The sequence below is a fragment of the Pelmatolapia mariae genome, linkage group LG22 (genome assembly GCF_036321145.2).
Source record: "Pelmatolapia mariae isolate MD_Pm_ZW linkage group LG22, Pm_UMD_F_2, whole genome shotgun sequence".
In the NCBI taxonomy this organism is placed as follows: Eukaryota; Metazoa; Chordata; class Actinopteri; order Cichliformes; family Cichlidae; genus Pelmatolapia; species Pelmatolapia mariae.
The window spans coordinates 24,627,486-24,767,824 of NC_086245.2; the positions used below are offsets into that span (position 1 = coordinate 24,627,486).

General features: G+C 40.3%; 13 protein-coding genes across 14 annotated transcripts in view; all 13 read right to left on the reverse strand.

Moving 5' to 3' along the window:
* Positions 1-1,834: 1,834 nt before the first annotated feature.
* On the reverse strand, positions 1,835-5,281 carry LOC135933002 (coagulation factor XI-like). Its single transcript, XM_065470833.1, has 8 exons — positions 5,221-5,281; positions 4,884-5,040; positions 4,103-4,222; positions 3,729-3,847; positions 3,417-3,549; positions 3,105-3,208; positions 2,100-2,259; positions 1,835-1,937 (listed from the first exon to the last, which is right to left on the reverse strand). The coding sequence occupies exons 1-8, from the start codon at positions 5,279-5,281 to the stop codon at positions 1,835-1,837; spliced, it is 957 nt and encodes a 318-aa protein (XP_065326905.1).
* A 5,901-nt stretch (positions 5,282-11,182) lies between these two features.
* LOC135932337 (glutathione S-transferase A-like) lies at positions 11,183-13,659 on the reverse strand. Its single transcript, XM_065469784.1, has 6 exons — positions 13,412-13,659; positions 13,191-13,256; positions 12,922-13,027; positions 12,173-12,291; positions 11,589-11,674; positions 11,183-11,483 (listed from the first exon to the last, which is right to left on the reverse strand). The coding sequence occupies exons 1-6, from the start codon at positions 13,577-13,579 to the stop codon at positions 11,354-11,356; spliced, it is 675 nt and encodes a 224-aa protein (XP_065325856.1). The 5' UTR covers positions 13,580-13,659; the 3' UTR covers positions 11,183-11,353.
* A 4,572-nt stretch (positions 13,660-18,231) lies between these two features.
* On the reverse strand, positions 18,232-20,409 carry LOC135932351 (glutathione S-transferase A-like). The gene is made up of 6 exons (XM_065469785.1): positions 20,202-20,409; positions 19,982-20,047; positions 19,742-19,847; positions 19,297-19,415; positions 18,533-18,618; positions 18,232-18,449 (listed from the first exon to the last, which is right to left on the reverse strand). The coding sequence occupies exons 1-6, from the start codon at positions 20,367-20,369 to the stop codon at positions 18,320-18,322; spliced, it is 675 nt and encodes a 224-aa protein (XP_065325857.1). The 5' UTR covers positions 20,370-20,409; the 3' UTR covers positions 18,232-18,319.
* A 3,172-nt stretch (positions 20,410-23,581) lies between these two features.
* On the reverse strand, positions 23,582-26,366 carry LOC135933181 (glutathione S-transferase A-like). Its single transcript, XM_065471171.1, has 6 exons — positions 26,161-26,366; positions 25,968-26,033; positions 25,684-25,789; positions 25,052-25,167; positions 24,532-24,617; positions 23,582-23,821 (listed from the first exon to the last, which is right to left on the reverse strand). Exons 1-6 carry the CDS (start codon positions 26,326-26,328, stop codon positions 23,692-23,694), a joined length of 672 nt encoding a protein of 223 aa, XP_065327243.1. The 5' UTR covers positions 26,329-26,366; the 3' UTR covers positions 23,582-23,691.
* Positions 26,367-38,792: 12,426 nt separating this feature from the next.
* Positions 38,793-41,109, reverse strand: LOC135933178 (glutathione S-transferase A-like). The gene is made up of 6 exons (XM_065471167.1): positions 40,891-41,109; positions 40,744-40,809; positions 40,462-40,567; positions 39,762-39,880; positions 39,177-39,262; positions 38,793-39,071 (listed from the first exon to the last, which is right to left on the reverse strand). The coding sequence occupies exons 1-6, from the start codon at positions 41,056-41,058 to the stop codon at positions 38,942-38,944; spliced, it is 675 nt and encodes a 224-aa protein (XP_065327239.1). The 5' UTR covers positions 41,059-41,109; the 3' UTR covers positions 38,793-38,941.
* A 13,988-nt stretch (positions 41,110-55,097) lies between these two features.
* On the reverse strand, positions 55,098-58,075 carry LOC135933180 (glutathione S-transferase A-like). Its single transcript, XM_065471168.1, has 6 exons — positions 57,908-58,075; positions 57,757-57,822; positions 57,459-57,564; positions 56,087-56,205; positions 55,408-55,493; positions 55,098-55,302 (listed from the first exon to the last, which is right to left on the reverse strand). The coding sequence occupies exons 1-6, from the start codon at positions 58,073-58,075 to the stop codon at positions 55,173-55,175; spliced, it is 675 nt and encodes a 224-aa protein (XP_065327240.1). The 3' UTR covers positions 55,098-55,172.
* Positions 58,076-83,902: 25,827 nt separating this feature from the next.
* Positions 83,903-86,263, reverse strand: LOC135932356 (glutathione S-transferase A-like). The gene is made up of 6 exons (XM_065469788.1): positions 86,023-86,263; positions 85,875-85,940; positions 85,600-85,705; positions 84,894-85,012; positions 84,303-84,388; positions 83,903-84,197 (listed from the first exon to the last, which is right to left on the reverse strand). The coding sequence occupies exons 1-6, from the start codon at positions 86,188-86,190 to the stop codon at positions 84,068-84,070; spliced, it is 675 nt and encodes a 224-aa protein (XP_065325860.1). The 5' UTR covers positions 86,191-86,263; the 3' UTR covers positions 83,903-84,067.
* Positions 86,264-88,964: 2,701 nt separating this feature from the next.
* On the reverse strand, positions 88,965-94,636 carry LOC135933183 (glutathione S-transferase A-like). Its single transcript, XM_065471175.1, has 7 exons — positions 94,528-94,636; positions 91,190-91,380; positions 90,986-91,051; positions 90,729-90,852; positions 89,998-90,116; positions 89,299-89,384; positions 88,965-89,205 (listed from the first exon to the last, which is right to left on the reverse strand). The coding sequence occupies exons 2-7, from the start codon at positions 91,355-91,357 to the stop codon at positions 89,076-89,078; spliced, it is 693 nt and encodes a 230-aa protein (XP_065327247.1). The 5' UTR covers positions 91,358-91,380; positions 94,528-94,636; the 3' UTR covers positions 88,965-89,075.
* LOC135933009 (glutathione S-transferase A-like) lies at positions 94,066-97,373 on the reverse strand. Its single transcript, XM_065470854.1, has 6 exons — positions 97,206-97,373; positions 96,370-96,435; positions 96,154-96,259; positions 94,528-94,646; positions 94,327-94,415; positions 94,066-94,198 (listed from the first exon to the last, which is right to left on the reverse strand). Exons 1-6 carry the CDS (start codon positions 97,371-97,373, stop codon positions 94,066-94,068), a joined length of 681 nt encoding a protein of 226 aa, XP_065326926.1.
* Positions 96,220-102,652, reverse strand: LOC135933186 (glutathione S-transferase A-like). Of its 2 annotated transcripts, none has more exons than XM_065471178.1 (8): positions 101,980-102,652; positions 101,174-101,239; positions 100,988-101,093; positions 100,654-100,778; positions 100,480-100,568; positions 97,895-100,375; positions 96,370-96,435; positions 96,220-96,259 (listed from the first exon to the last, which is right to left on the reverse strand). In XM_065471178.1, the coding sequence occupies exons 1-6, from the start codon at positions 102,145-102,147 to the stop codon at positions 100,243-100,245; spliced, it is 687 nt and encodes a 228-aa protein (XP_065327250.1). In that variant the 5' UTR covers positions 102,148-102,652; the 3' UTR covers positions 96,220-96,259; positions 96,370-96,435; positions 97,895-100,242. The 2 variants fall into 2 exon arrangements, with proteins under 2 accessions (XP_065327250.1, XP_065327251.1); XM_065471179.1 differs by lacking the exon at positions 101,980-102,652 and adding an exon at positions 101,510-101,970.
* A 1,761-nt stretch (positions 102,653-104,413) lies between these two features.
* Positions 104,414-108,710, reverse strand: LOC135933190 (glutathione S-transferase A-like). Its single transcript, XM_065471185.1, has 6 exons — positions 108,434-108,710; positions 106,866-106,931; positions 106,671-106,776; positions 105,110-105,228; positions 104,938-105,026; positions 104,414-104,833 (listed from the first exon to the last, which is right to left on the reverse strand). Exons 1-6 carry the CDS (start codon positions 108,599-108,601, stop codon positions 104,701-104,703), a joined length of 681 nt encoding a protein of 226 aa, XP_065327257.1. The 5' UTR covers positions 108,602-108,710; the 3' UTR covers positions 104,414-104,700.
* A 6,257-nt stretch (positions 108,711-114,967) lies between these two features.
* On the reverse strand, positions 114,968-129,122 carry LOC135932360 (glutathione S-transferase A-like). Its single transcript, XM_065469789.1, has 6 exons — positions 128,930-129,122; positions 117,574-117,639; positions 117,388-117,493; positions 115,677-115,795; positions 115,506-115,594; positions 114,968-115,402 (listed from the first exon to the last, which is right to left on the reverse strand). The coding sequence occupies exons 1-6, from the start codon at positions 129,095-129,097 to the stop codon at positions 115,258-115,260; spliced, it is 693 nt and encodes a 230-aa protein (XP_065325861.1). The 5' UTR covers positions 129,098-129,122; the 3' UTR covers positions 114,968-115,257.
* A 6,026-nt stretch (positions 129,123-135,148) lies between these two features.
* The window catches only part of LOC135933182 (glutathione S-transferase A-like), a 6,064-nt gene continuing 873 nt past the window's right edge, over positions 135,149-140,339 (reverse strand). The window contains exons 2-6 of the mRNA XM_065471172.1: positions 139,924-139,989; positions 139,721-139,826; positions 135,869-135,987; positions 135,696-135,784; positions 135,149-135,591 (exon numbers count right to left, since the gene is read on the reverse strand). Coding sequence (XP_065327244.1) covers positions 135,447-135,591; positions 135,696-135,784; positions 135,869-135,987; positions 139,721-139,826; positions 139,924-139,989 — 525 coding nt within the window. The 3' untranslated portion in view covers positions 135,149-135,446. The remainder of the gene's footprint in view (positions 135,592-135,695; positions 135,785-135,868; positions 135,988-139,720; positions 139,827-139,923; positions 139,990-140,339) is intronic.

The window sequence follows — 140,339 nt, forward strand, 5'->3', positions numbered from 1 at the left end:
AACAGGCTGATAATGTAATGGCTGTGTCCATCCTTACTATACAGTCTTTCTTCCAGGCTAACCCTAACCCTCAAACCACTGCACCACCGTACTGTTCTCAGGCCTATGTTTGAAAGTTTTAAAGAAGCATTCAGATCCCCAGACGCTGTATAACACTATTACCCAATGGGGTTTACTTATAGGATGATGGTAGTGCCAGCATATAAATCTAACGTTAAAAAGATCACTGATAATTAAAGTGATTAGCACATCCATTGGCAAGTAAATGTCCAAAGTAAGTCTATACTGAACACAGTATGAGCACCAGTGGTTTATGCAGTTAATTTAGTGACCTCTGCTGTTAAAACTACAAAGGTGCAAAAGCAAAGGAAGAACATGTAAGGACAAAGATTCATTTTTTTCTCCCAAAATGTAATAAAACAAATAAACTGCACAATGCAAAAATGGATATTTTCTAAACATATAACAACAAACAATTCTAAACAGTTAAAATTCATTAAAACAATGTTCATCCAGAATTGCCACCTTGCACGTATATTCTCTGTTCACGTCACTGTTTGTTCAGGATAGTGGACATTATATTTGTTGCATAAACTTTAAAACCACAATTTTAGCTGATTTTATATGAACATAGTGCTGTAGCCCCGACAGCAGTTTCCATTACACCTGTTACTGCAAAGTGGTTAAACCCCTGACGTTTAGAGGAAAGTCTTCCAAATTTAAAACAAGATGGGTACATTTACTAGAACAGAGAGAAATGTGTGTAACGCTGAGTCCCGTTAATGCTGTTAATGCTGAGTCCCGTCTGGACTACAGATTTTGTCTTGAGATGTTAGGATGCCAGTAAACATGTTCTTTCTTTGTCCATGGTGTAAAGTATTCACTTGAGGTTACAAACATCCGCCACAAGGTGGAAGCATTGCAAAGAGGAGTGGTTATTCTTTATAAATTTCGCCAACTGCATCTTGGTCTACGGTTTGTGTCATGTTTATTTAAAGCTGGAGTTGGGCTTGCTCTGCAATTTTCAGGCAATATTTTAAAGAGGCCGGTGTATATGTTTATGTAGCAGTTGGTGTTAGAGATCATGTACCTATAGACTGCCATGTCCTCACATGTGTAGAGATATCCCATTATGATTTGGTGGTTTGGGCTTGGCATTAATTTGCTTTGTTTCTCCTTTGTTTTCTCGTTTCTTTTGTAGCCAGAGCCACTGCCATATATCCTGTACATATTTTCCATAGTATGTTTCTCCTTTCTGAATGTTCTCTGTATGTCATTAAACTGCTGCAAGAACCCCTTTTATTGTGTCCTGTGTGGCAACTAATTACCCGGGCAGAAGTTTTGGGAGCTCGTTGGGGCTGGAGCATGTACATGTGTGTTAATGCAAAACCATAATCCTCCCAGGAGCACAGACTCCAGCAAATTCAAGCACAGAACGTGCAATCCTTTGAGAAAACCCAAACAAAACATAAAACCCAAGAGTTCATTTTTAGATTGCAAAGGCCTCAGTTAGCATTTTAAATGTTAAAGTTCATGTCAGCACAATCACAAAAAATTGAACAAGTGGCTTGTTTGGAAAGTTTGCAGAGAAAAACTGTCATCTGACTAAAAAGAACATAGCAGCACATCTTAGGTTAGGTTAGCAGTGTTGCATCTAAACAAACATAAATTTCTGGAGCATTTTCCGTTTGGTCAGATGAGACTAAAGTGGACATATTTGTTTAATAAATATGTCAGACAGACAGCTCATGTTTGAAATGATTTATTTGGGTTCCACAAAAGTCCCACTGAGAGTCTTCAAACTTAATTTCACATATGTTACAAGTAGATCCCTCTATGGGCAGTTTTTAAGGGAGAAACCCGACACAACATTGGTGACTTTGATGACTTTGGGAGGAGCAGGGATGGTGATGACACGCTTCAGGTAGCAGCGACGCCTACAGTACAAAATCCAACAGTTTAAATTAGAGACTGGAGATATAGTTGTCATCAGATTACAAAAAGTGTGAATACAACAGATTAATAAATGTGACGTGGTTTCTGGGTGCGACGTGAATTACTAGTTTAAAGTGTGCACAGAAGTACTCGTAATACTTCACCAATAACTGCAATCAAAGAAAGTTTCATCAACGTAGGTGTAGAACTGGCAGTGAGGGTCCTCAGTGCATGTCTTCTGACATGTGTCTGCATCATCGATCAGCTCATAGCGAATGTCAGAACCTTTGAAATCTACTCCTTCATGAGCCACTCTAGCCCAGTCTGTTTGCAGAAACACATGTCACTATGCTGAAGGGATGGACACATAAAATATTCCTGTGCATAATTACAGTGTCTTTAACAATATTACCTTTACAGAAAAAAGCCCAAAAGATGATTGTCTCACATCCACATGTTGTATTCGAGGAAAATGACATAGATTTGGTTTGTCATCAAGTTTTACATTAAAAGTTTTGTTCTACTTTTTCTCCCTAGGTTATGACAAATTGATATCTGTAAATCTACACTGCTCAAAAATGAAGCTAAAGAAACACTTTCAAAACAAATCAGATTTCAGTGATGTCAGATCCAAACTTGTATGATCTCAAAATCCTCCTTAATAGTTTGTTTGGCCCCTAGACGTGCATGCCTAAGCCTGTTCTGAAGCAGCCTAACCACATCAGGGCATGCACGTCTAATCATACTTATGAGACAGTCGATGGTGTCCTGGGGGATCTCCTCCGGGATCTGGACCAGTGCAACCTGACAATGTGGGATGGACTGAACCATAATGTCCTAGAGGTGGGGGTGTGGGGGCAGACAATGGAATCAATTACTTCATCCTCCAGGAACTGCCTGATTGAGTGTTTCTTACAGTGGGCCCAACGTTCCAGGTTCCAATAAATTTATCATTTATGTAACAGTGTTATTATTCAGTATTCACCCACATTTATTTGCCTACGTTTTAAATTTGCTTGATGATCTAAAACATGTAAGTGTGAAATATTTAGAAAAATAAGAAATCAGGAAGGGGGAAAATACTTTTCACAACACTGTATGCTGTTCAGTAACTGTTCGCTCACAAACACGTTCATGTGCAGCATTAAAGGTTGATTTGCGCTACTCACTGCTGTTAAGCTGACAGGAACGGTGTGGTAGCCCTGAAGTGCCTGTATCTGCCCTGGTGACTATTTCATGTGTGTTTTCCTTCAGGTAACAAACAAAGGTATTCCTAAGAAACAAATAAAATCAAAAAGGCTTAAAAGCTAAATGTACAAGAGGGTCTAAATGTTTGCATATAATGTAGAGCTGTAGAGCTACAATTCTGCACTTAAGTACAGTTTTATTACACTGCCTGTTAGACATGCTACAAAAAGAAAAACAGATAAGATATTTGTTTCACTCTCAGATGAGACGTTGTCTGAAACACAGACAACTACCTGTTATAAGTGAAGTAGGTGCAGCGCGGATGAGTTGAGCACAGAGTCTGACAGTGTTCAGGACAGGCAGCAGGCAGCGACTCAATGTCACTTCCTGGGATGTCAGTGTTTGGAAAAAGCTTTCTCTGACATACTGAATATAAAAGAGGAAAGACATTTGTTTTATTTGATATGCTTTTATATTCCCATGTGAAGCACTTTGTAATAGATTCTAGTCTTAAAAGGGCTATATAAATACATTTTACTTACATTAGGAAAACACACAGACAACAAACAGGAAGTGAGCCGAAAGCTACAACTAGGTCTATGTACCTTTGTCAAAGTGCTGAGTTTGGTATGTTATGTGGGAGAATCCAGATGTTACACCAGCTCTTCTTTCAATAACAGGAGTCCTTGGTACAGTCCAACTGAATTTAAGGTGACACTTATACCTTAAACAGAACAAGAAATCTAGCTAACAAGAAATCATATTCTCCTTTGATGTTAGAGTGCAAAATATCATAGACAAACATGAACATGGAGTTTAAAAAACAAGATGTGACACAAGACTGCAATAAACTGAACTTTGGGAAATGCAGAGGTGTAGGACAAATCTTTTTGTTAAAAACTAATCTTTTGTGGTTAAAAAATAAATAAATATGGAAACATGTGTTTAAAATAAATATGCTATCCTAACTCAAATTTACCTGACTTTACTATTTGAGAAATTGTCTTTTACAAAAGCGAAGAACTGACACGCAGGGTCCTGGGTGCACACTCGCTGACACTCCTCGTGGTCACCTGTGAACAAGGACCTGTAGTCTCTCCTGAGGGAGTGGACTTTAGGTAGCAGTGGAAGTGCCTGCAGAGACCGACAAGTAGAAGAAGCCACGGTATAACCAACATAACAGATCAGATCCCGAAATTACTTGACATACAGTGCTTCCTATAGCTGGATATGGTTCTTTAGACTTTTGGCTGAACTCTGTTAAATCTCAAGTTGCCATCAGTGAGAGGCAGCGATCATGGGTGAGTATACTGGCATACAGTGTGGGACAGCTCTGTAACATCTCGTGGAAGTTGGGGAGAGTGCCTCTGGATTGGCAGACTGGAGTGATGGTGTGTTCAAACTTCAAGGGGATCAAACTCCTCACTCAAAAAAGTATATGCCATGGAACTGGAGAGCACAGTCTGTTGAATTTTGTGGTGAAAGAGAAACAAGTACAAATGTGATTTTGATATACTGGTCAATCTACCTTCTCACTCTCACCCAGGATCAGGAGTAGATCATAGATACAAGAAGCAGAAATTAGTTCAGCTCAACTTTAGAGATAGGGTGCAGAGAAAGGTCATTTGGAAGGAACTCATCGCCTTGTTTGGGAAAACTTTGGTGGTGTTGCTTAGACTGCTGCACCTTACAACCTGCCCCTGCAAGCTGAACCTGGATAAGTATGTGTATATATTGCAACTCATTTGTGCCAGTCATACCTGTCATCATGGGTCCAATCAGCACGAACAAAGCTAAAGAAGAGGCAAGAGGGGTGCTGGGTGCACAATAGCTGACAGTGGTTAACATCAGGGGAGTAGAGAAATGTTATGTCATTTCCCGGGAAATCCATGTTCTCCAGAATATTTGGATTACATGCTGAAGAACAGAAAAGGGAAATATTTAAGGAAACATTTACATGTACAAAGAAGTTGTTCATATATCACAAACATTTAACCACACAAAAGTGCTAAAGAATAAGCATAATGGTAGATACATGAACAGGAAGTTGCATACATTTAGCCCTGTCATAACAAGATCTTGCATAGTGCATCATACCTTGACTTAAAGAAGAGCTGTGGAGGGAGAGAAGACCAACGAAGATCAAATGTGTTATCATCTTTAACGTTTAACAGTAGAGGAAATGAAACTCATCAAACACGACTACATTTAACGGAAAGGCTGTGCAAATAGAAAATTGTCCTTTGAGCCATACAAAGGGCAATTTTGCAATCGGATCTATTTGCACAGCCAATCTCTGGCACAGTCAATAACCTGCCCTACAACTAGAGTTTAGATAATTTTATGTTGGTATTTACCAAAGTGAAAATTTATCATATGCTTTGATTATTGTGTCTAGCTTTGGTTGTTGCCACATTCCATAAATGAAGCTGGCCTCCCATGTGTACAGGCTGATTTAGGGTTCATACTGAAAAACAACGTGTATGAATGTTTAAGTAGCAAACTGCAGAATTTAGTTTATTGCTCTTTGCTTTCAGACACTGACTTTTCCAAATGCAAAGAACAAACAAGACACAAACGGAAATGCAATCACAGATAATAACAGGAGCAGCGCCCGATGAATGAAGTGAATCCAGCAGCAGAGGGCAGTGATGCGGTATTCTTATCATTATATAATCCTGTTGAAAGATACAAAGGACTCCAACAGACTGGTGTTATGTCTGGTGATTCACACACAAAGAAATGTTAACATAGGTGGTTAATGTCATAGTCCTGCCCTCAAGAAACCTTGCATGTTTTGCTGTTATGTGTCTTGCACAGTTTAAGGTTTTTCTGCCTTTTTGTGTCAACTACTGCCGTGTAATGTTGTCAAATGTAACAGTGCTCATCAGTTTTTCTTTGATATTCAGGGCTACATGTAATTACAATTGCAACATGGCTCAAATAGTGATAAGATATTATTCCAATTTTGTTTCGTTTTGTTTTTTGATCACCCACACACAGTGGGTCGAACATCTGGAATGAGTAAAACAGCTTGTGTACACAAAGGACTAGCTGCTTAGAAAAGCTAAAAAGAGAGGGAGGCTGCTTTGTGCAGAGGAATGCAATGCAGTAACTGAAACACTGCAAGTTATCAATGTGACCTCACAGCTAATCTGCAGCTGATTAGCTCTTCCTTTGATATTAATTTACTAACATTAATTTTTTTTGCATTAATTTTTTCCCACTGTATTCGACATCTTAGAATAGATTTTTGAACAGGTTTATGATTTAATCCTGTCACTGTCGGTTTTCTAGTGCTCCAGCTGGTAGTAGCCTTCAGTCTCAGGTGTGGTCAGTGAAAGTTGCTCCCACTTACTTTACATGCGGATTTGATGCTTTGTTTGGTGTTTTGGTTTGTTGATGGTAATTGTTTGCCTTCTGTTGGTCCCATCTTTCTTTCTTGCCTTGGTTAGAATTTTGAAAACTCATATTTGCTTGCCATGGCTTTTTAGATAGAAATTGCCGCAGTGACATGTTAGAGGGAAACATTGGGATCATGTGTCCTTCCTTTATGTACAAATGATAACCCACTGGCACCAGTGCCGACCTCTCAATGCATGTAGACATTAAGAGTTCTCGGGAGGGGCCATGCTGACACCTGCTGCTTTCTGGCGGGAAGCACCATGCCCTCCCGTGTTTTAAATGCACTCTAGAACAACATGCAGCAACACTACACATGAGCGGACAGAGGGAGGTATGGGGTCTTCCCACACCCACGTTCTCTGTTAGCCATCGGGGCACAGGGGCTGGGCGGAGGTGTTGGCCTCCAGTTGGGATCTGGGATGCAGGGCCTCCCTGCTGCTGCAGGGCCGGGGGCGGTCTGCTTGTCTCCACCCCGGGGGAAAGGGTAGCATCTGGACCTGGACCTGAGGTAGAGAGTATGTTTGGGGAGCGTGATTGTGTGTACAATGTCCATTTGTGTCTGTCTTTACGTTGTGTGAGTGCTGAGTATTTGTATATGTGTGCATAAGGGTAGGAATGCACGTTTGTGTCTGTGTGTGCCTGTTTGTCTGTGTCTATATGTCAGGTCGGATCTCAGACTCCACCTCTCTGGCAACATCTCAGGACTATCTCCCCTCACCACACTCCCTGCTGGCGGCTGATGGCCTCAGGCGTCGGTGCGTTGGTGGCACCCATGGCTCGGTCGGGCCTCTTCCAGGGTGTGGGGGGCCCTCAGGCCTTCGGCCTCTGGGCCTGTGGCTTTGGCACAGCTGGCTGCGGGCAGAGCCTGCGGGCACACCACTGCAGCCCCTTCTGGCTTCTGCTCCGTGGCTGCTGGGTGACCTCTCGTTTGGGGCTCTCCTCAGCTCTTCCCAGGAGGGTGGCACAGTTGCCCCCCTGGTGGTCCTCCTTGGGTCCTCGTATTCTGGGGCCTCTGGATGTCTGAGGCCTGAGTCTCCTCCATACCTGCTTCATGCCCTGGGGGACGGGGCTATGGCTCCCAAGACCATCTAGCAGATCGTTACGTGGAGAAACCTTTTGAATACAAGCGCGCTGATACACACAGGTATGCACACAGGTGTACACAGACACAAACTACACCTTTCTTGGCTGCTACCTCAAAGCACATTGTGCGCTGTCGGTCCTGCGTGCTGCACAACAACATTCAATATTTAGTATTTACTGTTATTTACTGTTTGCTAGATTAATGCGATAGTGCTGTGTTTATTATGTTGCTCCCTGTTTTTACTTGTTTTCTCTTTTTCTCTTTTTTTCTCTCAACAGGTGATCCGTGAGATTTTTTTTTCTTTTTAAATGTCCTTTCTCACTGTCCCTCTTCCCCTCTGTTTTTTTGTTCCTTCATCTTTCTTTCTCCCTTTCCTATCCCCCAGTCATGTCTGTCCCATCTGTGACAACTGAAAATAAAATAAAATAAAATAAAATAAAATAAAATAAAATAAAATAAAATAAAATAAAATAAAATAAAATAAATAATAACAACAAAGGTCGATCAAATGGACCAAAACGGCAAGGCTGTGATGATCCACTTGGCAAAGTAAATCCATTAGGTATCTTTGTTGGCTTTCAGACATCAATTCTGATGGCTAAAAAAACCAAATGGGACAGGCAATAAATAAATAAATAAATAAAATAAATAAATAAATGATAACCCATGCTGACTGTGTCTCAGTCATATATGTGCACACATATAGATACCTCCAAAAACAGTTTTTAACAGTGAAACTTGACACAGCATTGGTGGCTTTGGTAACTTTAGGATGAGCAGGCACTATGACAACACAAAATTAACTACATTGCAAATTAGACACCGGAAATACAGCTGTCATCAAATTACAAAAAGTGTGGCTTTAACAGATTAATAAACATAACATGTTTTCTGGATTTAACCTGAATTACTAGTTTTCTTTTAAAAATCAAAAATATATGTATTTAAGCAATTGTGCATGTAAGCAACCACTTTTGAACATTATCTGTCCACACACTGCAAATGTCATAAATTCTGAAATGAAATCCTTCACGGGCCACCGTAGCCTAGTCTGTTGTCAAACAGTTAAACTTACAGACAGAAAGAGTTAAATTTACAGATCAGTTACACTATATGGATTTTAAATGAAATTTCCAATGAAAATATGCCGAACTTTTCTTTACAAATTGTATACATTGTATCCAAATTATATCCATTTAAATGATAAAGTTTAAATAGAATGTAACTGAAAAAATGAAACCAATTATTTGGCTGAAACTAAACTTGATCAAACTTAAAATGTAACTCTAATAGTGTCACTTAAAATTACTTGTAATACTCAAATAATTTCCATGTGATGTTTCTCAACACAAAAAGGTGGAAGTGCACTTGATAAAAATTCTTCAAACGTTCTTTAGATTTAAAACTTATGTTTATGTCAGATCAACTGAATTTAATGTGACACTTATATGTTAGACAGAACAAGAAATTTATGTTATCAATCAGCTAATCACTCAATCAATCAGTCAATCTACCCAGACGATATACGAGATGATGACGAACACTGGAGGGAAACAGTGTTTAAAAAAATAGCCTCCACCACTCCATCAAAACTCCAAAGCTGAACTCTAGGAAGTCCAGAAAGTCGAGAAAGACGCAGTTTTGCGTGTTTATTCTTTCCTTTCCTTTCAAACCATTTGTATCAGTAATAGTGTAGAGCACTTTAAAAAGCACTGACTGAAAAATCTAGACTTTTCTAATCAAAGTTTAACTGCTTTTGTCTTTGAAACTCTCTTGTGCAAAATATAAAAACTAACATGCAACGTCCTTCTCTCTAAAGTACAGCCAGCTTTATGTGCAGCTACCATGAACACAAACTTGGAGTTTAGATGATTTTATGTTGGTATTTTCTGAAGTGAAAACTCATAGACTATTATGTGTGTTGATCATTGTTATGACTTCCTCTCTGCCTCTACAGTAGAGCTAAATCTTCCTCACAAATACAAGCAAGTGATTTTGTAAAGTCTAAATGAATTCATGTTTAAGTTAACCCAACAACCCTGCTGTCTGAAGTAACTGGGGGAAAAATGAGAGACGTAGAAGGCAACATACAAAACCAAGAGTATGAACTCAAGAACAGCATGCTCTCATTGAAGCATGGGCCACAACGTTGTCTTGATATACGAATCTATGGTTTGGGTGACAGTTGAAGCAAGCCACCACCTGCCCCTGTATCACTTTCAGTCACCATGGTCCTGGGACAATAGGAGAAACCAGATAGCTTTAACAGTGTCAAAAGCACGCTGACAAGCTGACTACTCATATTTGATTTCAGCCTTCAGTTCTATGACAGCGACCAAACAGTGACAGCCAATGCAAACTGGGAGCTGGTTCCACAGAGCAGGGCCCTGAAAGCTGAAGGTGCTGCCACCCGTTCTACTTTACACACCGTAGGAACGACAAGTAAACCAGGAGTGTGAAAAAAATGTTATGTTGGGATAGTATGAAACTATGAAATGATACGTGACTATCTAAGACCTTTTATGTAAGTTGAAGGATTTTAAACTTCATTCTCAATTTAACAGAAAACCAGTGAAGAGAAGCTGACGGGATAGATATATGTTCTCTCTTTGTAGTCCCAGCTAATGTCTTTAAAACATTCTTTGAGTTTAACTAACTAACTGTACTGCATCATATGGCTTCATAGGTAAATAAAGCTGGTAAAACGTATATTATGCTGTCTGACAATAGTGCCTAAATGAAGCCTGGATAATAGGAATAGAAATGGTCCTGGCATAGAACCCTGCGGAACCCTTAGCGTGTGAAGAATACTCGCCATCATGGCAACACCCTACAAAACACAGAAAGCTCGTAAGCTCCTTCTTGTTTGGGGAAAACAAACATTGTTAAGGGTAAAAGGTTTTAAACCAGTTCAACAGGTGAAACCACTCCAACCTCCCAGACAAACAGGGCAGTGGATAAGACATTTCGCACAGTCTTAGTGATCACATCCCTCTTTAACCAAGTCCAAAAGATGCACATCTGTAAGTAGCTCTAAGTGTTTTGGAAATCAAATGCCATCATTTGTGATGGGGGTCTTCTCTGTACCTGGTTTGAAACTTGCTGGCTCATAAGAGACACATTAAAAAGAGGAAAAGGAAACAACTCCCTTTTAGGTCAACCGTGTATTTATGGGCCCTGAATTTTCTAAACTACACCTTGATAGAATTGATAGTCTATAACCACACCTGGAGAAAATACTCACTCTCCCAGTAAGTATTCTCTCTAGGCAAAATCCCCATGGTGAACCCATTAAATCAAGTCGCTCTTAATTTGGGATCTTTGCTGGTTCTTTGCTTGAGTCCAGTATGAAAAGAAATATTTACAATCTGAATAAAAATTATTCAGAAACAATTATTTAGCTGAGTCTAGTGAGCTGTCTCTCTTTCTCTGCAGAAGTTGCAGGAAGGATCATGACAGTTTTCTTGAAAAGTGCATCCAAACATGAAACCTGCAGTGAAAGGTGTGAAAACCTAAAATAAACTGTAATGGGTCTTTTGTGGTCAATAATATGATATTAATAAAGCAGACAAAACTGAAACTTGTTTTTTATTGCTTTTTGTTCACATCACAGTGAGAATCAGACAGTTTCAGAAACAAATGATGTTAAAAAATATGAAAGGGTAGAGCGGTACAACAAATGGAAATACATGAAAAACACAACAGGAAAAGTTAGCTGGTTAACCAAAGAGCATCTGAATCTCAGATGTCTTTAAGTATGTCCTGTCCAGGTGTCTCCTTCCAAGTAGGAGGCCAGGTGGCTTTGATGCTGGGTCTGTTCATCAGATTTTTATAGTATTCTGCCAGTTTTGGGTACCGCTCTTCAGAAAGCCTGCAGGAAAGAAAAAAGCTGGAGTGAGTTCATTGCTATTTATTATTCCATCCAATCATCTAGCCAGGCTGCTAAGAGATGTTTCTGGTCATTTAGTCCACTTACCCAAAGCGGTAGAGATAAGCGATGGCTGGAAAAACAATCACGTCGGCCAGGGAAAAGTTCTTTCCTGCCAGGAAACCGCCTGATGTCTAAAAAGAAAAGGAGAAGTAGTTATGTAAGAAAAATTTGAAAAAAAGCTAAAAAGCACACAAAGTAAAATAAAGATAGAAAAATAGCCATCACAGGGGGTTATAGCCTGGCGTAATAAATGTTCTGCATTGATTATGTTCCCTTAAAAACCAAGGCAAGATTGACTTTGATAAATAAGGCTTGCTTTATTCTACAGACATGAAGATTAGCACTGCAGACTGATTCAAACTACTAGCATGGCCTTGTTCAAGTATAACTACATGGATGTCTAAAGATCAATAATTAACACATAAAATTTTGTGTAACACCCTTAAGGGCCAAAGTCTGAAGAGCTAAATTGTTCTTTTACAGCTTGCTGATGGTGTTAATGCACACCATTCCAAAAGCCTTTTCTTATTACGTCTCATTTTTAAAAATTGTTTTAGAAAAAACTGGTAGAAATATTCTGAGTTTTAGTTTAGCACAACAGACTGTAGGCATACACGTCATTCACATACCTTCTGCAGGTATCCCTCCCAAAGCTTGACCTCAGCAGTCAGAGCTTCTTTGTTTCTCTTAATGGCAGAGTCGTGTCTCTCTCCCTCTGGGACCTTCCAGTTGTAGTAGATAACATTTCCTAGAAAAATATAACACACAAAAAAAAAAATAAACCAACAAAACCTGACATACAATTATTAAAATGTATCTCTATGAAACCTAAATAAAATCTACCCAGACACCAGCAGGGAATTTTACAAGTATCAAATCACATGACAAACAAGTGACTTTACATGCAAAGCTAGTCTGAGCATGTGATCACTGGTGGGATTAACATGTGACCTGTTAACATCAGTCTCTGTTATGAGAGTTGCTCACCAGAGAAATGGACTAAGGGATTGTCTTATGGCTTAATTATGTGAATGCACAGATCATTAGTGTGTGCCGTGTGTTTTGAACAACTAAAGGTCTCAAGGGGAGGCTGAGGAGGGTTGGTTGCTGAAGACCAGTGGCAGTTGTTAGTGTGGTGTTGCCAAGTACAGCAGTTCAAAATCCCAGAGCACAGACCTCTGAATGACAACATCAGCCAGGTCACACAGAAAGAGATTTAGCAGCCTTGATATATTCTTTACAGACTCACTAAATCCCTGTGGTTCTAACGTTGTTTGGGGTACACGCACTGTGATGAAGGAAGTTCAGGTTTCAACAGTTATGTCACTGCAAGGCAAAACAAAACTGAGACATTTTCTGCATCTCCGAACTAACGTACCCATTTTGTCTCCGAATGTGTTAACCTCAAACACACGCTGGAACATCAATGCTTGTTCCGCATCGCAGTCAGGGATCAGCTTGGTTCCCTGCGACTTGTACTTGCACTGTTGGGAAAAAAACAGTGTGAAGCTCTTGTTCTTTACATCTCTGGTATAGTGTGTCTGTTTTTACAATGCACTGTTAAAAATATAATCACAAGCAGCTCTGCTACCTAGGAACTCCATGGCAACATAGCATTTCAAGTAGGGCCAGATTCAGAGTTCTCACCTCTAAGAAGAAGCATGCACCGCATGACTCATTGATGATTTTGTCCCCACATTTGAAGGCAGGAAGCTTTAAGAGACAGTGCAAGGAAAACCATAAACACTTTGTTCTGGTTAAAGTGTTCTTATTTGTGAATGCCAAGTGAATACTCCATTTACTCCATACCAGGAAACAAATGCAGATTTCAGATATGAGAGTGTTTACATAGTGTGATATGAACCTACCTGACCCCTGGGGTTAATGTCCATGACTTCCTTTGACTTGTGCTCTCCCTTCTCAAAGGAGAGCAGTTTTTGGTTGTATCCTTGCAGGTTCTTCTCCTCCAGAGCGATCATTATCCTCCAGCAGGGAGGAGATCCGGAGCCCCAGAGCAGAGTGATTTCCTTGGCCATGATTTCAGAGTGAAGTGCTTAACCTAACAGGTGAAGTCAAAGAAGGTTTAAAGACTGGAGCTGGAGTGGATGAAATGCCTGACTTTATAGCTCCAGTCCTCTATGTCAGGATTCCTGGAATTAAGCCCCATCCCATTTCTGTGCTCCTGCCAAAGAGCTGTCACACCAAGATACCTAACGCCCACAAAAGTTAAACGCGATATGACGTTAGCCTGATGCGGTAGGATATTTAAAATGTGTATTCAAAAAACAAAATTTTCAGATTTATTAACAATTTCTCCGTGATTTGTCTTTAAAATGGACTGTAGTCACAGGTATTGCAAAACACGTGTGGAGGAGAGGTGACTTCTCTTGCTTTTTGTGGAAACTCTTTGATCCAAAGGCGGACAAAGAATGTGGGGGTACTTGGGAAAAGCGATACATGAAAAAACTCCAGAAAGTCAAGAAAAAAAATAAAAACTTAACATTAAGGGGTGAAAAACTTTTCTAAAACATAATAAAAGACAATGAAGCCACACGGAAACAGTGTATAAAGTAGGACATATAATTGGAGTGTTACTGCCATGCTCCCCTGTGGTCAGGGATATTGTAGCTATTTGCAATTAATTCTCGGAACATTTTATCTCTATTAACGGTTGCATATCAGTAATGATTGTTTAGAAAATGGAAAAGAGTACGATGATTTTTGATGGTGCTTTAGTTTATATTTGAACCGATTCCTGCAGTAGTTCGCTGTTTTGTTGCTGCTGCTGGTGAACGACGCCCTGAGAAGTGAAACTCACGGTGATTCAGCACTTTGTATTCAAATCTGCACACACACAGTTCTGACATAACCGATTAATCAAAATTCTACTGACTGCATCTAATAGGACCATGGCAATGCAAATAAAATCAAATGTGCATCCACTGATTAAAATGTTGGTGCATACTCGGCAGTTTGGTTCTCTGAGTCTTTGACCTCTTTGCAGCGGGCACTTAAACAGCTGTGGATATCATTGTATCAATAAGGCAATGACGTAAGATCTGTGTGCGCCTACATTGCTGCAGTTGCTATGTCTGCTGTTTTGCGTCTGTTTCAAAGGGCAGTTTGCTCGTGCATGCAAAGAATAGGAGTGAATCTCGTTCGATAATACATCGGTATTACAAAAATAACAAAGAGAGCATTTACAGAATGACAAATACTTTTTGTATTATTTTTTTTTATTGCCGTTGGGTTTGTCACATTGAATTACAACCTGCTCTGCATGCATCAATCACCCTCGTGCGTGTTTGTTCTCCCTTTCACTCCGAACATTCATTAACAACGACTGCTCGGTGCACCGCCCTGTACACACACGGCTGGATTTGTTGCATGCTTGAATACCTTAGCCCATAACTCTTGCAGCATTTTACATTTTTGTGTAGAAAGGTTTTTTGAAGTATTTTGAAAAAAAAAAAAATCCAATATTTTGCTTTTATTTTGGAATATCAAGCAAAAGTCCCTATGTGGATATAAGAGAGCACTTGTATTTAAGAATGTAAACTTAATGTATTCTAGTAGTACTTGTATATGACTCCAATACTCACTCATGACTCCTCCCACTTTTTTTAGTGAGGCTTTTTAAAGTGACATCGCAACAATCATGTGGTCTATGCTTGTGTCAGTATGCTGAGATGGCAGCAAAGTATTTGGAAGTTTTGTGTTTACTGATATTTATCTTTAGCCACATGTTCACACACGTTTCAAGGCTGGTTCTAACCTGCAATGCAAATGTGGGCAAAGTAAAGTAGGACAAAGCACAGAGGTTAGGATGCCCACCTAGTAAGTCTCAGGCTGCTGATTTGATTGCTACGATCATCAATGTTTAAACTGCAGTTGCATTAAACCCAAGATAAACATAATGAGTAATACATTATCATCAGGTTGTTCTAAAAGTTCCCTTAACAGCCATCAGTTAATCCAAAGCTCTGTTACGAGAGTGCTGACAGAGAAAGGGACAATCACAATGTGTTTGTTCTCAAGGGGCCGTCTGATTGTTGGGGTTTTCTCTGTGTTATCACAGATCTTTACCTTACAATATAAAAAACCTTGAGGTGGCTCTTGTAATTTGGTGCTATATAAATAAACCTGAGCTGAAGTGAATGTGCATATCTCACTGAATAAGCACATCTGTGAGCTGCTATGTGACTGCCGTGTGACTATGTGACCATGTTTTTAAAAAACGTTTTTCTCTAACAGTGAAGTGGTTAAGCATAATTAAAATTTTTAAACTGCTTGTATAACTGCACAGAAAACTTTTCCTGTGCACTCTTCAAACACAGCTACTGGGAAATAATAGAATTGACTTCTTTCTTCTTAATGGGAGAGCCAGGTTAAGTCCTATGGAGAAAAAAAAGGATCACAAAAAAAGGCACACACATACACACATACACATAGAAATTTATTAGTGTAGACAGACTTCCTGATGTATTGTGAGTATGAATTATGGGTGGCAGGTTGATATTTCACTGTAGAACATGCACCACATTATTTTTTTTTAACCACATCAAAAGGGACACATCAGCAGTAATGATAAAAACAAGAACGTTTTGATTTAGTGACCTCTTCTGTCAAGACTGCACAGGTGCAGTAAGGTGGGTGTCTCAGCTTGGCATGCTCACTGAAAATAGCATAAAAACTTTCAATTTGAATTGATGGGTGAGGCTTGATGTCTGTGGTTACATTTTTATATTTTACTTGAAGTTGATAAAGCAAACATAAGCTCTGTTTTTATTGCTTTTATTCACAGCAAATTAATAATAATATTAATATTTTCTGTACATAAAAAAAGAGCAAAATCTAAAATGAAATTAGTTCAGCTATGAGGCTGGATGTGTTGGGGACTTCAGAGACGATCTTCAGCAAATGTTGGTTGTAACCTGTGGTTGCATGAGTTACAGTAGCCTTAATATCAGCTGAAAGGTGTCCTCTTCTCTGAGCTCTGGCATCAACATGACTGTTCTGTTGTCACATTGAGTTTCAGTTTTCAAAAACTGACAGATTACTTACACTATGAAGATTAACAAAAAAAACAAGAATCAACTTGTCTTTACAAACATATGCAAACCTACACACACACACACACACACACACACACACACACACACAGAGAGAGAGAGAGAGAGAGCGAGAGAGAGAGACATTGTTCACAGTATTTTCTGTTTTCTTTCTAGGCTGAGGCTACATGGTGAACAAAGAGAATCCAGCAGCAGAGGGCGGTGGTGTTTTATATTTGGCAAGAACAGATTGTTGTCCATCTGTGTACCACACTTCTTTTCAAAGGTAAAAATGATTTTGCAAAGGATACAGCATAGTATTCTTGATAACATATCCTCCAGCGATTCCTCTTTCCCCGCCTTATCCCACATTTGTTTTAGGAATTAAAGCATCCAAATGACATATTCTTTTCTGGATCACAGGAGGAAAGAGGACAGAAAAGTAAAAGTAAAGCCTTGAGTAGATCTCCACTTTACAGCAGGTAGAAATGCTGTAGTTATGTCATAAACATGGCAAAACAAAACAAAAAATGAATTTGGCCACAGAATTAAACAAACAGTTTTTGAAGCCTAAATTACACCAAACAATTGATGAACAACAGAACATATTTGCATAATGATTTCCAACACCCTGGATGACAGCAAGGTGAATTGGACGCTCTCCAGAAATACACTGACTGGTGCTTCGACGCTATAGTCCTGGAGAAGGCCCAGAGTTCCTCTTCCCCAGCCAATAAGTCAACGTCTTCCAAGAAAACTTGCCCAGCAGACTCTCCCAGAACATCATCGCCGCCAGGTAAAGACTTCACCTACATTGTGGACTCAATCAACAGCACTAGCAACCCAAATCTACAATTAATACAGTGCAAAATCCTGCACAGAGTGCACTATACAAGTCAACACATGTTCAGGATGGGTTTTGCATCATTTAACAACTGCTTACATTGTCAAAGCAGTACACCTGACAATTACATCCACGCTCTTTGGTTCTGTCCATCAGAGGTTTTGGCGCTGGATATGTGAAGACTTGTCAAAGTGTCTAAAATCTAGGATTTCAGATGAACAGTCCACATGGCTCTCACCACCTTATGCATCGCTAAAAAGACTGTCCTTGAGAACTGGAAAAATAAAAATCCACCCGGGGCAAGCTTGCATGGACCTGAAGGGCTTGAATCCTGGCTGGTGCGTCACCAGGGTTGTGGGTTGTGTGGTGCATGAACCGAGGCCTGGCCCTTGCCCAGTCCCTTTAGCCAGCTAAATTTGGGGGTGGGGGACGGGGTCGCACAGATACCCGCAGTCACACCATGTGCCGCAGCTATAACCGCAGCTCATTTTCTTTCTTTTTTTTCTTTTCCGTCCCCCGCTCTTGTCCGTTATGGTTCTAATAATCCAAATTACAAATACTTGGTAAAGTTCTATATATAAATATAACTATCAAGCAGACCATTATAGCTCTCTGCAAAGCTGACATAAAGATATAATGTAGATGCTTAACTTGACATCCAAACATCAAATCTAAAGTTTGATTTTGGTTAACATTATATTAACAATTAATATTCCCACTGCAAAGAAACAAAACAGGAATGAGCTATAAAACTGAAACTTAGTTTTTATTGCTTATTTTGGTCACAGCACAGTAATAATCATACATGTCTTGTTACAAATTAAAAAAAAAATGAATCACTAGTGCAGTGCAAGGAGTGGCAACAAATGAGCCTCTGAATCTCAGATGTCTTTCAGTGTTTCCTGTTTCGGTGCGTTCTTCCAAGTAGGAGGCCAGCTGGCTTTGATGCTGGGTCTGTTCATCAGACCTTTATAGTATTCTGCCAGTTTGGGGTAACGCTGTTCAGAAAGCCTACAGGAAAGAAGAAAGTCAGTGTGAATTCATTTCTACTATTATTCTGTTCATTCATGTTTCTGGTCATTTAGTCCTCTTACCCGTAGTGGAAGAGATAGGCAACGGTTGGGTAAACAATCACATCGGCCAACGAAAAGTTCTTTCCTACAATGAAACTGCTCGAGGCCTAAAAATAAAAGGAGGAAAATATTGTGGAGGACAAAAAAATAAAAATCACATATAATATAGATCATTTAAAAAGAACTAAGATAGGTGGTTAAAGCTTGGCTTAATAAATATTCAATCTTAATTATATCCTTAAATAAAAAGACTAGATTTACTTTGTGAAATAAGTCTTTTTGTTGTGATGCTACACTGCTAACCACCATGCTGCCCTGTTTTGCCTTTACTTCTGCTGGTTTTATTACACCTCATACTTACATTTATGCTACTGTTTAAGGATTTTCCTAAAGGAGACTAAAATGAAGCCTTATCACTTTTATCCTGCAAAGATTAAAATGTTTTTATTCAAAGATAAAACACTACTTTTCCCAGAGTAGCTATTTTTATTGTGATACTGGAGCACACACACACACACACACACACACACACACACACACACACACACACACACACACACACACACACACACACACACATATATAGATAGATAGATAGATAGATAGATAGATAGATAGATAGATAGATAGATAGTTATGGCTAAAACAACAAAAGCTAAATAAAAATTTATGTTTCAGTTCATAATTTCTGGCTAGGTTTACAGTCTACTCCTGTAGCTTTGCAACTTTATATTCTGCATTTCGTTTAGTCGTTGAGATCGCGTGCACACAGGTCATTCACGCACCTTCTGCAGGTATCCCTCCCACAGCTTCAACTCAGCGGTCAGAGCCTCTTTGTTTCTCTTAACGGCAGAGTCGTGTCTCTCTCCCTCTGGGACTATCCAGTTGTAGTAGAGAACACTTGCTGGAAGTATATAAAAAGCAAAAACAGAATTTTACATTGTGCTAAGGTGCTAAACTATAAAAATCTCATGACAAACAAGTGACTTTACATACAAGACTACTCTGAGCATGTGATCACTGGTGGCACTGGTGGGATTAACAGACATCAACATGGGTTTTTAGTTGCCAAGTACAACAGTTCAAAATCCCAGAGCTCAGACTCTGATTTAGCAGCATTGATATATTCTTTACAAGCTCACTAAATTCCTGTGGTTCTAATGTTGTTTAGGGGTACACGCACTGTGATGAAGAGAGTTCAGGCTCAGAAGTGCGTCAGAACAAACTTACATGATTTCTCGGTGAGCGTGTTAACCTCAAACACACGCTGCAATATCAGCGCTTTCTCATCCTCGCAGTCAGGGATCAGCTTGGTTCCCTGTGACTTGTACTTGCACTGTTGGAGGAAACATGAATTTTTTTTTTTTTTGCAACAATGCATTGTTTAACATATATTTACAAGTCATTCTCCTAACTAGAAACTCTATGGAGACATAACATTCAGATTCAAGGTATCGTCTGAGTCCTCACCTCCAGATGGAAGCATGCAGCACAGGACTCGTTGAGGGTCACATCCCCACATTTGAAAGCAGGAAGCTTTAAGAGACAGTGCAAGGAAAACCATAAACACTTTGCTCTAGTTCAAGCATTCTTATTTGTTAATGCCAATGAATACTTCTTTTTCTCCATACCAGGAAACAAATGCAGATTTCAGATATGAGAGTGTTTACATTGTGTGATATGAACCTACCTGACCCCTGGGGTTGATCTCCATGACTTCCTTTGACTTGTGCTCTCCCTTCTCAAAGGAGAGCAGTTTTTGGTTGTATCCTTGCAGGTTCTTCTCCTCCAGAGCGATCATTATCCTCCAGCAGGGAGGAGATCCGGAGCCCCAGAGCAGAGTCATGTCCTTGGCCATGATTTCAGAGTGAAGTCCTTAACCTGACAGGTGAAGTCGAGGAATGTTTAATACTGGAGCTGGAGTGGGTGAAATGCCTGACTTTATAGCTCCAGTCCACTTTATCAGGATTCCTGGAAATAAGCCCCATCCCATTTCTGTGCTCCTGCCAAAGAGCTGTCACTCTAAGATAAATGACACTCGTGAACGTGATGTCATATCATCCTGATGTGACACTGAAGATCTTTACATTTTTAAACATAAAAATCAGATTTATTAACCATTTCTGTTTGATTTGTCTTTAAAATGGACTATAGTTCCAAATATTACCAAAGACATGTGAAGGGGAGGGGATTTCTCTTGCTTTTTGTAGAAACTCTTTGATCCGAAGGCAGAAAAGAATCTGATAGTAGATGGGAGAAAATGTGTGCTAAAGGAAAACATGAAAAAACTGCAGCAGGTCAGGACTAAACATTAAATTCTTAACATTGTAGTAGGATATGGAAGTTTGAGTGTTACTGCCATGCTCCCCTTTGGTTAGGGATCTTGTCGCTATTTGCAGTTAATTCTTGGAACACGTTACAGCTAACAACTGTTCCATATCAGTAATGATTGTTTAGAAAAAGGAAAAGAGTAAAATGATCTTTGATCGTGCTTTAGTTTATATTTGAACCGATTCCTGCAGTAGTTCGCTGTTTTGCTGCTGCTGGTGGTCAAAAAAACGCCCTGAGAAGTGAAATTCACGGTGATTCAGCACTTTGTATTCAAATCTGTACACACACAGTTCTGACATGACCAATAAATCTCAATTCCATTAACTGCATCTAATAGGACCATGGCAATGCAAATTAAAAAAAAGTAATAAAATTTTTTTGTTTAAACTGTTGGTGCATTTTCGGCAGTTTGGTTCTCTGAATCTTTGACCTCTTTGCACAGCGGTGAATATCATTCTATCAATAAGGCAACGACGTAAGCTGTGTGTGCGCCTACATTAACGCAGTTGCTATCTCTGCTATTTTGAGTCCGTTTCAAAGGGCAGTTTGTTCAGTGAACGCGTTCCTCTGTGCAGCAGTGAAGAGAACAGCAGTGAATCTGAGAATGTGTGCTTTCTACTGCTGTTGAACGAAGGTATTACTAAAAGAAAAAAGAAAAAAAGAAAGTCAAACAGAGCATGTGCAGAACGACAAATGTTAGTTCTTCTTACTGTTGGTTTTGTCGCGTTGTATTGCAACCTGTTCTGCATGCATCAATCATCCTTGTGGAGGACATTAATTGATAACGGAGGGACTGTTCGGCGCACCGCCCTGTACAAACAGGGCTGGATTTATTGTATGCGACCCATACATCTTGCAGCATTTTATGTTTTGTGTACAGTGTTTAGAAAAGAAAGGTTTTTGAAGTTTTTTGAAAAAAAAATCCTAATATTTTGCAAATCTGATTGCAAAAGTGCATACGAGGTTACAAGAGAGCTCTTGTATTTAAGAAGGTAAACTTAATGTATTCTAGTAGACAGCCTAAACTAAATTCTGAACCTGTACATGACTACAATACGCACGCATGACTCCTCCCACTTTTTAAAGAGCCTTTTTTATGATTTGACATTGCAGCAATCATGTGGTCTATGTTTTTTCGTCACTATGCAGAAAAGGTAGTAAAGTATTGGGAAATTAGTGTATACTGATATTTATTTTTAGCCACACCTTCATCCACGTTTCAAGGCTGAGTAAAGTGGGACAAAGCACAGAGGTTAGCATGCCCAGCTAATAACCAATAAGCTGCTGGTTTGATCATCTATCATCGATTTTTTAACTGTAGTTGGAGTAAACCCAAGATAAGCATAATCTGTTGTGATTTGGTGCTATAGAAATAAACTTGAACTGAACTGAATATGTTTATCTGAACGAATAACCACATGTTTGAGCTGCTATGTGACTCAACCATGTCATTGTTTGAATAAAGTTTTCCCAAATAGTGATGTAGTTAAGCATAATTTAAAATTTTAAACTGCTAGTATAACTGCACAGAGCTGCAAACACAGCTACTGGAAAGTAATGGAAATGACTTGCTGTGATCTTTTTTCCCCATAGGACTTAACCTGGCTCTACCATTAAGAAAGAAAGAAAAGACACACACTCTCACACTGTGTGTTTGTGTGTGCTTGTGTGTGTGTGTGGCAGGAATCAGGTAGGTTCACATCACACTATGTAAACACTCTCATATCTATGTGTGTGTGTGTGTGTGTGTGGGAGGTTGATATTTTACAGTACAACCTGCCCCATTATATTTTTACCAAATCAAAAGGGACACCTTGATGAAATTATGTTATGATGAGATTTATATATAAAACTTTAAAATCTCCTATTTCAGAGAATTGCCTTCTTTTCTGTCATGTGAAGGTGAAAGAATATATGTTAAGGGGCTTATAATAAAACATCTGTTACTCATTTAGTGTCACTTTAAAATCTTTGCAAGAGAATTGACTGTTTTCATGCAGCGGTTGCACACATGTTCAAATTTGAAGGACGACAGGAAAACTCTAGATTTAAAGAGCAGAGCAACACCTGGTCCCAAGTGTTTACCTCCCACTAACATCTATCTTCTGATGTCTCCTACACAACCGTGTGTACTGCAGAGCACTGAGTTAGTGTCTTTATAGTTTAGCCCAAGATCAATCTCTCTTGCGAGTGTGTGACTTCCATCACTATGTCACAAGTGTCAGTATTGACTTGAAAGCACATGGACTGAAATGAAAAACTTTAGCGGGATCTCGTAAAAATAAATCTTCAATTATTTTTTCTCCAATGAATGAGGGACTCTGTAGACTGCATTTGAAACCTCTGCAAAGAGCCTGCTTCTTCTTTGCTGGGGAAGCATACATGAAAAGGGTTCTTATAGCTCGTATAGTATAACAGCAGTGAGTTTATATTGAAAAGAAATGATTATAGTTTGATGAACAATTATTCAATTTCCCACACAGACATGTTATAGCTGGGTCGAGTGACCTCTCCTGTCAAAGCTGCAAAGCTACAGCAAGGTTGTAATGCAGATTCTTAACTTAACATCCAAACATTACATTTGCAGTGGAAACCTGATATTAGATTTTGGTTGACATTATATTAACAATAAATATTCCCACTGCAAAGAAACAAAACATGAATGAGCTCTACAAGTTTCTTGCCGAAAAATGATATGAACAAAAATGAACAAAACTGAAACTCAGTTTTTATTGCTTATTTTGGTCTCAACACATTAATAATCACACATTTTTGTCACTAATTATATTAAAAACAAAAATGAATCACTAGTGCAGTGCAAGGAGTGGTAACAAATGAGTGCCTGAATCTCAGATGTCTTTCAATGTTTCCTGTTTCGGTGCGTTCTTCCAAGTAGAAGGCCAGCTGGCTTTGATGCTGGGTCTGTTCATCAGACCTTTATAGTATTCTGCCAGTTTGGGGTAACGCTGTTCAGAAAGCCTACAGGAAAGAAGAAAGTCAGTGTGAATTCATTTCTACTATTATTCTATTCTATTCAGGCACCGCTTCCTGTAGGACATCTACAGGACGCGGTGCCTGAGGAAAGCAGGGAGGATCATCAAGGACTCCAGTCACCCCAGCCATAAACTGTTCAGACTACTTCCATCAGGAAGGAGGTTCTGCAGTATCCGGTCCTGTACCAGCAGACTGAGAGACAGCTTTTTCCATCAGGCGTCAGACTGCTGAACACTTCATAGACACCTCATCTTCACTTACCAGAACTTCAATATTATGCACTCCATACTGTACATTAATGCCACTGTTTTGCACATTTCCAACTGCCAACCTCTGTATATTTTATTTTATTGTTTATTCTATTTAATTAAAAAAATAAATAAATATATATATATATACACACACACACACACACACACACACACACACGTAGATATACATATTTAATATACACTTTCAGTAATGCGCATACACTCTTATATTGTACATATATTATTCATATAATTCTCAGATTTAGCCATTCTTATATTTTGCTTGTTCTTATGTTATAGTATTTTTGCACACCTCTGTTGCTTGTGAAGCTCGCACACAAGAATTTCACTCGCATGTACTGTACCAGTGTACCTGAACATGTGATGTGACAATAAAAAGTGATTTGATTTGATTTCATGTGTCTGGTCGTTTAGTCCTCTTACCCGTAGTGGAAGAGATAGGCAACGGTTGGGTAAACAATCACATCAGCCAAGGAAAAGTCCTTTCCTACGATGAAACCGCTCGAGGCCTAAAAATAAAAGATAAAGGGCAAGATTGACTTTGTGATATAAGCCTTATTGCTGTGATGCTACACTGCTAACCACCATGCAGCTCTGTTTTGCATCTACTTCTGTTGCTTTAATTATACCTCATATTTACATTTATGCTACTGTTTAAGGATTTTCTTAAAGGGAACTAAAATGAAGCCTTATCACTCCTATCCTGCAAAGATTAAATGTTTTTATTCGAAGATAAAACACTACTTTTCTCAGGGTAGCTATTTTCTTTGTAATTCTGGAGCATATACATATATGTGTGGCAAAAACAACAAAATCTAAAAAGAAATTTATGGACCAGCTTATTTCTGGCTAGGTTTACAATCTACTCCTCTGGCTTTCCAACGTTTGTATTCTGGGTTTAATTTAGTCGCTGAGATCGCGTGCACACAGGTCATTCACACACCTGCAGGTATCCCTCCCACAGCTTCAACTCAGCGGTCAGAGCCTCTTTGTTTCTCTTAACGGCAGAGTCGTGTCTCTCTCCCTCTGGGACCCTCCAGTTGTAGTAGAGAACACTTGCTGGAAATGTGTAAAAAGCAAAAAACAGAATTTTATATTGTGCCAAGGTGCTAAAGTGCCAAATCTCATGACAAACAAGTGACTTTGCATGCAAAACTAGTCTGAGCATGAGATCACTGGTGGGATTAACATGTAACGTGTTAACATCAGTGTCTGTTATGATAGGTTGCCCATCAGAGAAATAGACTAAGGGATTGTCTTATTGTCTTAGTCTTAGATGGTCTTAGTGTGTGCCGTGTGTTTTGAACAACTAAAGGTCTCAAGGGGAGGCTGAGGAGGGTTGGTTGCTGAAGACAAGTGACAGTTGTTAGTGTGGTGTTGCCAAGTTCAGCAGTTCAAAATCCCAGAGCACAGACCTCTGAATGGCAACATCAGCCAGGCCACACAGAAAGAGATTTAGCAGCCTTGATATATCCTTTACAGACTCACTAAATTCCTGTGGTTCTAACATTGTTCGGGGTACACGCACTGTGATGAAGAGAGTTCAGGCTCAGAAGTGCGTCAGAACAAACTTACATGATTTCTCAGTGAGCGCGTTAACCTCAAACACACGCTGCAATATCTGCGCTCTCCCAACCTCGCAGTCAGGGATCAGCTTGGTTCCCTGCGACTTGTACTTGCACTGTTGGAGGAGACATGGAAATTTTTAACATGCAGCAAGAAGCTCTGTTGTTGTTTTTACCTCTGTGGTGTGGGGTGTCTGTTTATGCAATGCATATTTTAACATATAATCACAAGTAGTTCTCCAAACTAGAAACTCTATGGAGACATAACATTCAAGGTATGGTCTGAGTTCTCACCTCCAGATGGAAGCATGCAGCACAGGACTCGTTGAGGGGCACATCCCCACATTTGAAAGCAGGAAGCTTTAAGAGACAGTGCAAGGAAAACCATAAACACTTTGTTTTAGTTCAAGTCTTCTTATTTGTGAATGCCAAGTGAATACTCCTTTTTCAAATATGAGAGTGTTTACATAGTGTGATATGAACCTACCTGACCCCTGGGGTTGATCTCCATGACTTCCTTTGACTTGTGCTCCCCCTTCTCAAAGTAGAGTTGTTTTTGGTTGTATCCCTGCACGTTCTTCTCCTCCAGAGCGATCATTACCCTCCAGCAGGCAGGCGATCCAGAAGCCCACAGCAGAGTGATTTCCTTGGCCATGATTTCAGAGTGAAGCGCTTAACCTGACAGGTGAAGTCGAGGAATGTTTAAGACTGAAGCTGGAGTGGGTGAAAGCCCTGACTTTATAGCGCCAGTCTGCTTTGTCACGATTCCTGGAAATAAGCCCCATCCCATTTCTGTGCTCCAGCCAAAGATCTGTCACACTAAGATAAATGACACTCGTGAACGTGATGTCATGTCAACCTGATGGACATTTTTAAAAAGAGGTGACTTGTCTTGATTTTTTTTAGAAACTCTTTGATCCAAAGGCAGACAAAGAATCTGAGGGTAGATGGGAAGAAATGTGGGTCAAAGGGAAACATGAAAAAACTACAGCAAGTCAGGACTAAACATTAGACACTGAATGTTAAATAGTGAAAAACCTTTCTAAAACATAATAAAAGACAATGAAGCCAGGGGGAAACAGTGTATAAAGTAGGCTAGAGTGGAAGTTAGAATGATACTGCTGTGCTCCCATGTGGTTAGGGATCTTGTCAGCTTTTGCAATTTGCATTTAGTCATACTTCAAATAAATGCTTATCCAGAAAATTTAATTCGAAAGTGTGATTTATGCCTTTTTTTCTTTTTCTTTTTCTTCTTCTCCTTCTTTGTTTTTTGTTATTATTATTTAACATCAAGGTATTTCCTGTGTCTGCATTACTTTCAGTATGCTGATTTTGCTTACGTTGCATGACATATAAAAAAAAGTTGATTCTGTTCATCTGGACGTAGCAGACACACTATTGAGTTTTCAGTGACTTCTTCAGACTCACTAGAATTTTTGGATTTCCTTACCTGGATGATTCAGCATGCATCGAGACACTGCATACCATACTAATTTTCTGTTGAGAGAGCATATATTAAAACAGAGCATGTGCAGAATGACAAATAGACAATGGTAGCTGGGTTTTTTTTTGTACAGTTGGTATCGTTATGTTGAATTAGAGCCTGCTCTGCATGCATTAGTCCTCCTTTGTTGCCAGTGTGTAGGTTTGTTCTGCCTTTCACACTGGGCTTTCATTAATAAGGGAGCAACTGCTCAGTGCACCGCCCTCTATAAACAAAGTCGGAATTAAAGGATGGAGGATTTTCGAAGAAAGTCTAAACATTTCATATCGTTATATGTTTGGGTGTGGTGTTTTCAATGAAACTTTGCATATGCTGGACATGTTTTCTTTTACCTGGCTTTATTTTGAAATCTCATCAGCTGCTTCATGTCATAGTGATGACAGTGAACCTGTTGGACAGATTTGAGCAGTTTAACGATCGTTATTTTTTTTACTTCTCTAATTAATATTGCAGATGTTTCCCAAACTGGGCTGATGGGACAAAACAGGAGAACCAATAAGTCCAAAATAAGCTTAGAAAAATTTCCAGAACATTCAGCAGGTAGCACAGGTAAAAGGGCCGAGTCACAGGAAGTCACTTTCCACCAGTGCCTTAACTATGTCAGATAAGAAAATGTTTACAAAGCTCATGAAAGCAAGTCTATTGTGGCCAAAATACAGTACACTCAGTGTTCCTTAAAGAGAGTGTGCATTTAATAAAGCAATGCAAATTCAGGCAAATGGCATAAAAATGATTCGTTCAAAGTGCAATGTCATGCTAACTCAGGGCTTCTGAGTTACCTTTGTGTACAGAAAAGTGGTTGCAGTACACCCATTCAAATAAACTCTGAATACCTTTGTTAACATATAGATGAGGGTACATGAGATTGGACACCTGAAGCAAACATTGCTTTTCACATTTTCTGTAAGCTTCTGATGACAAACTGCAGCCCCTCTTAAGTCCCAATTCCACTCCATCTCTAAGCATTAGATTTTGTGCTTTCCTTCAGCACTAAATTGTCTGTTTTATTTGGTTAATGTTGACAACTGAGTTAAAATGCATTTAAACCTAATGCAAGTGCAATCTAGACCTAAGTAGGCAGTGGCCAGCTGGCTTTGACACTACGTGTCTCCTTCAGCAGATTGTAATACTCTCCTAGTTTAGGGTAAAGCTTTGCAGTAAGCCTACAGATCATACTGGAAAGTATTTATAAAGTGTTGTGTCTGTCAACACATATTATACTGACAGTACTGCAAGTAACGTCTCCATGTGCTCAACCAAACGTGAAAAGATAAACTGATGGATAACTGCTGAGATAGCCGGTTCAGACAGGTGACAGTCTAAGACCTACAAAATGTACAGGCCAAAATTTAAGCAGGTTTAGTGAGTTTGAAGTTGTGTTTATGCTGTACATACACACATTTCTCTAAGTAAGCCTCCCAGAAAAACAAAACAATGACTTCGAAGCTGAATAGTGTGTCTGGTATACTCTGTGTACAAAAGTTTAGGACCACACCTCTTAATCTTGGAATTCAGGCGTTTTCAGTCTTATTGCCACAGGTGTATGAAATGAAGCATCTAGCCTTGCAGCCTGCCTTTACAAACATTTGCAAAGGAACTCATTGTTCTATTTAGCTCATTGAATTCAGCTGTAGGTGGTATTACTGCAAACTGTACTTGGGCTAGAAGAAATACAGACAAAATTATCACATCTATTTTCCATTTTTCCTTCTGTGGCTATTTCACATAAGAACAGCTCTCAAATATGTAACCTACTTCATTTAAATAAGCAACTCAAATACATTAACTCAGATTTGTGATGGTGTTGTTGTTTTTTTTGTGGGTTTTTTTTGTGTGTGTGTGTTTTTAGTGGGGAGGGCATGTTCAAGAAAATATTGTACATTTTCCATGGCGTGTAACTTTTCCATCCTTTAGTATAGTTTAGTTTTCAGGACTCTGCTTTATTTTGTTCATTTATCTTTTCTCTCTCTCTTTAAGTTATTCTTTCCTATATTATGTCTAAAATGCTTTGTTTTTACTCTACATATTTATGTGGTTACATTTTTACTTTTCTACATATCTACATCTATCATTATGTAACACAGACCTTCCCAAAGTGTGGGGCCCGCCCCCTAGGGGGGGCGCAGAGCCATTGCAGGGGGGGGCGCGGAATGAAAAGGGGGGGAAAAAACAAAACGCTGTGACATTGCTAGCACGGGGCGCCCACAGAAACGCAAAGCTGGAGATGAAGCATCGCTGAATATGTTTCCAAACCAACTTCATTCTAAGCCAAAGACTAGAAAATATGGTGAAGCATGTCTACCCTTGGTTTCACCTGCACAAGTGCCAAGGTAGGTCTCCCCTGCAGAATTGGTTTTCCCTGTGTCGGGAGCACGCGTTGGGCTCTTCAAATCACGGACAAACAGTATCCCACAGTTGTTTATGTTTTTAAACCCATTTTGCACAGTTTTCGGTGATTCGAAACGCCATTTACGTGTGGACGAAACAGCTGCGTTTTCAAAAATACCCGTGTAGGTGTGGACGTAGCGTAAAAGAGTTAGTAGTTTGTTTTATTACTACCTGTCATTTATTGCAGATTACTTGTATTTGCTTAATTGTTTACTAAATGTTTGAGGTGTGAAATAAACCGCAATGGAGCAAAATATGGGTGTGTGTGGTTGGAGGATGTGTTTGTGCGTGCGCGCGTGCACGCGCGAGAAGGGGGGGGGGGGGCGAACATTTTTCTTGTAAAACAAAGGGGGGCCTAGCAAAAAAAAGTTTGGGAACCACTGTCCTAGAGTATTTAAAAGTAGAATTGGAGGGAGAGCCTTCAGTTTTCAGGCCCCTCTTCTGTGGAACCAGCTTCCAGTTTGGATTCGGGAGACAGACACTATCTCTACTTTCAAGATTAGGCTTAAAACTTTCCTTTTTGCTAAAGCATATAGTTAGGGCTGGACCAGGTGACCCTGAATCCTCCCTTAGTTATGCTGCAATAGACGTAGGCTGCCGGGGGATTCCCATGATGCATTGAGTTTTTCCTTTCCAGTCACCTTTCTCACTCACTATGTGTTAATAGACCTCTCTGCATTGAATCATATCTGTTATTAATCTCTGTCTCTCTTCCACAGCATATCTTTATCCTGTTTTCCTTCTCTCACCCCAACCGGTCGCAGCAGATGGCCCCGCCCCTCCCTGAGCCTGGTTCTGCCGGAGGTTTCTTCCTGTTAAAAGGGAGTTTTTCCTTCCCACTGTCGCCAAAGTGCTTGCTCATAGGGGGTCATATGATTGTTGGGTTTTTCTCTGTATCTATTATTGTAGGATCTACTGTACAATATAAAGCGCCTTGAGGTGACTGTTGTTGTGATTTAGCGCTATATAAATAAAATTGAATTGAATTGAAAATTGAGAAAATAAAAACTTTGAGATGTTTGAGTCTAGTGACATTTACTAGGCAGTAAAGGATTTATTAGGGATCAGTTAGAACAATACTTTATTTTAAGCAGAACCATCATTTTAATGGTAGCACTTCTTCCCACGAGTGATATAGGTGAAGCTTTCCAATGTGTGACACTATCTTCTAGTAACTAAGAAATCCAAGCAATGTGCGGACCTCTCCGACTGTGCGAGGTTTCTTATCTTTCAGAGCCAGAACTCCTTCTAAACCCTTTGGGTCGATCTGAATTCTTTCTCGGGACACCATTCACACGATGTACCGGATTTGTCTCTTAAAGAGTTCACATTTGGCTGGATGACGCTTAATGCCGTGTTGTCAATTTCGGTAGAACACTTGTCTTAGATGGTCTACAGGGTCATCAAAAGTTTTTGAATAACAAAGGACATTGTCCAGATATGGCACACAGCACTTGTCTCTGTTGCCCTCTAACACTCCCTCCATGTAACAATGGAAGGCAGCTGGTGTATTAGTCAGTCCGAAGGGCATTTGTACCCATTTGTAGAGTCCCCAGGGTGTGTGAAAGGTGGTTAGATCTCTTGATTCCTCACTCCCAAAACCTTGATGGTATGCACTCCCTAAGGGCCAAGATAGAGAACCATGAATTGCTTCCTAGGCTGTCCAATAAATTCTGGATCCCTGGGAGTGGATGGCAATGTGGGATGGTTTTGCGGTTGATAGACTTGTAGTCAAGACCGCCTAATCCAAGACCAAGACAAGACCAAGACCAGAGGGTATCGAGAACAAGACAAGACCAAGACCAGAGGGTATCGAGACCAAGACAAGACCAAGACCAAGACCAAGTCGAGACGAGACCAAGACCGAGACCAAGTTGAGGCGAGACCGAGACCGAGACCGGAACAAAAAAGACTAACTTTTGTGTGCTTTTGAGGGCTGACATGATGGTACTGACTGGCCCCAAAGTCATCTGACAAAACAGCGATCACCTTCAACAACTGTCTAAAGAATGGGAAATATGTAACTGGTTTCAGTTATACTTTATATATAGATAAAATTGTAACATCAAACTGAAGATTATAAACTTGAAATTGCATCATGTCCTATTGTAGTAGTACTAGCCAAATTACACTGTATGATATCAACTTCCCTAAAATGGATTAGGCCTGTCAACACAAAGTGATATGCAGATGTTATTTAAAAGTCAATGGTCACATTTATTTAGTCAAACAACACCATTTTAAGTAAAATTCTGTAATCAAACAATATAAAGACATGTGTACACCTCACATGAATCAGATGCAAACTACAAATATTACATACCAATACAAATTGTGCATTAATAAGAATAAGAACAAGTGCTTAAAAGATTCTGGCATCTTGATGTCTTCAGTGGCATGAGATTACAACACACTGCCAATGAAATCAAGCCTGTTGTTCAGTAGGGCAGGAAAAACAGAACACAGACATTATGAACAAATAACAGATATCTTATGAACAAATATATAATGAGCAAACAGCATATTTTCAGAGAGGAGGGAGAGAAAACAGTTCACATTTTAAAACAGTGTTTGATTGCACTTTAAGAAAACTAAAGATTGCAACATCTTATAGCCTAGACGTGCACGGTGGGGTCTCATTAGAATGCCTCCTCTACTAAAAACCCTCTCAACTGGGGCAGAAGAGGCAGGGACAGAGAGGACCTTCAAGGCAACACTGTGTAGACTGGGGAAACGCTCTTTGTTTTTTGACCAAACGGTGAGTGCATCACAGTCACAGTCATTTATGCTGTCTAGGTACTTGCTTATTTGTGCATCAGTGCTCGAGTCCTGACTTGTGCTGCGTTGCAACCTAAATGCCTTGTAGCGTGAAAGAAGACGTTGTTTTGGGGGTGGCACTGAGTCCCTATCTGATAATTCTGTGTCTTCTTCTGTTTGTGCTGCAGGTCCATCTCTGTCTACCTCTGTGATCAAAAGGTCTGGAAAAGGGTGCACACACACACACAAAGACAGGATTAGACAGGATGCTTCTCATGATGCTATAAAACCAAAGACAGTGATAATAAGTGGAACAACAAAAACAACAATAACAATAAATAATTATTATTATACAGTCACCTTTTAATGACTTTTTAAGGTCATCTCTGAACCTCTTCAGTGCTGGTCCGGTTTCACCATTTTGGACATCTAAATCTACCCAGGTCAGTCCAAACTGGGGGCCGAGCATGGTGGCAAGGAAGTAGATCCGATGGCTAAACGGCTCTTCTGGATCCTTTTCATCCATGCAAATCTGCCTGAAAATTCCAGAGAACCGTTTCTCTAAGGATCTTTTCAGTGCCCTGACTATAGTTACGACCTGGGGCATTTGTACTTCCATCTTTATAAGATGATTCTTCAAGTCCAGAACAGTGGGGACCACCATGCTAATAGTCACCTGATGATCACCTTTTGTAAGGTCTGTTGCCTCAGAAAAAGGCTCAAGCAAAGCACAAAGGTCTTTCAGCTGAGCCCACTTTTGGGCTGAAAACACTAAATTCTCTGTATCGCTGCACATTTCAGTGATGGCCCCGTGGTCAAGTGTGATCAGAGCCTTTAACTGTCTGTAGGTGCTCTTCCAGCGGGTGTTGTTTCCTGCTGGGATGGACTTATTGGAGCCAAAGTGTGTCTCAAACAAGTCTTTGTGGTTACTACTGCTGTGCAGCAGGTTTGTAAACTTGCTGGCTTTGGCAATGGCTCTAGCTATTGCCTTTACCTCTTTCATCCCATCACTGATTACAAGTTGCAGCGAGTGGGCGAAGCAAGAAAGACGTTCACCCGTTGACCATGGATCAGAACCTTCTGCATCCTCCCACATTGTTTCATCATCGAGGTCATCACTGCTGTCACCTTCAGGGTGCTCTACTTCTGGCATCCTGACTTTAAAGGCCCGCTTCATATTGGATGCATTATCCGTCAGAATGTAACTTATTTTATGGCCAATGCCATACTCCTCAACTATGCTGTCAAATGCTGAGGCGATTCGTTCGCCGCAGTGCTTCCCTGTGAAACGCCTACAGTCAAGCAAAAATGATTGTAAACTGTAAGAGTCCTTGTTCTTGCAGGCAACATGAGCAGTAACTCCCAGGAAAGTACGAAGCCTCTGGTCAGACCAGAGGTCTGTTGTTATTGCTACATTTGGCTGGACTTCCAGGGCTTTGATTATGTCACCCTTCACTTTAGTGACAAGGTGAGGTATCAGCTTCTTTGTCAAGGTGGTCCTAGACACAGGAGTGTATTTGCTATCCAAGACATTCAGGAAGTGTCTAAAATGTGGATTCTCAACGATAGACAGGGGGAGAGAGCATCCAACTATAAGGTCCTGGAGGATGGACTGGGTGATGGCCTGTTGCCTGGGTGAATTTGGGGAAAATAAGTGGATGCTTGGAGCAAACAATGATAATTGAGGCTGTGTGGGATTGACCGCTATCACTGATGTTGCAGATCCTGCTTTGTACTCCAACTACCTACAAAACAGGGAAATAGGAATCTGTAAAACATCTGTTTCTATTCAACCACAAAAACTACTGTATCTTACAAGCACAGTAATTTTAAACCTATCAATGAGGGCAGACCTTTGCATACAAAATAACCTAATCCAATCCAGTGTGACACATATAGATCATTAGGCACAACTAGTAATAATGAAAATACTGGAGTGTTCAGGGTTGCAAGACCTTAAATAACAAGAACAGAAAAACAGTTGAATGGAATCTACAAAAGACAAAATGTCTGTGCATTAACTTTGCATATTGCATTAAGCCTCCTCATGCCAGTCAGTCAGTCAGACACAGCTGTATTGACAAGAAATGAACTACTCAATAAAGTCTGAGGTTACACCAATACAAAATAACTGTGTCTAATAATGACATGCTGCAATAGCCCCTACACACTGGACTGGTTTAGTAGGGCAACATAGTAGAAAACACCTAAGAAAGTCATAGTCAAAGGTCCTTAAGTTCGATTTAAGAACTTTAGGACTCAGTTTTGCAATCCGTGCTATCTGGACCAGAGCCATAGACCACTCTGATCTGGGCTTCACTGTCGAGAATGCCGCTGTTAGCCGAGCAATGTTATAGGGACACTCTTGAAACGCCCGTCCTTACTTATGAGTCAGCGACCACATAAATATGCCCATTAAAGTGGACAACAAACCACACCATACCAGCCCTTAAAGTGCTCACTGAAATGGTTTCGATATATTTCTGCTCAATGAATTCACCAAAATACCTAAAGTTAGTGAAAACTGTTTAAGTAGCTGATAGCCACTGCTAGCGCTAGCTACCTGTACATAGCATGTAACGTAACGTTAGTTACAATTTTCACAAGTTAAGTCTGCAGGGACGGTTGCAAAAAAACTGTCCCTACATAATTTATAACGCTTGAAGAACACATTATAAATAACAATATTACATAAACATGACCTGGTCATCTGAGGTTGGAAAAGTAGTTAGAAGAGTTTGAAGATGGATAGATGGCTACTGGCTAGCTTACCTTTGAGGGTGTTTGCGCTCCAGGTGCCTGGTGAAGGTTGAGGTAGTCCCGGCTGTCTCGGTCAAGGAGACTTTGCAAAACCTGCACTTTGCCGAATGCTTCCTTTTTGCATTTACCGAAACTCTCTGTGTTCTATGAACGCAAACTTTATGACAGACGAAGTCGCTGACATTTCTGTAACTTACTGACCGGGCATACTGCTCAATCTAACGGGTTGCATTTAGTTGTGTTCGAAGGGCGCGAAAGGCAAAATAATAAAATGCCACAATGTGGGGGGATTTGAGCATAGCTGAGCCTCTGTGTGTCGCTGTGTGAGAGCTGAGCAGCGAAAGGAAATTAAGTGAGGAGCTGGCTCTGGCTCAATGGGAGTCGACTATTCTGATTTACTACAAAGCACTCTCTAAGCACGGCTCTTAGAGCTAAAGCTTTTGCGCATAATACATTATCGAACGTGACGTTGTGTGTCATGGTTACTGTTGACTCCAAATCTCCCGACCACTATGTTGATCTGAGACAGCAAGACCAAGACAGCGAGACCAAGACAAGACCGAGACCAAAGTCCGTCAAGACCAAGACAAGACCAAGACAAGACCAAGACAAAAGTCCGTCGAGACCAAGACCACGTAAAAGTGGTCTCGAGACCAAGACCGGTCTCGAGACATCCAACTCTAGCGGTTGAGCTCACAGAAGTTATACACAGGCGAAAACTCTTGTCCTTTTTTTACTCCACCCCCAATCCACCCTGTATGTAAGAGGATTTGAATATATTCCTTCACCTCTTTAAACAGTGGCCTTGGAATGGAGTGGTAGCTTTTTTGAAATGGAGTGTTGTCAGTCGTACTAAGGGATGAATTCAGCGTCTCCATCATTGTGAGCAAACACGTCTGATTCCTCATAGAGAATTTGCTGTACCTTACTCTGGTCATGCTCAGGCACCTGATCTAAATCAACATTTGGTTGCCATTTTTCTTCTGCGTTGTCAGCCCTGCAATTATTTCTTCCCATTACTGTGTCTATTACGGGTTGAACTTACTGGGGTAGCGCACAGAAGGGTATCACTGTGTGGTTCTACGAGCCTCTGTGTAGTTGGATGGATGTTTACAAGTGTACTTTCAACAATTTCCCCAATAAATGCTTTTGGGGGTTAAAAAACAAAACATCATGCCTTGTGGAATTCTGGATTGGAATTTTCCCTATTTTAGAGCCAATAGCCGGCACATCAAAAAGCGCAGGAAATAATTCCAACCCATCTGGCAAGTTACATTCTATATTGGCCTCTACATTGGACTTAATCAACATGACTCCTCCTCCAGGAAAAGCTCTCATGTGACATTTCACCTTGCAGATCTGACTATTGCGGTGGATGGTGAGTCCCTTCTTGCCAACTCTCAATACTGGGCATTCTGACTCTTCCGGGGGTGGCTTTGAGTTGACCACAGAAAATTTTCAGCATCACTCTTCTGATTTAACAAAGCCTCTGAAAGAAGATCCACTAAGTTGGTGTTATCTATTTGATCACAGTTCCCTGCATTTATCTCTTGTATTACACTGAAGCCTAGTAATGGGCTGCTCACACCTTGTTGACTTACTAGCATGGGAACATAAAGAGCAACTGAGGCTTGTTTGCTACTTGTGATCTCAAGAAGAACTTCTATCCACCCATCAAGTGGAACAGCTATCCAATTAGTTACAGTGACTTTGAGTGGGTGGTCTGAGAGTAGGCTTTCAAGTGGCTTAATTGTCACATTTGGCAAGGCTTTCTTCACCCAAAAATTCTCCACTATGCATGCCTGGGTCCCACTATCCAATAACATCTAAAGTTTGACCCCATCTAGATAACAATTTACCATACACCTACCCCCGATCAGCAGGCGAGACATCCCCTGATCCTCGAGGCTCTTCAGTCGTTTACTTCTCAGAAAGTCAAATATAAAACCAAAGAGTTCCATCTCAGTTACGTCATCACGAGGAAGATTTTCCACCTCTTCTTCTTGACATGATATTGCAAGTTTATGGAGCAATTCTGAAATGGCGCCGCTGGTCAGCTGATTAAGCTGTTGCTGGATCTCCCATTGTAGCCCAAGTGGCTATGCCTGGATAGCTGAAGTCTGTCGCTCTGGATAGTAGTGCTGTTAAGCATAGTTCTTAGTTGATCAGCACCTGACTACCATGGCACTAATACCAGACAAGCGCCCAAATTTGTTGTCTCCCTAAGTTGGTGGTCAGAGGGGCAACTGGTTTCCTTTGCCAGCAACGTATAATGCTGTGATAAAGAGTAGAAACGGTACACAAGTTGAGCTTCATAACAGGAAGTTTTACTCTTCCTTTGTGCCCCAAAACACTACTCGATACCAACAGCGCACTATGCACCCTCTAGCGCCCGAAAGTTCAATAGCATTTTAATACCTAAAACTGCCATAATCCAACAATAATATTTAAATGACAGGTTACCAAATACAAATGTAACCAAAAAAACCCTTTAGGCTTGACTCTCTTTCTCTTTTTATTTTCAATACTATAATTTAACAGATGGCTATTTTCAACTCTCTAAATTTATATTACTTCAGAAGTCAGATGTTGAAACTCTGGAGTGATGTCAGGTATATGCATTAGTGGGTTGCAGTAGGAAAGTTGGAAAAAGAAGGAAAAACAGGATTTATTTTCCTTCTTTGGCAGGTAGAGCTATTTGGGTATCACAAGCAATACAGCATACCATTTGTTGTTTGTGCTTCGCTGCAGCACGTCTGTGGACTCGGCATATGGGTTATTTAGCAAGTCATAGTTTTACTGCGGTTTACATTCACTGCCAGCATTATGGATTGTTATAAAAATTGCAAAAATTCTGTCAATACATTTTGTCTTCCCTTCCGTAGTCTCTGTTTTTTCTGTCTCTCTATGCTTTGCTTGTGTTTCCTATGTTATGTTTTAATCTCTGCTTCTTTTTCATTTCTCTTTCAAATCCCGTGATACATTTGTTCCTCTGGAAATTAAACTAGCTCTCCCATTAGGAATGAAAAAGAACACTCACACAAATATACACACACACACACACACGCACACAGTTTTGTTTGTGATGATGAATATAACTCTAGTGTCTGTAGAACTTCTTTATAATTTGTGAGTTGGACTGTAGGTAGCAGGTGATTTTTTTCACAGTACAACATATACCACATTATTTTTTTTTGTTTTTCTGTTTATTTTATTTTTTAGTCCATTGGGTTTTGTAGAACAGATTAGTGTCTTGTTTAATGTGAATCAGATGTCTTTACAAAACAATGCAGTGATTACTCAAGTGTTGCTACTTAGGGACCAATAGGAAAGCTCAAGGTCAAAGAGAAGAATGACAACAATTAAGGAAAGCATTAAAGTTTTGATTTAGTGACCTCTCCTGTAGAAACTGCACAGCGGCAGGATAGATTTAAGGTGGATGTCTCAAATTGGTGCTCTTACTGAAAATAGCAGCCATCAGTCTTGCAGTGATGGACTAAGCTTGATGGCTGTGGTCAAATATCAATATCCACATATTGATATAAGTCTTACAGTCAAATTTTGATTGTATTATTATTAGAATTGTTGTTGTTCTTATTATTGTAGTTGGACTTTACGCCCAACACAAATGAAACATGTTCCTGATACAAATGTGAAAAACAGTTACTGACAACAGAAAATGAATGAAGCAGATAGAATGAAAACTGACTTTTTATTTGGTTTTGTTCACAACAATGTGACAATCACATGTTAAGTCACACATGACTGGACTTCATATTGTACTGAAATACAAGGAATGGTAACAAATTAAAAACACAACAAGGAAAGATTAGCTTGTCAGCTGATGAGCCTCTCAATCTCAGATGTCTTTAAAAATGTCCTGTCCAGGGGTGTCCTTCCAAAGCGGAGGCCAGGTGGCTTTGATGCTGGGTCTGTCCTTCAGATTTTTATGGTATTCTGACAGTTTGGGGTAACGTTTCTCACTTAGCCTACAGGAGAGATCAAAGTCAGTGTGAGTTCATTGCTGTTTATTATTTCATTCATTCATCTTGCCAAGCAGCTAAACGTCAGCCTTAGTAAAATAGCTTACTTACCCCATGCGGAAGAGAAGAGCAACGCTTGGATAAACAATCACATCAGCCATTGAAAAGCTCTTTCCCGCCAGGAAACCGCCTGGTGTCTAAGAGAAACACAAAATAAAGCGCTGTGAGGAGAACACACTGCAGAACTCACATTATAATATTCCACAGTATCTCTTTAAATATAAAGATCAGTAAGATTTTTAGATAAGATTTTTACACTAACAGTGTTAGCGTATATATTGGCTGTTTAAATTTGGTACAGATAGTCAGCCTGGCTTTGTCCAAATATCATCCAAACACGTCCTGCTGCTTTGTTTTTCTTTTTGAACTTTTGGTAATTTTTAAATCAAAAGGGGTTGCATCTCTGCAACACAGTGCACGGGTGGTTTGGGTGTAAAGTACATGATTTTACCTCAATCCTGCAAAGATTATGTTTGCGTCAAAACATAAACTTTACTCAGAAAAATATTCCCCGACTGTTTCTCCCACTACAAAGCAGTTGGAGCACAAAGCCAGAGCAACAAAGCTATGTAGCTATAAGTTTTGTGGATGCTTGTTTAGCAGTAGAGTGTAAGTGCGTGCGGGTCATTCACGTACCTTCTGCAGGTATCCCTCCCACATCTGCACCTCGCCAGTCAGCGTCTCCTTGAGTCTCTTAAAGGCAGATTCGTGCCTCTCATTCTCTGGGACCCTCCGGTTGTACAAAAAAACATCCACTGCAAAATATCAGAACAGACATTTCATGAAGATGGCCATTGTGCGAGGTTTTAAAGCTTTGAGAAAAAAGAAAATTTCCACACACTGCACAGCATCCACTTCCATATTTTGTATTTTTGGTATGTCTGTGCATTGCTGTGTAACATCAGGTTGTAGGCTGTAAATGCTTGCTTTGATAAACTGAGATTAACATCCTGTTGTGAGGGTTACTCCCTAAGGAAATAGTGCATTATGCCAGAGCCTAATTATGTGAACACACAACTTATTATTGTGTGGCATGTTTTTTGAACAACCCTGACCTCGGGAAGAGCAGGGGAACCAACTCTGAGGACGTTTGCTGAACGCATGAAGTATCAGTGATTTAAAGGTGACAGGTTGGTGCGTGATGTTGCCAATCATGGCTCAAAATCCCAAAAGGCAGATCTTTTAATGGCAACATCAACAACTAAGTCATGTAGAAAGTGAACATGTCCCACTAAAACCTCTAAATGTAATTTGGGGGATCGGACGTGAAAGTGCAGGAACTCAACAATTATGTCTTTGTGGTTCAAAACCAGAGAGGAGATTTAAGCTAACATACCCATTTTCTGGTGAAGTGTGTTACCCTCAAAGGTACGCTGGAGCGCCAGGGCTTTCTCGCTGGAGTTCACAGGGATCAGTTTGGTTCCCTGGGACATGTACTCACACTGTTGGTCGAGACAGGAAAACAGTAAGTGTTATAAAGAGCAGCAAAAAGCTCTGGTTTCTTTTCCTCTGCAGTGTAGGGTGCCTCTTTTTACAATGAACTGTTAAACAATCATAGTAAACCTATTAATCCCTCAACTTGACCTCCAACAAGGCAGGATCTTGCCCGAGTTCTCACCTCCAGGAAGAAGCATGCACCATAGGACTCGTTGATGATTTTGTCCCCACATTTGAAGGCAGGAACCTGAAAAAGTGGAAAAAAGATATAAATAAGTTCAAGTTCAAGCATTCAAAGTCCAGATTGAACCCTGTGATGCAAGCCTACCTGTCCCCTGGGGTTTACATCCATGACTTCCTTTGACTTGTGCTCTCCTTTCTCGAAGGAGAGCAGTTTTTGGTTGTATCCCTGCAGTTTCTTCTCCTCCAGAGCGATCATTACCCGCCAGCAGGGGGGAGAGCCAGAGCCCCACCAGAGAGTCATGTCCTTGGCCATGATTTCAGAGTGAACAGCTTAGCTTGATAGCTGAAATTACTGAAGGTTAAAGTCGAGAAGACTGAAGCCACAACGACTGAAACAGTCTCGTTTTATAGCAAAATTCCAGCCCTCCACATCCGGATTGGTGGATTTAAGTCCCGTCCCATTTTGATCTTCTCACAATAGATCTCTTACCCTCTTACATCACAACCCTACGTTTTATATCACGTGATAATGTAAGTCAGAAGATTTCTGCAGCAGCACAGTTAAAGTTATTGACTGTGATTTATATCTTAACCTGCTTGTATTCACAGGTGTGCAAAACTGTCATTCTTATGGTGAAAAACGTTTGGAAAATCAAACAAAAAAATTCATCTTCATAATCAAATCAAGTGCACAGAGTAAAGTGACACTGAGCACTTTGCTGCTGTGCTCCTGTGCAGTTTGTTTGGATCTCATCAATCCTGCATGTTATTCCTGTGGGCTTCATTAATACAGTTGCATGTCAACAGTCACAAACTTGGTATCCATCTAATGTGCATATGTTAAACCTTTAAAGATCCTTCTTCATGCATTCATATGTTCTTCATGCATTCATATGTTCTTACAAGTAATGCTGTTGATTTGTTGAAACTCACAGTGACTCGGCACTTTGTTTTCACCCCCTGTACACACAATGCACACACGATTCTGGCACGTCTCTCACGTCCATCAATCACATTAGTTCTGAATGTGTCTAATATCAACTATTTAATATATCCTTATACTTGAGATACAGATTTCACCTTGCACTAAAATATACACAATATAAAACTAGTTCCTTTGTGCCTCTTTCTCCAAGCCTTTGAATTCTTGTCAAAGTGCACTTGAACAATTGCCAATGTCAGCATAGCATTTGCTGCGATCACTATCTCTGCTCTTCTGGGTCGGTTTCAGTGGACTGTTTCCTGAGTGAATGATCGCTAGAGGAAACACATGCAAAACACATGGTTTTTACTAAGTCCCTTTGTCCAAGTAACACACACACACACACACATACACACAGCTGCAGCCCTGCATTATTATTACGTGTAAGTTTCAACAGTAATAGACTGCATCAGGATTTCTCTACACCTAAAAGGAAAGAAAAGGCATACGCAAAGAATTTAATTTGAAAATGTGCTTTCCTGTGTCTGCACTAATTTCAGTATTTTCATTTTGCTTATGTAGCATGACACACTCCTTTTTTTGAGCAAGTATATATTCAGACGGACCATGCAGCAATGCAACAGTGTTTCAAACATGTCAGAATTGCCGTGGGTTCCCAACACACATACTCAGAAACAATTGTGCTCTTTAATCTTTGTACTCTCCTTGTTCCAGTTGGTCAACTCAATACTCCATTCAGCCTGTTTTCAGCTGCTGCCAGCTCTCCTTCTCATTGTAAGTCTGCTTCCGTCTGGTCCTGCAGTGTTACTGAATAAATAGAGAAGACAGGTTAGACAATATGTAACAGGTGTCCTACACAGCCTCTGTCCCATAGCCTTGCACCCTGAATCACCTGCTCCCTCTCTCCTCCCACAGCTGAGCCAAAAACCACACCCCACCGAAAGACAAGCAAATGGGCTTATGAGGTTTTAAACTGTGATCAGTGAACTTGATGGAGAGATTTGGACAGCTCATCCAAATAATATTGCTAATTCTTTTTCAAACTGAGCTGATGGTGCAAAAGGAGAACAAACAAGTCGAAAAGTGCCAAAATGAGCTTAGAAAAGATTTCCAAACATTCAGCAAGCAGAGCAAATAAAATGGTCAAGCCAGTGGGAGTCACTGTGCACAAGATGTTTTTAGGGCTGGCTAATTATGTAGGATCATAAATTGTTGACAAAGCTGATTCATACAAACTTATTTTAACTTGAAGCGGTCAAGTTACAGTATGCTCACTGGGCCTTAATAAGGAGAATGTGCATTTAACATAGCAGTGGAAATTCAGGCAAATAACACAAAAAGGATTCATGTATGCAACCTCATGCTGTCATTGGCCATCTGAGTTACCTTTGTGCAGAGAAAACTGGTTGCACCACACCCAGTTGATAAAGCACACCTTTGACATGATTACCTTTTATTAGCCTTTATTTGTTTAGGCTTGTAAATGCTATGAAAAGGAATATTACTATTCACAATCTATCACAATCAATATTACCATTCACAATCTATTACTATTCGTCACAATCATGGGTCTTTTAATCCAGAGTTTTGAGTTTCAGTTTATGTTGATGTTTATGGTTTGTTATCTAAGTTCTTTTATTAGTTTCCCCTTGTGTTTTCAACCCCTGTGTTAAGTCTCCTTTGTCCTTTCTGTGTTTCATATCTACATGGCTGTATCCCAATTCAGGGTCTGCAGCCTTAAAGTACGCAGCCTTAACGGTCCACAAGGGCCGCGTACTCAAAGACCGCTAAGGCCGGAAGTGCGAGCAGGGTTTTAATAGTTTTGCAATTTTCATTAGTTTTTATTTTTATTTAGTTTTGACTTCAGATTTTCAATTTTATATTAGTTTTAATTAGTTTATCCCAATTGTTTTCTAGTTTAGTTTAGTTTTTATTTTTTTGAAAATCCTTAGTTTCAGTTTAGTTTTGATTAGTTTCAGTTATAGTTTTAGTTGTGTTTGCAATAATTAAGTGTAACAAAATCCCAGTTTCATCATATCAGTCATTCTCTTCTGCTTATCCTTGGGTATGTTGCTATTCCAGCTACCATACCCTGCACCCTGGACAGGTCGCCTGTCTGTTGCAGGGCTAACACGCAGAGACAGACAACTCACATTCCCACCTATGGGTTCTTTAAATAAATAAATAAATTAGGGCAGATGAACAACCGTTGATACCAGGCAACTATAAAATGTATATCTTGGCCCCAATGAGACTATTAACTCTTGCAGCACCGGGTGTTCGTAATTTTGGTTCAAGTGAATTGATAAACTTTTTGAAGGCAATTGACTCACACAGTTATGTAGATATCCCAGTCCTGTTGTCTCGGGATGTATCACGCTGCCTTGCCTGGGGTTAGCTTCTGTTTTCTGGGGATGAGGGTTGAGTGTGCTCCCTTACCTTCTCAAGGTAAGCTAGCTTAGCCTTCTTGTGTGAGCTTTTCAAGTGCACTTTAAGGTTTGTGGGATTTTTTTCCCTTTAGAAATGTCCCTCATAATTTGTCTCTTTCCACTACAAGACACTTGCTTTATCCAAAACACAGTCATATTCAAAGTAATCCCAAATTGGACTCTGGCGCTTTCTCCAGACTTTTCCTGACATGATTCTGCGCGTGGACGGAGCAGCAACACAGACGACTCGACTAACGTACTTGCCACCTGCTGGCACAATGAGACACAGCAAGAAAAAAATCTGGAAACTAAACTTCATTTTCACCCTTGACTATTGTATGACACACACATCAACGAAAACTAAACACATTTTTGCTATAAATTCAGTTAATTTTAGTTAGTTTTGTGAACACTCATTACAGTTATAGTTAGTTTTCCTTTTTTTGTTTTTATTTCCGTTAACGAAAATGTTTTTTCACTTCTAGTTTTCGTTATTTCGTTAGTTTTCGTTAACGATAATAACCTTGGGGTGGAGCCTCCACTCCAAATCCAAATCCAATTTTTTTATGTAGCACATTTAAAAACAGCAAGGTTTGCCCAAAGTGCTGTACAGAAACAAAAGGGTAAAATACAAGATAAAACCACTGACTTTCACATAAAAACATAATAAAACACATAATAAACATATCAACTCACACCAGTCTGAACGCTATCAAAAAAAGGTGTGTTTTCAAAAGCAACTTAAAAACAGGAAACAAAGATGCCTGTCTAATATTTAAAGGCAGCGTATTCCAAAGTTTGGGGGCCATAATTGAAAAGGCTCGTTCTCCTCTACATTTTAGTCTTGATTTTGGGACAACCAACAGCAGCTGGTCAGCTGATCTGAGGGTGCGTGAAGGAATATAAGGCTAAAGTAACTTGGAAAGGTATGGGGAAGCAAGACCATTTAGGCATTTATAAACCAGCATTAGGACTTCAAAATTAAGTCTGTCACAAACAGTAAGCCAATGAAGAGAAGACGGGATAGGTGTTACATGTTCATGCCTGTGGGTACCAGTCAAGAGGCGGGCAGCAGCATTTTGAACAAGCTGAAGACGTGGAAGAGACACTTGGCTGACTCCAAAATAAAGTGCATTACAGTAGTCAAACCGTGTTGAAATAAAAGGCATGTATTACCATCTCAATGTCACATCTTGACAAAACTGGCTATTTGCCTCAACTGGAAAAAGCTTTTTTGCAACACAGAACTAATATGTTTGTTCAATTTAAAATCCGAGTCCATAATGACTCCCAAATTTGTCACATGCTGTTTGATATAAGACCCTAGCCAACCACAATTTCCAAGTGGGTTGCATGAAATATTATTAGGTGTAAGTACAAGTTCAGAGCCATCCAAGCTTTGACATTTTCAAGGTAGTTCAAAAGGATTTGGATGGAGCCTGGGCCATTCGGTGCTAAAGGCAAATAAGTTTGGCAGTCGTCTGCATAGCAGTGAAAGGATATTTCGTGTTTTCTAAAAATAGACCCCAAAGGGAGCAGGTATAATGAAAAAAGAAGAGGGCCAAGGACTGAGCCCTGGGGCACCCCACAAGGAAGGGGGGCTGAGGTGGACTCAAAATTTTCAACTTTAACACTAAACGTTCTGCCACTCAAATATGAATGAAGCCAATCCAGTGCTGCACCTTTGATGCCAACCAGGTGTTCCAAACGAGAGATAAGAATATTGTGGTCAACAGTATCAAATGCTGCAGTAAGATCTAAAAGCACAAGGATCACAGGACTTCCACAATCACTAGCTAAAAAGATATCATTAAAAACACGTGAAAGTGCTGTTTCAATGGAGTGTAGATGTTTAAAACCAGACTGAAAAACTTCCATGATACCATTAGCATCTAAGAACGTGTTCAGTTGGGTTAAAACTATTTTTTCCAACAACTTTGAAAGGAATGGAAGTCTTGAAATGGGTCTAAAATTTGAGCAAACTAAAGGGTCAGGGCCAGGTTTTTTTTTTTAATAAAGGGTTTACAATTGCATGTTTAAAACCATCAGGAACCACACTGGACGTAATACTGCTATTTATAATAGCAAGGACTGAGGTTCCAATTGAAGGGACAATCTCTTTAAAGAGCCATGCAGGGATAACATCCACGGGAGAACCAGAAGGTTTAATTTGTCTAACCATCTCGTTAAGAAGTGTAATTGAGATGGGTTCAAACTGGTATAAGGCAGCTGAACAGGGACTAAACGTGGATGGGTCATATGTAGGAGGTAGTATTGCTGACCTGATGGACCGTAGTTTCCCGGTGGAGACCCCGGGAAACTACCACCTTGGTCTGGTGGGAGTGCTGTGGACACAGGCTGAGGCTTAGAAGGTGACACTGGACTGGTCTCATGTGCAGGAGTGCCAACGGGACCACCTACACCGTTGCAGCCATCAGCCCATGAGGCCCCACAGGCCCCAGCTCACCCGAGAGTGGAAGCTGAAGTGGTTCAGGGATGTCCTGAGGACCCGCTGCCATTCTGCCGTGAGGGGAACCGAAGCCCTGACGGAGTCCAGGGACATGCCCAGGAAAGCTGTGATTTGGGGTGGTTCCAGCCTGCACTTCTTGAGATTCAGGCAGAGCCGCAGAGCCTGAACATGGGAAACCAGGAGGGCATCATGGCTGTGGCACTGTTCTGCTGACGAGGCACCTACCAGCCAGTCATCCAGATAATCCAGAATTCTGAGGCCCCGCAGCCCCATAGGAGCTAGGGCCCTGTCTATGCACCTGTTGAAGGTCCGGGGTGCCAGGGAGATCCCGAAAGGGGAGGACCCTGAACTCGAAAATCTGCCCCTTGAACCCGAATCTGAGGAACCCCCAGTGTCCATGCCAGATAGGGATCTGGAAGTAGGTGTCCTTGTGGCAAACCAATCCCCCATATTGATGGCTTGATGCACCCTGGGGGCCGTCAACATCTTGCATTTCAGGGGCTGAAGATAACAATTGAGGCCCCTGAGGCTAGAATAGGACGAAGATCCCCGTCCTGCTTGATGATCCCCGTCCTGCTTGGGGACCAGGAAGCAGCGGGATTATGTATGTTTTTGCATTTTCAATGAGGACATTGCACAATTGCGTTAACGATAAAATTCTTATAATTGTGCTGCCGTGTCACTTTCATGAGAAAATCCGATCAGTGGCAAAGCCATCAGATGTTTTGTAGAAACTGCTGTTGCATTTTGCAGTAATCATTCATAATAGCCATTTCTTTTCTCGCCCACTCTTTATATTTGCTTATGCAGGCATTAGAAGAATTACATTATAGGCATTCATATGCAACAACACTATTATGCCCTTAGCTCATCAAAATCAATCAATAAAACCCTCGAATGATTATTGAAGTTACTATTATTAAAGCTAACAATAATTTCAGTGGTGTTGTGCTGCAAAAATATAAACAGGCTTGCTTCAGCAGAAACGCTTGAATAGCCTAACTTTATAGTTGTCACAGTCTGACTGAGGCAGACTGTATGTGTTGCGAAAAATGACTCAAATGCAGACCCAAACAGAATGTGAAACGTGATGTGGATTAACAGAAAAATGAGCAGTTTATTAAGGCTGGCAAAATAAATACAAACAAAGGGCATGGGTGAAACTAAACAATAACCTAAAGTGGGTGAACTAAAACAAAAACATGAAAAAACCTTAAACATGGTGAAATGACATGGATATCTGAAGACGCGACGTGGGCGAGCAGACGACCTGACAACGAATGACTGAAAACACACGGACTAAGTACACACAGGAGGCTAACAAGGGAAGTGGGAACACATGGACAAACAGCTGACACACATGAACATAACAGCATCACAAGGGGAGCGTAAAACTAAACACATAGAACACAGGACCTCTTCAAAATTAAACAGGAAACATAATGAAATGCAGACATAACAACATGAACTTGACAACAAAAGACATGGGCTGTATCCCAATTCAGGGTCTGCAGCCTTAAAGGCCGCATTTTAAGGCCGATTACGTCACAGCGACGCGACGAAGGCTGTCCCAATTCGAAGGCTGCTCGAAATGCGGCCCTCAAATGCGTCCTTCATTTCCCTGAATTTTAAGGCTGTGGCGGTGTAGACTTCGTGGCCCAACATATCCCAGTATGCATAGCGTGGCGGTGGGTGTGGATAATTTTGCCGAAAAAAAAACGGCGGATGAGGGGCGCCCGAAGAGTAAACTTTAAGTAAGTACTGAATATTATGTCACTTATTTATGTGCAAATGTTTAATAATGAAGAACATTAAAACATTACTGTTGGCCACATGTCGGCAAAGTTATGTGACATTAGTGATGTTTGTACTAACTTGGTTTTAAAGCCTTTACTTTAAAATATACGCCGTTCAATAGCTGACCTTAATCTTACAGAGAATGATCAAAGCTCATGAAACAAACAAACACATGAACAAAAGATTTTCTCCTTCATTTCTGTCAAACAATGCTGTATGAAACGTTTCCAGCTGTTAGTATCATGGTTGCTAGGCAACCTGGGCAGCGCGATGGAGGCTAGACCGTCCCATTTCACAAGCCTCGCACTCAAGGTTATTATCGTTAACTAAAACTAACGAAATAACGAAAACTAGAAGTGAAAAAACATTTTCGTTAACGGAAATAAAAACAAAAAAAGGAAAACTAACTAAAACTGTAATGAGTGTTCACAAAACTAACTAAAATTAACTGAATTTATAGCAAAAATATGTTTAGTTTTCGTTGATGTGTGTGTGTCATACAATAGTCAAGGGTAAAAAAGAAGTTTAGTTTCCAGATTTTTTTCTTGCTGTGTCTCATTGTGCCAGCAGGTGGCAAGTACGTTAGTCGAGTCGTCTGTGTTGCTGCTCCGTCCACGCGCAGAATCATGTCAGGAAAAGTCTGGAGAAAGCGCCAGAGTCCAATTTGGGATTACTTTGAATATGACTGTGTTTTGGATAAAGCAAGTGTCTTGTAGTGGAAAGAGACAAATTATGAGGGACATTTCTAAAGGGAAAAAAATCCCACAAACCTTAAAGTGCACTTGAAAAGCTCACACAAGAAGGCTAAGCTAGCTTACCTTGAGAAGGTAAGGGAGCACACTCAACCCTCATCCCCAGAAACAGAAGCTAACACCAGGCAAGGCAGCGTGATACATCCCGAGACAACAGGACTGGGATATCTACATAACTGTGTGAGTCAATTGCCTTCAAAAAGTTTATCAATTCACTTGAACCAAAATTACGAACGCCCGGTGCTGCAAGAGTTAATAGTCTCATTGGGGCCAAGATATACATTTTATAGTTGCCTGGTATCAATGGTTGTTCATCTGCCTTTATTTATTTATTTATTTATTTAAAGAACCCATAGGTGGGAATGTGAGTTGTCTGTCTCTGTGTGTTAGCCCTGCGACAGACAGGCGACCTGTCCAGGGTGCAGGGTATGGTAGCTGGAATAGCAACATACCCAAGGATAAGCAGAAGAGAATGACTGATATGATGAAACTGGGATTTTGTTACACTTAATTATTGCAAACACAACTAAAACTATAACTGAAACTAATCAAAACTAAACTGAAACTAAGGATTTTCAAAAAAATAAAAACTAAACTAAACTAGCAAACAATTGGTAAAAACTAATTAAAACTGATATAAAATTGAAAATCTGAAGTCAAAACTAAATAAAAATAAAAACTAATGAAAATTGCAAAACTATTAAAACCCTGCTCCACCCGCAGGTGGTCGACATAATGTTGATGCAGAAATCTATAAATATCATGTACTTCAATATAAAGACTCCATCAACCAGGCCAAACAAAGCTTCTACTCTGGTATTATCACTTCTTGTGAGGGTAACTCCAGGACTCTGTTTTCACTTCTCAACAAACTTCTTCAGCCCCCCAACGTTTTACCACCACACTTTTATTCTTCTGAAACCTGTAATTCCTTGATGCTGTTCTTCACTGCAAAAATTAATAACATTCACCAGCAACTCAGTTCGAATGTTGTGTCTATCCCCTCTCCAGAACCTTTATTCCATTTTGAACCCTTTTCCATCTTTCGTCTTCCTGATTTATCTAATATTTCTGAGTAAATCATATAAATCAAAGCCCGCCACATATCATCTTGATCCTATGCCTGCAGTGCTTGTAAAATCCTGCCTCTCTTCCCTACTCCCACTCATCTCTGGTATCATTCACTCTTCACTCACCACCAGCATCGTTCCCTCCTTATTCAAGATAACTTCAGTCACTCCAATACTGAAAAAACCTTCCTTAGATCCTAACAACTTTAACAACCTCAGTCCGATTTCTAATCTAACCTTCATTTCTAAAATACTCGAAACCTGGTTAATAATAACATCTATGAGAGATTTCAATATGGTTTTCGCTCATGTCACAGTACAGAAACTGCTTTACTTAAAGTCACTAATTATGTTTTACTCGAAGCTGACTCTGGTCTTCTCAACATGCTCAGCCTTCGAAACCATCTCTCACTCCATTCTTCTAAGCAGACTTTCCTGTCTTGGTACTCGACTCAAATCATTTCGCTCTCGTCTATTCCCAGACTCTTCTGGTGTACCCCAAGGTTCAGTCTTAGGCCCTCTTCTCTTCATAATTTAAATGCTCTGTCTTGGTACCATTTTCCATAAATTTGATCTTCATTTTCACGGTTTTGCCGATGACACCCAGTTATATCTCTCCTGCAGGCCTGATTCCACCCTCCCACCTTCTTCTCTTACAGAATGCTTATCCAAATTAAAATCCTGGTTCAGCTCTAATTTCCTTAAGCTTAATGAGGATAAAACTGAAATCCTCCTTATTGGCACAAAATCCAACCTACTGAAGGCAAATCACCTTGCTCCTCCCTACCTTTCTGACCTGTTAAGCACTATCTCGTCTGCCCGCTCACCTCTATCCTCTTCTTCTATCCAGCTTGCTGTGCCTTCTTTCCACCTCACCACCATGGGAAGCAGACCCTTCAGCTGATTCATGTTGCCCTCCTGGTTTCAGTGCTCACCCGAGAGTGGAGGCTGCTCCCAGACTGTGGAACTCTCTACCCCCAGATATAGGAAAACATTGATTCTCTCCCCCAGTTTAAAACCCGTCTATTCAAATCTGCATATTCACTGTGAACCTATTGTTTGTTTATTTCATCTTGTGCTTTTGTTTTCTTATTTTTCTTCATTGTCATTGTTCTATTATGTGTTTTATTCTATTGTTAAGTGTCCTTGGGTGACTTAATAGGTGCTATCAAATAAAATGTATTATTATTATTATTATTATAATCTGGGAGGGCAGAGGTCAATCTCATTGTCTCCAGGAACTCGACTCACTGCCATCTGTTCTTGTCCCTGAAGGCCGACGACCCCCCTCTGGGGTGGGATGCCCTGGCGCATGCCTGGCCTAGGGCCCTCCTGTATGCCTTCCCTCCTTTCTCCCTACTACACTCATTCCTCCGCCGAGTTCAGACCGAGGAGGTGCGGTTGGTCCTGGTTCAATTCAATTCAATTTTATTTATATAGCGCCAAATCACAACAAAAGTCGCCTCAAGGCGCTTTATATTGTACAGTAGATAGCACAATATTAAATACAGAGAAAAACCCAACAATCATATCATATGACCCCCTATGAGCAAGCACTTTGGCGACAGTGGGAAGGAAAAACTCCCTTTTAACAGGAAGAAACCTCCGGCAGAACCAGGCTCAGGGAGGGGCGGCCATCTGCTGCGACCGGTTGGGGTGAAAGAAGGAAAACAGGATAAAGACATGCTGTGGAAGAGAGACAGAGGTTAATAACAGATATGATTCGATGCAGAGAGGTCTATTAACACATAGTGAGTGAGAAGGTGACTGGAAAGGAAAAAACTCGATGCATCATGGGAATCCCCGGCAGTCTACGTCTATTGCAGCATAACTAAGGGAGGATTCAGGGTCACCTGGTCCAGCCCTAACTATATGCTTTAGCAAAAAGGAAAGTTTTAAGCCTAATCTTGAAAGTAGAGATAGTGTCTGTCTCCCGAATCCAAACTGGAAGCTGGTTCCACAGAAGAGGGGCCTGAAAACTGAAGGCTCTCCCTCCCATTCTACTTTTAAATACCCTAGGGACAACAAGTAGGCCTGCAGAGCGAGAGCGAAGTGCTCTAATAGGGTGATATGGTACTACAAGGTCATTAAGATAAGATGGGGCCTGATTATTTAAGACCTTGTAAGTGAGGAGCAGGATTTTGAATTCAATTCTGGATTTAACAGGAAGCCAATGAAGGGAAGCCAAAACAGGAGAAATATGCTCTCTCTTCCTAGTCCCTGTCAGTACTCTTGCTGCAGCATTTTGGATTAGCTGAAGACTTTTCAGCGAGTTTTTAGGACATCCTGATAATAAAGAATTACAGTAGTCCAGCCTGGAAGTAATGAAGGCATGAACTAGTTTTTCAGCGTCACTCTGAGACAGGATATTTCTAATTTTAGAGATGTTGCGCAAATGGAAGAAAGCAGTCTTGCATATTTGTTTAATATGTGCCTTGAAGGACATGTCCTGGTCAAAAATGACTCCAAGGTTCCTCACAGCATTACTGGAGGCCAAGGTAATGCCATCCAGAGTAAGAATCTGGTTAGATACCATATTTCTAAGATTTTCAGGGCCGAGTACAATAACCTCAGTTTTATCTGAATTAAGAAGCAGAAAGTTAGCGGCCATCCAGCTCTTTATGTCTTTAAGACATTCCTGCAGTTTAACTAATTGGTGTGTGTTACCTGGCTTCATGGATAGATAGAGCTGCGTGTCATCTGCATAGCAGTGAAAATTTATGCTATGTCTTCTAATGATGCTGCCTAGGGGAAGCATGTATAATGTAAACAGAATTGGTCCTAGCACTGAACCCTGAGGAACACCATAATAGACCTTAGTGTGTGAAGAGGACTCTTCATTTACTTGAACAAATTGGAGTCTATTAGATAGATATGATACAAACCACTGCAGTGCAGTACCTGTAATACCTACAGCATGTTCCAATCGCTCTAATAGGATATTATGATCAACAGTATCGAACGCTGCACTAAGGTCTAGCAGGACAAGCACAGAGATGAGTCCACTGTCAGAGGCCATAAGAAGATCATTTGTAACCTTCACTAAAGCTGTTTCTGTGCTGTGATGAGCTCTGAAACCTGACTGAAACTCTTCAAATAAGCCATTCCTCTGCAGATGATCTGTTAGCTGTTTGACAACTACTCTTTCAAGGATTTTTGATATGAAAGGAAGGTTGGAGATTGGCCTATAATTAGCTAAGACTGCTGGGTCTAGAGATTGCTTTTTAAGTAAGGGTTTAACTACAGCCACCTTGAAGGCCTGTGGTACATAGCCAATTATTAGAGATAGGTTGATTATATTTAAGATTGAAGAATTAATTAATGGCAGGACTTCTTTAAGCAGTGTTGTAGGAATGGGGTCTAAAAGACACGTTGATGGTTTGGAGGAATTAATTATTGAAGTTAACTCAGAAAGATCGATTGGAGAAAAAGAGTCTAACTTAACATCAATGGTACTAAAAGTAGCTGTAGATAATATTACATCTGTGGGATGATTATTGGTAATTTTTTCTCTAATGATAAAAATTTTATTTCTGAAGAAGTTCATGAAGTCATTACTAGTTAATGTTAAAGGGATGGTTGGCTCAGTAGAGCTCTGACTTTTTGTCAGCCTGGCTACAGTGCTGAAGAGAAACCTGGGGCCCTTCTCTGGCCCCACAAGCCCTGGTTTTTGGCAATCATGCCCCTCCTAAATGGCATGCCCTGGGAGCTCCCAGTTCGGAGGGACCTCTTGTCCCAGGCGGGCGGGTCGTTCTTCCATCATTTTCCAGCAGGGATGTGGCTGACGGCCTGAACCCTGAAAGAGAGAGGCTGTGCGCTTTAGGACCTTCTGCATCGGTCATGAACGCCAAGCAGGAGTCTTGTGTACCATCCACGAGGGTTGCCTACTGCTATCACTGGGGACTGTTCACTTCCTGATGCGCTAACAGTGGTTAGCACTGTTGCCGCACAGCAAGAAGGTCCTGAGTTCAATTCCGCCATCAGGCCAGGGGCTTTCTCTCCAGATTCCTCCCACCGTCAAAAGACATGCACTTATAGACCATATAGGGGATAGGTTAATATACCACATCTTTGTTTGCTTGTTTTTTGTCCCCTGGGTTTTGTTGAACAGATTAGTGTCTTGTTTAATGTGAATCAGATGTCTTTACAAATCCATGCAGTGATTGCCCAAGTGTTGCTACTTAGAGACCAATAGGAAAGCTCAGCGTCAAAGGGTACAATGACAACAATTAAGGAAAGCTTTAAAGTTTTGATTTAGTGACCTCTCCTGTCAAAACTGCACAGGATGGATTTAATGTGGATGTCTCAAATTGGTGCTCTTACTGAAAATAGTCTTGATGGACTATGCTTGAAGCCTGTGGTAAAATATCAATATCCACAGTCAGATTTTGATTGTATCATTATTGTTGTTCTTATTATTATCATTATTATATTTGTAATATGCTCTTTGGTGGATTTTTGAATGAAATGTATACCTATATGACTATATACACTATATATCCATCTGCACTGAACATATACACTGTAACTTATTATTTAATGTAGAGTCGGACATACGTGACGTAGAGGTTTTGCTCATATGATACAGTGTATTAAACTCTATCCAAGAACTGTACTTTTTTCCAGAGGATTTTTTGAGTGCCTTCATTTTAATAGGATCTAAATAAGGTGGATCTCCACATCATTGGTGGGATAAGGTTATCATGATGGCTTCAAAATTTGCAACCAAAGGTCCCAACACAAATGAAACATGTTCCTGATATGAATATGAAAAACAGTTACTTCAGCTAATGAAGCTGATACAATAAAAACTGACTTTTTAATTTGTTTTGTTCATAACAATATGACAATCACATGTTCAGTCACACATGACTGGACTTCATATTGTACTGAAATACAAGGAATGGTAACAAATTAAAAACACAACAAGGAAAGATTAGCTTATCAGCTGATGAGCCTCTCAATCTCAGATGTCTTTAAAAATGTCCTGTCCAGGGGTGTCCTTGTAAAGTGGAGGCCAGGTGGCTTTGATGCTGGGTCTGTCCTTCAGATTTTTATGGTATTCTGACAGTTTGGGGTAACGTTTCTCACTTAGCCTACAGGAGAGATCAAAGTCAGTGTGAGTTCATCGCTGTTTATTATTCCATTCATTCATCTTGCCAAGCAGCTAAAAATCGGTCTTAGTAAAATAGCTTACTTACCCCATATGGAAGAGACGAGCAACGCTTGGATAAACAATCACATCAGCCATTGAAAAGCTCTTTCCCGCCAGGAAACCGCCTGGTGTCTAAGAGAAACACAAAATAAAGCGCTGTAAGGAGAAAACACTGCAGAACTCACATTATAATATTCCACAGTATCTCTTTAAATATAAAGATAAGTAAGATTTTAGATAAGATTTTTACACTAACAGCAGCTTTTCTATTGGCTGTTTAAATTTGGTTCAGACAGTCGGCCTGGCTTTGTCCAAATATCATCCAAACATGTCCTGCTGCTTTGTTTTTCTTTTTTAACTTTTGGTGTTTTTTTTCTAACCTTAACCCAGTTTTCTTAAGCGGCTTTAAAATCTGCCAGATTGTAGGAAGGTTTTTCCTGTGACTTGCCTGGTTAAAGAAAAGAGTCGCATCTCTGTAACACAGTGCAATAGGCTGTTTAGGTGTAAAGTACGTGATTTTACCTCAATCCTGCAAAGATTATGTTTGTGTCAAAACATAAACTTTACTCTAAAAATTTACTACTAAATTTATTCCCCGACTGTTTCTCCCACTACAAAGCAGTTGGAGCACAAAGCCAGAGCAACAAAGCTATGTAGCTATAAGTTTTGTGCGCTGGATGCTTGTTTAGCAGTAGAGTGTAAGTGCGTGCAGGTCATTCACATACCTTCTGCAGGTATCCCTCCCATATCTGCACCTCACCAGTCAGCGTCTCCTTGAGTCTCTTAAAGGCAGATTCGTGCCTCTCATTCTCTGGGACCCTCTGGTTGTACCTAAAAACATCCACTGCAAAATATCAGAAGAGACATTTCATGAAGATGGCCTCTTCCATCCACTTCCATCCTTTTGAATGTTTCGTATGTCTGTGAATTGCTGTGTAACATCAAGCTGTAGGCTGTAAAAGATTTCTTTGATAAACCCGATGGTTACTCATAAAACATTATGCTAGAGCTTATTATTGTGTGGGCGATATAAGATTTTTTCATATCACGATTCATTTCAGGCGATAACGATATATATCACGATATAAGCTAAATAACTATATTTGTAAGATTTAAATGTGCCGTTGCTCACCAGTAAAATGTGAAATAATCAGCAGCTTGTTTTGATTTAAATATTTATTTCCCATAATAAGTTCAACAGGGTAGATGTACTTAAGGAACATGAGACTTTTTCAGATAAATAAAGGCAAATATTGCAAACTACACAAAAGGCAGCCGCTAAAGCGTTTAAGTTTCAAAATAGAACAAACAAAACAGACTACTAAATTGTCAATTCCACTTAGAAACAAAATATTAATTCTAAAACTAAATCTTAGTTTGTTTTACAGAAGAACAGACAAAATTGACTAACTTTTGTCAATATCAAATAAACTGAGAACTAAAAGGAAATTCTCAATCTCTCCTTGTTGTAAAGCTTAGCTTTTCAAACAGTTACTTTAGTCTGACAAAAGCCGAATGACGAATTAGCGCTTTCAGTCAGAAATTGAGCATGCACCGGTTTATTGTATTTCCAGACTTGCTTTCGGCACAATTTACAGTGCGCGCTACTCTGTTTTTTGTCAGACTTGAAATAGCCGAAATACCTTCACACTACGGAACTTCTATGGCTCTTCCGTTCGACAATCTCCCCGGCATTGGAACCATCATCGGTTTTCTCTTCGGTAGCCTTCGGTCACGCTCTCGGTTGATTTTTCTCTAGTCGGCAAACTCATTTCCTTCATTACCCGGGCGGCACGGCGGCTGGCTGCTTCCCAAACAAATACACATGTGCGGCTTGGCGCTTGTGCTGTACGTAACAAGTCACGTGACGTGACTGCGGCTGTGATAGGTTCGGCTCTGCGCTACTTAATTTGGATTGGCTGTTCTTCTTTTTTTTTAAGAGGACAAGCCACACAGCTCTAATTGTATGGCATGTGTTTTGAACAACTCTGACCTCAGGAAGAGGTCAGAGTTTGGGGGATCAGACGTGAAAATGCAGGAACTCAAGAGTTATGTCTTTGTGGTTCAAAACCAGAGAGGAGATTTAAGCTAACATACCCATTTTCTGGTGAAGTGTGTTACCCTCAAAGGTACGCTGGAGCACCAGGGCTTTCTCGCTGGAGTTCACAGGGATCAGTTTGGTTCCCTGGGACATGTACTCACACTGTTGGTCAAGACAGGAAAACAGTAACTGTTATGAAAAGCAGCAAAACGCTTTAGTTTCTTTTACTCTGCAGTGTAGAGTGCATGTTTTTACAATGCACTGTTAAACAATCATGGTAAACCTAATAATCCCTCAACTTGACCTCCAACAATTTATCTCCTTGACAAGGCAGTACCTTGCCCGAGTTCTCACCTCCAGGAAGAAGCATGCACCGTAGGACTCGTTGATGATTTTGTCCCCACATTTGAAGGCAGGAAGCTTTAAGACAAATGGAAAAAAATATATAAATAAGTTCAAGTTTAAGCATTCAAAGTCCAGATTGAAACCTGTGATACAAGCCTACCTGTCCCCTGGGGTTTACATCCATGACTTCCTTTGACTTGTGCTCTCCTTTCTCAAAGGAGAGCAGTTTTTGGTTGTATCCCTGCAGTTTCTTCTCCTCCAGAGCGATCATTACCCGCCAGCAGGGGAGAGAGCCAGAGCCCCACCACAGAGTCATGTCCTTGGCCATGATTTCAGAGTGAACAGCTTAGTATGGCAGCTGAAATTACTGAAGGCTAAAGATGAGAAGACTGAAGCCACAGCAGGTGAAACTCCAGCCCTCCACATCCGGATTGGTGGATTTAGGTACCGTCCCATTTTGGTCTTCTGACAAGAGATCTCTTACCCTCTTACATCACAACCCCACAGTTTATATCACATGATAATGAAAGTCAGAAGATTTCTGCAGCAGCACAGTTAAAGTTATTGACTGTGATTTATATCTTAACCTGCTTGTATTCACAGGTGTGCAAAACTGTCGTTTTTATGGTGAAAAACGTTTGGAAAATCAAACAATAAATTTCACCTTCAGATCAAATCAAGTGCACAGAGTAAAGTGACAATGAGCGCTTTGCTGCTGTGCTCCTGTGCAGTTTGTTTGGATGTCATCATTCCTGCACGTTATTCCTGTGTGCTTCATTAATACGGTTGCATGTCAACAGTCACAACCTTGGTATCCATCTAATGTGCATATGTTAAACCCTTAAAGATCCTTCTTCATGCATTCATATGTTCTTACAAGTAATGCTGTTGATTTGTTGAAACTCACAGTGACTCGGCACTTTGTTTACACCCCCTGTACACACATACACACACATGCACACACAATTATGGCACATCTCTCACGTCCATCAATCACATTAGTTCTAAATGTGTCTATCAACTATTTAATATATCCTTATACTTGAGATACAGATTTCATCTTGGAATAAAATATACACAATACAACAATAGTTCCTTTGTGCCTCTTTCTCCAAGCCTTTGAATTCTTGTCAAAGTGCACTTGAACAATTGCCAATGCCAGCATAGCAGTGAAATAAACTGCAGTGGAAACAGACTGCACATTTATTGCGATCACTATCTCTGCTCTTCTGTGTCTGTTTCAGTGGACTGTTTCCTGAGTGAATGATTGCTAGAGGAAAGACATGCAAAACACGTGGTTTGAAGTCAACCAATTGAAGGCATAATAGTGTTATTGCACATGAATGCCTATAATGTAATTCTTCTAATGCCTGCACAAATGTAAAGAGTGGGCAAGAAAAGAAATGACTATTAATTCTACTGCAAAATGAATGCAAAAGCAGTTTCTGCACCACTGCAATGTAAGCAAAGGCCTGGCCACCCCTACAAAAAATCTGATGGTTTTGCCACTGTTTGGATTTTCTCATAAAAATTACACAGAGCACAATTATAAGAATTATATCGCAAACACGATTGTGATGTTCTCAGGGAAAATGCAAAAAACATACACCTTGTTTTAATCATACCATGATTAATTTTAAAATCTGCCGTAAGCCAGTCCATCACTGCAAGCCAGGGATGCATCCAGCGCCTCCTTCATTGCAAGCAAACACGTATAATTCCTTTCAGAGCATTTGCTGTAGTGATGTTCGATTCGTGAACGAATCGTTCAATACTCGAGAATCACTTTACTGACTCGTGAATCATGATTCACAAGCGCAACTGACTCACTGACTCATCCCTGTTGCTGTTAGCAAACTAATTCCATTAGTAGAAATATATCTAGCTTATAATTAAAATTGTGGGGAAATAAACAACAGCCAGTTTATTAACAAAAACATTCCTGCTCTGAACTGGAAGAAAAAACCCTGAGTAGAAGCTCACATCAAGACAATAGCTCCTCGGTTCACAGTAGCATCGCTCAGCTAGCATGCTAACAGCACATTTGAGGTACTCACCCCCTCCCTTGCTGTGCTGAATCATAGCATAAGCGAATCACTCAGGACTCGCTAACCCCCTTCCTCCTGGCTCACAGCTCAAACGAGTTGAACAAATCACTGAATCACTCACCCCCTCGCTGTGCTGAATCATAGCGTAAGGCGAATCACTCACCCCCTCCCTTCTGGCTCACAGCTCAAACGAGTTGAACGAATCACTGACTCACTGACTCACCCCCTCCCTTCCTGTTACGAATCACTCACTTGCTGTGTCCAAATTCATGGGTTGCATCCTCCTGAGGACCCGGCCTTCGCGGTCTACGTGGGCCGGGTCCTCAGGAGGTCGGGTAGGCCGGAAGTAAACGGCTGTGAAATTGGACGGTCTAGCCTTCTCGATCTACTCCCGCCCTTAATTCAGAGTATTTCCGGTCGTCAGCGCCACGGCACGAAAATCGAAAATGGACCCCGAAATCTTGCTCCGTTTTTTGTGTTCATTTTTAATTATCAACGAACTAAAAAAAACTGTGTCGCGGTCGTCATCGCCGGCACGTTTTGTACTCCAGGCTCATCAGAGAAAATCATATCCAGGTAAAACTATTAATCTAGACGCATTTAGGAATTACTTAGCTAGTTTTATGGATAATTTCAGTGACTGAATGACGGCGGTCATTCAAAATATATGAACAAAATCTCTTAGAAAATGTTCTTCTATAAGTTTACATTTATTTTCAATTATTCATATGATCTGTTACTTATTTTTGTACATAAAATTGCAGTAAAATTGTCAGAAAGCTGAAAACAGGGTTATTTTTGAGTTCACAAAAAAGCTTAGCTAAACAGATGAAATGTATAAAATGTTATTTCTCAGTGTTAGTATATTTTACTCAAGCTTAGTAATCAGAATAATGCTTTGATGTCATAAAATAAATGAAGTCATACCTTTCTATTAAAACTGTTTATGCTGTTCTCCACCTTTTCCTTAACCAGACAAGGCCGTTGTACTGCAGGATTAACCAAAGTGTACCTGTCCTGGACCGTTTTTTTAGCCAGGAGGATCCAAGGCCTGATTTTCGGCTAAGCAGGGAGTCTCTGGCAGTGTTGTTAAATCTCCTGAACCAGGATCGGCGGCATGGATGGGGTGCCACAATTGAGATCCTGGTGTTTCTTTTCTGGTTGGCAAGTGGAGCATCCTACAGGGTGGTCTCAAGAGTGTTTGGGATGCCTCGTTCTACTGTCCACTATATCGTCCACCGAGTCACAAAAGAGGTGTTGGCCATTCGCTACCAGGTCATCCACCTCCCAACAACCCCAGAGGACCTGGAGGTAGTGTCCCGTGGGTTTGCAGGGCTGGCACGCCACAGAGCCTTTATGAAAGCGGTGGGTGCAATCGACGGCTGCCACATACACATCAAGTGTCCAAGTGGCCCTGATGGTCAGTGCTATAGGAACAGAAAACTGTTTCCATCAATCATCTTGCAGGCGGTTTGTGACCATCGGGGCCGCTTCATCGACACATACGTGGGCTGGCCTGGGTCGGTGCATGATTCCAGGGTGCTCCGCCACAGCCCACTGTACAGTCAGTCAGTCTACCCTCCTCCAGGGCATTTCATCCTCGCAGATGGAGGGTACCCATGCCTCCAGCGTCCACTCCCCCTCATCACACCCTACAAGAGGCCAGTCCAAGGTGTGGGAGCCCAGCGCTTTAACAGCCATTATTCCAGGGCACGCTCCATAATAGAGCGTGCTTTTGGGATGATGAAGAGCAGGTTCAGGGCCATCTTCCTGCAAGCGCTGGAGGTGCACCACACCTTTGTACCTCATGTAAGTGACCACCAATGATACCTCTAACCTGCGCACGTGTGCAATTGCGCACTGTTGGCACAGTCTCTGCGCAGAGAAAATCTGCGTTGCGCACACAAAAAAAATTCTAACCCGAATTGAAATTAAAGTAAATATGTGCCGACACCGGTGTTTAGCTAGCAAAGCGGCGTGGCTGATGTGGAGTGAAGCCACGTTAATGACAACGTGTACAACCTTTGGAGATGTGAGCAGGACAGACGGAACAACTGACGGAAAAAGTGCGGACTTTATACCATTTTTTAAATTGTGTTGATAGGCCACGTAAAACCAGAGTTATGATAAAAAATATCTGCAATGTTTGGTTTTCTTCCTGAATACTATCGTTGTTTATATTTACTGCGGGAACGGCGTTTTATAAGGAAAACGCTCGAAGCACTCTCCGCCTGTGAGCAAAGACGAAACCAAAACACCCCCCACCCTTTCCCATTGGTCGAAAAATGTACCATGTCGACCAATCAAAACATGGCATTTAGTTGTTAAGAAACGGGAGGAAGTTTTAGGAGTGACGGCGGTGTTTTGAGATGTGAGAGATTTGCAACGTTTAGCGCAAATCTTGTGTAGTTAGTGTGTAGTGTAGTCAATAGTTTTGTTGTGTGTGTCAGAACAATGAGGCGACTGCTGAATGTTACAGGTGTTACAGGAGTGATACATCTCCTGTTGTCAGGCCTGCAGGTATCAGGCTGTTGTTCTCCTTTATCTCATAGTGGACAGAAATTATTTTTTGGAGTGGCACAAATAATTTGTGTGGCATCAAATTTGATGCAGAACAGCTGATTGTTCTGTAAATAGTTTGAAATGTTTATTTAAAAAAAAAAATGCCTTGGCTGCATTTTTAGGTAAACAGCTGCAAAAAACTTTGTTGTTTGCATAACTAAGTTACTTTTTTGAAGAATTAACTATATAATTAATTGCCCAACATTGGTCTTTATATACTGTATTTTGCAGACAGAGTTACAGGACTCTCTCCCAGACCACAGACTCAGACTCACAATACAAGTTTTATTTTTTTATTTTTTATTTTTTTTAAAAAAAATAAACAAAGTTGTGTTTTCAAAATTGGAGTTCAAGTTATTTTTCACTTCCAATAGTGTTAACATACTACACAGGTCATGAACAAGATTTTTTATTTTTTAATTTTCATTGTAAGTGGGCTAAAGCACTTAATGAAAAGTTGTCTAACAGAAATGTAATTGCTGTAATTTTATTATTTTAATAAACCATGTAACTTAGATGGATTTGACGCTGGCGTAACCACAGTGCACACGTCTAATGTCGCTCACAGTGGTCCACGAGATCGCTCAGGGAGTTTGTGTGTTCGCTCAGACACATGAAAAATTAGAGGGAACATTGGTGACCACCCAATGTCAAATTAATTGTGTATGTATGTGTATATATATATATGTGTGTGTATATGTATGTATGAAAGAATAATGTGTGTATGTATATCACTACAGGTAATAACAGCATGTGCCATCCTCCACAACATTTGCCTCAGTGCTGGCGACATTGTGGCTCCTGAGGATGAACCTGAGGAAGATGGAGCAGAGGATGATGAGGGGGAGGCTGGATTGGAGGCAGTCAGTGGTGCTCTGTGGCGGGACCAGCTGTCTGCCGAGGTGTCTGCCCTGGAGAAGGTACCACCAGACCATGACTACTGTTAACAGGCAAGTAAACATTTATCTGAGCATCTTTTTTAATACCACTTTTTCAAACTGTTGTCTGCTACAGAGTCACAAGTATTATACTAGTAGTGAATCCACTTTCTCTGGTTTGCATATTTCTGAAAAACCTCTTAGTGGTGTGGCAGCCGTCGATTAAGTCAGCCCTGCAAACCAGTGGATGGACGATGCAGTGGACAGAGGGAGGAAGCATCCTAAAACTCTCTTTGCAGACCACCCTGTGCGATTCTCCACTTTCTGACCAGAAAAGACAAACCACGGGTCACAGTCGCAGCACCCCATCCATGTCTGATCTTCCTTTGGCAAATCCAGCAACACTGCCAGAGATTTTCTGTTTGTGTGATCTTTCAAAGTATATTAAAAAAAAAAAAAAAACGGTCCAGGAACAGGTCACTTTGGTTAATCCTGTGTGAAAATTTGTAAATATTTGTATATATTTTTCCTTCTCTGACTAAAATTCATGTTTTAGAAATATTCTTGTTTTATTGTTATTTACCTTTAAATGTCAATTTAAAACTCTTCAAAGTTTGATTATGTTCATACATGTAAAAACAACTGTAAATAAAATGAGTTCAGTGAAATTTGTTTTCATCAATTTATTCATAATGAAAAACTTAAAATAACACATAGAAAAAAGTAAGAAATGTATTCAAAAAAAGAATATCTGAAGGCAAAACCGATTTGGGAACTAATTTTCATTAATCAAAAACTTTTAGAATGACATAACAAACAGAACAAAGTAAGAACATTATCTGAATATATTTTTTAACTTATTTAGGAACTAATCTTTCTAGTATGGAAAAAAGTCTGTCCATCCTGTCCCTGCTCTCCTGTTCTCTCCTCTCCTCAGACTCCCTTTGGTCCTGCATGTCCTCTTTGATGAGCTCAAGGAGCTCATCCCCCCTTTCCCTTCTCCTCTTCCTTCCGGTTGTTGCTGGCTGACCTCCTTCCTCATCTGTCTCCTCTTCCCTCTCGCTTTGGTCACCCACTGCTGTACTTGGCCCTGGAGTGTCCTCAGAGAGAGAGGAAATAAGGACAGGGGGCCTAATGGAAGGCCTCTGTCCCATCACCTCATCAATGAGGCCAAACCAGGGCCAAGTAGCAGCAGTGGGCTTCCCACTGACTCCCTCACCTGACCCTGGACACTTGCAATCCTAAAGGCAGAGGAAATCAGAAATGACAGACAAATATAAACAATACAACTTTTAGTAAATGTACATTTATTAAATTTCATTCTTAAAAATTTTCTTCTTGACAGCACATATACTTTGTATCTTTTCTTTAAGTTGTCCCACTTCTTTTTGGCCTGCAAGGGGGTGACTTTCCCTTGCAGGCCCATCTTCTCGAGAATAGTCTTGATCGCACACAAAAAAATAAGAGAAGAGAGAAAACCATAACAACTATTATAATCCCTAAATCCAAAAGTTTTCACAGCAGAACACAAGAGGAATATCATCTGGACATGACAGGTTCTGTACAGAATGAGGGTTATTGAAACCGTACTCAGATGAATATGATGTGTAAATTGATTTATTCGTGTACCTCCATCCCACAGTTGCTGAATTTTTTACCCCGGTGAAGAGGTGATCATTTTCTCCTCTATTTTTAATGAAGTCTGCCGTTTACTCTTTGGTCCCTATAAACATATCACAAAAAAGTTGATTGGGAAAAATGTAAGCGGCAATGAAAAACCGCGGGACCCACCATACAAGCTAATTTACGGACACTTTTTATGAAGATTGTTTAAATAAATATTACAAGTCTATGCAAATTCACAACCCTAACAACATAACCGCTATAAAAATTTAACTTTTGTACCACCAGATTTTCATATACTTACATTTAAAAGTGTATTCGTCTCCCGGTTTATCGTTTTGTGCCGCCATCGTTACGTGAATGAAGATCTGTGCAATGAATTCTGGGCCGGCTAGCTATCGAGCTGGTGGGGTGACAGACGTCACCGAAAACGTCGAAGCACTTTTGCAAATATGCGATATCTTGACAAACCGAGCAGATATTTGAAGTTTACACACCCACATTCTCGCCTGAAAATATGTTAAAAGTTTATTTTGTGACCCAGAAAGATTAATAAGAGTAATTTTAAAACTTAGTAGCGGCCGCCATTGCCGGAAACCGGAGCTTGGCTGGGCCGCGCTATGAATTCTGGGATATGGTGGGCCACGAAGGACACACCCGACCCATCCTTCAAATTCGGGGAAAAGGAGGACGCATTTGTCGGCTACATTCGGAGGAGTCTACGAATTTGGACAGCCTTCGGCGCGTCGCTGTGACGTAATCGGTCTACAAATGCGTCCTCAGGAGGATGCAGCCCATGAATTTGGACACAGCTACTGACTCACCCCCTCCCTCCTGGCTTCTTCTTCTTCTTCTTCTTGGTTGGCAACCAATGTTAAGGCACTTTATCGCCCCCTGGCTCACAGCTCAGTGGACATTTAGATGAGAAAATATATATTTGACACATTTAAGGAAAATACAAATAAAATAAAAATTAATAAGCGTTCCCTTTAGAATTTTTTTGTTCTTTTTTGCTCTAAAGAAAATAGTTGTTTTCTTTTACAATCATTCATCTTAGCAGTAGGATTTACATTAAAAGATAAACAAATTAAGTTTGAGTGAAAATATACATTTTTGCACTCTCTGGTCAACTGACTCAGTGACTCAAATGACTCAAAAAACCCGATTCACTTTGGTGAGTGACTCATTAAAACTCGATTCAGTAAAAAGAATCGAATTTACCATCACTAATTTGCTGTACCTTAGTCTGGTCATGCCCAGGCACCTGATCTAAATCAACATTTGGTTGCCATTTTTCTTCTGCGTTGTCAGCCCTGCAATTATTTCTTCTCATCCATTACTGTGTCCATCAGTGGTTGAACTTACTGGGGTAGCGCACAGAAGGGTATCATTGTGTGGTTCTGCGAGCCCCTGTGTAGTTGGATGGATGTTTACTAGTGTACTTTCAACAATTTCCTCAATGAATCCTAAGAATGTTTTTTTTTTTTTAAATCTCCAAAAACAATCATGCCATTCTGAATTGGAATTTTCCCCATTTTAAAGGCACCAGCCACAAGAGCAGGAAATAACTCCAACCCATCTGGCAATACATTCTACATTGTAGCTCAAACAACATGACAACTCCGCCAGGAAAAGCTCTCACGCAGCATTTTCACCTTGCAGATATGACTACTGTGGTGGATGCTGATTTCCTTCTTGCCAACTCTCACTACTGGGCATTCGGATTTGGAGGACTTGAGTAAAGATGGAATTTTCTCTTTGGAGTGCAGCTTCTCTGTGATGGGCAGTAGCGGTTTTAGATACGGGTGACACGGGCGGTTGCCCGGGGCGGCATCGTGGTGGGGGGCGGCATCACGGGCATCGGCAAAAAAAAAAAATTGCTCGTACTCATGCTGCCCCGACATCATGCCAGCGCATATTGGGAATGGCATAGGCACCGATCGGTTTTCTATCGCCCATTTGCTGGGAGTAAGGGCGCCCTCCGTTTGCGAGGTTCGCCTGCTGCTTGTGGCACAGGGAGGAGAGGGCAGGGCGGCGGGGGATTCTCTGGGTGGCTGGAGCAGCGTCTAATAACCAACTTGCAAAATAAAACAAAATAAAAACAAACCAACAACACGAAAACAGCAGACGTTATGATACAGACTTATAATTTGCACCGTTGTTTTTTCGAAATTCTATACGCGAAAAGTGAGCGCGAGAGCCCTCGGTTCGCCTGCTCGCTGCTGAAGTCAAAGTAAACTTTATTGTCATCTCCGCTACATACAGTCCAGTATATAGAGAGACGAGACGACGAGGCTCCAGTTACAGCAGTGCAAGTAAACAAACAATAAATATATGAAGAGTAAGAAAATAAATATACACTTTAGGACCAGGGGTAAAGGGATCAATAACAATTTAAAATGTATATTTTATATTTTGTTGATTTAAAGTCTCACACACAACCCGTTTTTAAAGTTTAAAAAAAAGAGAAAAGAAGAGGAGGAGTTTAGCGACTTCCACAGTCGCTAGAGGCCGGGGATGGAGCCTGCCTATTTGCCTGACGCGCTGTCAACTGTACACAATAAATCGAGAGGTGGAATTGCTTGCTTGTTTATTAAAGTGCTTGAAAAGTTTACAGAGCAATGCGATCGGCTCGCGATTCAAACTCTTAAAACATCACAGCTCTAATGCAACAAGGGGAAACTCGTTGCGCTGCGGTCAACAAAAACTACGGCTACCCAGCCCTCCTCTCTGTCAAAATCAAACCAGTGAAAGACAGACTGACAACACCCTCTTAATGTCACCGCTAGCACCCACGTGACTCCCGTTACACATCACCATAGCAATCAAACAAATGAAAACCCAGTGATCATTAAAATTCAATACATTTAATTATGGCTCCTACAAGGAGAAACGAGCAAAAGATACAGGTAAGCAGATGTGTCATTGGATAATGGCAGGTCATGTATCCTAAAACATTAAGAATCAGAATACTTTCTTAATCTCTAAGGAAATTATGTGGGTTACAGTTCCTCCAAGAAGAAATGGTAAAAATAGTAACAGTAACAGACTAAACTCCAAACAATATATACAATAATATAATGTTAATTAGTCAGTGTCAATTGTTGATTTGTCCTGTTCCCATTGTAAATTATGATGTCTGTTTGGTAGCCGTTTGCATACTATGCATACTCTCTCTCTCTTCATATGTGTGCGTGCGTGTGTGGGGCGCCAGAGGGCGTGTTCGCCCGGGGCGCCAAACAGGCTAGGACCGCCACTGGTGATGGGGGACAGTTACCTTGGCTGCTTGCAGTTCATCAATGAGGTCAAGGAACACAAGCAGGCGAGACATCCTCGAGGCTCTTCAGTCGTTTGCTTCTCAGAAAGTCAAATACAAAATCAAAGAGCTCTATTTTGGTATTGCAAGTTTATGGCGCTACCGCTCAGCCACTGCTCAGCTGATTAAGCTGTTGCTGGATCTCCCACTGTAGGTCATGCCAAGTGGCCATGTCTGGATACCCGAAGTCTGTCGCTCTGGATAGTAGTGCTGTTAATCATAGGGACATGAATCCCAAGGTTCTTAGTTGATTAGCACCTGACTGCTGTCGCACTAATAGCAGACGAGCCCCCAAGTTTGTTGTCTTCCTAAGTCAGTGTCAGAGGGGCAACTGGTTTCCTTTGCCAACAGCGCATAGAAGCAGTATGCGCTGTTGGCAAAGGAAACCAGTGATGTGTTGGTTGTGAATGAAATGGCTCTTAGAGCTGACTCTTTGAAGTGAACGACGCGAGCCGGCTCCCGTGTTTGTTTGGTTTTTTTTTTTTTTTTCTTTCTCTCACCCTCTCTCTTGCACTTTTTTTCCGCTTCACTCCGCACACGAGCCTTGTGCTTGCGCTGGGCAGAGGGGGGAGGGGCGGTCGTTACACTCGCAGTAGCACAGGAACAGAGCGGGAGGGAGAGAGAGAGAAAGAGAGCCAGGGACAACAACGTCACATTAGAAAGGTATAGTAGTCATCCACAACTATTTTCAGTTGCGAATGATAAAGGATTCAGAAAGTTTATTCATGCAGGCCCATATGACAGAGAATGTGCATCTTCTTTTTGTTTTGCATATTTTAATTTATATTTAATTGTGGTGGTTTGCAGTGTTTTGTGTTGTTCCACTTTAAATTTGTTTAAAAGGAAAGCTGAAAATTTAAATAGTTAAAAGTTGAAATGTAAACTGTGACTACTTGGTTTTTGTATTATATGATTTATTTATTACATTTTATGTGGAGTGAATAAATAAAAGTATATTTACGGTGGCCCCCAGAGACAAAGCACGTACAAACTCCAAAAGACAACAGAAGTGCTCCAGGATGCTAGGGGCAGTGTTGAGCTTTTGTTACCTAGTGGCTACACAAGCCAGGAAGTACCAACGACCGGATTTGGTGTGTGGTAGTAACAGGTAAATGAACTTTTTTTATTATTATTATTTGAATATATATGAGTGCTTGTGTATAAATACACAAACAATACCCATATGCTTTCAATTGTGTAATTTAAATGATCTAGGTAGCTCTGTTTTGGAAGTTTAGTTAACGCTTTGTATGGAGTTTGTACGCGCTTTTTGGAGTTTGTACGTGTTTTGGAGTTTGTACGTGCTTTGTCTCTAGGGGCCATCGTATATATTTATATGTAAACACTATAAATAAAACCATGGGTTTTTTTACATTAGTAATTCCTTTTGTGCATAATTTTATATTGTTGTTGATAATAAATTAATTAAAGCAACAAAACAACCTAAAGAGCCGGTTGGGAGCCGAAAGAGCCGGTTCTCTAAAAAGATCCGGAATTCCCATCACTAATAGTGCTGTAGTAAAGAGTAGAAACGGCACACAAGTTGAGCTTCATAAAAGGAAGTTTTGTTCTTCTTCTGTGCCCCAAAACACTGCTCAATACCTGTAGAAAACATGGACGACGTGACAGCACCCCAACAATGAAGCCAAAACGTCTCTAGCGCCCCCTGGTGTCTGGCTGCAGTATAGGTCATAAACCCCGCCTCCTCCATGTTAGTGGATGGGACTGGGGTCAGACTAAAATAAATTTATTCTCCTTAGATAATAAAAAAGATTCTTTCTTTTGTTATCAACAGTTCTCATCATGCTGATTGATGTCCAAGGGGTCTCTTTTCCCATAAGTTTGATTCTAATTCCTACTGCGGTGATGTTAAATTGGGGTGAAACGTCATCATAACAGCTTTGACTGACAGCTGCAGTCACGGAGAAACTTGCGTATCTCTGTTCGGGAATAGCAGATAGAGCGTAGCAGTGTTTAGCGAGTTTTCAGACCCCCTTAGCGACTTTTTTTCTAAAAAGCGACTAGCGACAAATTTGGCGACTTTTTCTGGTGTTATTGGAGCCTTATTTATGACGGCTTTTTGACATGAAAACGCGTATCGCTCTTACTCTCAATAAGCAACGGGTGCTGCGGTGGGCACCTCGCCTATGCCAAAGCGATCACAGGCGGGGGATAGTCCTCCCCCAGCTGCTATCAGGTTAGGAGACGTCCAAACCTATGCGTCCAAACTGCAAATGAATCGCGCATGAGCGAAGCCGCTGCTCCCGCACTGACTGTAACGCAGTCAGTTCTTCTTTTACTGTTATATTGTTTGTCTCACACTAGTGATGGGATTTCCGGCTCTTTTTAGAGAACCAGCTCTTTCGGCTCGGCTCACTAAAAAGAGCCGGCTCTTTTGGCTCCGAACCGGCTCTTCAGGTTGTTTTGTTGCTTTAATTAATTCATTATTACAATAATATAAAATTATGCACAAAAGGAATTACTAATGTAAAAATAAGTGGTTTTATTTATATATGTTTATATATATACAGTGGCCCCTAGAGACAAAACACGTACAAACTCCAAAAAGCACGTACAAACTCTAAAACACATTTCTAGCGTTAACTGAACTTCCAAAACAGTGCTACCTAGATCACTTAAATTACACAGTTGAAAGCATATGGGTATTGTTTGTGTATTTATACACAAGCACTCATATATATTCAAATAATTAAAAAAAAAAAAGTTCATTTACCTCTTACTACCACACACCGGTCGTTGGTACTTGCTGGCTTGTGTAGCCTCTAGGTAACAAAAGCTCAACACTGTGCCTAGCATTCTGGAGCACTTCTGTTGTCTTTTGTACATGTTTTGGAGTTTTTACGTGCTTCTGAGGCTACGTCCACACGTACACGGGTATTTTTGAAAACAGAGATTTTCATTTTTGTTTTAAAAAGTAATCCCGTCCACATGTAAATGCAGAAATGAAGGAAAACGCTGCTAGGAGCATGCCAAAGCAACAGGTGCCGATATATTCCTAAACGTGTAGAAATGTTGGCCAATCAGAAGTCTAGAAGCCTCGGTGGGAAATAGTAAACAAAGATGGGGCGTAGAAGCAGAACCGAGTCGTATGTGTGGAGGGACAGTAACTGTGTGTGTATATGTAAGCATTTAAACACTGCAGAGAGTACAATTAACAGTAACAGTATTATAGAAATTCATTTCACCGAAAAAAAACGTGGCGCACAGTGTGACGTCAAAAAAGGCGCACATCTTTGACGCTGCGTTTTCTCCGTTTTCCTCATCCATGCGTAAATGCAATGGAGTTTTCGAAAATATCCACCCTGACAGGCACTTTTAGAAATCTCCGTTTTCAATGACCGAAAACGCCATTTACGTGTGGACGAAAGGTGCAAACGCATAGAAAAATCTCCGTTTTCAAAAATACCCGGGTACGTGTGGACGTAGCCTGAGTTTTTATGTGTTTTGGAGTTTTTACGTGCTTCTGAGTTTTTACGTGTTTTGGAGTATGTACATGCTTCAGGGTTTGTACGTGCTGCTTTGTCTCTAGGGGCCACCGTAAATATACTTTTATTTATTCACTCCACATAAAATGTAATAAATAAATCATATAATACAAAAACCAAGTAGTCACAGTTCAACTTTTAACTATTTAAATTTTTCAGCTTTTTCCTTTTAAACAAATTTAAAATAAAACAACAAAAAACACTGCAAACCACAACACAATTAAATATAAATTAAAATATGAAAAAGAAGATGCACATTCTCTGTCATATGGGCCTGCATGAATAAACTTTCTGAATCCTTTATCATCTGCAACTGAAAATAGTTGTGGATGATTACTATACCTTTCTAATGTGACGTTGTTGTCCCTGGCTCTCTTTCTCTCTCTCTCCCTCCCGCTCTGTTCCTGTGCTACTGCGAGTGTAACTACCCCTCCCCCCTCTGCCCAGCGCAAAGCACAAGGCTCGCGTGCGGAGTGAAGCGGGAAAAAAAGTGCGAGAGAGAGGGTGAGAGAAAGAAAAAAAAACCCCACGGCTCACGTCAAAGATCCGGCTCTGCTGCAGAATCAGCTGGTTCTATCAAGACAATATTAAATGTTAACAGGTTGAATACAATAATCATAGAGAAAGTATATACAGTGGTCCCTCATTTATTGCAGCAGGGGTTCTCAGAAGAACTAGCCCCTCGCCACGCACTTTATACACTTTTTTCCCCACACACATGAACATTGGTCACAGTTCTCACAAGTTGATTCTCAAAGTGCAAACCTTTGTAGATTGCAAAACGTAAAAGTATTATTATGCCGTGTTTTGTCTTCGTCTGCCTGCCACTTCTGTGCGCCTTTTTCCCTCGCGGTGCAGGTGTCTATTTCCGAATGAGGGTCATAGTTATGGGTGTTTTTGTGCTGTTTTTTCTATTGGACGTGATGGTTATCAAAACAAAATGATAAATTTGACAAGCGCAGGAGACACAGCACGGAGGAGATTTGTCAATCAGGCTGCAGAATGCAATGCTGTACTGTGCAAAAAAATAAATAAATAAATAAATCAGCGAAAAAGCGAGGCAGTGACGGATGAGCGGGACCACTGTGTGCTGTTTATTAATAAACAAAATATATTCCTATATGACAACATGCATAAAAGCAGAACGGTATTTGTACATCAGTGGGAAAATAGCGGTGGCTTGCTAGCTTTTGTGCGGCTTCCCCGGGTCAGTGAAAACTGTAAAAAGAGAAATGAATGAACTTACCAGGTTGCCCGATCTCTTCACATTTCTTCCTCCAAGCTCGGTCCTTTATATTCCTGTCTCGGTACAGAAAGCAGCTGGTGTCGTACAGCTCCGGGTTGTTTGCTACGGCGTTGATTAGCCTTCCCTCCATTGAAGAATGAAGGGCTTTGGCTGGATCTGCCCCTTTACAGCCACGTCACCAGGCTCCTGATTGGTTGCCGCGGCGCGATTTGACGCTGGAGTTCAGATTTTTCCAACTGAGCGGTAGAGGCGAAACGCGTATGCACAAAATGCAACACAAAAACTCACGCGCGTTTTTTTTTCGCGAGTCAAACGCGCCAGACGCGGTACACTGACGCGCATTTTGGCGTTTTCGCGACGCAAATCTGCTTCCGAATTTTCGCCGGACGCGCAATCGCGTGTCATCACGCTCTTTCCATTGACTTTACATGTAAACCTGATGCTCTGGCCACCTCTATCGCGTTCGGTGTGAACACACCGTAACGGTGTGTTCACACCGAACGCGATAGGCGCGGGCGAAAACGCCCCAAACGCCCCTAATTTGAAGCGTGCACATTCGCACCTCAACACGTGTCCAACAGAAATCCATCGCGCCTCAAAATTGCATCGTCTCACGTGCGTGAACCGGAAATGTGGGAGGAAGTTGTGCCAGACGGTATCTTTGCAAGATGGCAGCTGTCGACCTAGAGCGTGAAGAGAGAGTCTCCCTTGTCTATTTACTGTGGAGAGCAGAGCAGCGGCGTAAAGGACGTCCTCGCCGTACCTGGGTCCATCAGGTCCTCCAGAGGCGTGAGCAGTTTGGTGAGTTTCACCATTTGCTCCAAGAGCTGCGCCTGGATGACGGCCGATTCCAGCGATACCACCGTATGTCACCCGGCCAGTTTGAGGACCTGCTTTCCCGCGTCGGTCCCAGAATCGCCCGCCTAGACACCAACTACAGGCGCTCAATCCCACCTGCAGAGCGCCTGTCCATCTGCCTGAGGTTAGTAAAAGTGTTTAATACGGTAGTCCTTTATTGATACCTGTGCTAATATATGCTAAACTATCCGTTTATACACTGCTAACATGGATGTGCTATGCTAACAGTGAATGCCGTCGGTGTTTACTGAAAGCAAACTGTGTTACGGAGACGACTGTTTATAGTATTTCTAGTGATACTCGAAATGTCTCATCAAGTCACGATTTAATTCGATTTATGCTGTTATCAGTGTTTGCAATGATAGCATGGCTGTGGTGTCTATCAGTGTATGCTCTCGGTGTTTGCTGATATCAAACTGTGGTATGAGGACTGTGAGTTAACCTTTGTAGTGATACTCACTCCTTTTTTTTTTAGACCAGGTTTAATTCTGGGATAGTTGAATATTTGTATAAATCCCCCGTTTTACATTATATCTAATATACATTATGTAATCATCCTTGTAATTACAAAATGTTTTATGTAAGATTTATGTTTTGTAATTTAAATCTGACATCACAAAAGTGTTTTGGAATTGGAATCATGTATTTTGTAACTGCAGTACACATAATACAAATTTTAAACAATTTTGTCCAGGTTCCTTGCCACCAGGGACTCCTTCAGGACCATTGCATTCAGTTTTCGAGTTGGTGTGTCCACGGTGAGCCAGATCATCCCCCAGGTAGCGACGGCCATCTGGGACTGTCTAGTGGATGATTTCATGGCTGTGCCTTCAGCTGCAGACTGGCGGTCCATTGCAGAGGGATTCCAGGAGCGCTGGAACTTCCCTCTCTGCTGTGGAGCTCTGGATGGGAAGCACGTCCAGACGAAGGCACCTCCCAACTCAGGATCCATGTTCCACAACTACAAGGGAACTTTTTCCATTGTTCTCCTTGCGGTTGTGGATGCAAGGTATCGCTTCCGCATTATTGATGTTGGGGGGTACGGGAGGACCAGCGACGGTGGTATTCTGGCCAACTCCACCTTTGGTCAGGCTCTTCGGGCTGGGACTCTCCATCTGCCTCCTGACCAGCCTCTACCTGGTGGAGAACACCGTGGAGCCCAGCCCCATGTCTTTGTGGCTGATGAAGCATTCCCGCTGCGGCGTGAGCTCATGAGACCTTTCCCTGGACGCCTCCTCCCTTTAGAGAAGAGGATCTTTAACTATCGCCTTTCAAGGGCCAGGATGATAGTGGAGGGTGCCTTTGGTGTCCTCTCCTCACAGTGGAGGATGTATCGGCGCTCCATGGAGCTCCGTCCTGAAATTGCGGAGAAGTGTGTGAAGGCAACGTGTGTTCTCCACAATTTTCTGCGCTGTTTGGATGAGAGAGGGGCAGCTGCTGTGAGGGGTGTGGCACCTGCTGTGGTGGAGCCGTTGCAAGGCCTGGGTCGTGTAGCAGCAAACAACTCCTCCAGAGAGGCTGTCCTGGTGAGGGAGAAGTTCATGGCCCACTTCTCGGCGGAGGGAGCTGTGTCTTGGCAACCAAAGGAGTAGCCTGTTTGAAGTCCGAGTGACTTCCCCACAACGGCTCTTTTAAGAGCCACCCACAAACCTCTAAAGAGTGTTCCTGTCTTTTTAAATTTTTCTTAATAAATGGAGCTCTACTCCAAAATAAACTAACCTCTTTTTACTCTCTTAAATAACTTGTCTTCACTATGTTCCTATATACAGTGTGATGCAAAAGTTTGGGCAACCTTATTAATAGCCATTATTTTCCTGTATGAATCGCTGTTACAGTAAAAAATGTCACTTGCATATATCATATAGGAGACACACATACACTAAATATTTATTTCATTTCTCTTTTTTTGTGTTGCCAATTTATGCACCTGCTTGATTTTGTTTAAACAGTTATTGCACACTTTATGTAAATCCAGTGAACTTCATTTCACTTCTCAAATATCACTGTGCGCGTCTTCCATATGATATATTTAACTGACAATTTTTATTGTAACAACCAACGATTTGTACAGGAAAATTATTACTTTTAACAAGGCTGCCCAAACTTTTTGCATCCCACTGTATTAGTATATTTTGTCATTAGTATAATATGAAATAAATTCTACATGTGTCAAGTCGTGTGTCAACATTTGCTGTGTAGTAGAACAGAGACATTAGTCATTACAAATGTTTATTGGAAAAAATATATAAATTCACTAACAAAAACATTAAACATAAATATATAAAATTTAACTATTTACAGAGGGACAGGAATAAAAAGGACCCAGCTTGGAGTGGAAGAGCCTCAGGGAGAAGGAGGAGAAAAATAACAACATTGTTTCTGCCCTGGAGAGCTGCTGCCTCATCAGAAAACTACTGATCATTAGGGTCCAATGTTTCCAAATTTAACACAGCTGTGCTGCTTTCAAAATCTAATTTGTGCATTTGGAATTTCATGAATTCTCGTGTCTGAGGCGGCAGGCTCTCCAGAGCAGGAACAAGGCCAAGGAGGAAATACTCTGTTGGAGACGGGCGTGGCCTCTTCAGTGACTCCAGGATGGCCAGCTCCACCGCCGATGGACCGTCCTGGGACCTGTCCCTCGACCGCCTTCGAGCTGTCCTCCTCTGTGGTCCTGTAAAACACAGCATAAAACAACACAAAGTAATGAGAAGGCTGCTACTAGATTTTCATTTTCAAAATTGAAAAAAAAAAAAACAGGATATAAACAGATTGGTTGTAGATATTTAGTAAAGGTGATCACAAGGGAATCCAAGCGAGTAAAAGGCTATCAGTGCTTGATGTACATACCTGTGGGTGCAGCAGCAGCAGGAGTGGAGGGACCAGGGACTGGGGAGCCAGGAGAAGCAACAGGGGATGGCTCTGCTGCAGAATCAGTTTGTTCTGTCAAGACTAGAGATGGCACGATACCACTTTTTTATGTCCGATACCGATACCGATATCATAAATTTGGATATCTGCCGATACCGATATTAATCCGATATAGTGTGTTTTTTAATCGATAAAACTGTTTTTTTTTTTAATATCTTGCTGCATTTTGTATAAGTTCATACTCAAGTTTAAATAAACAACAACACTAAAGCTATTCTGTTATACCTGTATGTGAAAAATACACTGCACCCAAAATATTTCATAGTTCAGCAATACTGATCAATCTAATAAACTTAAACCTACTCCATCCTTCCTATTCTGGTATTTTAAAGAGTACTTAGCAGAAATATTAAGCAACCTAACTAATAGGGTTGCAAACTCCCAGCAAAAAAAAAAAAAAGGGAACCACCCCCACCCTCCACCTCATGATGCTTAATCGACGTAATCAACTTTAATTTGATGCAGTGTAAAAAAAAATGCACAGAAATAAATTATTTTTCAAGAGTAATTAAATATATTCAACATATTTCTTCTACAGAATTGCAGACTGCACAGATGGTACTTTCCCAAAGGAAAAAGTACTATAGCTTACTAGGGTATATTAGACTTAACAGTTACTATATACAGTAATGGACTTCTATACATTTTACATCAGATTAAAACTTTGGGTGTAAGATTCAGATAATTATTTATTAAAAGCTAGACATTTTAAATGAGAATAAGAAAGATAAGTATGTCTTTGTGACCCCTTTTCCCTGTTAATGCCCTATCGGCCCCCCTGGCTAAACTTTGCTAGATCCGCCCCTGCACAGTTACTAGCCGTCAGCTACGTAGAAAAGGATCCTGGTGTAGAAAGTAATATTAAATAAATTCTAACAACAGCTTATCAAGGTTAAACGTGCTGCTGTTGTTCAGCCGCTGGTTTCCTCTTTCTGGTGCAAAGTGGGCCAAAAACAAACAAGAGAGACAGACTCGCGACAGAAAAGCCGATCAGCTGATCATTAAGCAGTTTCACGATTGAAGTAGCAGCAGGAGAGGGAGAGAGAAGAGGCTCCATATATCGGTTGTTAAGCTTAACGTAGGTACGCTTTACAAACATTCAGAGATGAACTTACACACTTGCTTTACTTCTCTCTGGAATAACTTCCTCGGAGATGACATGCTGGATTGCTAGCGAGGCTACAAATAAACACAGCCGCTCTATCACGTGAGCACACTGCTTCGACGTGCTACGGTTACAAGCCGAGTTACGTCGTGTCGCAAGTTTTGTGAGGTGCTTTTTTGATATTTAATGGATCGGATTACATTTTTTAATTTCTCACCGATATCCGATCCAGTAATTTAGGTCAGTATCGGACCGATACCGATACTTAATATCGGATCGGTCCATCTCTAGTCAAGACAATATTAAATGTTAACAGGTTGAAGACAATAGTCATAGAGAAATTATATACAGTGGTCTCTCATTTATTGCAGCACATGAACAGTAGTCGCAGTTCTCACAAGTTGATTCTCAAAGTGCAAACCTTTGTCGATTTTAAAACGTAAAAGTATTATTATGCCGCGCTTTTTCTCCGTCTACGCGTCACTTTTGTGCGCCTTTTTCCCTCGCGGTGCAGGTGTGTATTTCCGAATGAGGGTCATAGTTATGAGTGTTTTTGTGCTGTTTTTTCTATTGGACGTGATGGTTATCAAAACCAAACATGATAAGTTTGGCAAGCGCAGGAGACACGACACGGAGGAGATTTGTCAATTGGGCTGCAGAATGCAATGCGCATTGTTGAAAGCTGTACGGTGCAATAAAAAAAAAATTGGCGAGGCAGTGACGGATGAACAGCGGGACCACTGTGTGCTGTTTATTAATAAACAAAATATATTCCTATATGACTACACGCATAAATTAACTGGCTACATTAATTCATTGTAAACATACCTTCTGACTGACACTCCCCTGCTGCCTCTCCGGGCTGTCCCTGGTCCTCGGGGGGGAAGTTCTCCACGGTCCGCACCATATTACCGCTAGTCTCCCGCGGAGTGAAGAAGGGGTCAAGAAACCCCATGACCGCGAAAAACTTCCATCTCCTCCCAGATCCTGCTGCAGACCCACTCCTCTTCTCCTTCTCCGTCCTCTTCTCCTTATTATAGGTGTCCCTGAGGCTCTTCCACTTTCTCCTGCAGATGTCCTCTGAATAAACACATTATCTAGTTAGCAGAAAGGTATTTGTACATCAGTGGGAAAATAGCGGGACAGTAGGCGGGCTTGCTAGCTTTTGCGCGGCTTCATCGGGTCAGTCTGAAAATTAAAAAGAAAAATGAATGAACTTACCAGGTTGCCCGATCTCCTCACTTATGTGCCTCCAAGCTAGGTCCTTTTTATTCCTGTCTCGGTAAAAGTAGCAGCTAGCATCATATAGCTCCGGGTGATTAGCCACGGCACTGATCAGCTTTTCCTCCATACTGAATGAAGAATGAAGGGCGTGGGCTGGATCTGCCCCTTTGACCTAGGTCACAGCCACGTCACCAGGCTCCTGATTGGTTGTCGCGGCGCGATTTGACGCTGGAGTTCAGATTTTCCAACTCGAGCGGTAGAGGCGAAACACGCGTATGCACAAAATGCAACACAAAAATTCACGCGCATGGTTTTTTTCGCGAGTCAAACGCGCCCCACGCGCTACACTGACGCGCGTTTCAGGCGTTTTGGCGTTTTCGCGACGCAAATCTGCCTCCGAATTTTCGCCGGACGCGTAATCACGTGTCATCGCTCTCTTTCCATTGACTTTACATGTAAACCTGACGCTCTGACCGCCTCTATCGCGTTCGGTGTGAACACACCGTAAGAGCCATTTCGTTCGCGACCGACCCATCACTATCTCACACACAAAGTAACTCCACCAGAGTGCCTATTTCGAGTCACTTTTGCCGGTCCAGGCCCGGATAAAGGAGCAGGGTTGGAATTGTGACATTAAAAAACAATAATTGCTAAAAGAAATTTAATTTGTAGTTCTAAATAAATTATAAATGCATTTAAGACGTTTTTTACTGACTTTATCTCTCTTCCACGATGTTATTTCTCTCATTAGCATGACCAATTATGCAAATTAGGCGGTGACGTCATTTAGCTACTTCTAGCGACTTTTAGGACAGCCAATAGCGATTTTCCTTACTGAGGAGTTGGCAACACTGGAGTGTAGGTTCTGAGAGGAGGGCCAGCCTTTACGCTACGAAAACACGACCGACTGTTATAACCTGACAGCCTGAGGTGTTCTTCAGTAAACTGGACTACCTGAGAGAAGGACCCGAGGCCCCGCTGCACTTTTTTGGTAAGTTAAACGTGTTTGTAAGCTGATCCGTAACTACCGTCCTTAGCTAGGTCCTGAGACCTAGCTAGCTAAAATGAGCATTCGGCTGTCAGGGTTCGTTTAGCTAATCTGTGCAGGTGAATGAATTTACTAAAGAAATCAAGAGAAACGCCCCGGGCTATGCAGTCACTAATTCCTGTTACTTATTATACTGTAAAAGCAACAAGCTGCACCCTGCTTCAGCTCCTGTGCAGAGCTGAATATTAAATATGTGCAAACAACAGCATGTTTTCAGTCTCTTGCCACATCTGTAAAGACAGTAACATCTTTTTTTTAAAGCTTGTACTTCAGTAACTCCTCATTAATCAGGAACTATGGATTAAAGTACTGTAGTGTACTGTAATACTGAAAAAAATGTAAGAGAAGAACTTCAGATCCTGAGTGTGTGAGGACAGAAGAATCAGCTTTATTTCAATTTTGAGGGATAAAATGTATACTTGAGTTTGATGGTTCTGTTGTCTTTGTGATTACAGGGGCTGCCCTCAGATTCAGACCTCAGCACCACCCAGTGACAGCAGACAGATCATCCAACATGTTCACATGTTAACTGCAAAATGAACTGATGAAAACAGTGCAAAGGTTAAAGTACCACACGTGCTGTAGTGAAAGCTGCAGCTTTATCGATAAAGTTAAAGACAAAAAAACAAAAGGATTAATCACTCATGTAACTGTGTCACTATATATCAGCATTAACAGGACCTCAGTTTGGTGTTTCACAAAGCTGCTGATCTCAGACCTGCACAGCTTCCGTTTTAAACACTTGACGTACTCAGCTGCATGAAGAGCACATGAGATTTTCTCTAACACAATTAAATAAAACCTGATGAAGGTCAAAAGTCGTCACTTGTATGTTGAACTACAAACTTGTCATCTGGAATTCTTTCACAGTTTTTTGCAGATAGTGTGTTATTTACCATAAAGTGATTCAGAGTTATTCATACCAGAGTAACCAGAGAGGATCATATATTTTTAAATATATAACTTACAGGACTGAATATAATATCTTTATGTAAAAGTCCGGAGCCTCTGGGGAGTATCCGAGTATTTATAACATTACACAAACCAAAGGTCTCCATCACAGTGTTCATGAAATGCTGGGTTTATCCATCTCCTGGATCGGGCCTATGGAGGAGTGCTGAAGATTTCCCTGTGAGGGAGCTGCTGGTGAAGATCATGAGTCCTGCTTGATCAATGCGATGAGCTTCAGTCTTCCTGGTGTTTCTTAAATGATGCCTCTCTCAGTGGGTCAACAGAACTTCTGGCACAGGACAGCTGTGATGAAAGAAAAGGAAGAAGTTTCTCCAAACCTCTGGACCCAGGAAACCCAACTTGGTCCTGATGGTCTCCCTCACTAGTTTCTCTCCAGGGTGAATGTAGCTGTTGTTATAATATGGACTCTATTATTAAATGAAAAGAACAAATTAGACTACACTACTGTAACGTTCTGCTGATGTTTTTTAAATTTTCCATGTTACCAGGCTGTAGAGGGCTCTGAAGATTTAAACAATTTTAGATCCATTACACTCACAGTCTTTTGTTAAAATCTCAAAGGACAGCATTATATTTTTGATATTAACAGTAACTCTGGGCTTCTGTAGAGTGTGCAGCTGATCCCATCGCTGTCTAAAAATGGATAAAAAAAAAACAGAAGTGCTGAATCCTTCAATAACACAGACTATTAAGAGTATTAGGTGTGTAGCATCGCTAACTAGCTAGCAACAAGCCTCCAACACAGTGCGTATGCTAACGGCTAATCTAGCTAACGAATTAACAACAGAGTGATTTTAGAACTATAAGATGATAAGCTGTGTGTCTTTTTTTATAACAGTGACATGGTTGTATTTACCTTAATTAAAGGAGTCGTCAGTCACGGTAAACCAGCAAAAAAAACTCGAGCAGCCGGGCTACGTAAAAAGTGTAGAGGGGCGTGTTTGCGGTCACGTCCAGCGGGTGTGTGGGCGGGAGCTTTACACAGTCGCTCCACCTCAAGTCACTACTGCGCAGACTCTGACTCCAAATTTGCAAGATGGCAGCCTCCACAAGCGGGATATTTTGGCTTCATTTTTGCACAATGGTAGGAGGCGGTGTCGCGTCGTCCATCTTTTCTACAGTCAATGCTCAATACCAACAGCGTGCTATACACCCTCTAGTGTCCGGATGTAGAATAGCATTTTGATACCTGAAACTGCCAAAATCCAACAAGAATGTTTTAATGACAGGTTAACAAATACAAACATAAACAACAACAACAACAAAAAAACTTTAGTGTTGACTCTCTTTCTCTTTTTATTTTCAATATTATATTTTAACAGATGGCTATTTTCAACTCTCTAAATTTACATTACTTCAGAATTCAGATGTTGAAACTCTGGAGTGATGTCAGGTATATACGTTAGTGGGTTGCAGTAGGAAAGTTGGAAAAAAATGGAAAAACAGGATTTGTTTTGCTTCTTTGGCAGGTAGAGCTATTTGGGTATCACAAGCAATACAGCATAACATTTGTTGTTTGTGCGTAGCTGCAGCACGTCTGTGGACTCTGCATATGGCTTATTCAGCAAATCACAGTTTTACTGCTGTTTACATTCACTGCTGGCATTATGGATTGTTAACCTCCTGGTGGTGGAGCTACTCCAACTTTCTAAATGGGAAATCCAGGTTAAGGGGGTGTTCCAGATAAAATTCCAACTGGGATTTCAAAAATTCTGGCTACTGATTTAATCTGAACGCACCAACCGCTGTCAATACATTTTGTCTTCCCTTCCTTAGTCTCTGTTTTTTTCTGTCTCTCTATGCTTTGTTTGTGTTTCCTATGTTATGTTTTAATCTCTGCTTCTTTTTCATTCCTCTTTCAAATCCCGTGATACATTTGTTCTCCTAGGACTTAAACTAGCTCTCCCATTAGGAATGATAAAGAAATAAACACACACACACACACTTGTTTGTGATGCTGAATATAATTCTAGTGTTTGTAGAACTTATTTATAATTTGTGAGTTCGACTGTGGGTAGCAGGTTGTTTTTTTGAAGCACAACATATACCAGATCTTTGTTTTTTGGTGTTTTGTTTGTTTGTTTTTTGTCCCCTGGATTTTGTAGAACAGATCAGTGTTTCATTTAATGTGACTTTGATGTCTTTACAAATCCATGCAGTGATTGCTCAAGTGTTGCTACCTAGATAGGAAAGCTCAGGGTTCAAAGAGCAGAATGACAACAATTAAGTAAAGCGTTAAAGTTTTGATTTAGTGACCTTTCCTGTCAAAACTGCACAGCTGCAGGATGTCTATCTATCTATTTAACCCTTTCACACATAGTGGTCACTGCAGTGGACAGCTATTCAAAGGCTTTTTTTTGTATTTGTGTCAGTGTTGATGGTATACTTGCACATAAACCACTACATTGGACACTGATGTGTCACTCCATACACATCAGTTGTCCACCTAAGTGGACATGTAAAAAAGTCTTTGAAAAGTATATGTTAAAAAATGAAGTTCAAAAATCCTTTTTTCATGTCTAAAGATGAAAAAAAAAAATACTTAAGAAAACAATCTGGATTGAGGTTGTCATAATTCATGCACGAAAGGGTTAATGTCTCAAATTGGTGCTCTTACTGAAAATAGCATGAAACCATCAGTCTTGCAGTGATGGACTAAGCTTGATGGCTGTGGTCAAATATCAATATCCACGTATTGATATAAGTCTTATTATTATATTTATTACTATTGTTGTTGTTATTATTATTATATTTGGACTATACTCCTGACACAAATGAAATATGTTCCTGATATGAATATGAAAAACAGTTATTGACGACTGGAAATGAATGAAGCAGATAGAATAAGAAACTGACTTTTTAATTGGTTTTGTTCACACCAATGTGACAGTCACATGTTCAGTCACACATGATTGGACTTCATATTGTACTGAAATACAAGGAATGGTAACAAATTAAAAACACAACAAAGAAAGATTGGCTTGTCAGCTGATGATCCTCTCAATCTCAGATGTCTTTTAAAAAGTCCTGTCCAGGGGTGTCCTTCCAAAGTGGAGGCCAGGTGGCTTTGATGCTGGGTCTGTCCTTCAGATTTTTATGGTATTCTGACAGTTTGGGGTAACGTTTCTCACTTAGCCTACAGGAGAGATCAAAGTCAGTGTGAGTTCATTGCTGTTTATTATTCCATTCATTCATCTTGCCAAGCAGCTAAACGTCAGCCTTAGTAAAATAGCTTACTTACCCCATGCGGAAGAGAAGAGCAACGCTTGGATAAACAATCACATCAGCCATTGAAAAGCTCTTTCCCGCCAGGAAACCACCTGGTGTCTAAGATAAAAACAAAATAAAGCGCTGTGAGGAGAAAACACTGCAGAACACACATGCTAAATATTCCACAGTGTGTCTTTAAATTTAAAGATAAGTAAAATTTTTAGGTAAGATTTTTACACAAACAGCGTTAGCGTATATATTGGCTGTTTAAATTTGATACAGATAGTCAGCCTGGCTTTGTCCAAATATCATCCAAACATGTCCTGCTGCTTTGTTTTTCTTTTTTAACTTTTGGTAATTTTTAAATCAAAAGAGTTGCATCTCTGTAACACAGTGCAATAGGCCGTTTGGGTGTAAAGTACGTGATTTTACCTCAATCATGCAAAGATTATGTTTGTGTCAAAACATAAACTTTCCTCAGAAAAAGATTCCCTGACTACTTCTCCCACTACAAAGCAGTCGAAGCACAAAGCCAGAGCAACAAAGCTATGTAGGTATAAGTTTTGTGCACTGGATGCTTGTTTGGCTGTAGAGTGTAAGTGCATGTGGGTCATTCACATACCTTCTGCAGGTATCCCTCCCACATCTGCACCTCGCCAGTCAGCGTCTCCTTGAGTCTCTTAAAGGCAGATTCGTGCCTCTCATTCTCTGGGACCCTCCGGTTGTACATAAAAACATCCACTGCAAAATATCAGAACAGACATTTCATGAGCATGGTCACTGTGTGAGGTTTTAAAGCTTTGAGAAAAAAGAAAGTTTCCACACACTGCACAGCATCCACTTCCATATTTTATATTTTTGGTATGTCTGTGCATTGCTGTGTAACATCAGGCTGTAGGCTGTAAATGCTTGCTTTGAAAAACGGAGATTAACATCCTGTTGTGAGGGTTACTCACCAAGGAAATAATGCATTATGCCAGAGCCTAATTATGTGAACACACAACTTATTATTGTGTGGAATGTTTTTTGAACAACGCTGACCTCGGGAAGAGCAGGGGAACCAACTCTGAGGAGGTTTGCTGAATGCATGAAGTATCAGTGGTTTAAAGGTGACAGGTCCGTGCGTGATGTTGACAGTCATGATTCAAAATCCCAAAAGGCAGATCTTTTAATGGCAACAACAACAGCTAAGTCATGTAGAAACTGGACGTATCTCACTAAATCCATATGGCATCGGTGTAATTTGGGGGATCGGACGTGAAAATGCAGGAACTCAATAGTTATGTCTTTGTGGTTCAAAACCAGAGAGGAGATTTAAGCTAACATACCCATTTTCTGGTGAAGTGTATTACCCTCAAAGGTACGCTGGAGCACCAGGGCTTTCTCGCTGGAGGTCACAGGGATCAGTTTGGTTCCCTGGGACATGTACTCACACTGTTGGCCGAGACAGGAAAACAGTAAGTGTTATAAAGAGCAGCAAAAAGCTTACTCTGCAGTGTAGGGTGCATGTCCAAACAATCATGGTAAACCTAGTAATCCCTCAGCTTGACCTCCAACAACTTGTCTCCTTGACAACAAGGCAGGACCTTGCTTGAGTTCTCACCTCCAGGAAGAAGCATGCACCGTAGGACTCGTTGATGATTTTGTCCCCACATTTGAAGGCAGGAAGCTTTAAGACAAAGTGGAAAAAAATATGAATAAGTTCAAGTTCAAGCATTCAAAGTCCAGGATGAAACGTGATGCAAGCCTACCTGTCCCCTGGGGTTTACATCCATGACTTCCTTTGACTTGTGCTCTCCTTTCTCGAAGGAGAGCAGTTTTTGGTTGTATCCCTGCAGTTTCTTCTCCTCCAGAGCGATCATTACCCGCCAGCAGGGGGGAGAGCCGGAGCCCCACCAGAGAGTCATGTCCTTGGCCATGATTTCAGAGTGAACAGCTTAGTATGGCAGCTGAAATTACTGAGGGTTAGAGATAAGAAGACTGAAGCCACAACAACTGAAACAGTCTCGTTTTATAGCAAAACTCCAGCCCTCCACATCCGGATTGGTGGATTTAAGTCCCGTCCCATTTTGGTCTTCTGACAAGAGATCTCTTACCCTCTTACATCACAACCCCACAGTTTATATGACATGATAATGAAAGTCAGAGATTTCTGCAGCAGCACAGTTAAATTTATTGACTATGATTTATTTCTAAAGCTGCTCGTATTCACAGGTGTGCAAAACTGTCATTTTTATGTTGAAAAACTTTTGGAAATGCAAACAAAACAATTCATCTTCAGATCAAATCAAGTGCACAGAGTAAAGTGACACTGAGCACTTTGCTGCTGTGCTCCCGTGCAGTTTGTTTGGATCTCATCAATCCTGCACGTTACTTGTGTGGGCTTTATTAATACAGTTGCATGTCAACAGTCACAACCTTGGTATCCATCTAATGTGCATATGTTAAACCCATAAAGATCCTTCTTCATGCATTCATATGTTCTTACAAGTAATGCTGTTGATTTGTTGAAACTCACAGTGACTCAGCTCTTTGTTTTCACCCCCTGTACACACATGCACACAATGCACACACGATTCTGGCACGTCTCTCACGTCCGTCAATCACATTAGTTCTGAATGTGTCTAATATCAACTATTTTATGTATCTTTGTACTTGAAATACAAATTTCATGTAGCACTAAAATATACACAATATAAAACTAGTTGCTTTGTGCTTCATTCTTTAAGCCTTTGAATTCTTGTCAAAGTGCACTTGAACAATTGCCAATGTCAGCATAGCATTTGCTGCGATCACTATCTCTGCTCTTCTGGGTCGGTTTCAGTGGACTGTTTCCTGAGTGAATGATTGCTAGAGGAAAGGCAAAACACATGGTTTATACTGAAGTCCCTTTGTCCAAGTAACACACACACACAGCTGCAGCCCTGCATTATTATTACGTGTAAGTTTCAACAGTAATAGGCTGCATCAGGATTTCTCTACACCTAAAAGGAAAGAAAAGGCACATGCAGAGAATTTAATTTGAAAATGTGCTTTCCTGTGTTTACATTAATTAAGTATTTTCATTTTGCAGACGTAGCATGACACACTCCTTTTTTGAGCAAGCATATATTCAGACGGACCAATGCACCAGTGTTTCAAACAAGTCAGAATTGTTGTGGGTTCCCAACACACACACTCAGAAACAATTGTGCTTTTTGGTCTTTGTACTCTCCTTGTTCCTGTTGGTCACCTCCATACTCCATTCAGCCTGTTTTCAACTGCTGCCAGCTCATTGTAAGCCCGCTTCCGTCTGGTCCTGGTGTGCTACTGAATAAATAGGGGAGGCAGGTTAGACAATATCTAACAGGTGTCTCACACAGCCTCTGTCCCATAGCCTTGCAGCCTGAATCACCTGCTCTCTCCCTCTTCAAACAGCTGAGCCAAAAAACCACACCCCACCGAAAGACAAGCAAATGGGCCTATGAGGTTTTAAACTGTGATCACAGCAAACTTGGTGGACAGATTTGGACACCTCATCCAAATAATATTGCAAATGCATTTTCAAACTGAGCTGATGGCGCAAAAGGACAACAAACAAGTCCCAAAGTGCCAACATGAGCTTAGAAAAAAGTTCCAGAAGATTCAGCAAGCAGACCAGATAAAATGGCCAAGCCAGTGGGAGTCAGTTTGCACAAGATGTTTTTTTTAGGACTGATTAATTATGTAGGATCAGTAATTGTTTACAAAGCTGATTCATACAAACTTATTTTAACTTGAAGTGGTCAAAGTGGTCAAATTAAAGCACACTTACTGAGCCTTAATAAGGAGAATGTGCATTTAACATAGCAGTGGAAATTCACAAATGACATAAAAAGGATTAATGCAAAGTGCCTCATGTATGCAACCTCATGCTGTCACGGGCCATTTGAGTTACCTTTGTGCAGAGAAAAGTGGTTGCACCACACCCAATAGATAAAGGACTCTTTTGATATGATGACCTTTCATTGCGCTTTATTTGTTTTTTTTTTGCTATAAAAAGGAATTTTACTATAAAGTTAGGCTATTCAAGCTTTTCTGCTGAAGCAAGCCTGTTTATATTTTAGCAGCACAACACCACTGAAATTATCGTAGCTTTAGTAACAATAACTTCAACAATCATTAGAGGGTTTTATTGATTTTTTAGATCAGCTGAAGGTATAATAGTGTTATTGCACATGAATGCCTATAATGTAGGCATTAATATGCATTCATATCAAAAGAGTGGGTGAGAAAAAAAATTACTATTAATTCTACTGCAAAATGAATGCAAAAGCAGTTTCTGCACCACTGCAATGTAAGCAAAGGCCTGGCCACCCCAACGAAAAATCTGATGGCTTTGCCACTGCTCTGATTGTGACACGGCAGCATAATTATAGAAATCTTTTCGTAAGCATGATTGTGCGATGTTTTCAGAGAAAACAAAGCAAAAAGTTTCATTTAAAGTTTCAGCTTAGTGATCTCTCCTGTCAAGACTGCACGGCACTAATGTGAGTGGTACTCTCATTAAAAATAGCATCAAAACTTTAAATTTACATTGACGGGTCAGGTTTGACGCCAAAGGTCAAATTTTATTGGTGGAAATTTAGCTTGAAAATAATGAAGCAAACAAAAATAAAACTTAGTTTTTATTGCTTTTACTCACAGCACAACAGAAATAAGATGACATGTTCAGTAACAAATGTAACAAATGTTCAAATATCCACTGCAGAGCAGCACAGGGACTGGTAACAAATTAAAAACGCAACAGGAAAAATGTGCTCGTCAGCTGATGAGTTTCTCAGTCTCAGATATCTTTGAAAAGTTCCTGTCCTGGAGTCTCCTTCCAAGTAGGAGGCCAGGTGGCTTTGATGCTTGGTCTGCCCTGCAGCTTTTTGTAGTATTCTGCCAGTTTGGGGTATTTATCCTCACTTAGCCTGCAAGAAAGACGAAAGTTGGTGTGAGTTTGTTGCTGTTTGTTATTCAATCCAGGCAGCTACAAGTCAGTTTTGCAAATTTAGCTTACTTACCCCATGTGGAAGAGAAGAGCAACACTTGGAAAAACAATCACATCAGCCATGGAGAAGTTCTCTCCTGCCAGGAAACCGCCTGGTGTCTAAAAAAAAGAAGACAAAGAAAAAAAGATTTTGGATGGAAGCTAAATTTAAAAAAAAAAAAATAGTTGGTGAAACTTGGCTTACTAATTCTTCTACATATATTGTCTCCTTAACAGCAGCTGCTGAGCATATCTCAACAAAAGACTTCAGACAATCAGCTCGTCATCATCCAAGTACTGTGCATCAGCCAACTGTCAACATTTGGTACTTGTTTTTTTTGACTTACCTCTATTTCCTCTTGAGGCAGTCTGGCCACTATTGTAAATAGGAAGGTTTTGCCGGTGACTTGCTTAGTTAAATAAACATTACACTGACTTCCTGCACAGTCTTGTACTGTGAGTTGGTGTTTTCAGGAACGTAAACATCAAATGTTCAACATCAATTGATATCTCTGTCAATAGATGTTTTGGACATTTCTTTTCCCTTTAAATCATTATAGTGAGTCAAAATACCGAGGGAATAAAAAGAAAAGAAAAGACAAAGTGCTTTTACACGGTAGCACCCATTACATCCAACAGCTTATAACTTCCTGCTAGGTTTATTGTCTGTTTCTGCAGCTTCGTAGCTGTCGTGCTCTGGGTGCTTGTGAGTGCATGCGCGTCATTCACATACCTTCTTCAGGTATCCCTCCCACATCTGCACCTCAGCAGTCAGCGTCTCCTTGAGTCTCTTAAAGGCAGATTCGTGCCTCTCATTCTCCGGGACCCTCCAGTTGTACATAATAACCTCCGCTGCAAAATATCAGAACAGACAATTACTGTCTAACATCAGGCTGAAGACTATAAAAAGGTACCCAAATAACATCTATAGCAGCTTATTTAAAAATGAGTGTTCATGTTAAGCAAATGTTCATTTTCGTTACATGGGATTTTCTGGTGTCATTTCTACACTGTCTCAGGAATTTACTTGCAAGGCTAATTTGAGCAGAGATTAACATCCCAGCATGTTGTGAGGGTTACTCCCCAGAGAAATAATGCATTATGTAACACTCTTAAGTGAAGGCACAGCTCTTTTGTGTGTTGCATGTGTTTTGAACACCTCGGACCACGTCGGGGAAAGTTGATGTCAAAGCCTCTGAGGAGGTTTGCTGAAGACATGAAGTCTCAGCGGGTTAAAGGTTACAGGTTTGTGCATGATGTTGCCAAGCATTGTTTAAAATCCCAAAAGGCAAATCTCTGAATGGCAACAACAACAGCTAAGTTATACAGAAAGAACTTTATAAGATTTTCTTTATAAACTCTGTAAATCCCCTGGTTTCAGTGCCCACATCAGCATACAGGGATATCGAGCTCAACAGGTACGTTCAGAAGAAAACTCAGTGGGCCATGACAGAGTTAACATACCCATTTTCTGGTGAAGTGTGTTGCCCTCAAACACACGCTGCATTATTAAAGCTATCAAAGCACAATTGTTTTCGGAGCCGGCGCAGTCAGGAATCAGCTTAGTTCCCTGGGACTTCAACTTGGACTGAAAACAACACATGAAAGCACACAAAGACACATGAAACGAGCAACTGTTTTGAGGCGCAGTGCACCCTGCGGTGTAGGGTGTCTGCTTATACAATGCATTGCAGAGCATGCAATCACCAGTTGGTTCTCACCTCCAGGAAGAAGCATGCACCGTAGGACTCATTGATGACTATGTCCCCACATTTGAAGGCAGGAAGCTTTAAGATAAAGTAGAATGAATGTTATTAATATATACTTCAAAATTAAGCATTATTATTTGTAATTGCACAGTGAATATAAAATACTTCAGGGGGTGGGGGGGGCAGTTTAAAGGTATGAATGTGATACGAGCCTACCTGTCCCCTGGGGTTTACGTCGGTGACTTCCTTCGACTTGTGCTCTCCTTTCTCGAAGGAGAGTAGTTTTTGGTTGTATCCCTGCAGGTTCTTCTCCTCCAGAGCGATCAGCACCCTCCAGCAGGGGGGAGAGCCGGAGCCCCACCACAGAGTCATGTCCTTGGCCATGGTTTCAGAGGTTAACCTGAGAGCTGAAGTTAAAGGGAGGTTAAAGATGAGAAGACTGAAGCTAGAGCAGGTAAAGAGCCTCGTTATATAGCAAAACTCCAGCCCTCAACATCCGGATTGGTGGCTTTAAGTCCCGTCCCATTTTGATGCTCTGACAAGAGATTTCTCACAGCGTGGTGTGAATTATTTTTTGAGCGAGATCACGCACCTGCATTTTACCTGACATGATGCTGTCGGAACATTTTTGCAGCAGCACAGTTTGAAACATTTTGTTTGATAAAGATGGTTGTATTCACAGCTATTGCAAAACCGCACCAATATTCTGAATTTCAGTGAATAATAATGTTCATAACGTTAAAATCAGGTGTAGAGACTAAAGTGAAAGTGAAAGTTTCTGTGTGGTTTATCAGAACCCCACTTTATCCCTGTGGGCTTTATTATTACGGTTGCATGTCAACAATCACAGCTGTAGTTGACATCCATCTGTTATACGTATGTTAAAAACTGTTATCATCCTTGCTCGTGCTTTATAGATTCCTGCAGTGTTGTTGCTGATATTTTGAAACTCACAGTGACTCAGCAGTCATGTATTTACAACTTCACACGCAGACACTTACGCAACACTGGCACAGTTTTCACGTCTCTCTGTCTGATACCCCTGATTTTAATGCATTCTTTCATTTGACATCCACATTTCTAGCTTCACCAAATCCCTGCTTCTGTTTTTATTTTCTTCTTTTGTGCTTCTTTCTCATGTTAGTGTGCACTTGGCAGCATGGACTTCTGCATGAACAGCGGTGAAGAGAACTGCATGTTGGCTGCGATCGCTGTCTCTGCTATCTTGGGCTGTTTTTCAAAGAAGAGCTCGCTGTGGGATAAACTTCTGCAAGATTTCCCCATACATGTCAGAATAAGAAGCACGTTTTTCTTCTTGCCTTTGCCATACTCCACACATATATTGTGTTTGTGCATTACTTTCAGTGTTCTCATTTTGCTTAGTTGGCATGATGTAAGCATTTTCTGCTGACTACAGCAACAGTTTGTTTCTGATGTTTTTATCAGGTTCACTGATAACCTGGTAACCTGGTTGCATGCCACACACATTACTTATCCATTAGTGGAATTTTATTTCCGTTCTTTTGTTTTCTTTGTCACACAGGGCACCCATTGAAAATAGAGGAACTCCTTAGTGCACCACCTTATATGAATAAAGGTCGACTGAGAGGATAAACAGAGGGCAAAGTCACTAGGTGGAAGTATTTTCTGATCTACTATACATCTGAACATTTCAAATTCCTGTGAGTCTTCATGCTCGGATATGGCATTTATTGTTATTGTTAGCAACCGCAGTGAACACACATGCGCTCTCCTACTCGGCAGAGGCTGTCGGGCAGGTTTGTGCAGCTCCATGATAGTTACTTTAACCTTTCCAAGCAAGTACAAAACCAGGTGAAGCTCCAAGAACCGAGTACCTGACTCAACTCAATTCAACAGGTACAGCAGAGGCACGTACTATGAAACATATTTAGCATAGTAGTGATATCTTGGGCCTTATCTGGCTTCATTTAACAATAACAACTGCATTCAGGAAAAGCGGTCACACGCACTGTTTACCAGCTTGGTAATCCAGCCCAGGCTTTTTCCAGCACGTTCACATGAAAGGGGCGGAGCTGGCAGCATATAACCAGTCACAAACAGTCACAAAAGAAGGGAGATTTTTTTTTTGTACAAAGAAAATCAAAAAATATGAAGAGATTAAATAAACAATACAGGTTATAAGCAACACAGCTGCTGCTGGGTGTGATAGGAAAAGCACTAGTGTAGTATTGTACAGTATAGTATTAAAACATGCTGCATGAATGTGTGGAGAATTGGAAAATGCCTTGGTTATGACTGGAAGGCTATCGTATACAGACGCCCCGCGTGACACCAGGCGAAAAAGAAAACTGCTGATGACAGAATGAGTGAAACGACGTTGGTGTGCGACAAAAAAGCAAACAAAATGCTGCAAAGCAAAAGAGAAATAAAACCTGTGTGAACTGACATTAACTGTGTCCCTCTCATACAAGTTCCCTGGTAAGAAGTTGACCAACTTTATAAAATTAAAAAGGCTGGGTTCATCCTGAAATTACCTCACTCAGCTTCTGATCATGCTTTGCAAAAAAAACCCTCACGTAAAAGGGCCAAGCCAATGACCGGGAGGTCTGTTTGTACAGGAGTTTTAGTGGTGCAGGATCTGAGTTCATGTTCACAAGCATAATAAAATACGTCAACAATGCTGATTGACACAAGTTTATTTTTAACTGAAGTGACAATGGCCAAAATACAGTACACTCAGTGGGTATAAATGAGACTGTGAATTTAACATAGCAATGTAAAATCATGCAAATGATATCAAATTGAAGCACGAGGCGTTGGAGTTCCCTTTGTGTACAGAAAACTAGTTCTTAGTCCTTTTCTTCTTTAGCAAAAAATGTTCTGACTCTAGTTCACTGATATAAATTTATTAAAGGTTAAAAAAAATGTGTAGATTTCCTTTTTTGACTGTTGGTTGATGCTACATGACATCTCATATTAAAAACAAACAACAAAAAACTGCTGTTAATGGAACCTGAACTTGTATCAGTCAACAGAAACTGTTGTTTGATATACACACAAACAAAAGCTGCAATATTATTATGTGACATTCATTCACGTCTGCATGAATGTCAAATGTCTTTCAGTGTGTCTTGTCCCTCAGGGTTCTCCAGCCAATGAGGAGGCCAGCTGGCTTTGACACTGGGTCTATCCTTCAGCAGATTGTAATACTCTCCAAGTTTAGGATAACGCTTTGCAGACAGCCTACAGATCAGAGCAGAAGGTAGAATATAGAAAATAAAGTTCAGTGACTACAGATCATCACTTATTATACTGATGAAACATGAAGGAGAAGCAGCTGTCATTTCTATTTCCTTCTCTGCCACTCTTACCCAAATCTGAAAAGATAAGCAACTGTAGGAAAAATGACCACATCTGCCAGTGTGAAGGACGGTCCTGCCACATGAGAGCCTGAGCCCAGCTTGGATAAAAGAAATGCAAATTACAGCGCAGTTTGAATAAACCAAAGCAGGCGATGTCAGCTTGTGTTTCTGTGTGTGCGTGTGTTTGTGTGTGTGTATGCCTTCACATACCTTCTGCAGGTAACCCTCCCAGAGTTTGAGTTCAGTGGTCAGAGCCTCTTTGTTTCTATTCAGAGCTGATTCATGTCTCTCACCTTCAGGGACAAACCAGTCATAGTAGATAACCGCATCTGAAAATAAGCAAAACATTAAAACATTCAGCAGATTCTGTGGAAACTCAATCATATGATGCTAAAAAATTTTTTTACTGTAAAGGCATCGCAGCACTATTTTTATCATTGCCCTTTTCTGTTCTTATAGGAAACACAGACAAAAGAACAGCTTCCACTGAGTCTATACTGACAAAAAGGAATATATGGTCACTGTCTCTGTATATAAGAAGTGCAGAAAGCTCAAAAGGCACTTTTTTCTTCAGCTGAACATGTGATCGATACCGCAATATCTTCAGTTTTATCATGCTGGGATAAAACTGAGACCCTGAAGACACAACGAGAAACGCCTACATGAAACAGGATACATCAGGCCTGCAGCTTAGTTACCTATAGTAAAAGACTACCCACTCTCCAAGAGCCCACACTGTGATTTTGAGTTCACTGTTCTTTACAATATTGATGTTGATTTTATTGGGCAGCTGTAGCTGAGGAGATAGAGCAAGTCATCTACCAATTGGAAGGTCACTGAATTTTATTCCCTGACTACTCCAGACTCCAGGAGTTTTCTCGAGCAACATCCTGATGATGACCACCTGATGCATCTGTATGTGCGCACAAAAGCATTTAGGTACAGGAAAAAAGTGCTTCTGTGTGACTGGGTGATGAATGAGGCTTGTAGTAAAAAGCACTCTCCGTGCTTTGTTAGTGTTATATAAGCAACACTCCATTTACTATTGTACCATTTCTTTTATCAACTCAGAGTCATTGCCAAGGTAAAGTCCGGACTCCATCAAAAGGGCCTGGAAAAACCCTTTTATCACTTCCCGCCTGGACGACTTTATTACTTCTACTTTGGTAGAGAATAATCATCTCTGCGCCACCTGCTGTAAGTCAAGAATACAGCAGTTCATCTTTTCACTGGTATTGGAAATCATGAACACGTCCCTTCATTGGTTTCCTGTCCATTTTGGAATTGACGTTAAGATTTTATTACTAATGTTTAAGATTTTTAAGTGGACTGCGACCCTTGTATCTGTCTGAGCTGCATTCATAAAACACATTCATAAACCTGTAAGAGCTCTGAGGTCATTTTTTCTCCATATAAATGACTTTCAAATACATACAAAATCTACTGCTCATAAACTGTCTAAAATGTTTTGTTTTGGGTGTGGACTTTTTTCAGTTACTTATCTCCATCATCATCTAACGTGATGGAACGCCAGTCTAGTAAGTTTGGCAGGCTCTGAAGGGAAGAGACTGCTTCCTCGACCATATCTCCTCAGGCTGCTACTGCTAAGTCAACTGTAAAACTGTGTCAGGTAGTCGGCTACATGCATGTAACACCAACTGTTCTGTTGTTTGCTGAAAGAGCAACAATCAAGATGCCATGCACTCCTCACATATTTAGTGTTAGCATGGCACACAGCTAATGTATTTGATGTTGGCAGTTGTTTTAATGTATCTGTGTAATGCAATGTATTGTTATTGCTTAAAAATTAGCACAAAAAAAAAGTTTTCGTCTTACTGAGTTTGTCGTAGAATGTGAGACCCTCAAACATGCGTTGGTACATCAGAGCTTGTTCTTCTTGGCTGTCCGGGATCAGTTTGTTTCCTTGGGACTTAAACTGGCTCTGCCATTAAGGAAAGAAAAAAACACACACACATATGAGCTTGTTACTGTTTGTGATGTTGAATTTAGTTGTAGCGTCAGTAATAATTCTTAATGAATTAGGATCCTCACCTCCAGGTAAAAACAGACTGCATAGGAGTCGTTCACAATAGTGTTTCCATGTTTGAATGTTGGAAGCTGTGGAAAAAAAATTATAACATGAGCAAGACAAACTATCAAAGCTGCCATTTGAATCACTTGGATACCCGAAGTTTGCTATGCTAATTGCACTGAGAGCCGCCAGTAGCAGATTGCCATGATTACACGTTGTAGTGCATCACAAAGTGCAACATATAACCTATTGTAGTTTGTTTTTGCCTAAGTTAGCTGCTAAAGCTGTAGCAGGCGTGTCACCCCTCACATCTGCAGAACAGGTCAATATACAGTACTGTCATGCTAATAACGTCTTGCTAACCTTTAGCTTCACAAAGTATTTGAACCCTGTTGTAAAAAACGAAAATCCTCGTGACTTCGACAGCTTTAACTACACTCCAGGTTCTTGGTGCTAACCCGCCTGTGCTGAGCAACTTTTAATCCGTTACGCCCAAGGAGATCTCAGGTGAACAGGCCAGTATGTTAAGATCTATATTGGATAAGATTTTGTAATATACCAACAATCAGTGTTGACAGAAGGGCTCTGAACTGAAACAGCTGCTCTTGGGACACAGCCCACCATTGGCCAAAGGTCAACTTTCACAGCTGCCTTTCTAAAACTTAAAAAAACTAAGAGGGGCAGGCTGAATAATGTTGCGTAACTAGCTTTAACTACCTAGTAGAGCAACAATACATATATCATGTTGATGAGGATGAGGTTGTTGAGGTTATTATGCAAAGTGATTTTAAACATTAGACTTAATGATAATATTGTATGGTACATTAGCTAAGGTGTAATTTTCTTAAGGCCCTACCTGTCCCCTGGGATTTATATCTAACACTTCTTTGGACTTGTGCTCCATTTTATCGAAGGACAGCAGTTTTTGGTTGTAGCCCTGCAGGTTCTTCTCCTCCAGAGCGATCATCACCCTCCAGCAGGGAGGCGATCCGGCCCCCCACAACAGAGTCATTGCCTTAGCCATGGTTTCAGAGTGAATTCTTACAACTGAGAGTGAAGTTCTGGAGGGATGATGAAATGAAGACAGAAGCTAGAGGAGCACTTACAGATGGATTTATAGCAAGCTACAGCCCCTCCCATTTTATTGTCACGTATAAAGATCAGTGCCTAAAACAAGACGGATCAAACACGAGCAGCCCCCTTTGTAACAGCACCGCTGTTTAACTATTAACTACATCTGTGTGGATTGTGACTCCAGTTGCATGGATACACGTAGCTGTGGGGGCGTGACTTTTCTTGATCTCAGGACATTGGATAAGGAAATGTGTGTCAAATCCTGCACAAAAAGAATCCGTTTCTAGAAAATAATAGTATAAATATAAGCTGCATTTGCAACTACTATCTAGCTTCTCCCTTAAGTCAGATCTACAGTTGGGAAAAAAAAAAGTTTTTACAGACAGTCCTTCCTAAAAACTAAGTACTGTCCATGTTTCATCTCTGATTACGTCACTTGAAGTAATCTGCATGATGTCATCAGTCGCTCACCTCGCCGTGGAGACATTGTGGCTCCCTCTTCTTTACAATGTTGCTTCAGTTCATTGTGGTTTGCAAGCATTCATTCATGGACAGCTTTGTTTCAAAAGGCCTACGACAGCATTTCAAGGTTCAATCCAGGTCTTTGACTGGGACTCTGCAACACATTGAGTTTCTTCTTTTTCTGTTATAGATTTGCTGTCTTGTCATCTTGTTGCTTGAACCAGGTTCAGCCAAGCTTTAGCTGTTGGACAGATGGATCCTAGAGGACTTTGGGATCCAGAGAAGTTCATGGTTGACTCAACATTTAATATGCTAACTGAGGTCCTGTGGGTACAAAATCAATCAATCAACAACAATCAATTAATTAAACATTTAATTACCAACACTTGGCTGCAACTTATCCTCTCAGTTTCTATGGAAGCAGAAAGTTTGTACTTAGTTTTTCATAGGACTGCATAGAAGACTTTTTTTTTACATGACTGTATACACTGTATTTTTTAAAGTGACAAAACTTATAAAATATAACACAAAAGTTTAGTGAGTGTTTTACTGTGCACATTGGTTGCTAATTTCAGGTTTATAGAGACCTCGAGCTGTTTTATTTGCAGTTCCTGATACCTGTCAAAATAGTCCTTGATCATGGTTTACATTTTAACAACCTGCTGTAACCTGCTGTTTCCACGTTGCCACTGGTGATATCACTGGGATGATTACAACTGATAAAGGTTATACGGGGGGGGGGCAGATAACATTCACAACTCACGAGATCATCTCTTAAAATCTGTTGAAAGCTCACGATGACTTAGCATGTCATGTAAAAGCAACCCCAGTTTCCTCAGAGAACTCCGAGTAAATGTCCACCTGAGCAGTTCCAGAATCAGTGTGGCAGTGGAAAAAAAAATGCAGTCGCTGTCCACTATTCTAGGTCTTTCAGATGATAATCTACCACAACAAAAGCACACGGTTTTCCTCCAACACACTCCTGCAAAGTATTATTTTCATGTTTTAATGGGTTTGACACAATAATTAAAATTTTCCCCATAATAAGAACTTTTGCACAAGTCCTCTTTAGCACGTCACATTTATTTATTTCTTTTTTATTGGATCAAAATGCAAGATTGCGTAACACTGAACTATGTGATTTATGCAAAGTCATGACAACACATGGCATTCCTGTACTGTTGTGCGACTGAGGGGATGAGCCTGGATATCTACTATACGACTAATGGAATTCAACTGTTGTTAAAATGCAAAATCATGCAAATGTTGCACTACTGAACTATCAGGTTAAAGCAATGATAGCACAAAGGATCTGATCAACTGTCGAACAGGAAAAACCAGTTCTAGTCACGTAGTAGAATTCCTTTACTGTGGTGTGACTGGGAGGATGAAACTATGTGGGTTACTATTGAAGTAATCTGAACATGGTTAGGTCACAGATTGTTTATTAGGGTAACAAAAGCTGCTGTGATATTACATTAAGTGTGAGGAACTCCCAGCATGAATCTTACTATAATGTGTGGCTGTCTTCATTGCTTCTGCTTGTCTAACATACAGCGTTTCCCAATAAGGGTGAGACCTTCCATCATCCACTGGTACATTAATGCTTGTTTCTCAGAACTGTCAGGGGATGAGAAATATTCAACATTTTCAATGTTTTAATTCTTGCTGTTAACCTCGAGGTGTAAACATGCTGCACGTGGGTGAATGCAGGGAGCTAATAGAAAGAAACTGACAGAAGATGTCAGGCTTTGTGGCTCAACATTGTGCGCCATAAGCATCTTTAGACTTTTGTTCGTTTTAATAAAATAAAGAAAGATTTGCACTACACAAAGAGTACTGACAGTAAGAGTGCAATGCCTGAGAATGGATCAGTCAGCAGTGTCCTATATCTGTGATGCCCCAGATGTGAAAAGAGAAGCAGACGCACCAAAACGGCTTCAAATATGCACTACAATTATTTATAGAAGTTCATATATTTACAGTGAATCTGCAGCTGTTAATAAAAAAATTATTTAAATTATTTAAGGTAATAAATAAGTGATTTCCATGACATGCCCGTTTTTAATGCAGTACCACTTGAACACATGGTAACTTGTATGGAAGCACAAGAGTTACATAACTTTAAATGTGAAAATCCTAATAAAAAAAGAAATATCTCCACAAAACTAGTGACTGTTTTTGTTTCTTGGGAGGTTTTTTTTTATTGACAGGACAGAAAAAGATGCAAAGTCATGACTTCTACGGTGAAGTTAAACTGCTGTCAGACAAACCGGAATACGTATGAGTTACCAAAAGCTGGAAGCAAAAAAACAAAAGCTGCTCTGTCATTATGCAGCATCATCTGTGTATGAATATCAGATGTCTTTCAGTGTGTCTAGCCCCTTGGGGCTCCCCAGCCAATGAGGAGGCCAGCTGGCTTTGACACTGGGTCTCTCCTTCAGCAGATTGTAGTACTCTCCCAGTTTAGGATAACGCTCTGGAGACAACCTACGAATCAGAATTAAGAAGGATTTCAAGTCCCATATCTACAGATCATCCTTCCTTTTACTGATGAGACCACATGGAAATGCAAACAGCTTCTGCGTGTTTACCCAAACCTGAAGAGAGTGCCAACTGTTGGAAAAACAACCACGTCTGCTAGCGTGAAAGACGGTCCTGCCAGGTAAGAGCCTGAGCCCAGCTTGAAAAAAAAAAAAATACAGTTGGAACAAATCAAAGCAGGCCGAGTCTGTCTGAGTTTCTGTGCAGGCCGTTCATGCACATACCTTCTGCAGGTAACCCTCCCAAAGTTTGAGTTCACTGATCAGAGCTTCTTTGTTTCTCTTCAGAGCCGACTCATGTCTCTCACCTTCAGGGACAAACCAGTTGAAGGAGTAGTAGATAACCACGTCTACAAAACAAAACATTAAAAGATTGCACATTCATTAGTGAGCAGGTTCACATGATGTGAGAATTTTTCCATTTTAAAACATAAGTTATCCAAAGAGGGATTATTTTGGACGTTTTCATGAATTAATTCAAAAGTTTTCTGTGTAATAACTTAATTTCTTTCCTTGAAATTCCCTGAGAGATGAGGCTCAGAGGAATAATAATACTTACTGAGTTTCTTGTAGAATGTGAGACCCTCAAACATGCGCTGGTACATCAGAGCTTGTTCTGCTGGGCCATCTGGGATCAGTTTGGTTCCCTGGGATTTAAACTGGCTCTGCCAGTTATTAGGAAAAGACACACATTTAACCGTGGCACATGTTGTGAGTGAACTTTTTGTTACAATGCCATTCCCACCTCCAGGTAAAAGCAGGCTGCATAAGATTCATTGAGAATGTTGTCTCCATGTTTGAAAGTGGGAAGCTGAAAAATAAATAAACAAATAAATAACAATAATCATAAAAATGACAAGTTATAAAGTGAGCTAGAGTCAGTAGTTAAGCTGCTGTGCTGGATCAAACAGGAATCTTTAATAATAATTACAAGAACAAGTGAGATTACACACGACGTATCACATATTCAGACAGCAAACATCACGTTTCTGTGTTTTATTTAACACTGCCCTGCTGTTGCACTGTTCCCTAAACAAACTAAACCCAGTAACACATTTTTTTTTAAATGGGCCATTCTAACCATTTGATTAAACCTGCTCGTCAAGTTCAAACTGCTTATTTGGCAGTACTGGAAATCATCATGGTACTTGTGGTTAGGGTGCTTCAACTCCAAGCTCTTATTCATTATTATATAACCAGGTGTGAGAAAAAAGAAAGAAAAAAAACTCTGAAACCCGCTACAAACGCAAGAGCTCAGCTATCTCTACACCCATATGCACTACGTGTCAGCTCACGATAAGTGCTCGTCCAATCAGGCGCTGCAAGGCGCCTCTTGGAGCGTCTTACTTAAAAAAAAAAAAAAAAAAAAAAAGTCTACTTGAATGGCGGAATATTTTCTGCCAGAGCAACAGTCCATATTTCAGTGTTAATTAATGACCGTGATGTCGTCAAGGTTATTATGCAATCTATTATGCAAAAGGATCAGAGTCAAGGATATTCGTCAGTGTTGTTTTAGTAACAAGGGCTTGTTTGCAAAATAGGTCACCCTACCTGTCCCCTGGGATTTATATCTAACACTTCTTTGGACTTGTGCTCCAGTTTTTCTAAGGAGAACAGTTTTTGGTTGTATCCCTGCAGGTTCTTCTCCTCCAGAGCGATCATCACCCTCCAACAGGGAGGAGAGCCGCTCCCCCACAGCAGAGTCATGTCCTTGGCCATGGTTTTAACTTGAGGTTCACGGTATCACGCAAAACACAACAGCACATTTGAACTTCTCTTAACAACTGTGTCGCTGTCCAGCTTTTAAAAAAGCGCGTATTGCCACCTACTGGTTGGAAAAGGTAACTGTAATTGTCACGAATCCATTTGACTATTCACAGGGTGCACTGCAGTGGTCACTTATCCAAGGTCATCCTTAGGAGACCCGGATGAACCTGCGTGGCTGCCATAATACGAGATTTTCTTATTCTCTAAGGCAGGGATCTCAAACTTAAATGAGCTGTGGGCCACTGCTGGAGCTGTCACCTTATTTGAGGGCCACTTTAGTGTTCAAGTAATAACCCCCAAACAAACAAACAAACAAGAAAACAATGACATATATTTACAAAAATGTAGTGTAGTGTAGTGTTTGCTTTTCAAAATTTCAAAATATTTTTTTAAAATATTGTGTAACAAGACAAAACTGCAAACGTTTCTCACTCTTAACTAACTGAAGCCTTTCATTGAACCAAATAAACAAACTGGTACTCTCTTTCTGGCCACACACGTGGCAGCACTTCTGCTATAATTTTGTTTGTATTTAACAAAATAAAAATGCAGACATAAGTGCGCACATTAGTTTTTTAATGTTAGTGAAAACTGTTTTCTTTACCACTAACTTTCTCACAGAACTAACACAGCCAATCCCTCAACATGTTTGTATTCTCTGCTTATATTACCTTCATATTAAATCATTTTTTGATTTTTAAAGAACTTATTTTAACATTTCGCTTAACAACAAACGAATCCTAACAAAAAAAAAGTAACTTCAGAGGCATTATATTTCTTCACGTCAACATAGAAGGGGTGATGTGGGCTTAGTGGACTTTGGTGTATTAAACATACTGTTAAGCATACTGTAAAAATCATTATGTAGTTTTAATAACAATTCATTACAATGTAAGGACTCACAAAGCTACTTTGTAAGATACTATAGCTCCCTCTTAAAGTTCTCAGTAAAACCTTCTTCCCAGGATTGCTTTTTTTTTTTACTTTCTGAGCTAACAAGCTAAAATAGGTTCATGCTGAGACATGAGATGGAAAAATTTCTTAATTTTATGTATTGATTACATGTTTTAACAATATCACTCTAGTAATATCATCATCATCAGTAAAAGAAATAATTTTATGGTTTGAAGGTTCCAAATCAAAGAAACCATTGCCTCAAGTTATTTTACGAGAAAACCCCGAAAATTGAGGAATGATGATGTAAATTTGGTTTCTTATTTGGAATTGTTCTTTTGCAGCAGAGGTGCCAAACAATTAAATTCTTTACACTCAGGAGCATAAATAGTTTTAACACTGAATGTAGTCAGCTGTATGAAGAGGGCATGAGATTTTCTGACAACATTAATCTGTCTGATGGCAGATAAAAGGTCTTCATTTGTATGATAAACTAGAAATTTTAATCTGGAATTATTTAACACTGTGTTAATGTTGTTAATGTTGTGTTAGCAGCTATAAAGTAATTGAGAGTCATTCATACAAGACTAGCCAGAGAGGATCATTTCAAATGTAAATATATAAAGTGATACAGGACTGAATAAAACATAATTGTGTAAAAGTCCAGAGCCTCTGAGCTTCTAACATTACACAAAGCAAAGGTCACGGTCATGAAGTGCAGGGGTTCTTTGTCCTCTGAGGGAGCTGCTGGTGAAGATGGACAGTCCTGCTTGTTCCCTGCGATGAGTTTACAGATGATGTTCCTGAAAGGACAGCTCAGCTGTGATGAAAGAGAGAAAGTTTCTCCAAACCTCTGAACCCCAGAATTCAGACCCAGCCCTATCCTCACAGTAAATGTAGCTGTTTATAATAATGTGGACTAAAGGGGAACTGTGTTGCATGCCGTCACTGGTTCAAAGCAAAATAAAAAAGAACACTTGTTATCACACTTTGTCTCTGCTTGTGTACCTTCTATATTTTGTTGTCGGTGATAAGACAATCAAATTTGACAGCAGACACTCCCCGCCCCCCAAATATTCAAATGTGGTCACCCTCTATCACAATATAAAATATTTAAATATTACTAGAATGGAAAGTTATCTCAATATTTAATGTATAAAGCCAGTGAATAAAAGTAGAATTTAAGACAGAAGAAATGTTCCCAAATTGTTTTTTGCCTATTTTATATTGCCTATAACAGATTGAGTTTGTAGGTTTGTGGCTCGCTTTCAGCTATACAACGTACAACATGTACAGAAGAGAGAAGGGGGTCACAGCTACAACATCTCTACAAAGCTAATGCACTTTTTTTTTAATTGACAAGACAAAAAAAGATGCCAAGTTGTGGAAAGGATGCAATATTGAACTATGCGAAGTCATGGAAACACAAAGCATTTGAGCTAGCTTTGAGCAGAGAAAACTAGTTCTTTACTTTACGATAGTGTGACTGAGTTATTCTGCTATTAGACAAAGCTGAACATGTATGAGTAACCAGAAACTGTTAGATACACACAGAATGCATAAGGGCAACAAAAGCTGCTCTGTCATTATGTTTACATCTGTGTATGAATATCAGATGTCTTTCAGTGTATCTTGGCCCTTGGGGTTTTCCAACCAATGAGGAGGCCAGCTGGCTTTGACACTGGGTCTCTCCTTCAGCAGATTGTAGTACTCTCCCAGTTTAGGATAACGCTCTGGAGACAACCTACGAATCAGAATTAAGAAGGATTTCAAGTCCCATGTCTACAGATCATCCTTCATTTTACTGATGACACCACATGGAAATGCAAACAGCCTCTGCGTGCTTACCCAAACCTGAAGAGAGTGCCAACTGTTGGAAAAACGACCGTGTCTGCTAGCGTGAAAGACGGTCCTGCCAGGTAAGAGCCTGAGCCCAGCTTGGAAAAAAAAATAAAAAATTACAGTTGGAACAAATCAAAGCAGGCCGAGTCTGTCTGAGTTTGTGTGTTTATGCAAATACCTTCTGCAGGTAACCCTCCCAGAGTTTGAGTTCAGTGACCAGAGCTTCTTTGTTTCTCTTCAGAGCCGACTCATGTCTCTCACCTTCAGGGACAAACCACTCATAGTAGATAACTGCATCTGAGAAAACACAAAACATTATACGTAAAATATTAGCGTTACAGATGCAAAATGTCACCACTAGATGTCCAATTGCAGTCAACTGAAAACCGTTTTCCTACCCCTCCCAATTCAAGTGCATAATCATCCATATGGTGGCCGCCGTAGGACAAAAATATTTCAGTCAGCCGACAGAGATCATAATAATTACATTTAGACTGTTTCACATCACGGCTACAGCACTGTTTCTAGTGCTGTTTGTGTGACAAAAGACTGTTAAAATCAAGTGTGCACAACATATTCCAATAATATCAGGACTTAGTGATGAATCAGGAAATTAAAAAAAACATGTGGTCAATTAAATACACTGCTCAAAAATTACACTTTACACCTCAATGGGAAAAAACATGCTTGATATCTACACTGATAGGGAGGAAAATGTGTCAGAAATTAAAATCACCAAGCTACAAAGGGCTGAATTCAAAGATGTCCTGAAAACCAAAGTGAAAACAATGATGTAGCAGGTTAGTCCATTTTACTGAAATGTCAAAGCAGCAACTCAAAATGGTGTGCAGAGGTGCTGAATTGGATTTAGGTCAGATGAGTGTGAGGGCAAGCTGATGTATCAAATCCTTCATCCTCCATGAACTCCCTACATACTCTCATCATATGAGGCCGGGCACAGTTGTGCTTCTCTAGACCCTTTCCACGTCTGTTACACGTGCTCAGGGTGAACCTGCTCTCATCTGTGAAAAGCACAGAGCACCGGTGATGAACCTGCCAATTCTGCTAGTCTATGGCAAAAGCAAATCTGGCTCCACGGTGTCAGGCAGTGAGGACAGGGGCCACCCTCATGAAGTCAGTTTCTGTTTAGTTAAACATTCATGCCAGTGTCCTGCTGGAGGTCATATCCAAGCTCTGGCAGTGTTCACCCTGTTCCTTCTTGCACAAAGGAACAGATACCGGTACTGCTGATGGGTTAAGGACCGTCTACAGCCCTGTATAGGCCTCCTACAGTAACTGCCTGTCTCCTGGAATCTCCTCCATGCTCTTGAGGCTGTGCTGAGAGACACAGCAAACCTTCTGTCAATGGCTTGTATTGATGTGCTATCCTGGAGGAGTTGGGCTACCTCTAGGGTCCAGCTATCACCTCATGCTACCAGTAGTGATAATGACCCCAGCGAAATGCAAAACTAGTGAAAAAACAAAACAAAACAGTCAACAGTTAAATTCATCAACAGCAAAGCAGCTGAAACTGATTAAAAAACCCTCTGCTACTAAACTGACCTGATCAATATCCCACAAGTTTAACTGACTTTATGCAATACTCTGATTAAAGATGGTTCCTTTAAAATTTGAGATATGCATTTTGCAGCATTCCTAAGTTCCTTGAGAGAATTGAGGCTCAGAGGAATAATTTTTAAAAGCAGATATCAGGATTTGAAATTACAGATAACACTTACTGAGTTTCTCGTAGAATGTGAGACCCTCAAACATACGCTGGTACATCAGAGCTTGTTCTGCTGGGCCATCTGGGATCAGTTTGGTTCCCTGGGATTTAAACTGGCTCTGCCAGAAAAGACACACATTTAACTGGGGCACATTTTGTGATGTTGCATTCAGTCTGAGTGAACTTTTTGTCAAAATGACGTTCTCACCTCCAGGTAAAAACAGGCTGCGTAAGATTCATTGAGAACGTTGTCTCCATGTTTGAAAGTGGGAAGCTGAAAAAGAAATTATAATAGTGTCAGCAAGAAAACTGTCAGTACTGTATAACAGGTTTTAATGCTAAGGCTACTGGGTGTTAATTAGGTTAACCTTTTGTATATCAAACAAATACAATTTAAAAAAAATGATTACTTATTTTAACAAAACTTTACTTAGATAAAACAACACTGCAGTGTTTCCAGGATTTATGGTAAAAGGCCAGTTTCCAGTAACCGCCCCCTAACCCCCTAACCCTAAGGCGTAAATTAAACTGCTAATTTTACTACACTTAGTCAGCTGCAGGTTATATTTAAGAGCCCATATTCAACGATACAACCCCTCATTTCTACATTTTATTAAACACTGTCCTGCTTTTGAGCTGTTGCCTAATAAATAAATTCAATAAGACGCATTTAAAGTGTGATTAATATATCCTAGTCAATCTCCAAAAGTTGAATCTGTTCATCTGGACGTAGCGTTTTGTAGGAGAAACGTTTCGTCACTCATCCAAGTGACTTCTTCAGTCTCAGCTGACTGCAGGTTTCCCCAGTCTTATAAACAGTACATTTGCATAATGACTGAAACCAGCCCACTGAAGGAACAATGGGCTGTGGGGTCAGTTCCTTAATCTTAATTGATCATTGCTATAAAACTTAATTGATCACTGAACCCATTGATCAGTGGGCTTTGATCAGTGGGTTTTGGTCAGTGATTGTTGATCAATGGTCATGGGAATTTGCATTATTAAGATTAAGGAACTGACCCCACAGCCCATTGTTCCTTCAGTGGGCTGGTTTCAGTCATTATGCAAATGTACTGTTTATAAGGGTTGGGGAAACCTGCAGTCAGCTGAGACTGAAGAAGTCACTTGGATGAGTGACGAAACGTTTCTCCTACAAAACGCTACGTCCAGATGAAGAGAATCAACTTTTGGAGATTTACTTTCCTGGATGATTGAGAATGCATCAAGACGATATCCTAGTCAAGTTCAAACTGGTTATCTTAAAGCTTTAATATGCATTTAAACATTTTAAACTAGTCTGTTTTTATGATAAATGAAGACAGCTACACGGTGAATTTCTCGCCTCAGATGCTTTCATAAACACATTTCCGTTAACTTTTCTCTAATGTAAACGAGCCGCCATGTTGGTGCAGCTCGGCCGCAAACTCGCATGCTCATTTCTACACGTGTCAGCTCACGAGAAATGCTCGTCCAATCAGGTGCAGCAGGGCGTGTCCTGAAGTGTCTTCCTTGAAGAAAAAAAATCTCCTTGACTAACGGAATATACGCTAAATAAAACGCTCGGTTTTTATGATTTTGTAAAAAATATCCATCAAAGTTGACACTATTTGTCGCTATTACTGCAACTCTTTATCCGTTAACCCTCTTGCAGAACAAAAGCGCCAATATCAGCGTTTATGGACGTGACGTTAACGTGAGGTTATTATATAATATTATGGTGCAAAGTCAAGTGTTGTGTTAGTTATAAGGGGTGGTGTGCTAAAAGCTCCTCCCTACCTGTCCCCTGGGGTTTATATCTAACACTTGTTGGGACTTGTGCTCCATTTTCTCGAAGGACAGCAGTTTTTGGTTGTAGCCCTGCAGGTTCTTCTCCTCCAGAGCGATCATCACCCTCCAACAGGGAGGCGAACCGGTCCCCCACAGCAGAGTCATGTCCTTGGCCATGGTTTTAACTTGAGATTCACAGTTTGGACGGTCACTGAACTGGACGCACAAAGCAACAGCGCATAGGAAAAATACCCAGTTACTTTTCTTATGGTTTGTAGGAGGGGATGTCAAGCTTTTATAAGAGCGTGATTGCCATCTACTGGCTGGAAGAAAAAACTACAACTCTATCATCATCTATCAGTTGCCTTCTTTATATTTTTGATAGTCACCACTGAATGATTTGTTGAAATAATAATAATAATAAAAATATTTGTTTGTTTGTGTACCTTCTGCACTTTGTGTAGTCGATGATAAGATGGTAATCACATTGTACACATCCTCCCCCAAATATTCACATATGCTCTGCCTCTATCCCAATACAATATAGTATTATATAGTATTTTAGCATAATTAGAAAGGTGACTGACCTGAAATAAACAAGCTGTTTTTATGAAGAATAACTGATGGAAGCTGTGTCAACATTTAATGCTATAAAACTTAATTCTGTTCCCGAACATTACTTTAAGTCATTTTATTTGTAAGCAAATATATAAACAACAAGCATCAGCCTCAGTGATGTAAAAATAAAATAATAAGCCAGTAAAAGCAATAAAAAATAAACACAATACAGACAAATAACAAATGTTAAGACTCAGAGAAAAAGCCAAGGAATAAAAATGTTTTATGTGGGGTTTAAAGACAATGGTCAGGTTCTGATGTGAAGCAGCAAGCAGGTCCAAAGGTCAGTGGCAGCTACAGCAAAGGCCCGATCTCAGATATATGCAGAAGCATCTGGTCAGCTGACTTCAGTGATATTTTGGGAGAGTGTGTAGTTAAAGGATCAGGAAGGTAGAGATGATGATGTATTCAATGACTCAGAAACAATAAATAGCCATAAATTTTTTTAAATCACATCCAAAAAGCCAAAGCAATGGGACTATGGTCTTATGTGGTGACTGGCAACCGCCCCCCCCCAAAAAAAAAAAAACATAGCAAAGCCTGGCCGATGCCAAAATAAAGCCTATTTCAGTAGTCAACCCTGGATAAAATAAAAACATGAAATGCTTTCTGAAAGCCAGCAAAAAAGAGAAAGGGCTTAGCATTTGTAAGGAACCTCAGTTTGAAGAAACTAGCTCTGATTTGTTTATCAACAGCTTTATTAACAGCTTTTATTTGTTTATCAAACATGAAGCTTTCACCTTCAGAGGAGGAGTGAGGGTCAGGAGGCCCGAATACTTCCACTTGTGTTTTTTGCTCATTCAGGTTTCAAAATGATTATTTATTTTTTTGAGAGGGAGATAGATCAGTGAGTCATCAGCATAACAGTGAAATGAAATTCCATATTCTTTGAAAATTGATCTTAATGAGAGAATATAAAGGGAATGAAGTCATCCTAGAAATGACCCTTCCAGGACCCTACGTGTCAGTGGAGGAGGTGACGATGAAAACCATCCAACGTTATGGAAAAATTTCTCCTCAAACTACAAAAAGGTCATATTGCCACACACTACATGGGACAAGGACCCATGACTAAAGTGCCTTATCAAGCTTTACCTCTTATAACGTGATTTGCTGCTGCTGTGGTCAAGTTTTAAGAATAAAAATAAAACAAAAAGAAAATCTCATGAAAAATTAAGTTTACAATAAGCGAGCTGTTAAAAATTTTAAAATATTTTTGTTTGCTGTTTACCAGGCTTCAGGTATTCTCTGAAATTACGAAGAGGGGATTCTTTGTGCTCTCTGCTTATATTACCTTCATATTAAGTCATTTTTACTTAATGTTAACTTATTTTAACATTGCACTCAACAACAAACAAATCCTCCCTAACAAAAAACTTAACTTCAGGGGCCAATTTGCATTATATTTCTTCACGTCAACATAGAAGCGGAATTGGGCTTAGTGGACTTTGGTGAATCAAAAAAATTTTAAGCATACTGTAAAAATCATTATGTAGTTTTAATAACAATTCATTACAATGTAAGGACTCACAAAGCTACTTTGTAAGACACTATAGCTCCCTCTTAAAGTTCTCAGTAAAACCTTCTTCCCAGGATTGCTTTTTTTAACTTTCTGAGCTAACAAGCTAAAATAGGTTCATGCTGAGACATGAGATGGAAAAATTTCTTAATTTTATGTATTTATTACGTTTTAACAATATCACTCTAGTAATTGAAATATCACTTTTGTGTCATTTAGTTAATTGGAACCCCAATTTGTTTATGCAAAAATATGAATAATCACTGCTGCAGATTAAAAGGAAGATTTATATGGTTTAAAGGTTCTAAATCAAATAAACCATTGCCTCAAGTTATTATAAGAGAAAACCCCGAAAATTAGAGAATCCCCTGTGAGCAAGCACTTGGTGAGAGTGGTAAGGAAAAACTCTTAACAGGAAGAAACCTCAGACAGAACCAGGCTCAGGGAGGGCTTCAGCCATCTGCCGTGGCTGGTTGGGATGTCTCTTTCACAACTGAGGAATGATGATGGAAATTTGGTTTCTTATTTGGAATTGTTCTTTTGCAGCAAAGGTGCCAAACAGTTAAATTCTTTACACTCAGGAGCATAAATAGTTTGCTGTTTAAGAAAGCTGCTGATCTCAGACTGTTTTAACACTGAATGTAGTCAGCTGCATGAAGCTGCATGAAGAAGGCATGAGATAACATTAACAAAAAAAAGTCTGATAACAGATAAAAGGTCTTCATTTGTATGCTGATCCAAAAACTTTAATCTGGAATTATTTAACACTGTGTTAACATTGCTAATGTTGTGTTAGCAGCCATGAAGTAATTAAGACTCATTCATACAAGACTAACTAGAGTGGATAATTTTGAAAAATATAATGTGATACAGGACTGAATATAACATCATTGTGTAAAAGTCCAGAGCCTCTGAGCTTCTAACATTGCGCAAAGCAAAGGTCACGATCATGAAGTGCAGGGGTTGTTCATCTTCTGGGGTGGAGCTGTAAAGATTTCCCCTCTGAGGGAGCTGCTGGTGAAGATGGAGAGTCCTGCTTGATCCCTGTGATGAGCTTACAGATGATGTTCCTGAAAGGACAGCTCAGCTGTGATGAAAGAGAGGAAGTTTTTCCAAACCTCTGAACCCAACAATTCAGATCCATCCCTGTCCTGATGATCTCAGTGTCTTTTTTTTTACCAATAGTAAATGTAGCTGTTTATATGTCTTGATGCATTCTCAGTCGTCCAGGTAAGTAAATCTCCAAAAGTTGATTCTGTTCATCTGGACGTAGCGTTTTGTGGAAGAAACGTTTCGTCACTCATCCAAGTGACTTCTTCAGTCTCAGCTGACTGCAGGTTTCCCCAGTCTTATAAACGGTACATTTGCATAATGACTGAAACCAGCCCATTGAAGGAACAATGGGCTGGGAGGCCACCTTCATCATGACCATTGATCAACAACCACTGATCAAGGTCCATTGATCAACATTGGATCAACTGCAGTTAAAGGCTTCCGGGCAACATAAATCCTCCAGAAGGCACAGCACCAGCTGCTTAACGAATGGGTGAAGCAAACAAATTTTACCATCGACATGCTAAAATCTCAAGAGGAGCAGACCCAACAGAGACTTACAATGCTTCTAGATGAGAAAACACTTAAAAACGTGTTTGACTTCACTGAGAAGGCTCGTCTAGCACAACACAAGAAGTCTAAGACCAGGCAACAAAGGAAGTTTGACTTACTTGTTGTACACCAGAAACCACAGCTAAATACGGAGAGTGCTCTAAGCGGCCAGAAGAGAGAAGGATGCGACACCGAGGATGTGGACAAGTGGGTGAAGAATTTGTCTGACAGACAGCTCACCCAAACAGAGAAAAACATCCTTGCTAAAGGGTTGAATTTTGCCGTCACACCGAGACAAATCCCGCTAGTGGAGCTGATCACAGCCACAGAAACAGCAATTCGAAACAACAATATTGCAGAAGTGGAAACAGAGCAACTACGGACGAAAGTGTTGGCCTGTCTCAGCAATGCAAAGCCCCCAGCATCCAACATCACCATGGAGGAGAGGAAGGCACTCACATCACTTAGTGACGACAACAACATTATCATCCTTCCAGCAGACAAGGGTAGGTGCACAGTATTGCTAAACCAGAAAGACTATCATGAGAAAATTTTGTCACTATTCAGTGACGAAAATACTTATGAACCCCTGAAACGAGACCCAGGAAGTGGCTACAGGAAGAGGGTGATAGACTGTCTGAAGCAGTTAGAACAAGACAAGGCTATTGACCGGACCTCATACCACAGGCTGTACCCAGGGGAATCTACACCAAGTCTGTATGGTTTACCGAAGATACATAAACAGGGTGCACCTTTAAGACCAATTGTCTGTATGATCAACTTGGTTACCTATAACATCTCTAAGTTTCTGGCTTTGATCCTCAACCCGCTGGTGGGCAGCTCTGAACACCACATCCAGAACACCCTGGATTTTGTTGAGAAGGTGAGAGATGTCATGATGGAGGCCGATGAAACCATGGTCTCGTACGACGTTACATCTCTCTTCACTTGCATCCCAGTCACAGAAGCGTTGGAGGATGACCCCAACCTCAGCAACAGGACCACTCTCAGCATTGACCAAGTGTGTTTGCTTTTGGAACTGTGTCTTCATTCCACCTACTTCACATACAAGGGTCATTTCTACAGGCAGAAACATGGGTGTGCCATGGGCTCCCCAGTTTGTACATGGAAATAGTGGAAAAGAGGGCTTTGCTATCCTACCCTGGAACACCACCAAGTCACTGGTTCAGGTATGTGGATGACACCTGGGTGAAAATCAAATCTCAAGATGTACCAAAGTTCACTGATCACATTAACTCGGTGGACTGACACATCAAATTCACCAGGGAGGATATGAAAAGTGGCAGGTTAGCCTTCTTAGACTGTGAGATTTCCATCAATAATGGGGGACATCTAAAAGCTGATGTGTACCGGAAACCTACGCATATGGATCAGTATTTCAGGGTTGACTCTCATCATCCACTGGAGCATAAACTGAGTGTCATCAGGACGCTACAACACAGAGCGAACACCATCCCCACGGACACAGCGGCCAGGAAGGCAGAAGAACAGCACATCAAGAAGGCCCTGAGTAAATGTGGTTATCCCAGCTGGACATTTGTCAAAGCTGGGAAGGCGCCAAAAGAAAGCTCCAGCCGGGATCCAGGAGAGAAGGACAACCGCTGACTAAGCGAAAACCTGTAGTGATCCCGTACGTGTCAGGAGTATCGGAACAGGTGGGACGCATTTTTTTCTAAACACCGCGTCTCTGTGGCTTTTAAACCCCAAAACATGCTGCGCCAAAAATTAGTCCACCTCAAGGATCGGGTCGCTCGACACAAACAGAGTAACATAGTGTACGCTGTTAAGTGCCAGGAGGATTGCCAGGATTTATACATCGGGGAAACCAAACAACCTCTGGCAAAGCGGATGGCACAGCACAGAAGAGCTACCTCGTCAGGCCAGGACTCTGCAGTCTGTTTACACCTACAGGCTAGTGGACACTCTTTCAATGATGAGGATGTGCACATACTGGACAGGGAGGAACGCTGGTTTGAGCGCAGAGTCAAGGAGGCCATTTACGTGAAAAGGGAAAGACCATCTCTGAATTGAGGAGGGGGCCCCCTCCTCAATTCAGGCTTTCACCATCTTACAATGCTGTGATTCAGGGGGGCATATAGACACACATAGACCGTGTGTCTATATGTTGTTGTTGGTGATAAGACATTATATTTGATATCTGACAAGCGACCCCCCCCCCCTCCCCCCTCCCCCCATATTCAAATGTGGTCACCCTCTATCTCAATATAAAATATTTAGACATTAGTATAATTACAGTGGTTTTCATTAAGGATAACTGATAGAAAGTTATCTCAACATTTAATGTATAAGGCCAGTGAGTAAAATTAGAACATTTACATCAGAAGAAATGTTCCCAGTTTGTTTGGTTTTTTTTCCTATTTTATATTGCCTATAACTGAGTTCATAGGTTTGTGGCTCGCCTTCAGCTATACCACACACAACATGTACAGAGGAGAGAAGGGGGTCACAGCTCCTGCAACGGATGAAGTGTATACAAAAAGAATTCTGAATTCAAATCATCATCGTCACTTTGTCTTCTGTGGTTTTCAGGCGTTTTGTGCATTCCTTCTTTTTAAGAATGTGCCAGACTGGATTTGGCCACTCGTAGTTTAACACAGAGCAAGTTCAGGAAAATGTCTAAAAAGCTCTGGAAATTGATCCAACAAAGACTAAAACATGAGGTGACTTTGTACCTGTATTGCAAATAGAAGTTTTTTGTTATAAATGTGCAAGTCTTGAATCAGTGCACAAACATACAAAAGAAAAACATGTCTACAAAGCTAATGCACTTTTTTTTTTAATTGTCAGGATGGAAAAAGATGCCAAGTTGTGGAAAGGATGCAATATTGAACTATGCAAAGTCATGGAAACACAAAGAATTTGAGCTAGCTTTGAGCAGAGAAAACTAGTTCTTTACTTTACGATAGTGTGACTGAGTTATTCTGCTATTAGACAAAGCTGAACATGTATGAGTAACCAGAAACTGCTGTTAGATATACACAGAATGCATAAGGGCAACAAAAGCTGCTCTGTCATTATGCAGCATCATGTTTACATCTGTGTATGAATATCAGATGTCTTTCAGTGCGTCTTTCACTGTATCTTGGTCCTTGGGGTTCTCCCACCAATGAGGAGGCCAGCTGGCTTTGACACTGGGTCTCTCCTTCAGCAGATTGTAGTACTCTCCCAGTTTAGGATAACGCTCTGGAGACAACCTACGAATCAGAATAAGAAGACTTTCAAGTCCCGTGTCTACAGATCATCCTTCATTTTACTGATGAGACCACATGGAAATACAAACAGCCTCTGCGTGCTTACCCAAACCCAAAGAGTGCACCAACTGTTGGAAAGATGACCACGTCTGCTAGCGTGAAAGACGGTCCTGCCAGGTAAGAGCCTGAGCCCAGCTTGAGAAAAAAAAAAAAAAACGCAGTTGGAACAAATCAAAGCAGGCCGAGTCTGTCTCAGTTTGTGTGTTCATGCACATACCTTCTGCAAGTAACCCTCCCAGAGTTTGAGTTCAGTGACCAGAGCTTCTTTGTTCCTCTTCAGAGCCGACTCATGTCTCTCACCTTCAGGGACATACCACTCATAGAAGGCAGCTGCACCTGAAAAACACAAACCATTATACGTAAAATATTAGCATTAAAGAAGCAAAATGTTACCACTAGATGTCCGATTGCAGTCAACAGAAAACTGCATAATCATCCATATGGTGGCCGCCGTAGGACAAAAATATTTCAGTCAGCCGACACAGATCATAATAATTACATTTAGACTGTTTCACATCACGGCTACAGCACTGTTTCTAGTGCTGTTTGTGTAACAAAAGATTGTTGTGCACACTTGATTTTAACATATTCCAGTAATATCAGGACTTAGTGATAAATCAGGAAATTAAAAAACATATGGTCAATTAAATACACTGCTCAAAAATTACACTTTGAAAACACCTCAGTCTCAATGGGAAAAAAAAAACATGCTTGATATCTACACTGATAGGGAGGATTATGTAACTCAAGCAACTCAAAATGGTGTGCAGAGGTGCTGAATTGGATTTAGGTCAGATGAGTGTGAGGGCAAGCTGATGTATCAATTTCTTCATCCTCCATGAACTCCCTGCATACTCTCATCATATGAGACCGGGCACTGCTGTGCGGAAGGAACCAAGAACCCACTGCACCAGCGTAGAGGCTGAGAATGGGTCCAATGATTTCATCCTGATACCCAGTAGCAGTCAGGGTGCTGTTGCCTACCCTGTAGAGGTCTGTGTGTCCCTCCATGGATATGTCGTCCCAGACCAGTCATTCTGAATGATGTTACAGAGAGCATAACGTTCTCTGCGGCTTCTCTAGACCCTTTCCACGTCTGTTACACGTGCTCAGGGTGAACCTGCTCTCATCTGTGAAAAGCACAGAGCACCAGTGATGAACCTGCCAATTCTGCTAGTCTATGGCAAAAACAAATCTGGCGCCACGATGTCGGGTAGTGAGCACAGGGGCCACCCTCATGAAGTCAGTTTCTGATTGTTTAGTCAGACATTCACGCCAGTGTCCTGCTGGAGGTCATATTCAAGTTCTGGCAGCGTTCACCCTGTTCCTTCTTGCACAAAGGAGCAGATACTGGTCCTGTTGATGGTTTAAGGACCATCTACAGCCCTGTATAGGCCTCCTACAGTAACTTCCTGTCTCCTGGAATCTCCTCCATGCTCTTGAGACTGTGCTGGGAGACACAGCAAACCTTCTGTCAATGGTTTGTATCCTGGAGGAGTTGGACTACCTCTAGAGTCCAGGTGTCGCCTCATGCTAACAGTAGTGATAATGACCCTTGCCAAATGCAAAACTAGTGAAAAAAAAAACAGTCAGAAAAAACTGAGGAGGAAAAAAATATCAGTGTCCTCCACCTGTAAAACCATTCCTGTTTTTGGGGTCATCTCATTGTTGCCTATCTAGTGCACCTGTTGTTAATTCATCAACAGCAAAGCAGCTGAAACTGATTAAAAAACCCTCTGCTACTAAACTGACCTGATCAATATTCCACAAGTTTAACTGACTTTATGCAATACTCTGATTAAAAATTGTTCCTTTAAAATTTGAGATATGCATTTTGCAGCATTCCCAAGTTCCTTGAGAGAACTGAGGCTCAGAGGAATAATTTTTAAAAGCAGATATTAGGATTTGAAAATACAGATAATACTTACCGAGTTTCTCGTAGAATGTGAGACCCTCAAACATGCGCTGGTACATCAGAGCTTGTTCTGCTGGGCCATCTGGGATCAGTTTGGTTCCCTGGGATTTAAACTGGCTCTGCCAGACATTAGGAAAAGACACATATTTTGATGTTGCGTTCAATGTGAGTGAACTTTTTGTTAAAATGACGTTCTCACCTCCAGGTAAAAACAGACTGCGTAAGATTCATTGATGACATTGTCTCCATGTTTGAAAGTGGGAATCTGAAAAAGAAATTATAATAGTGTCAGCAAGAAAACTGTCATTAGGTACTCCATAACAGGTTTTAATGCTAAGGCTACTGGGTGTTAATTAGGTTAACCTTTTGTACATCAAACAAATAAATTTTTTTTTAAAAATTGATTACTTTACTGAGATAAAATAACACTCTGCAGTGTTTCCAGTATTTATGGTCAAAGGCCAGTTTCCTACGGAAGCGTAGAGCTGCCACCCAGGCAAAAGAAAAATAGAAGTATATCACGTTATAACGTGAAAAGTTTATTGTTCTAACAAGATACTTTTCATGTTTGTACAATATACTTTTCACGTTTGAACAACATAATATCACGTTATTACAATATACATAATTATCACGTCCGTACAATATAAATATTATATTGTACGAACGTGATCATATATTGTACAAACGTAAAAAAAGATACCATTAGAATAACATTTTTTATTGTAAGAACGTAAAACGTGTTGCGTTCGGAAACACAAATCCATGGTAGGTGTGGAGAGCTCGTGCTCTTCAGAACTGGCACTTAACTTTCAATGCCCTGCTTTCAACATGGACACAAACACTGATAGCCCACTTCTGAGATTTCTTCGGAATCGTGGTGTACCTGAGGACTGTCTCTTACAAATGCTACAAGAACGCGTAAGTGCTCTCTTGAGGGGGGAATTTGTAAAACTCGCTTTTTATGAAGTTACAGCGTCTAAAAATGTGGCATATTGCTAAGTTAGCAAACACAGCAGTTTTCGCTTCTCTCGCTTTGACTGCGTAAGGATGTAACGGTAGGCTGCATTGGTGTGGATCTATATGGAATTGAGAATGTAAAACAAATTAACTCGCTGTATAAAACTGGGTCGTTGTTACGACCACAGTTATTAAATGTTACTAATTAACCCGTATGCAGATTCCAGGTTTCTTAAATATATCACTATATTATGTGATGCTATGTTCCTTGTTTATCTAAAAACAAATGAATTAAACTGTGTTTATATTGATATTTGCTTCAATTTAAAACACCAATGAGTTCAACCCTTTGTGCATTGTGCAACTGAAAGATACGTGAATACTAATTTACTTTTTCAAAAGTGGGCATTGTATATACTGTAATATTTCTATTAATGACATGTTAGAGAATCTAATTAATGTTGCTGGCATAGAGAGAGGAAAAGAATAAATGCTAAATATTGATGGCTGCCACTAAAATAATAACAGACAATTATCAAAACACATGTGAAATGTACATACATTTATTTTAGTGATGTACCTCATGTGGTGTGGCAGCAGGTATACCTTGTACTTCTGCATAGTAATAAATATCTGTTATTACAGATTGATGCCACAGTGATTAATTTCATGGATGACAAGACCCTGTCTGGTTACATCCCAACATATGGTGATCGGATAGCTGCCAGACGGTTCTGCTTGGAAAACAGTGGTGCAAGTACTAAGGAATCAAGAAAAAACTAATTGCTCGAAAAATTGAAGAAAAAGATGGGAATCAATGAAAATGAGAAGAAACCTGATCATGAGGAGGCATTCGTTTCTAAGAGAAAAAGAACATATGCAAAAAACAACAAATGGGCTGAGAAAAAGACTCGAAAAATTGAGTTAGGGTGGATCCATGAAGGTAAGCAAGTGAGAAAGTGCAGAGGAGGAGGAACAAGGACCTTTGATGTGCCCAAAGACTCCAAAAAAGCTGACATATTACAGTATGGTAAAGATCTTTTCTTTCCAAGTGGAAAAAGCAAATTTGGAAGATGGGAGGTGTTCAGTCATGACATATTAGACTATCAGGAAGAGGCTGTATTTGATGAAGATGTCACAGTTGGAGAACTCTACTCAGCACTTAAAATGGGAATGCTGAGATTTTACTTGTGCACAAGAAGATTTTCCAATGATGAAGATGATGAAGAAGTTTATGATAGAGGGAAAACACATGTAAACAATGTTACACAACTGACTGACTCACATCAAGGAGATGAAGAAGCTTCTCACACTGTTGTGATGTCATCATCAGAATCTAGGGATACTGATGAAGACGTATTATTAGACACATCTGAGGTAATGATTGGACCCTACCTTGGAGAGCCTCTGCCTTGTCAACTTGATGACACTGTAATAGATGAACCATTCCTGCAGCTTGAGGAAGATGATCTGGTCATTACATCCATTACACTTCCTCCAACAAACACAGCAGTCAGTAGTCCAGACACATCTATAAGCAATGAAGCAATAAGCTCTGCAGGATCATATGATGTTGTCTGTGTTACCATCAAACTTCACAGGGTTACTATTCTGGAGGAGATGATCAGCCAGTTCAAAGATCCAGCACTCCTCATACACCCTCTAAAATACACCTACATTGATGAAAAAGGAGCTGATGCAGACGGTGTATCAAGAGATGTGTATGCTGCATTTTGGTCAGAGTTTGTAGACAACACAGCTGAAGGAGAGGAGTTCAGAGTGCCATCACTGTCTCCTAAATGGCAGGAAGAAGAGTGGAAATCCATGGGTAGAATTTTACTAGGGAAGGGATTTCAAGACCATGGATATTTCCCTTGTCGCCTTGCTCCTGTTTTCACAGTGGCACTCATCTTCGGTGAGAATCAAGTATCAGATGATCTGCTGTTTGAAAGTCTTCTCTTTTACCTAAGTCAATCAGATAGGGATCTGATAACAAGGGCTCTAAAAGAAGATCTTTCAGATGAAGACAGGGATGAAGTGCTGGATCTCATGGATCGCCTGGATGCATCAGTGCTTCCAACCAAAGAGAACTTAAAAGGCCTTCTTCTGAAAGTCGCACACAAACAATTAATCCAAAAACCAGCACAAAAACAGAAAATGTCCTTAGTTGCAAGCCACTTCCTAAAAGAAGCTTTTCAAAGAAGATAAAAAGATAAAAAGCCAACAATGAGAAAGCTTTTGAAGTTGTGTACTGCCTCTCCCACCATTAAACCAGAGAAGCAGAGCTTCAGATTTCTGCACCAGTACATCAGAGGACTTGACGATACAGGGCTCAGAAGGATGTTCAGGTTTCTTACTGGGTCAGATGTCATCTGTGTTGACAAGGTTGAGGTACTGTTCACGCCTGTGGATGGACTGGCACGACGACCTGTGGCACACACATGCAGCCCTCTTCTGGAACTACCATGGACATACACGTCCTACCCAGAACTACGAAATGAACTGGACAATGTTTTGGCTGCTAAAAGCTCTTATGAGTTCAGCATAGCTTGATTAAAGTCCATCATGTTTAAACCAAAGAATGAAAGGTTTGCACTAACAATGAGGGGCTATGAAGCTATAAAGTTTGTTAAACCCACAAACAGGGAACACATCATTGTATAAAAAAAGAAAGAGCTTAAATTTCAGGGAAGTGTTTTATTAGTAACCCCCCCCAAAAAAATTTTTTTTTCATATTTGAATTTGTTTTCAAAAATTGTGGATAACATCAATTTGTTTCCACCATGAAAAATGTAAATTTCAGTTTAAATTTTCATGCTTAAAAGTTTTACTAGTTTAAATGCTAACTAATTATGTTTAATCAGTTCATATGGTTAGCAGCAAGAGGTGAACTATGCTTATAATTACAGAGTTCTTATCATGTGTCAAGGTCGTTTCCACAGGTCTGTGGTACAGTTCTGTAGGATACAAGATGTCTGCTTGAGGGGATGTTTTGTTTAGTAATAATTCAATAATTCAATAATTATTTTCAAGTATCTTTTTTACCTTTCCACCAGTCATTTGTTTAGAACATATTTTAAGGGAATAACTTTGGAAGGCAATGTGTTTGATGCAATAGTTGACTGGAATAAAAGACACAGAAAATTGGCACATAAGTTAAGTTTTGTAGTGTTTATCAAGAGTCTGTGTTTTCTTCTCCTTGAACACAAATAAATGGGAGGTTAACATCTAACAGTGTTTGTTAATTATTAAATAATGCAGAATTTTTATATTTGCCAGTTTACAAGAAACCGTTCATGGGTGAAAAGCAGTTGCACAGTGTGTTCAGTAAAATTTAAAACAATATTTCATGAATGAGAATGTATAGGATCAGCAGTTTAAAAAATGTTTTTTCGACTGTCTTAAAACAGAAATCAGATATAATAGAAATTTAGTGATAAAATAATTGGAAATGCCAAAAGGTTGAGATTCTTCAATCCACGTCTTTCTACTGATTTATTTTTAAAACATTTTGCGTATTCAAGCATTTACTTCAATGTTCTAATTTCAATTAATAAACAGGTGTCAAATGTTTTCTTTAGATTGGAAGCAAACACCTGTTTTTTGCATAAATGTCTCAGTCAAAATATTTAAAAAAAGAAAAGCAATACTAATACAAGGACCTGGTTTAATTTTGATTCTTCACTGGAGTACATAGATTTGGTTAAATATATTTAGACATGCTTGCTTGCTACAATCTTGAACCATAAATCCAAACAAAATAATAATAATTTTATTTTCTATTGTTTATTGCACAAATAAAACATTGTACCAAAAAATATGTCCGTAAAAATTCCCAAAGCCCAATTATATTTAGGTTTATAAGTCCTTCAGTATATAGGCTCTCAGGAAGAGATACAGTTCAATGGATTCATCTGCTGTGCTTGGTGGAAGTAAGAAGTTCTCTGACATTATAAGGCAACACAAACTGAAAACGGTTTCATCACAGGTATAAGGTCCTCTCTGTTGGCATTCTTGCTTACAAGCATCCACTGCCTCCCGAGAAACCTCTTTCAGATGATCCTGTCCTCCAAAGAGATGAGGGAAGGTGTACATGAGAATCGGACGTCCACTTGGAGCAACAGTATTTCTGCTTCTGCTTATTATGTGGGTGTTCCACAAATGTGGAACTTGCTGCAGCTCTTCCTGTTAAATATTAAAAATTAAAAAATCTCATATCAGTAAAAGAACACATTTCTCTTTTCTCAACATGTTACCCAAAAGCACCACACAGTGTAGTGCTGGGCGATATGACGATATATATCGTGTGGACGATAGAAAAGTGTCTATCGTGCCATTTGTCTTCTATCGTTTCTATCGTTTCTAACCCGAATTTTACAAATTATTACATAAAATATATCATTAACCCCATTAAACCGGTCGGAGCAGGCAAACTCCGTTTTCCCTAACTATTTTTAAATCCCTGTAGAACTGTAACCACGTAAGGTAGTGCAATAATGTTTTTTTTTTGCATATGAAACGGTAGGAGTTGTACTTACATCTTATTCCATTAGCTTGCCCTAGGTCACGGTTTCCTTCCACATATAGCTTTGCAAAAATTGCATAAAAAGCACTTCCAGCAACAAAAACATAATATTCCAGACTTGCAGCAACAAAAACATAATATTCCAGAAACAGGCTTTGCCGATCCGATCAGCTGTTCATAACACTTCCTACGTTGGAATATAACTCAGCGCGAACTATCGCATGTCCGCCATTACATGTCCGAAACCGGAAGTGACGTCATTTTCGCGGAAAATGTAGTTTTTTAAGCTTCAAAGCCTATGTTGGTGTTTTTAAAAGTCATGTTTGACTTTATGTTCTTCTGTATCGTTTCTGGGATGCTTAGAAGTCAAATTACACTGCTGTAAATCGTTTATTTTGATGCACATCCTGTGTTTTTGCAAATTTGCATTTATTCATTTTCATTTTTCCTGTAGTATATAAAAATTTGTGTATCTCAAAAATAAAACTATGAAGACACTCAAAATAAATAAATTTTAAGATAAGCTCTGGTGGACTTGGTTCTATGGTAGGTCTTAAAGGGTTAAATAGCCTGTGCAAATATATTAATGTTGTCTTCTCACTTTACATACTCTTAACTTTATGCAAGAGAAAATAAAGTATAAAAAAATGACATTTTTCACAAAGAAACTCTGTCTTGTTGTTTTGCAACATGGTGCTGCTTTACGTGCACCCGGATTTGCGACATGCTTTACAGTAACTCAAAACAAAGACTGCACCCTCTCCACTCGCTGTTTAAAGACTGCATACTTTCCAGATGACCACAGGTCAGGTGGTATATCGTGATATATATCGTTATCGTGATATAAAATAATTCATATCGTGATAAATATTTTTTCCATATCGCCCAGCACTAACACAGTGACAGTCAGAAAAACAGAGTTTATCAAAAATACTCAACAACAAGAGTAACAGTGGTAGATATGTGATACTGTGGAAAATTTAAAGTAATTATTGAATGTGAATTGTTTTAGACAGTGTGATTTTATGTTTCTGCCCAGTGAAATATGCATTTTTTTCATATCCAGAACAAAATGATAATAAGCATGGTTTATGTGCATGGTGGGTGTTAAAGCGAACTTTTTATTGTATCTCCGTGTCTCTCTTTCTCCCTAACACACACACACACACAATGACTCATTAAAAGAATATAAACATAGTTACATACCTCGATGACGCTTGTCAAAAAAACATCCAGAAAAGCAGTCACTGTCTTTTAGTTCCTGGAGACTATTTATCCAGTGCTGAGCATGATGTCATCTCAGAAAGGCCCACTAGCCTTCAATACGCTGATTGTGATTGCTGGACCCAGTAATAAAACAGTTTCTGACGTTCGGATCCATAGTCCATCACAAGAATCGTTGCATCTCCGCCATTATGACATTTTCTCTTCCCAAATCAGAGCGAATCCTAGCAGGTGTGCCCATCCTCTTTTCAACTTCTGCTATGAAATAGCCAGCAATGACTTTGGGATCATGGTTTGTTGAATGAAGCCAAATCATAACTCTCAAAAAGCCATCAATAGCTCCATTTATACAGATTCCAAAAGGCTTCAGTTTGTCATAGGAGTCAACATGCCACATGAAATTTGGTCCAGGATTTACATACGTGCGTCGCATTAGGTGATTTCTGCGTCGTTACTCAACGCCGTAAGGGTCAAGATATTTCAGTAAATGTCTTACAGTACTCTGCGTGACAACATAATCTGCCTGAATGCAGTTCAGGTGGTGTAGTTTGTATCCATGGAGCCTCCCGTGTCCCTCCAGTTGATCAATAAGAAATCCTGCCACCTCAATCGGATCGGACTCATTCTTTCTCCTGTACAGTCCCATGCTTTTTAGGTTTCTTCTAAGTGTTCGCATGCTTATCACAATACTGTCCAAACTGCTCAATAACAGCAAAATCTCCCCATGCCTCAATCCAAGCATAAAATAGAACTTAATTAATTCCAATAAACGAGCCATTTTCTTGCACTCTGATCTGCACTGTCACCCACTTCACTATGTTTTACGGCAATATATCATGCTCGAACAATAAAAGATATGTTATAACGTGAAAACTTTATTGTTCAAACAATATAATTATCACGTTGGTACAATATAATGTTTATATTGTACGGACGTGATAATTATGTATATTGTAATAACGTGATATTATGTTGTTCAAACGTGAAAAGTATATTGTACAAACATGAAAAGTATCTTGTTAGAACAATAAACTTTTCACATTATAACGTGATATACTTCTATTTTTCTTTTCCCTGGGTGGCAGCTTTACGCTTCCGTAGTTTCCAGTCTGAGATTTGGAAAGTGTAAAGAAAGATTTAAATTAAACTGCTTATTTTACTAAACCTAGTCAGCTGCAGGTTATATTTAAGAGCCCATATTCAGTGATACAACCCCTCATTTGTACATTTTATATAGCAGTCCTGCTTTTAAGCTGTTGCCTAATAAATACATTTATTAAGACACATTTAAAGTGTGATGAAAACATGCTAGTCAAGTTCAAACTGGTTATCTTAAAGCTCCCATTCATTACTATGCATTTAAACATTTTAAACTAGTCTGTTTTTATGATAAATGAAGACAGCTACACGGTGAATTTCTCGCCTCAGATGCTTTCATAAACACATTTCCGTTAACTTTTCTCTAATGTAAACAAGCCGCCATGTTGGTGCAGTTCAAAACTGCAAACTTGCGTGCTCATTTTGACAGCCCATATTTTTTCGAGCACGTGTCAGTTCACGAGAAATGCTCATCCAATCAGGTGCAGCAGGGCGTGTCCTGAAGCATCTTCCTTGAAGAAAAAAAATCTCCTTGAGTAAAGTAGTGATGGGATTTCTGGATCTTTTTAGAGAACCGGCTCTTTCGGCTCGGCTCACTAAAAAGAGCCGGCTCTTTCGGCTCCCAACCGGCTCTTCAGGTTGTTTTGTTGCTTTAATTAATTTATTATTAACAACAATATAAAATTATGCACAAAAGGAATTAGTAATGTAAAAAAAAACAACTGTGGTTTTATTTATATATGTTTATATATAAATATATACGGTGGACCCTAGAGACAAAGCATGTACAAACTCCAAAAAGCACGTACAAACTCCAAAACACATTTCTAGCGTTAACTGAACTTCCAAAACAGAGCTACCTAGATCACTTAAATTAAACAATTGAAAGCATATGTATATTGTTTGTGTATTTATACAAAGGCAGTCATATATTCAAATAATTTAAATAAATGTTCATTTACCTGTTACTACCACACACCAAATCCGGTCGTTGGTACTTCCTGGCTTGTGTAGCCACTAGGTAACAAAAGCTCAACACTGCCCCTAGCATCCTGGAGCACTTCTGTTGTGTTTTGGAGTTTGTACTAGGGCTGGGTGATATATCGAGTTTTTTAAAAATATCGATATATTTTCATACGAGATATAAGATGTGACAATATCGTTTATATCGATATCGATATGTTACGTTATAATTATACTTGTGGAGCTGCAAGTTTGTCTCTCTTTTGTCCACTTTTGTCTCTATGCTGCGTTACTCGGCCTCGCCTCTCCTTCACTGAACACAACTCCCCCTCCCCCATAGCTTCACCTGCAGGCAACGACAAGATGAACACGGCAAATCTCCGTTAACGAGTTACCGCGGATCGCCCCGTGCGTGGGGCTGGACGGCGTCAACGTGTTAGTGAGCTAACTGCGCTAACGTGACCTAAAATCCTTTCATTTTCTCAAAAATTGACAGCGCGTCTTATGTATGAATTCTGGTTGTGCTTACTGACCGCGAACCGATTTTATGTGGTACACGGCGCTCAGCAATCTGTCAAAAAATGTTTTAGTACGACTTTGGTAAGCTACGGAGCCGCACCACTTGATGGCTTGTCGGAGCATTACGGCTACCGTAGTCTGGAGCCTCGCAGAGTGATACGTACTGTGCTTCAACGTAGGGCTGTTCGATATAACGATATATATCGGATGACGATATAAAAACGTCTATCGTTTCATTTTACGCTATCATTTGTTTCGTGGTGCGCAAAATAAACTGTTTACGGCAATATTTTTTCATCATTTTGATGGTCACTGTAGTGGCTATATTAATTTCTTAAAGTTCTCTCTTTCTCTTATATTTAATATAACCACACTACAGACTGACAAGCACTTGTTTTTATGTGTTGTCGTTAGCAACAACGACTGTAAAACCACGGCATGTCCGCTTGTTTTTTTTCCACATAAACCTTTCACAATAAATCTCAAGATCCTGTTGAGACTTTTTAAAATAAACTGAATCATGTGAAAGATACAGAGTATTTACGGATGAGAAGCAAAAAAAAGCCGTCAGGTGCTAAAAAATAAACATTAGACTCAAACGTTAGAACAGGCTTTTCTCCACAGCACGCTGTGTAATAAATACTCACAAAGGAAACGGCGGCTGTTACAACTTATGTCTAAAAATGTATAGTTCCATGCATCAGTTAAAACACTCGACTCTAGGTCCATGACGACCAGCTGGAAACACTTCACGCAAGTCGAGCTGCCCGAGATTCACAGAATTTACAGAAAATGTTGCATTTTTGTGATTTATATCGTATCGGACGATAGATGTCTTAATATCGGGATATGAGATTTTGGTCATATCGCACAGCCCTACTTCAACGTAATATTACCGTATTACAAAGAGGATTTCAAACTCAAGGCTGTCAGTCACGCAGTAGAAGTTGGGAACAGAGCAGCTGTGAAATCTGTCTTTGTAATTATGCTCAGCGTCTTTTAGTTTACATTTTGACTGCACAATTGTGAGCTTTTTGTTATGCACAAAAACAACATTGTTTTCTTTTATTTATGAAGCATTATTATTTAATAAATGCTGATAATTTATTTTTGAGTAATTTCTTCATGTACATCTACGCTGTATGTTAATAAAAGTGCCTGTGTGACATCTGGAACACAGCTTTGACTAAGAACTCTCTTTTTGTTCTTACCTTATGGCTTTAAAAAAAATATATCGAGATATATATCGTATATCGCCATCCAGCTAAAAAATATCGAGATATGAATTTTGGGTCATATCGCCCAGCCCTAGTTTGTACGTGCTTCTGAGTTTTTACGTGTTTTGGAGTTTTTACGTGTTTTGGAGTTTGTACGTGCTATGGAGTTTTTACGTGTTTTGGAGTTTTTGCGTGTTTTGGAGTTTTTAAGTGCTTCGGGGTTTGTACGTGCTTCGGAGGTTGTACGTGTTTCGTCTCTAGGGGCCACTGTAAGTATACTTTTATTTATTCACTCCACATAAAATGTAATAAATAAATCATATAATACAAAAACCAACTATTTACATTTCAGCTTTTAACTATTTAAATTTTCAGCTTTTTCCTTTTAAACAAATTTTAAGTGAAACAACACAAAACACTGCAAATCACAACACAAATATAAACATGAAAAAATATGAAAACAAAAAGAAGATGCACATTCTCTGTCATATGGGCCTGCATGAATAAACTTTCTGAATCCGAAAATAGTTGTGGATGATTACTATACCTTTCTAATGTGACGTTGTTGTCCCTGGCTTTCTTTCTCTCTCTGTTTTTCCCTCCTGCTCTGTTCCTGTGCTACTACGAGTGTAACTACCGCCCCTCCCCCCTCTTCCCAGCGCAAGCACAAGGTTCGCGTGCGGAGTGAAGCGGGAAAAAAGTGCGAGAGAGGGTGAGAGAAAGAAAAAAAAAAAACCACGGCTTGCGTCGTTCACTTCAAAGAACCGGCTCTAAGAGCCGTTTCGTTCGCGACCGACACATCACTAGAGTAAAGGAATATACCCTAAATGAAACGCTCGGTTTTTATGATTTTGTACAAGCATTAATCAGAATTGACACTATTTGCCGCCATTACTGCAACTCTTTATCCGTTAACCGTCCTGCAGAGCAACAGCGCAGATATCAGTGTTTATGACCGTGACTAAGGTGAGGCTATTATATAATATTATGGTGCAAAGTCAAGTGTTTTGTTAGTTATACGGGGTGATTTGATAAAAGATCGTCCCTACCTGTCCCCTGGGGTTTATATCTAACACTTGTTGGGACTTGTGCTCCATTTTATCGAAGGACAGCAGTTTTTGGTTGTAGCCCTGCAGGTTCTTCTCCTCCAGAGCGATCATCACCCTCCAACAGGGAGGCGAGCCGGTCGCCCACAGCAGAGTCATGTCCTTGGCCATGGTTTTAACTTGAGATTCACAGTTTGGACGGTCACTGAACTGGACGCAGAAAGCAATTGCGCAGAGGACAAATACTCAACTTACTTTTCTTATGGTTTGTGGGAGGGGATGTCAAGCTTTTATAAGAGCGTGATTGCCATCTACTGGCTGGAAAAAGAAATTACAACTCTGTCATCTTCTATCAAACTACAAAAAGGTCATATTGCCACCCACTACATGGGACAAGGACCCATGACTAAAGTGCCTTATCAAGCTTTACCTCTTATAACGTGATTTGCTGCTGCTGTGGTCAAGTTTTAAGAATAAAAATAAAACAAAAAGAAAATCTCGTGAAAAATTCAGTTTGCCTCCTTTATATTTTTGATAGTCACCACTGAATGATTTGTTGAAATAATAATTAAAAAAAATATTTATTTGTTTGTGTACCTTCTGCACTTTGTGTAGTCGATGATAAGATGGTAATCACATTGTACACATCCTCCCCCAAATATTCACATATGCTCTGCCTCTATCCCAATACAATATAGTATTATATAGTATTTTAGCATAATTAGAAAGGTGACTGACCTGAAATAAACAAGCTGTTTTTATGAAGAATAACTGATGGAAGCTGTGTCAACATTTAATGCTATAAAACTTAATTCTGTTCCTGAACATTACTTTAAGTCATTTTAATTGTAAGCAAATATATAAACAACAAGCATCAGCCTCAGTGATGTAAAAATAAAATAATAAGTCAGTAAAAGCAATAAAAAATAAACACAATACAGACAAATAACAAATGTTAAGACTCAGAGAAAAAGCCAAGGAATAAAAATGTTTTAAGTGGGTTTTGAAGACAATGGTCAGGTTCTGATGTGAAGCAGCAAGCAGGTCCAAAGGTCAGTGGCAGCTACAGCAAAGGCCCGATCTCAGATATATGCAGAAGCATCTGGTCAGCTGACTTCAGTGATATTTTGGGAGAGTGTGTAGTTAAAGGATCAGGAAGGTAGAGATGATGATGTATTCAATGACTCAGAAACAATAAATAGTCATAAAAATTTTTTAAATCACCTCTTAAACACATCAAAAAAGCCAAAGCAATGGGACTATGGTCTTATGTGGTGACTGGCAAAAAAAAACAAAACCCAAAAAACATAGCAAAGCCTGGCTGATGCCAAAATAAAGCCTATTTCAGTAGTCAACCCTGGATAAAATAAAAACATGAAATGCTTTCTCAAAGCCAGCAAAAAAGAGAAAGGGCTTAGCATTTGTAAGGAACCTCAGTTTGAAGAAACTAGCTCTGATTTGTTTATCAACAGCTTTATTAACAGCTTTTATTTGTTTATCAAACTTGAAGCTTTCACCTTCAGAGGAGGAGTGAGGGTCAGGAGGCCCGAATACTTCCACTTGTGTTTTTTGCTCATTCAGGTTTCAAAATATTTATTTTTTTGAGAGGGAGATAGATCAGTGAGTCATCAGCATAACAGTGAAATGAAATTCCATATTCTTTGAAAATTGATCTTAATGAGAGAATATAAAGGGAATGAAGTCATCCTAGAAATGACCCTTCCAGGACCCTACGTGTCAGTGGAGGAGGTGACGATGAAAACCACCCAACGTTATGGAAAAATTTCTCCTCAAACTACAAAAAGGTCATATTGCCACCCACTACATGGGACAAGGACCCATGACTAAAGTGCCTTATCAAGCTTTACCTCTTATAACGTGATTTGCTGCTGCTGTGGTCAAGTTTTAAGAATAAAAATAAACAAAAAGAAAATCTCATGAAAAATTAAGTTTAAGCAAGCTGTTAAAAATTTTAAAATATTTTTGTTTGCTGTTTACCAGGCTTCAGGTATTCTCTGAAATTACGAAGAGGGGATTCTTTGTGTTTCAGAGGTCCTTCAGGATCATGTACTTGGCCATGGTTTTAACTTAAGATTCACGGCTTCATGCAAAACACAACAGCATGTGGGAACTTCTCTTAACAAGTGTGTCGCTTTCGAGCTTTAAAAAGAGCGAGTATTGCCACCTACTGGTTGTAAAAAGAAACTCCAATTGTCACAAATCCATTTGACTTTTTCATAGGGTGCATTGCAGCGGCCATAAAACGAGCTGTTCTAATCCCTCAACATGTTTGTGCTCTCTGCTCGTATTACCTTCAAATTAAATCATTATTTTGATTTTTTATTTTATTTTTATTTTTTTGCCTGTCCCGTTTGGATCTTTAGCCATCAGAATTGCTTTCTGAAGGCCAAGAAAGATGCCAAGCGGATTTACTTTACCAAGTGGATCATCATGGCCTTGCCATATTGGTCCATTTGATTGACCTTTATTATAATTATGTATTTATTTGATTTGATTTTAGGTTGTTACAGACAGGACAGACATGACTGGGGGATAGGACAGGGAGAAAGAATGAAAGAAAGAGAGGGAGAGAAAGAAAAAAGAAGGGAGAAGAGATGGTGAGAAAGGGGGGAAGAAGAAAAAAAAGAAAAACAAACAAAACACCTTGATCACCTGTATGGAGATTTAAAAAAAAAACAGAAAAAAAGAGCAACATAATAAATACAACACCATCGCAATAAACTAGCTAGCAGTAGATAACAGTAGATACTAAATATTAAATGTTGTGCAGCACGTAAGATCGACAGCGCACAGTGTGCTTTGAGGTAGGAGCCAAAAAGGGTGTAGTTTGTGTGTGTGAGCACCCGTGTGTACACCTGTGAGCATGAGCGTGGTTGTATTCAAAAGGTTCCTTTATGTAATGATCTGCTAGAGGGTGTGGGGAGCCACAGCCCCGTCCTCCAGGGCATGAAGAAGGTATGGAGGAGATCCAGGCTCCAGACATCCAGAGACCCTCAGAGCACAAGAGACCAAGGAAGACCAACAGAGGGAAAAGAGCTGAGGAGAGCCCCAGATGAGGGGTCACTCAACAGCCAGAAGCCAGGGGGGGTTGCAGTGACGTGCTGGTGAGCGCCGCCGGCAGCCAGCTGTGCCAGAGTGACCGAGCCCCAGGCCCAGAAGCCGAAGGCACCCCACCCCCCGAAGTGGCCCGAACAAGCCCCAGGCTCCAGGCCCTGACAAGCAGCCACCAAGGAGTGAGCCGGTGGGTACCCGGATGCCCATCCCCGGACACCAAGAACCACCAACGCACCGAAGACTGAGGGCGTCTGCCACTGGCAGAGGGAGTGGTGGGGGAATGCCTCCCCTGCACCCTGGTGACACACCTTCACCCCAAGGCCCTGCATGTGTGGGTGATTGTGGTGGAGCGGGAAGAGGGAGGCAGCTGGAGATGGGGAGGGAAGGAAGGGAGGGGCAAGTGGCAAGTGGTTTTAGCCATCCAGAGATAAATTGAAGCCTGTTGGCTAAGAAGTCTACCTAACTGAAAGTTAGGTAGATCTAATCCTCCTTTATCCTTGGTCTTTTGTAGTATTTTTAAGCTTATACGTGGAGGTTTATCTTTCCAAAGGAATTTAGACATATATGAATCTAGAGATCTGAACCAATCTTGTGGCGGTTTAGTTTTTGGTAAGACCGTCATTTTTATAGCGGCAACCCTTCCCATGAGTGATGTGGGTAGACATTTTCATCTAGCCAGGTCACCTTCTACTTTCTTTAAAAGTGGGATATGGTTTAATTTAGTTAGATCTGCAAGCTTGGGAGAAACATTAATACCTAAATATTTTATATTTCCAGATTGCAGTGGAGTAGAAGAAAAATTATGGAAGCAGCAATTAATCGGAATGACTGCAGATTTTAACCAGTTAATTGAGTAATCTATATTCTTGCAAAAGAGTTTATCAATGCAATCACCCCAGAGGGATTGGTTTGTGAGTTTTGGAGAAAAAGTAACACATCATCCGCATAAAAACTGATTTTATGTTCCACGTTCTTGCATTTTTTGATTTTTAAAGAACTTATTTTAACATTGCACTCAACAACAAACAAATCCTCCCTAACAAAAACAGTAACTTCAGGGGCCAATTTGCATTATATTTCTTCACGTCAACATAGAAGCGGAATTGGGCTTAGTGGACTTTGGTGAATTAAAAATATTTTAAGCATACTGTAAAAATCATTATGTAGTTTTAATAACAATTCATTACAATGTAAGGACTCACAAAGCTACTTTGTAAGACACTATAGCTCCCTCTTAAAGTTCTCAGTAAAACCTTCTTCCCAGGATTGCTTTTTTTTTTTTAACTTTCTGAGCTAACAAGCTAAAATAGGTTCATGCTGAGACATGAGATGGAAAAATTCCTTAATTTTATGTATTGATTACATGTTTTAACAATATCACTCTAGTAATTGAAATATCACTTTTGTGTCATTTAGTTAATTTAGTTAATTGGAACCCCAATTTGTTTATGCAAAAATATGAATAATCACTGCTGCAGATTAAAAGGAATATTTATATGGTTTAAAGGTTCTAAATCAAATAAACCATTGCCTCAAGTTATTATAAGAGAAAACCCCGGAAATTAGAGAATTCCCTGTGAGCAAGCACTTGGCGAGAGTGGTAAGGAAAAACTCTTAACAGGAAGAAACCTCAGACAGAACCAGGCTCAGGGAGGGCTTCAGCCATCTGCCGTGGCTGGTTGGGATGTCTCTTTCACAACTGAGGAATGATGATGGAAATTTGGTTTCTTATTTGGAATTGTTCTTTTGCAGCAAAGGTGCCAAACAGTTAAATTCTTTACACTCAGGAGCATAAATAGTTTGCTGTTTAAGAAAGCTGCTGATCTCAGACTGTTTTAACACTGAATGTAGTCAGCTGCATGAAGCTGCATGAAGAAGGCATGAGATAACATTAACAAAAAAAAGTCTGATAACAGATAAAAGGTCTTCATTTGTATGCTGATCCAAAAACTTTAATCTGGAATTATTTAACACTGTGTTAACATTGCTAATGTTGTGTTAGCAGCTATGAAGTAATTAAGACTCATTCATACAAGACTAACCAGAGGATCATTTCAATATATAATGTGATACAGGACTGAATATAACATCATTGTGTAAAAGTCCAGAGCCTCTGAGCTTCTAACATTGCACAAAGCAAAGGTCACGATCATGAAGTCCGGGGGTTGTTCATCTTCTGGGGTGGAGCTGTAAAGATTTCCCTCTGAGGGAGCTGCTGGTGAAGATGGACAGTCCTGCTTGTTCCCTGCGATGAGCTTACAGATGATGTTCCTGAAAGGACAGCTCAGCTGTGATGAAAGAAAGAAAGTTTCTCCAAACCTCTGAACCTAACAATTCAGATCCATCCCTGTCCTGATGATCTCAATGTCTTTTTTTACCAGGAGTAAATGTAGCTGTTTATAATAATGTGGACTCAGGGGCCACCGTGTTGCATACTGTCACAGGTTCAAAGCAAATACAGAAGGACACTTCTGTTATCACACTTTGTGTTTGCTTGTGTATCATCCATATGTTGTTGTTGGTGATAAGACATTATATTTGATATTTGACAAGCAACCCACCCCTCCATATTCAAATGTGGTCACCCTCTATGTCAATATAAAATATTTAGACATTAGTATAATTACAGTGGTTTTCATTAAGGATAACTGATGGAAAGTTATCGCAACATTTAATGTATAAGGCCAGTGAGTAAAAATAGAACATTTACAACAGAATAAATGTTCCCATTTTTTTTTTTGTTGCATATTTTATATTGCCTATAACTGAGTTCATAGGTTTGTGGCTCGCCTTCAGCTATACCACACACAACATGTACAGAGGAGAGAAGGGGGTCACAGCTCCTGCAACGGGTGAAATGTTGACAAAATGCTCAAAGAATCCTCAATTGAAATCACCATCATCGTCACTTTGTCTTCTGTGGTTTTCAGGTGTTTTGTGCATTCCTTCTTTTTCAGAATGTGCCAGACTGGATTTGGCCACTCGTAGTTTAACACAGAGCAAGTTCAGGAAAATGTCTAAAAAGCTCAGGAAATTGATCCAACAAAGAATCAAACATGAGGTGACTTTGTATGTGTATGGATTTTTTGTTACAAATGTGCAAGCCTTCAATCAGTGCTCAAACATACAAAAGAAAAACATGTCTACAAAGCTAATGCACTTTTTTTTTTTTTTAATTGTCAGGATGGAAAAAGATGCCAAGTTGTGGAAAGGATGCAATATTGAACTATGCAAAGTCATGGAAACACAAAGAATTTGAGCTAGCTTTGAGCAGAGAAAACTAGTTCTTTACTTTACGATAGTGTGACTGAGTTATTCTGCTATTAGACAAAGCTGAACATGTATGAGTAACCAGAAACTGCTGTTAGATATACACAGAATGCATAAGGGCAACAAAAGCTGCTCTGTCATTATGCAGCATCATGTTTACATCTGTGTATGAATATCAGATGTCTTTCAGTGCGTCTTTCACTGTATCTTGGTCCTTGGGGTTCTCCAGCCAATGAGGAGGCCAGCTGGCTTTGACACTGGGTCTCTCCTTCAGCAGATTGTAGTACTCTCCCAGTTTAGGATAACGCTCTGGAGACAACCTACGAATCAGAATTAAGAAGACTTTCAAGTCCCGTGTCTACAGATCATCCTTCATTTTACTGATGAGACCACATGGAAATACAAACAGCCTCTGCGTGCTTACCCAAACCCAAAGAGTGCACCAACTGTTGGAAAGATGACCACGTCTGCTAGCGTGAAAGACGGTCCTGCCAGGTAAGAGCCTGAGCCCAGCTTGGAAAAACAAAAAACAAAAATACAGTTGGAACAAATCAAAGCAGGCCGAGTCTGTCTGAGTTTGTGTGCTCATGCACATACCTTCTGCAGGTAACCCTCCCAGAGTTTGAGTTCAGTGACCAGAGCTTCTTTGTTCCTCTTCAGAGCCGACTCATGTCTCTCACCTTCAGGGACATACCACTCATAGTAGACAACTGCACCTGAAAAACAAAACATTATGCGTAAAATATTAGCGTTACAGATGCAAAATGTTACCACTAAATGTCCAATTGCAGTCAACTAAAAACTGTTCTCCTACCCCTCCCAATTCAAGTGCATAATCGTCCCTATGGTGGCTGCCATAGGACAAAAATATTTCAGTCAGCCGACAGAGATCATAATAATTACATTTAGACTGTTTCACATCACGGCTACAGCACTGTTTCTAGTGCTGTTTGTGTAACAAAAGACTGTTGTGCACACTTGATTTTATCATATTCCAATAATATCAGCACTTAGTGATAAATCAGGAAATGGGAAAAAAAACATGCTTGATATCTACACTGTAGATATGGATAGATATGGATGGATAGATATGGACAAGACCAAGACCACGTAAAAGTGGTCTTGGTCTTTTCTTTGGTCTCGACTGACTTTGGTCTCAGTCTTGGTCTCGCTGTTTCCGTCTTGCGTTCTCAAATCAACATAGTGTTCGGGAGATTTGGAGTCAACCATCAGCGGAGCGGGGGGGTGGCTTACTGGGCTTAAGCCCAGGTCATTTTTTCAGAAGCATGGGGTCTTTTGGAGTGTAATTTGTTCGTTAGATGCCTGACTGGCAACTGTACAAAACAAAAACAACACACGAAGCACATAGCGCACCGTCGTAAATTCCCCCTAATTTTGGTATGATCCGAGCTCAGGCACTAGGCGACTGAGTGCAGCACCCATGTGAGCGAGGGGGGAGAAGCTGCTGCCTGCGAGTTTACTGCAGACAGAGGAGAGCTTAAGTTTGACCAGGTACCAAAGCAAATCATTCGTACTGTACAAATAATGTAAATATGACAGTGTATCACAAAAGATTGATATCAAACTGATCACTTGGTTGTGTTACTTGCTCTTCGAGTGAATCAACAAATGGATAAATAAAAAGCCGAACGACAATGCTGATTTTTTAGAGAGTCTTAGCTTACATTTCATATTTACAGTTCTTACCCTCCACGGCTAAACAAACTCTCTAAATCGGTTTCAGTTGTGTACTGATGAACACAACAATGGCCATAAGGAGCTTCTTTCAAAGAAAAAACTCAGGTAGATGTTATTTTATATATTATGCTTTGTACGTTGTTCAGTATATCTATGCAAAACAAGAGAAATTTCAATACACAGCAGTATATTCACAGTTGAAACCAGATGTTTACATACACTTTAGGGAGAAAACATAAAAACTTTTTTTTTTTTTACTGTTAAACATCAATTTAGAGTAAACCTGTTTATATAAATAAATGTTGAAATATCTTTTGAATTAGTTAAATGTCAGAATAAAGAGAGAGCTGTCTATTGTAATCACTTTCATCAAATTTAGGAGTACATATACACTAAGTTTATTGTTAATTAATAAGAAAACTCCAGACGATTCCATTCTGAGCTGAAGAAGCTTCTGATAGGTTAGTAGAGCCCATGTGGGTAAATTGGTGGCACACCTGTGGATGCATATGAGGCAAAACACAGAGCCTGTTTCTTTGACATGGGAAAAATCAAGAGATATCAACCAAAACACCAGGAAAAGAATTGTGGACCTCCATAAGTGTGGCTGAATTTTGAATACAAAATACAAAAGTTAACAAATGTGTTTTTTATATTTATCAATCTAAAAAAAATAAACATTTAGTCTGATTTGATGTTACAATTAAAAAAGTGATTGTGCTTTTATCTGAAGAATGTGTAAATATATGTATATTTGATGATGTTGGTGTTTGGCTTGATTGTCAGCACAAAGAGGGAGAGAGAGGAGCAGAGAGGGAGAGAGAGGAGCAGAGAGGGAGAGAGAGGAGCAGAGAGGGAGAGAGAGGAGCAGAGAGGGAGATGGAGAATGAGGACAGAACAGAGATGGAACAAGAGCAGGTGAGACAGACATGTTAGTCAAATGGTTGTTTGCCAACACTCATCAGAACATGTATCTAGTACCTAGTGTAACTTTTTAGATACCATTTGTTACTTTTCAAATTCTATATTTATTAAGTTATGCAGGCTTGTTTGCACAACAAGGCTAAATAATTATATAAACTTTTCTGAATCTAAATAGTGTACTTTGGTAGAATTAAAAAATGTGTAGTGCAGGTCTATGATGATTTTTAGTGCTACTATCATCTAGTTTTGATTCTGGTTCTGTCTTGGTTAAGTCCTTAGTAGTCCTGATTTTGAACTGTTGTAGTCCTGTTTTAATTCCGGATCAGTTCTGGGTCTGGTTGAATTGGGGTTTAGTCCCTGTGACTTGATACAGCCCGACTTTGTTCTGCCTTGCTGCTTAATTAAAAACTAGTTTAAGGTGTCCTGCATATGTGATATTATTTTTTTTCCTATATGAAGTCATTCTTTTTTGAACAAAACTCAAAACAGAGCCTAATAATCTTTCAGTCATTTCTACCCTCACTTAATTTCCTTTGGCTGCTCAGCTCTCACACAGTGGCTCAGTTATGATCCAATCCCTCCATATTGTGGCCAATCACATGCGAGGATATAGGATAATATCCTTATGTGAAAAACAGAGAGGGTGAGAGACGCGACAGTCAAGGGCAGCATCCGTCTGTCCTCTCAGTAAGTGAGTGAGACAATAGACAGTGGTGAGGAGGGCTGTGCGAAAGCAAAAACACATAAATATGCCTGACACCTGTAAACGTAGCAGCATCTGGCTGCAGTTTAAAGACTTTTTTTGTCTCGACTTGGTCTCGGATTAGGCGGTCTTGACTACAAGTCTACTACACTGATTTATGGAGGATAATGTAACTCAAGCAACTCAAAATGGTGTGCAGAGGTGCTGAGTTGGATTTAGGTTAGATGAGTGTGACGGCAAGCTGATGTATCAATTCGTTCATCCTCCATGAACTCCCTGCATACTCTCATCACATGAGACCGGGCACTGTTGTGCGGAAGGAACCAAGAACCCACTGCACCAGCGTAGAGGCTGAGAATGGGTCCAATGATTTCATTCTGATACCCAGTAGCAGTCAGGGTGCTGTTGCCTACCCTGTAGAGGTCTGTGTGTCCCTCCATGGATATGTCGTCCCAGACCAGTCATCTTGAATGATGTTACAGAGAGCATAACGTTCTCTGCGGCTTCTCTAGACCCTTTCCAAGTCTGTTACACGTGCTCAGGGTGAACCTGCTCTCATCTGTGAAAAGCACAGAGCACCAGTGATGAACCTGCCAATTCTGCTAGTCTATGGCAAAAACAAATCTGGCTCCACGATGTCGGGCAGTGAGCACAGGGGCCACCCTCATGAAGTCAGTTTCTGATTGTTTAGTCAGACATTCACGCCAGTGTCCTGCTGGAGGTCATATTCAAGCTCTGGCAGCGTTCACCCTGTTCCTTCTTGCACAAAGGAGCAGATACTGGTCCTGTTGATGGGTTAAGGACCATCTACAGCCCTGTATAGGCCTCCTACAGTAACTTCCTGTCTCCTGGAATCTCCTCCATGCTCTTGAGACTGTGCTGGGAGACACACAGGAGTTGGACTACCTCTAGGGTCCAGGTATCGCCTCATGCTACCCTCTGCTACTAAACTGACCACATCAATATCCCACAAGTGTAACTGACTTTATGCAATACTCTGACTAAAAATTGTTCCTTTAAAATTTGAGATATGCATTTTGAGAGTTCCTTGAGTAAGAACTGAGGTTTAGAGGAATCATTTATAAAAGCAGATATCAGGATTTGAAAAAACAGATAACACTTACTGAGTTTCTCGTAGAATGTGAGACCCTCAAACATGCGCTGGTACATCAGAGCTTGTTCTGCTGGGCCATCTGGGATCAGTTTGGTTCCCTGGGATTTAAACTGGCTCTGCCAGACATTAGGAAAAGACACACATTTAACTGGGGCACATTTTGTGATGTTGCATTCAGTGTGAGTGAACTTTTTGTCAAAATGACGTTCTCACCTCCAGGTAAAAACAGGCTGCGTAAGATTCATTGATGACATTGTCTCCATGTTTGAAAGTGGGAAGCTGAAAAAGAAATTATAATAGCGTCAGCAAGAAAACTTTCATTAGGTACTCCATAACAGGTTTTAATGCTAAGGCTACTGGGTGTTAATTAGGTTAACTGATTTAACAAATCAGTCAAACAAATACAATTTTTAAAAACAAAAAATGATTACTTATTTTAACAAAACTTTACTGCAGTGTTTCCAGTATTTATGGTTAAAGGCCAGTTTCCAGTCTGAGATTTGGAAAGTGTAAAGAAAGATGTAAATTAAACTGCTTATTTTACTAAACTTAGTCAGCTGCAGGTTATATTTAAGAGGCCATATTCAACGATACAACCCCTCATTTGTACATTTTATTTAACACTGTCC

Excerpts from the sequence above, each read along its gene's own strand:
- LOC135932351 (XM_065469785.1), bottom strand. The coding sequence starts at position 20,369 with ATGGCCAAGGACATGACTCTGCTCTGGGGCTCCGGATCTCCTCCCTGC. Across the intron at positions 18,619-19,296 it reads GGGAGGGATACCTGCAGAAG|GCCTCGAGCAGTTTCATTGT; the intron begins GTGCGTGAATGA and ends TTTTATTTTTAG. Across the intron at positions 18,450-18,532 it reads GCCTATCTCTTCCACTACGG|GCTTTCTGAACAGCGTTACC; the intron begins GTAAGAGGACTA and ends TCTTTCCTGTAG.
- LOC135933178 (XM_065471167.1), bottom strand. The coding sequence starts at position 41,058 with ATGGCCAAGGACATGACTCTCTGGTGGGGCTCTGGCTCTCCCCCCTGC. Across the intron at positions 39,263-39,761 it reads GGGAGGGATACCTGCAGAAG|ACACCAGGCGGTTTCCTGGC; the intron begins GTACGTGAATGA and ends TGTTTCTCTTAG. Across the intron at positions 39,072-39,176 it reads GCTCTTCTCTTCCGCATGGG|GCTAAGTGAGAAACGTTACC; the intron begins GTAAGTAAGCTA and ends TCTCTCCTGTAG.
- LOC135932360 (XM_065469789.1), bottom strand. The coding sequence starts at position 129,097 with ATGGCCAAGGACATGACTCTGCTGTGGGCGACCGGCTCGCCTCCCTGT. Across the intron at positions 115,595-115,676 it reads GGGAGGGTTACTTGCAGAAG|CTGGGCTCAGGCTCTTACCT; the intron begins GTATGTGCATGA and ends TTTTTTCTCAAG. Across the intron at positions 115,403-115,505 it reads GGTGCACTCTTTGGGTTTGG|GTTGTCTCCAGAGCGTTATC; the intron begins GTAAGCACGCAG and ends TCTGATTCGTAG.
- LOC135933190 (XM_065471185.1), bottom strand. The coding sequence starts at position 108,601 with ATGGCCAAGGACATGACTCTGCTGTGGGGGACCGGTTCGCCTCCCTGT. Across the intron at positions 106,932-108,433 it reads ATATAAACCCCAGGGGACAG|CTTCCCACTTTCAAACATGG; the intron begins GTAGGGAGGAGC and ends TTTCTTTTTCAG. Across the intron at positions 106,777-106,865 it reads CAGCCTGTTTTTACCTGGAG|AGCCAGTTTAAATCCCAGGG; the intron begins GTGAGAACGTCA and ends CTTTTCTGGCAG.
- LOC135933181 (XM_065471171.1), bottom strand. The coding sequence starts at position 26,328 with ATGGCCAAGGAAATCACTCTGCTGTGGGCTTCTGGATCGCCTGCCTGC. Across the intron at positions 25,790-25,967 it reads CTGCATGCTTCCATCTGGAG|TGCAAGTACAAGTCGCAGGG; the intron begins GTGAGAACTCAG and ends CTCCTCCAACAG. Across the intron at positions 25,168-25,683 it reads CGCGCTCACTGAGAAATCAT|CAAGTGTTCTCTACTACAAC; the intron begins GTAAGTTTGTTC and ends ACACATTTCCAG.
- LOC135933183 (XM_065471175.1), bottom strand. The coding sequence starts at position 91,357 with ATGGCCAAGGACATGACTCTGTGGTGGGGCTCCGGCTCTCCCCCCTGC. Across the intron at positions 91,052-91,189 it reads ACGTAAACCCCAGGGGACAG|CTTCCTGCCTTCAAATGTGG; the intron begins GTAGGCTCGTAT and ends TTTATCTTAAAG. Across the intron at positions 90,853-90,985 it reads GTGCATGCTTCTTCCTGGAG|TCCAAGTTGAAGTCCCAGGG; the intron begins GTGAGAACCAAC and ends TGTTGTTTTCAG.
- LOC135933009 (XM_065470854.1), bottom strand. The coding sequence starts at position 97,373 with ATGGCTAAGGCAATGACTCTGTTGTGGGGGGCCGGATCGCCTCCCTGC. Across the intron at positions 96,436-97,205 it reads ATATAAATCCCAGGGGACAG|CTTCCAACATTCAAACATGG; the intron begins GTAGGGCCTTAA and ends TTTTTTCCACAG. Across the intron at positions 94,416-94,527 it reads GGGAGGGTTACCTGCAGAAG|CTGGGCTCAGGCTCTCATGT; the intron begins GTATGTGAAGGC and ends CTTTTATCCAAG.
- LOC135932337 (XM_065469784.1), bottom strand. The coding sequence starts at position 13,579 with ATGGCCAAGGAAATCACTCTGCTCTGGGGCTCCGGATCTCCTCCCTGC. Across the intron at positions 13,257-13,411 it reads ACATTAACCCCAGGGGTCAG|CTTCCTGCCTTCAAATGTGG; the intron begins GTAGGTTCATAT and ends TGTCTCTTAAAG. Across the intron at positions 11,675-12,172 it reads GGGAGGGATACCTGCAGAAG|ACATCAGGCGGTTTCCTGGC; the intron begins GTATGTGAATGA and ends TTTTCTTTTTAG.
- LOC135933002 (XM_065470833.1), bottom strand. The coding sequence starts at position 5,281 with ATGATAACACATTTGATCTTCGTTGGTCTTCTCTCCCTCCACAGCTCT. Across the intron at positions 4,223-4,883 it reads GATTGGACCCATGATGACAG|GAGAGACTACAGGTCCTTGT; the intron begins GTATGACTGGCA and ends CCACTCCCTCAG. Across the intron at positions 1,938-2,099 it reads TTCTTTGATTGCAGTTATTG|GCGTCGCTGCTACCTGAAGC; the intron begins GTGAAGTATTAC and ends TTTGTACTGTAG.
- LOC135933186 (XM_065471178.1), bottom strand. The coding sequence starts at position 102,147 with ATGGCCAAGGACATGACTCTGCTGTGGGGGAGCGGCTCTCCTCCCTGT. Across the intron at positions 100,779-100,987 it reads CACATTCTACAAGAAACTCA|ACGTGGTTATCTACTACTCC; the intron begins GTAAGTATTATT and ends TTTGTTTTGTAG. Across the intron at positions 100,569-100,653 it reads GGGAGGGTTACCTGCAGAAG|CTGGGCTCAGGCTCTTACCT; the intron begins GTATGTGCATGA and ends TTTTTTTTCAAG.
- LOC135933180 (XM_065471168.1), bottom strand. The coding sequence starts at position 58,075 with ATGGCCAAGGACATGACTCTGTGGTGGGGCTCTGGCTCTCTCCCCTGC. Across the intron at positions 57,823-57,907 it reads ATGTAAACCCCAGGGGACAG|CTTCCTGCCTTCAAATGTGG; the intron begins GTAGGCTTGTAT and ends TTTGTCTTAAAG. Across the intron at positions 56,206-57,458 it reads CACACTTCACCAGAAAATGG|TGGATGTTTTTAGGTACAAC; the intron begins GTATGTTAGCTT and ends GATATTTTGCAG.
- LOC135932356 (XM_065469788.1), bottom strand. The coding sequence starts at position 86,190 with ATGGCCAAGGACATGACTCTCTGGTGGGGCTCCGGCTCTCCCCCCTGC. Across the intron at positions 85,941-86,022 it reads ATGTAAACCCCAGGGGACAG|CTTCCTGCCTTCAAATGTGG; the intron begins GTAGGCTTGCAT and ends TTTGTCTTAAAG. Across the intron at positions 84,198-84,302 it reads GCTCTTCTCTTCCGCATGGG|GCTAAGTGAGAAACGTTACC; the intron begins GTAAGTAAGCTA and ends TCTCTCCTGTAG.